Source organism: Prionailurus bengalensis, chromosome A3 (genome assembly GCF_016509475.1).
Source record: "Prionailurus bengalensis isolate Pbe53 chromosome A3, Fcat_Pben_1.1_paternal_pri, whole genome shotgun sequence".
NCBI classification, from domain to species: Eukaryota; Metazoa; Chordata; class Mammalia; order Carnivora; family Felidae; genus Prionailurus; species Prionailurus bengalensis.
In genome coordinates, this window is record NC_057354.1 from 51584812 (window position 1) to 51706707 (window position 121896).

At 46.0% G+C, this 121896-nt stretch overlaps 1 protein-coding gene across 1 annotated transcript; it reads left to right on the plus strand.

Annotated features, from left to right (window-relative positions):
* Nucleotides 1–74649: 74649 nt before the first annotated feature.
* Nucleotides 74650–104837, plus strand: EDAR (ectodysplasin A receptor). The gene is made up of 11 exons (XM_043604762.1): nt 74650–74799; nt 75524–75646; nt 76421–76602; nt 83664–83749; nt 91183–91269; nt 92860–92985; nt 93102–93176; nt 93461–93533; nt 96090–96246; nt 97351–97411; nt 102158–104837. The coding sequence occupies exons 1-11, from the start codon at nt 74713–74715 to the stop codon at nt 102478–102480; spliced, it is 1380 nt and encodes a 459-aa protein (XP_043460697.1). The 5' UTR covers nt 74650–74712; the 3' UTR covers nt 102481–104837.
* The last annotated feature ends 17059 nt before the right edge of the window (nt 104838–121896 follow it).

Consider the following 121896-nt stretch of genomic DNA (forward strand, 5'->3'; position numbering starts at 1 on the left):
TAACCAACCAACTTACACTGTGTTTGGACTTTTAATTAACAAAAAGAAAAAAAAAAAAAAACAAACAACTTCTGAGTACATCATCGCCTGCCATACTCCAAGCGTGCCCGCTTCTGCATAGGTGCGCATTCTGCACAAGTGCCCTCAGTCGGACCACGTGACAGACTGCTGGCCATTGGCAGTGAAAGCAACTCTAGACACTTCCGGCCTGCTGTGGGAACCTCCCAGGACCTGCTCACGTGACTTCTGTATGCCCCCCGCCCCCTTCTCAGCTCTGCCAGATGCATGGGCGGTTGACCGTGCAGTAACTCCTGGGAGTGTGACCGGTTGTTAGAATGAGCCTGCGTCCAAGAGTGTGTCGTCCTAGAGTCCTCAGTCTGTTGGACGGTGACCAGAGTCACTTGGTGAAGCTTGGGGTCATTACAGCTGTGTTGGATGTAAAATACAGTAATAATGGCGGGAAGAGCATGGAGGAGTCAGCAAAGGCATGGGGCAGGTGATGTGGTGCTCGGGCTGGCCGTTGCCATATGGAACCTGATTTCTGGGAGGTGCAATGAACACTGGTGTAAGAGGTGCTTGTGAACACTGTGGTTTAATTTTGAGGACATGAGTACCTACAAAATGATCTTTTATGCCATAAGTCAGTATGTGTTCAGGGCTAAAAAGGGGGAAAGAAAGCATTCCAGGCTGTGACTGTCCAAGATAGTTCCAGAGAGGTGGCAAAATACAAAGTGCTTTCTGCAGGCTGGGTAGGGAAAGATGGCATACCAGGCAGGAGCATGGGGAAATCAAAGGACAGTAGGTGGCAGTGTCCCTGAGAGTTTGGAGGGCAGTTTGGGGAGTACTGAAAAACTGATTTCTAGAGGTCTAGGCTGTGGAAGGTCTACATGTAAAGCTAAGGAATTTGGACTTGACCCTCTGCAACACAGAAACACATCATAGAAAACTTATGACTTGGGGATTGAAATTCTCAGTTTAGGGAGGTTAGTCCAGTGCTAGTATATAAACGGGGTTACTGAGGAAGCCTGGAGGAAGAAGATTGATTCATAGATTATTAATCCTACAGTGATTCAGGAACCACATTATTCAAGGGCAAGGCCTGTGTTAATTCTGCTTTTTGTCCCAATGGAGCCTGGCACAGTGCATTTCATTCAGGCTCTAGGTACCTGATAAATATTTCCTGAGTGGGTTGGGAATAGAGGGTCTTGAATGGAGCTGAAGCGGGGGACCTGGAAAACAAGGGGCAAAAAATTATATTAAACCTATCACATGGGAGTCTGTGGAAGAGAGAAAGGAAAAAATAACCACCAGTCTCCAAAAATGTGTCCGTGAGAATCTGTGATGTTTGTAAACTGGGCTTGCAGCCTTATTGCGAAAGTGATTTTATGTTCTTTTACAAAAATATGCAGACATCAACATTCCTCAGAATAAGCAAGATATGGAAAGCTTATCTCCTATTTGCTTTTTGTCCTCATCTGCTCCACTTGCTTCATGACTTTGTGTCAACTAGCTGAAACTAGAATGTTTGCTGCTCACAGAACCTAGGAGATCTTGCAGCTCTGGAGGGCAATAAGAGATGACCATTCCAGCTCTGACAAAGCAAGAGCCAGCCAAACAGCCCCGCTGCTGTTTCCTTTTATGTTGTTGTGACCATGCCCTGAGAACTATCTTCCAGTATCCCTTGCAAGCATATTTTTATTCCTACATATGGAATAGAGCTATGTGAGTCTACTGTTACTAAAAATGAGAGCACTAAAGGAGGTGACCACACCATCTGTCATTTACTCATTAATGTTTTTGGCAATTTATTGGTAAATTGCTACCATGTGCCAGGTGCTATGCTAAGCTCAAGAGGACTTGTTCTTTGCCCTTATAGAGCTGACAGCTGGTGATGAAGACAGGCAAGTGAACACACTTCCTGGCATCATGGAGTATGAGCTTCATGAGTGAAAATGGGTGAGGGCATTCAAAGAAGAGGAGCCAGTGTCAGGGCACAGCATGACACCGATTTCTGCAAACTGTATGTTGGTATGACTGGAATGAAGGATTTTTATTTATCCCACCAAAAACTCCAAGTCCAAGCGTTGGGCCCTGTATTTATAACATGATCAGTGCCAGTCCTTGAGCTTTGGGGGTCCCTGCCCACTGGAGGGTGACAAGGAGGAGCAAGGCCCCGTGGGAGGTTAGAGGGATGGCTGGGCCAGGTTGTGAAGGACTTTGTGCATGAAGGCTTCATAACTAAAGCAGTGGCTTGGAATGTGAGGCCAAGGGCAGGCAGGAGCCCCTGAAAGTCTTCAATGTGGAGGTCCAAGGGACAGGGGACATGAGTCAGAGAGAGAGGGAGACAACGTGGGGCCCTTTGCTTTAACCCCCAAGAGCCCAGCAGTGAGCAGCTGACTGAAGGCACCATTCCAGAAGAAAGCTAGGAGGCCCAGGTTCTCATCTAGCAGCCTCCTAGGTGAGTTTACATCTTGGGAGCATCCCCTGGAGACAGGAACAGAAGAAGTTGAGGGCCATGGAGATGTGTGATGCAGTCTTCAGACACAAGTAACAGGAAGTGACAGCAGTTAACTCCCTGCTCTTGGAGGGAGCACTACTGTTCTGGTTGTGTTAAAACCTTCTTCAGAAAATCATAAAAAGACAATCCCCTGGAAATTATAGGGTGAAGAATTTAGGGCTGGTTCGGTGGGTATGCTTTCCAAAAGGGAGCCCAGGGGACATGAGGGCTCCTTGAGGCTGGGGCCACAGGTGGCATGTCCACAGCTGCTGCAGGGCCTGGTGCACCCACCTTCACAGGTTCTGTGGGAGGGTCCCCTGTCCCTCCTTTTCTGGCCTGTCCCTCCTGCACATCCCTTCACCATCAGCCTGGTGGAAGCGAGGCCTTTATGGGACAGGCAAGAGGCTAGACCAGCACCGCCCCCACCCCAACTCCACCCCCAAGCATCCTGTTTCCAGCCTCCTGAGAGGCAGGCCTGGGCTTGCCTCTTCTGTGTCAAGCTTTCCTGCCCCTACTGTGACCCCCAGCTCAGTCTCAGACAAGCCCTCTTCTCAGCCTTAGTACTGAGCATACAGTGGGCTAGAAAGAGCATTTTCAGCCCAAGGACTGGTTCTTTCTGGGATTGTCCTCAGGTGTCAAAGAAGTCAGTGTTGGTGAGACTGGTTCCTGGGCTGGCTGTTATCACTTAGATGCTCAGGGAACGGCCAGCTCTTCCTCGGGTTTTCCATGCAGACCACTCATGTAGCAGTGAGACTGCTCAACACCTTTGCTGGTAGGGAGAAATTCATCAGAACTAGACAGAAAACCAACAACACTGAACGTTCTCCTGACGCACACGTTCTTCCTCCATTGGCAAAGGTGGTTGTCCTCAGAGTCCCACAGCGGATAGAGCACAGCCCCTTCTGCTGAAGGCATTCAGAGCTCTGATTCCCAGGTCTGCTTGTCTGGGGTCAAGTACTGATTCTGCTCCTTTACTAGCTGAGTGACTTGGGGCAGGTTATTCCCTGTCCCTGGGCCTCAGTTTTCTCACCTGTGAAATGGGGTGATAGGCATGACTTTCTCAAGGCTATTATGAGGATTATTCAGTCACGCAAAGCATTTAGTGCCTGGCATATGAGAAACACTCAGTAATACTGGACACAGTATTGTTACTACCACCACCACCATCATCATCATCATCCCACCTCTCCTTTAAGGCTAACTCCTATGCCCCTTCTCCCTGAAACCATCCCCAGTTTCCAAATGGGAGAAACCTGTCTTTCCTTGTGCTTTCATAGGACTTGATTTGTATCTCTCCTTTGGTTCTTGAGCTTTTTACATCAAATGTACGATTTGCTTGCTTGCCTCCCTATTTCACACACTATTTGCTGCCCTGACCCTGACAACCCCTGACAGGCACAGGACAGACATTCTGGATTCAGTTTATTGCCCTGCTGACACCTTGCTAAACTTCTGCATGATTGCCTCCTGCTTCCAGAACTTGTTCCTGTTCCGTTTTGGTAAAGGAAGCACAGAGGTTTGTCTAAAACCTACAGGTTGCCATTGGGTGCAGATGGTTACTTACTAGGACACGTGTAAGGCAGCAGCCCAGACAAAAGAGCATAGGATGGGACAGAAATCCACAGGGGCAGGTTAGAAACATTGCTCTGAGGGAACACACACCTCTTACAGCCCTAAACTCAAGCTCTTGACCTCTTCCATTGATGGAAGGTCCCAGATCCGAAGTGTCTTCATTTCTCTCCATGACGCCCCTACCACATTTTTGTGAAAGTAAAATGGGAAATTTTGTGATTTAAAAAAAATATTCAATATTTACCTTCTAGAAGGCCTAAAACCTTTAATCACAGAGATTTCACAAGTTTTTACAAAACCTAAGAACTGAAAAGTGCACATTACACAGTTTATTGCTTTTCACCACCAGACTGACCAGGAATCTCCATGTGCCACCACCATATCAAAGACTAGCAAGCTTTCTGTACTAAAAGATTAAAAAGTCACATTTAGTGGCCTAATGTCAAAATAAAGCAAGTGCTTGTTATCTGATCAAGAGCAGGGTCTCCCTGCTCAGTTACCTGTGTGGAAAGTTGTCTTGGATAATCCACCTAAAATAGAGTGGTTTCTCTAGTTCTGAGCTGCAGGTGGCTGCTGAATCTATAAGTTATCTTAGTTATAGCCAAAGGTAATTTTATAGAATAAATTGGGTGGTTTGAAAATATGTTAGATTTCTAATTATTAGGAATAGTAGCTAATGTCACTTGACACTTATACCAAGTTCCAGGCTAAGCCCATGCATACATTATCTCATTTAACACCCATTAAAACCTTATGAAGTAGACACTATTATTTATCCCCATTCCACAGATGAGGAAACCAAGGTTTAGGGAGGCTAATCAACTTAGAAGCTGTGCTTGGAGAAGGGCAGCTCTGTCTAGCACCAAGGCCTCTCCAAACACTACATTTTTATGCTAATAAAAACCTTAAATTCTTTAGTCATTTGGGCAGTATGAACATAAAATGGGTGAGCTTATTTGCAAAAGTCATCTTGGAAAAACAGAATGGCTTGAGACCTTAAACCTTTGGTTGCTAGTAGAGTCTGAGGTTCAAAGCAGGCCTGGGGAACCATGAAGCTGGGGCAGAACCAGGGTCTGGTTGTGGAGGGCACAGGCTTGGCTCTCAGGCTTCAGTATGGAGGGCACCACCTGGGTGCCTGGGGGCCTAATCCAGTCCAGAGATTGTGTGTGTGTGTTTGTTTGAACCACACAGATTAGTAGCCAGTATTTAAAAATGAGAAGATTTCACATTTTTTTTAAAAGTCCAGAGGTGCCTGGATGGCTCAGTTGGTTGAGCATCCAACTCTATTTCTGCTCAGGTCATAATATCATGGTCATGAGTTCAAGCCCTGTGTTGGGGTCTGTGTTGGGCATGGAGCCTGCTTAAGACTCTCTCTCTCTCTCTCTCTCTCTCTTCCTCCCCCTCTGCCCCTCTCCCCCACTCATGTGTGTGTTCTCTCTCTCTCTAAAAAAAAAAAAGATTCTTTCTCTCCCTTCCACTGCTCCTCCCCAGCTCATGCACACATGTATTCACTCTTGCTCTCTCTCTCTAAAAAAAAATAAAGCCCAGATTTTTTAATTTCTTTTTTTTAATCGAAATATTTAGAATCCTATTCTTTCAGGTATACGTTATAGCAATTTGATATTTTTATACATTACAGAATGATCCCCATGATAAGTCTAGTACCATTTGCCATTGTACAAAGTTATTATAATATTATTGACTGTGTTGTACATTTCATCCCTGTGTCTTACTTATGTTATAACTGAAATTTGGACGTCTTAATTCCATTCACCTACTTTACCCAACCTCCCAACCCCTCCCTTGTCTGTTTCTGTTGTGTTCGGTTTTTTGAGCTTCTCTTGGAACTGTGTGGACCTGCATTTTGACAACAGTTGGCAGGGGTTCATGAGCAGGTACTCTCCCCATTCGTTTACTAAGGACAGTAGCCTGAGGCTCAGGATTTGAGTTTTAGATAAATTGTGTGGAGGCTGGATTGAGGAGACAAAGTCAGCAGCAGGAAAAACAGAAGGATGTTATAATCCTGATGGGACATATTGAGAACCTGAACTAGGGCAAAAGCACTTGCATTGGAATGGAGGTGTAGATTTAAAAAATATCTAGGAGGTGAAACTGGCAAGGTTTGGTGGCTAAGAAAGGAAAACGCTAAGAATGATCCCATGAGCTCTCCTTAGGAGGGTTAGGAGTGATCCCCGGCTGAGCTAGGGAATAAGGTGGAGGAGCAGGTTTCGGGAAGGATGAGGAGTTTGTGTTGGATATATGTGGTTCCCAGTGTTTGTGAGACTTCCTGGTGAGATATTTTACACTCAATTGGCTACAAGAATTGAAGCTCAAAGGTTGAGATCTGGACTAAAACTATAAATGGAGGAGTCATCAGCCTGCACGTAGCTGTTGAAACAAGGACACTGGAAAGACCCAGACAGGGACTGGGGCTTTGAGACGCAGCCATCTGAGGGGCAAGGGAGGATGAATTGCCCACAAAAGACCAAGAATCACCCATTAGAGGCAGACGTAGACAACCCAACGGGTTACAGAATGCAAAGGAGTTGGGTTTCACATGGAAAGAAGCAATCGATGTTCTCAGTTGCAATGCAGTAAAAAGCTCCAGGAGAATAAAGACTAAAAGGCATCTGTTGGCTTTGGCAATTAGGAGGTCCCTGGTGACCTAGGCAAGAGCAATTTCAGAATGTACGGAGAGCACCAAGTTCTGGCTAAGAATATGTACAACCCCTTCATTGTGAAATTTCGTTCAACCCTGTGAAAGGCAAGAGTCATTGCTCAGGTGTGCACACTAAGACCTGCTGAGGGTGAGTGGCTCAGGTCACATGAACATACAGCAAAGAGCAGCCTCTCAAAACAGGATCTTCAGACTCCAGGGCCAGAGACTCCAGCCAGCCACCCTGCCTCTTGGCATGAGTGTTAGACAAACAGCCTTGTTGAACATTCAGTATGTTCTCTGGGTGTTTCTAAACCATTGGCAACCATAATCTTTTATATTCATATGAGGCTACCTTATGTTTCAGACAAGCTGCTTGGAAGCAGATCTGGAGGAAGAGACAGAAGTTGGATTCGTTTTGATGAAACAGAATAGTGTAAGAAGGTGTCTTGCAACAGAGACTGGTTATACACCCACAGATCTCATTTTCTGTCCCTGGAAACACAAGAACACTACATTTCCCACCCTCAGTTACAGGCAGTTTGTGCACATGTGATGGGGTTTTAGTCTGTAGAAGTGATATTCTCCACAGCCAGGCCTCACTCTGGAAACATGCTAACATTGTCATCCACAGTTTCCCTCCCTGTCTGTCCTGGTGGGGCCACAGGATAGAAGGAGCTTGGATTTCTGAGTCACTTCCTACAGGAAAACCACGTGACCCACATCAGAATGTGACATCAGCAAGAAATAAGCTATCATTGCAGTATGCCGCCAAGATTTCCAATCAGCATTGCTGGGCCTCCAGGCTGTTCCTGGCAGGGAGGATGACTAACGGAGGACCATGCTTGTAGGCAGGAGGGGACGAAAGCAAATGAAGATGGTTAACAGTAATGAAAGTTAATGCATGCTCCAAAAACTCTTCCTGAAAATATAAAAATATTTTGGCAGCCTTCTGGTATGGTCTGATTAGCCTGTGTGAAGGAACTCTGAGCAGGAGAAGCACGTCCCTAGAGTCAATCTGAATAACATACTGTTTGTTTCTTGTATTTTAGACAGTAGATCTCAATGTAAGTGGAAGTTTTCATCATCTGTTCCCACCCAGTGAATTGCCTTGATCACCTCTGGAGTATGTATCCCCGCTTCAGAGACCCTGGGCACATAACGTTAATGGACCTCTTAATGAGGCCAGTGTCTTAAAGTCTGCTCACCCATCTAGAATCTTTCTTATACTTTGAGCTGTCCCAAGGAGCATGGACAGACTCAGTCAGAAGCTGCAGCTGGGCACCTCTGGTGTCTCCCTGGGCTGTAGTCTCTGGCCTACTGAGGACCACTGAGGACAGTTAAGTGACTGGGGGTGCTCACTCTGCACTGCCTGCTCGCAAACAGAATCTTTTCAGTTAACCAACATTCAGTTCCTTGGAGAGTCATTTTGTACCCTGAGTGAGACCTTAGTACAACGCATATGAAAGCTGTAATTATCATAAAACAGACTTTCTTAGGGGCACCTGGGTGGCTCAGTTGGTTAAGCTTCTGACTCTTGGTTTCTGTTCAGGTCATGATCTCATGGTTCATGGGATCAAGCTTCATGTTGGACTTGCACTGACAACCAGGAGCCTGCTTGGGATTCTCTCTGTCCCTCTCTCTCTGCCCCTCCCCCAGTGCACTCACATGTTCTCTCTCAGTTTATGAGAGCTAATGTGTTCCTGGAGGGACATTTGATTCTACAGAGGAGTTAGTACACTGTGCTCATCACCTACCATAGATATGAGCTCACTGTCCTCAAAAGCTGTAGTTGGCAAAAGAATAAAGAAATAAATAAACAAACAAACAAACATTTAAAAAAAATACTTTCTTAGACCTAGGTTATCTAGAAAAAAGGGAGTTACATGTCCTGATTTTTCATAATGAGAGAGAGAAACCATCCAAATTATTTAGGCTTCTAGTAAGAAAGGCCTGAGCACAGTGGCTAAAAGACACAAGGGTTACTCCCTTCCATCAATGAGGTAGGTAATTCAAGACTGACCTGACAGCTAGCTCTACAGAGGGCCATAGCTCCTTCTGTCCTCTTGCTCTGCCACTGTTATGCCAGTTGGCACATCACACTGGGTGGCAGTGAGGAGTCAGCTGAAGCGGGCAGAACAGCTCTCCTCCCAGAGGGCCAGCCCCTTAAGCAGCCTTTTTGGAAGTCATGCACCTCTGCAACGGCTCTGTGGCTGGTCTTGAAGCTTGGGGCTACATCTAGCTGCAAGGGAAGCTGGGGACTACAGCCACTTAGCCAGGCATGTTGCCCTGAGAAGAACCAGCAACTTATTAGTGAGATGGAAGGAGGCAGCAGGGGGCAGGGAGCAGATCTGCCAGCCAGGTTGAATTCCCATTAAAACACATTTTTCCCCATTCTGATTTTCTTTTGCCAACCACAGCTTTTGAGGACAGTGAGCTCATATCTATGGTAGGTGATAAGCACAGACATACTAACTACTCTATAGAATCAAATGTCCCCCAGGAACACATTAGCCCTCATAAACTGATTATATTCTTCTACCTTACAGATAACCTGCAAAATGTTCTCATAAATATAATAAAGTTCTATTAATAAATTTTATTAAATATAACCCAATGAACAGATAATTTTACATGTTTATATATGGACTCATATTCCCCTGCTGTGAGTATCCACTGATAATAGAATGATAGTCTCATAAGCCCCTAACCCCAAATCCATGAATTATGGTAGAAATATGAACTTGTCTATTGGAAGAATGAATGTGTTGATTTTTCAATGAAGACATCAATATTCCATATTTCCAAACTCAGTTCCAACCCCCTTTAATTTTTCTGATACAATGCAAATAGGTTTTATAATACTCTTGTGGTTTCCTTTATTAGAAAAATGTACTGATCTGTACTGTTGAGCTAAATGACAATATTATAGGTCATAAAAAAGACTTAGTATTTTGAACCTTTGCACTATTCAAGCTTCCAAATTGATTCTTGGTGAAGATCAATTTCAATTATACTTTTATTGCTTATGTAATAGAGGCAGGTGGGGTCCTCCCCAGGAGCAGGAACAGGGAAACCCTGGGGGCCCTGGGAGTTCTTGCCTTTGCCCTCCACCCAACCCCTGACGTGGAGCTTTCCCCTCCACCCAGGTATGCCCTACATCCATGGCAGAGGGTTTATGATGATACTTGCTCTATGTGACCAGAGTCATTCCTGACAGCTGAGTGTTCCAAATCCAGGTGACCTTTTTCATAAACAGTGTCCAGGGTAGGAATCTTGGGCAAATAAGTAGTAAAAGAAAGCTTTTATTTCTTTATAATTTTTTTTAAGCAGGCTTCATGCCCAGCACAGAGCCCAATGCAGGGCTTGAACTTACAACCCCGATATCAAGACCTGAGCTGAGATCAAGGGTCCAGACGCTTAACCAACAGAGACACCCAGGCGCCCCTAGACTCTTCTTTCTTTAATTAGTAGCACGGTGTTGAGTATGGCAAAGTTAGTTAAATAACTAAAAGCAGAATCTCATTTTCTAAAGAGATAAAATCAGTGGGAAGCCTGGCCTGTTTACTCTGCCTCTGACCTGGAGTCTTCCCTTCTTATTTTGTGCCATGAGAGGACAGATCACACAGGCTTGCTAACGGCTCACTTATCCCTTCATCCCCAGGACTAGTTTACAGAAGACCCAGAACCCAACATGTGCACTTGCCCTGCCTCCCCAGACTCAGTCTCTCTCCCTGCTCACTTTACTGGTGTCAAAACAACAACGACAAAATTCAGCCAAGTAAATCTGAAGATCTAACTGGCTTTAAGTGATTCATGAAAGGCAGCATCTCATCATCTATCAAGTAGAGATACTCCCAGGAGTTGTACAAAATGGCAGGTTGTGTAGGAAGGAGGATGTTGTACAAAATGGCAGGTTTTCATAGGAAGGAGGATGGGGCAAGGTGGTATCAACAAAAGAAAACAAAGGACTGTTCTGGGCAAGGTCACTTTCCCTGACAGGGAAGAGCACAGGGCCTTATCATGAAAATGACTTCCTCTTCCTTTAGGGGGTGGAGAAGGCCTCTGTGACAGATTATCTCACTGGTGCTGACCAGAAAATTCCTGACTGACCCGATAAGACTATATCTTTGGGGGAGGTTGAAACAGCAATTAGGTTAGGTGTTGCACCTCTGTTGGGTGACAAGGCCTAGCATAAGAGACTCCATTTTGGGCATGTGGATTTCTTTTTGATGCTAGGGATAGAGGCCTGTTCTCTCCTAAACTAAGATTGCATTATCTTTAAATCATGATATACTTGGAATGAAATCCAAATCCTTTTACTGGGCTGTGGTCTCTGCTGCCCTACCTGAGTCCAGCTTAGCCTACTCAGACCAGCTCCCTGCTCTTTGCCACATGGCTTCTCTCAGTTTCCTCAATATGCCTGGATCTTTTCCAGTCGGGCCTTTGCACAAGCTCTTCTTTCTACCCAAATACCTTCCTTCCCTTACTCTGCAAGACTTCCTCCTTCCTCTTAGAACAACCACTCCTGACTCCTGTATCAGCCAAAGCACTACCCTCATACATGCTTGCTCTCCCCCCTCGACTGCTGGCTTGCCTCTTTTGTAGCACTTCACTCCATTCTGATATTTTGAACATCAGTTTGCAAACCAGGGCCCTCCACAGGATTTGCACTTTCAGGAAGACATCACAAGAGTTTAAATCACAAGTACTTATATTCCTGTTTCTTCTGCCTGTGGAGCTATAATAAGCATGGGCAGCAAGCAGCCTGAGACAGTGCCTTAAAAACTAGCTAGCCCATGCTCTCAGGAGGGCAGGACTGGTGCATTGAACCCTAGCAGAGTTGGAGTTGTGCATTTTCTAAGGAAAGGGGAGGCACTGGGCCAAGAGGGGCCTGAGGACCCTGCTGTCCTCATCATCACAAGGGCAGGTGTAGGTTTCTCCAAGAAAAGAATTCCAGTTCTGCTCCAGTTCTAAGACAGGTCCAAAGCTGCAAATCCCAAGCCAGAGACAGAACTGTGGTCAGTTGATTCTAAAAAACTTTGTGTTACTGAGCACCCACCATGGGCATACAAAATTTCATGAAATACTCATAAGCATGCTGTGATTTGAGAAAAATAGTTTCCTGGAAGGAACTTAGAGGTAAATTCCGTAGGTAACCAGAAGTTTACTTTCTGTGGCCAGTTTTATAGGTAAAGGCAGTTCAGGGTCAGAGGTAAGCTGCCGGAAAGCAGTACAGTTCTCCAGACAGTAATTAGATAGCAGGAAACTGTCACTAGCAGACATTAATAACCCCTACCCACACAGCCCAAGCATCCTGCACCCCCCTGCCTGCTTGTCACCTCCAGAAAGTATATTTTATGGTTATTTCATAACCAGGTTATCCTCTGCCTCTGTGGTACCTTCTTGAGGACATAAAATTTGACTGTCTTTCTCATTGTGGTATCCCAGCACTCATTTAGGGCCTGGCTCCTAGAGGTGTGCCATATGCACTTGCCAAATGAATAAATGATGGCTGAACACATGCTACCTGTAGATGAATGCTATTTTGACAGAATGAGTGGGTATCAAGAGTCCTCTTGAAGCTCTCCCAATGATCATCACCTAGTGACAACCAGAAGAGGGCTCAGTTTTGCTCACAGGTTAATTATCTGATCTTTGAGATCATTCCCACCAATCCATGCATGTTTTCTGAATCTCTGCAATCATTTGTAAAGCCAGAGATCCCTGGTGCTGAGAGCTGGCACCTGCCCCCTGAAGCAAGCTGTGGCCATCCACTGGGTTCCTGGCTGCATCGGTGATGGCTCAGTGAAAGGGGAGGGCAGGCAGGTCAGGGTTCCATTATGTGTATCAAGCATGTGCTCTAAATTACCGTCCATTTTCCACAGCCCCAAAAGATCCCATTTACCCAGCTGTGGTCTGCAGTCTTGATTCATGTTCTTATTTAGAGAAATACTACTGATAACCTTTTGCGATTTCTCCCTCAGTCTTTTAGAAAAGTGCAAAACAGAAAAGACATACCTTCAAAGCTCTGGGACCTCACATGATGAAGATAAGCAATAATCTCTCTTGTTTCCTTCTTTCTCTTAATCAGCTGAATTAATTTGTATACTTATTTTCATTTGGGTATGATGACTATGAGCATTTCAAGTGTAACCATCTACAACCTTTCTTAATGGCATAATGTTTTGGATTTTTCAGAAGAGTAAAAAAGAACTTTTTTTGTACTTCTGCTATAGCATCCATATTCAGTGCCTGTTCAGAATTTTTCTCCTTTTTTCCTGTCTTCTGGCAATATCAGTGTCCTCTCTCTTTAATAAATTTAAAGTTGCCATTTAATTTCCAATAGAAAACGGTTACACCTAAAATAATCTCCATCCTCAAACACACTTATCAAAATGAACATGCTAAAAAGTCAATAGAAGATATCAGCCCAGAATACTTACTTCCTTTTCATTTTGTTGGTTCCTACTTAATAATTTTTAGTAATTTCAATTTATCACAAACCCTCACTTTGAGTTCAACATGGTAATATATAAATGATTGAACCTGAACATTCAGGTTGGAATTCTTACTTGGGAACCTATGTAATCTGGATTAACCATTGACATTGGTCAAGTAATGGTTCTACCCAACTCCCTGAAGGCAGAATGAGTCTTAATTCATGATTCCAGCCCCCGCTGCAAGTCCCAAACATTTTGGTCTCTGTGTCTCTCTTAAGTTCTTTACTTTCTCGTGTGTGAATTAAATTGCATGTATCCAGGGTAGAGATGGAAATGGAGACAAGATGGAAAGGCAGAATATAGAAATCGAGCCTCGAGAAGTTGTTCTGTTCTTCTGTATGTTAGTGGCTTTGGGGGAACAGAAGGTCAGGAAAAATTCTTAAATGTTGGGGATTTTCCCAATCAATTAACTTGTGAGAAAGAATGGACAGACACTGAAAGGCGGTGTCCTTTCAAAATGTTTGTGTTTCAAATGTCTTCCTGATGATCTGCTTGTAGCTGGGGCGGAGGGGTACAAGAGCATCTGGCTTTGGGGTCCTAAGCAGACCAAGCTCTGCCACTCACTCCTGACAAAATCCAAAGGCAGAGGCAGGAGTGGTAGTGACACAAGAAATGAATTTATTTCAGTGAGGCCAACACTGGGAAGTAGGCTAACTTCTCAAGACTGTCTCCAAAGTGCTGAAAATACATCCAGGTTTATGTAAGGAAAATGTGGGACAGGGGTTGATGGGTACATGCAGGTGGGCGGTAAAGGTCAGGTCCTTCATTGTCCTGGGGTCAGTCAGGGGGGTCTTGCTGGCTTAGGACAGTCCTTCTAGCTTGAGGGAGTAGTTTTTGGTCCCCATCAGGGGGTGCTTTGCCCACAGGGTCTTTTGCCTGAATTAAGAGATCCACTGGAAAGGAGAATTTTATCAGTTAGAAAGTACAGACAGTACTTTCAAAATGGAGGTAGTTGAAGTTGTCTTTCATACTTGTATATAAGAAGGATATATGGAGTTACATGGGGTATATATGGCTATCTAGCGTTTAATGGGTACATATGGCTCTCTAGGGTTTAATGGAGTATATATATGGCTATCTGAACTTTAATGCGGTATATATGGCTACCTGGAATTTAATGGGGATATATGTGGCTCTGGAGTTTAATGGGGCAAATGTGGATGTCTAGAGTTTAATGGGTATATGTGGCTATCTGGAGTTTAACTGGGAATATGTAGCTATTTGGAGTTTAATGGGGTATCTGTGGCTGTCTGGATTTTAATGGGGTAAATGTGGCTGTCTGGAGTTTAATGGGGAATATATAGCTATCTGGCATTTAATGGGGTATATATGGCTATGGGGAGTTTAATGGAGTATTTTTGCCTGCCACTTAATGGGGTGTATACGGCAGTTTGGAGTCTTATGGAGTATATATGCCTATCTAGAATTTAATGAGGTATGTGTGGCCATTTGGAGTATAATGGGGTATATATGGCTCTTTGGAGTTTAATGGAGTAAATGTGGCTATCTGGAGTTTAATAGGGTATATGTGGCTGTCTGGAATTTAATGGAGTATATGTATATATCTGGAGTTTAAGGGGGAAGATGTGGCTGTTTGGAGTTTAAGGGGGGGTATATATAGCTATCTGGGGTTTAATGGGATATATATGGCTACCTGGGGTTACTTGGGGAATATGGTGGTGGGGTGTCCAGGGACAGGAGAGAAAGAATGGATCTGATGACTTAAAGTCTGCTGTAGGTGTGGGGGGAGGGGAGAGGAGGACAGGAATGTGTACAAACATGTGAACATATCTCAAATGGATGCAGTAGCACCCATGCCTGTGGCCATCTCAGTGAGGGGTCCTTGAGTGAAGATGTCTTCATTAATGGAATTTTAATGCTAATTTAGTTTTTTGGCACTCCAGTGTCCAAAGGCTTTAGTTGTTCTGAAGGAAGCAAGGGTCCCTCTCTAAAAAAAAAAGAAATCAATGATTTTACAAATTCCAACTTCTGTCTTTCAGGACAGGAAGTCAAGAGCCAGGTGTGTGTGTCCAGTCAGGCTGCAGAGGGGGCTAACCTGCAGAGTGAGGCACCAGCATCTCAGTGCTGGGAGAGGCCTCTAGATGGTGCAGGTGAGTCTGCAGTGAGGGAAAGCCCCTCCACAAGGACTAAGTTCCCACACTCGCAGACAGGACGAGCAGTCAAGGAGTTCCCGGGCAGTCCTTTGCAATAGAAGGAAAGTGGGGCTGGCAGCACAGAGGTGTGTTGCCCCAGGCAGCTCTGCCGGCCTCCAGCGTCGCTGGCCACCTGCCTCTCAGAACACTGCCAGACGGCCACCTGTGAAACCTGGTGGCCTCAGGCGGGACCGTGCCTGCCTTTCTCCACAGACCATCTTCTGCTTGGATTAGAAACTGACCCGCCAGCAGGGTCCAGGTAAGCCTTGGTTCTTCTCTCTGGGTTTTCTAAACTCTTCGGCTGTTTGAGACTGAGGTGTCATCGGCTGAGAAACGGCCTGAGTGCATTTTTGAAATGCACGTCATTTTTGGGTTGCGTTTGAACAAGCTTTACCAATTACTGTGCGTCTGCACTACCAAATCTAAGACCTGAGATTGTTCCTTTGTTTTCAGAAAAACATTAGAAACCCCATTTTGCTCTTGGTTGCACATTTGGTTCGTAAGCCAAACTCTGTGTGTGTTTCGCTGGCTTTAAGATTTTGGCTGCTAAGACCACGGGTGTCTCCAGAGAGCATGAAAAGTTTGTTTCTGAGATTTGCCCTTGAGCCGGGCTCATGGGGAACACACAGCAGATGGGATTTAGCTGGGCTCGGTACCTGCATCCCCGCCCCAAGTTACCTATGGTGCCCTAAGAGACCTTCCAGGTGTGATTTTTTTTTTTAATTTTTTTTTTCAACGTTTATTTATTTTTGGGACAGAGAGAGACAGAGCATGAACGGGCGAGGGGCAGAGAGAGAGGGAGACACAGAATCGGAAACAGGCTCCAGGCTCTGAGCCATCAGCCCAGAGCCCGACGCGGGGCTCGAACTCACAGACCGTGAGATCGTGACCTGGCTGAAGTCGGACGCTTAACCGACTGCGCCACCCAGGCGCCCCCCAGGTGTGATTTTGAATCAAGTATGAGACCTGATGTCTCAGATGTCTCTGTTTTCGGGTGCGCAGTGGGGAAAGTACATATTTCTGATGATTAAGGCATTCATTTCCTTCCAAGAGGCTCTTCTCTTCTCAGTGCTCTGACAGATCAGAGTAGTTTGGGTTCCTGCACAAGAGCCAGCTCTGATTCTCCAGCATCCTGTAGCAACTGCTCCTGTCCTGGGGAGGTGAGGGGGAGGGAGGGGTGGGGCTTCACAGGTTAGGGTAGAGGAAAAGGGGGCAGCTGACTGGGAGGGCAGCATTTGGGGGTCCAAGAGGGACAGTTAAAACAGTAAGGTGCCAGAGTGTAGAGACAGAGTGACAGAGCAGAAGCCCGTCAGTAGGGACATTTGAGAGTTGGTGGGACACAGGATACAACATGGCTGGAGTATAGGACAGAGAGGGGAGGTTGGCCCCGCTTTTCTGCTGTCGGGCTCACCACTGCTCTGTAGCTCTGAGGTTACATGTCTGAGACACTCTCTAAGAACAAAACAGCAGCTAATTCAAAGTATTAAGGTAAAAAGTTATAATGGACTAAGGAGAAAGGAATCAATTCAAATAGCTAACATAGAGAATATTCTTGCCTGACTTGATGCTGTAAGATTTCAAAGGGGTAGCCATTTAAAACAGTAAGAGTTACCTTTTGACAAAGTCCACCAAAAAGAGTGTTGCTCATCAAAGTTGGGAGACTAGCATTTGTCCATGTGTACCCTTCCCCACTGAAGGAGAAAACTGGGGGCCCTGCTCCGTGCTGAGTCAGCTGGGGCTTCTATGGCACTTTCTCCCCATCCTTCAGTGAGGCAGGCTGTATGTAGGAATATTAATTTGTGACAGTACAGTGGGAGGGTAATCCTGGAAGCACATGTCTTTGGGAGGAAAAGTAAAAAAAATTTCCCTGAAAAGTTTGATTTTCACTCTCTGGCATTACCTGATTCTAAAAGTAAAGAAGGTTTTAATATTGTTCAAGATACATATTTGCAAAGCTCAGAAATGTCAGGGGCTCACCCTTCTTTCTTAAGCATCAGCCTGTCCCCGTACCCAGCACAGTACCTGCCACAGGCAAGAGTCTTACCCCCTGGTCTTACCCCCTATTTCACATGGTACAAGTCAAATTGACTCTTAACTATGAAGCACCTTCTCATCAAAGTTCCTTAGGTCCCAAAAGACCAAAGATAGAATCTAGATCACCTGAGTCTCCTTTCTAGGTCCAGGTGAGTAAGTTTTGTGTTTTCCAAAAAATGAAATTGTTCTCAAGGAAATGCCCAGGAACCCAGCTGCCAAGACTCAGGTAGATCTGAAATTCTAACACAGGAGCTATAAACAGGATGGCATTTGAAAAGTCAGCCCCTCCCGTCACCTTCCTTCCCTCCCTCTACCCATCTCACAATCCCTGGCCTCCTCAGTGTCTTGCCTGCAAGCCTCTCGGGCAGCTTTCCTCTGGGCCCTTGTTTTCTTAATTATCCCAGAGAACACCTGCCTGCTCTTCACTTTGATGCTGTTTGAGGCTCTGCCTAGGTGATTCTACCCTCCAATAGTATCATTAATTAACTTACATTAAGCTCACTTAGCACATTAGGTCAATTAGGAAACAGAAGCCCCAACCCTGCCTCAGAGAATGCTGCGTATCACAGCCTATCACAGTGTATCATGCAGTCTGCCTTGAATTCATGTACTGGGGCAGACTCTTATTCAATCTCTGATTATTATTTTCTGAAAGAATAAAGAAGGGAAAATAAAATGATGTCCCATCGTTTAACTTCTGCCCTACATTTCCAGACCGTTTTACAAATCATTTTTCGTACAAGTCTTCCCTATTTTCAGAATAAGGAGGTGGAACCTTAGAAAGGTTAAGTGACCTGCTCACCCCCATATAACCTCTAATGATCGTGATGCCAATAGTAACCCAGGGCATCATGCTGTGTAACTTATAATTAGGAGGACAGGGACTAGACCTCTGTTCCCTGCCTCTGCGGCTGATACACTTGCCTCTGTAAGGACATGTGGAGAAGGTTCCGGGACAACCACCTGGTAAACCTGAGGGTAGCGGGAGCAAACTTCTGCCCTTTGTAGATCCCAGCCCTCACACCACACTGTTTGCTGGCATCTGTCATCATCAGAGACAGGGCAAAGGAGAAAGCAATCTACATTCCATTGCTGTGAGCCATCTCTGTGAAGCCTTGGAGATAGAGGAAATATTGGTGTAAGAAATACAAAGCTGCTGTTTGTATATAGTACAAATGTAGCCAAATATCAGTGGTCTCAGGTACTCCAATCCAGGAATAAATGGCTTTGGGGTTCAGGCATCCCAGTGAATTTGGGCCTGTTAGTACAAACAAATGAGACTGGACTAGTTTTTCACCATTGCCCTGAGGTCATCACAGAGCAGTGCCCAAGGTGGTGACCCTGAACAATGAAAGCCAAGGAAAAAGCTTTGCCCAAGGACTTAGCATTAGGGTGGGCCATTCATTTGCTAGCAAATAAGGGAACCTACAATCTGAGGTGACTTCAATTCTTCCAGCATAGTGGATACTCAGTGAAAGTGCAGTTGACCCTTGAACAGTACAGGTTTGAACTGCATGGGTCCACTTACATGTGGATTTTATATATATATACAGTACAGTACTGTAAATGTGTTTTCTTTAGGATTTTCATTTATTTACTTATCTATTTATTTATTTATGAGAGAGAGAGAGAAAGAAGGCATGAGCAGGGGAGGGCAGAGAATAGGGAGACACAGAATTTAAAGTAGGCTTCAGACTCTGAACTGTCAGCACAGAGCCCAATGCGAGGCTCAAACTCACCAACAGTAAGATCATGACCTAAGCCAAAGTTGGACGCTAAACTGACCGAGCCACCCAGGTGCTCCAGAATTTTCTTAATGACATTTTATTTTCTCTAGCTTATTTTTTTGTAAGAATACACTCTATAATATATATAACATACAAAATATATGTTATTCAACTGTGTTTCTTATCAGTAAAGCTTCCAGTCAACAGTAGGCTTTTAGTAGTTAAATTTGGGGGGAGTCAAAAGTTATATGTGGATTTTTGACTGCTCAGGGGTTGGTGTACCAACCCCCACATTGTTCAAGGGTTAGCTGTATGTCCAATGAATGAATGAATGAATGAGATCCTTCCAAGAAAGGCCACTAGTTGTTCTAATCACACAGTGAGGAGCAAGGGGTTTCCCAACATCACAGTACCCTAAATCAACAAGCAAACAAATTCCAATTAACAAAGCTACCCTCTGGGTGCAGAGACATGTGTGATTTCTTAAAGGGTAGGTGCCCACAAGTGTTAAACACAGTTTGGCTACAAGGTGGAACAGACACATGCTGGCAAAGCTGGAGACCCTGCCTCCTCTACCCAGCTTCCCACCCCCAGAAATGCCCAGAGGTCTGTACACACTGTTACCCATGTAACTAACCAGGAGGCCTTTGTTTTCCACTTCTAACAAGTCAGATCACTGTGGAAAGTAGATGAGTGGTAATAAGCCTTGTGTAGGGAAATGCATGTGTGTTGATAGTCACAGCTGTGCCACCCACCAAGCTTATATCATCCCCAGTCACTTCCCAACCCAGTAAATCAAACTCTGCACATGGCAGAAAGGTGCCTTGGCTTCTGAGTTCCAATGGAATCAGCAAGCAGAGGAGTAACAGCCACAGTCATGTTGTCATTACTAGTAGTGACGAGGCCCAGGGTGCATGGAAGCCAAGCTTAGCTGTGGTATTTCTAGATCCCTTAAGATTGATACTGTTAAATGATACCACTAAGTGGCTGTACACAAGCTACTAAGAGGTGAACCCAAATACTGAAATAGGATATTAGTCTCCTGAAAAGAATAGGGAGATAATTCTGCCGACAACACTCTAATCCTGACAAAAGGTGCTTTCTTAGGAGATGAAGAAAGATATGTAGATCTAGACAACAGATGAGAAGGGGGGGGGGGGCAGTGTCATACTTTTGACAACTGTCAGATGAGTACCAAATCTTTTCTCTTAAAATTTCCTTTTTTGCCATATTTCCAATTCCATATTTCTTAAACGTCAGGCACAGAAAGAGATGAAGGTAGGATTTCATGTTGATTTTAATATACAATACCATGGGTGAGGACAGGAGATTCCCTGTTTCATGGAGCTTACATACTAGTGCAAAGAGGGAAGCTATAGTACATTAACATGGATGTAGTTTCAGGTAAATCCAATGCCATGAAGAAATAAATAATCAGGGCAAGCCGAGAGAAAGCACTGGGGGGAAAGGGCCCCCTGAGATGTTATCTGAGTAAAACCCTAAGTGAAGTGAGGGAGGAAACCAAGCAGAGGCCCTGGGGTGGGACAAACCCAAGACATGCCATCACCAGCAGGAAAGCAATGTGGCTACAGCAGAGGGAAAGGTGGGAAAAACAGGAGATGAGAGAAGAGAGCCAGGAGTCAGAGCATGCCAGGCTACAGACTGTGGTAAGAAGTCTGGGTTTTCATGGCAGGAGATGGGAAGGCAACGAAAACCATACATGAACTCAGTGCTGAGATTCAGCTGTGATTATTCATGCCCTGTGCCATTCTGGGACCATCAGTGCCCATAGCATGCCAGTTGGTATGTTGTGAAACCCACCTCCACCTGTCGTGAGTCAGGTCTTCAGGTGTGCTCTTTCTGAGAGGGCCAGTCTGGCTGACGAGCAAACAGAAGGGGCAGTCAGCAGGAGAAACTTGGCAGGGTGGTAGGATGACCCCTTTCTTAAATTTTTTTTTTGTTTATTTATTTTTGAGAGAGAGAGGGCATAAGCAGGGGAGGGCCAGAGTTAGAGGGAGACATAGAATCTGAAGCAGGCTCCAGGCTCCGAGCTGTCAGCACAGAGGTTCAAACCCACAGACTATGAGACCATGACCTGAGCCAAAGTTGGACACCTAACCGACTGAGCTACCCAGGCACCCCAGGATGATTCCTTTCAACCCAACATCTGTTCCCATTGCAATTAACAAACAACAGGCCCCTCCTGAGAAAATTTTTGAAGATTCCAACTTGAAACGCATGCTTACATTTTTTTTAATTTTTTAATGTTTATTTATTTTTGAGAGAGAGAGACAGAGTGTGAGCAAGGAAGGGGCAGAGAGAGAGGGGACACAGAATCTGAAGCAGGCTCCAGGCTCTGAGCTGTCAGCACAGAGCCCGATGTAGGGCTCGAACCCACAAACCACGAGATCATGACCTGAGCTAAAGTCAGATGCTCAACCAACTGAGCCACCCAGGTGCCCGCATGCTTACATTTTTTAAAGTCTCAAACTAGAAAGAAAACACTGAACATTCTTATAGAGTCCAACATTGCCTCCTACCTCTTTGCACCCTACCTGATCCTCCCACAGCCAACTCTGAGCCCCAAGCCAGCTCCACTCACCCCATTTCTCACTTGGAGGTATGCAGGCCAAGAAGCTCTGATAGCACAGCCCAACGCACTGACATTCAGTTAGGAAGCCTCTTCTGGGCATGCTGTTGGGGAACTAATTGAGAGATCAATTTCATACCCAGTTTGGCATGCCAGAGCTATTCTTGTCCATTGCACATGGTCCTAGGAGCTGGGGAGAACGCTGGATGCCCAGCCCTGTGCAGCAGGTGGCTCACCAACACCTGGCAAGTTTGATTTCTTTCCAAGTAATAAGATGGATTAGGGTGGAAGGTCAGCCCAAAGGAAGAGACCCTATCGCAGGGAAGCCCAGGGCAGTGAGAGCACATGGATGGGTCATGAGGGAGGAAGTGGGGGTGGACTCAGGGTCTTGGCATCTGGCCAGGCTCCTGATACTGTACAGAGAGGCCCGAGACCACAAAGGATGGTCAGATGGGATGCACACATCTGTTGCTTTGGCTGATTTTGTTTACCTGGCAAATATGGTTTTATGGTTTAATATTTTGATTGAGGCTTTGTGCGCTTGCATAACAAACATTACTTCTGGCCCAGAAAAACCATAATCTTTAAATATACTGAAATGCACTGCACTTTCTTAAAAGCACCTCAGAGGGCTTTCAAGGTTCATTTTCTTTAAGATTTAGTCCTTAATAATGGCTAGAAATGGCTGTTCCTAAACCTTCCTGTCCATAATGAAGAAAATCCATCAGAATGGACGCTTTGGGGATGTGGCTGTTTAGATGCTCCACAATCTGCAGAAAGCCAGCATCTGGGAAGAGTGCAAGCCAAAGAAGGCGCCAGGCAGCTGGGCAGGGTGGCATTTGTAAATGGCACAAGGCAACTGTACATTGGTAGACTTCTGCTTGATGGTTTTCTGCTTGATGGATTCCTTCCTGGGCAATAAAATCTTCAGTATCATTTAAATTAGAAGATTTTAAGGGAATTTCAGCAGAACCCCTTTTGGAGTTTAGCTCATTCTTGCAGAGATGGGGAGAGAGAGACCCATCCTTAAGATATGTGAACACGCAGCAGACATCTGATCTATCCGGGTGGCCTCTGGCAGGAACCAGCCCTGTTCCTACAACCACTGTGATGTGAGCTAGTGTCTTGGTCTCCCAACAGCACTCATTTAAGCAATTTTACTCCTCATTTTATGGACAGAAGAAACCAAGACAGGGACATTCCAGTGACTCGGGACACTCGGTTTTGAGTCAAGTCTGAGAACCAAGAGACCAAACTTCCACCACCATCGCTGCCAGTTGGTTTCCAGCATGAGGTTTCCACATGAAATTCATTATGCAAACAGACCACACACAGCTCTCTGACTTCTGCAACTGGCGTGTGTGAGGGAAGCGGCGCTTGAGAATATTACCCTGATGATTATCACAGTTGCTGCTTTTGAAGGCAAATATTTATTTTGTGAGGATTGCAAAACTAAGAATAGTAGAATGTGGAGCTCCTCCTTATGTTTACAGAATAAACAGAATTGAGACACTGATAAATGCAATGTCCCTTGTTCACTGAAGAACCAGCTGTTTGCCTCCTGCATCAATTAAATAAAAGCAGGGGCCTCTGGAGGTGCAGGTCTCCATCGGGCTGAGCATCCTTCTGCCCACCCCGCTGGGTTCTAGTCAGGAGGACTTGGGCTCCCTGTGTGTAAAGTGGATGGTGGGTTTGGGGAGCATCTTTCCTGTTTGCCTTGGTGGCCTGAACAATACTTCCCCAGGGCCTCCCTGGAGGTTTTCCTTCTTAAATTAGAAAGGCCACAGCATTTGCCATAATTTAACAGGCTACAAACTTTGCTTGGGGTTTTTAAAGAAGATCTGAAGGAAATAGAAGACCTGGCTCCTGTTCTTAGAGCCCATTGTATTAAAGGAAGAAGAAGGACAAATAGCCACATATTCACACACAAATAGACCAATTCATATAAGAAATGGAAATACACAGTGCTTCCCACATTGCATTGCACTGAAATCATGTGTTCAGGGGCTGTCTCCAGAGTTGCACTGAATGGTGCTCTCTGAGGCCAGGAGAATATCTCCATAGGGAGCCCACCTATGGTCTCTAGCACCTAGCATGTGCCTGGCACACAGTAGGCCCTCAGTAAATGTTTACATAAACCATCCTTTATGGAACACTTACTACCTTCACATTTGCATTTTATTTAACCTGTGTAACAATGCTAAGAAGTAGAAATTATCATCACAGTGTCACAGAGGTGAGGTGACTTGCCCAAGAGCTCCCTCCTGGTAAGTGACATTTCAGCCCAGGTTCACAAACCTCAACTTGGTGCCTTTTCTATGGACTCCTTCAAAGATCAGATCTGGGTTGAGCTGTTGCAAATTATATTGAAATGTAACTTTATATCATAACTTTCAGACGTAGAACATGATTTCTACCTAGGCAGATGTCTAAAATCCTAGATATTTTGAGTTGCCCAGATCCCTTTGCAGATAGCCCTGCCGGTTGGGCCCAGAGTCTGTGCACATGTTGTTTGAGACAGCAGGATGCTGGGGCTGGAGAAGAAAACAGAATCTCTCTTTCCAGCCCTTAAGACCAAGAGCAAACCAGGAAGCCTCTGTCCTCACAATGGCAGTGTCAGAACTGTAGGAGACCTGAGACAAGCCAGATCCACTTTAACTTCAGAGGCCTTTCTTCTGTGATGTTGGACTGAACCTGTCCTATTGGGGTCATACGGAAGTGGACACACCATGGGAGGTGGGCACAGCCATAGGAGGTGACCTGGCTTGAGGAAGGATGCTGAGGCCAGGGGCCATGTGGAAGTGTGGGCCAGAGCACAGCTTCTTGCGTCCAGTGGTTGTGGGTCCAAGTCCTGGCTCCTCCGTGTGCTGGTGATGGGATTGTGGACATTTGTTGTTGGGTAATGTGTGTCAGTTACCTGAGAAAGGATAACAGTACTCGGCTCATGGGATCATTGTGAAGAAAGAAGTGAATTGAGGCAGGCAGAGCTTTTAGAACAAGAAGGGGCACCTGTAAGTCTTGTCAATGCTCTGCATGTACTCATGGGCCGAATTTAATGTGGCAGCTAGATCTCTGCTTATCAGTCATTCACAGTGGTTTGATGAAGGCCAAGTCCATCTGAGGTGTGATAGGAACAACCTATGAATTTGGCCAGTATCCAGAATACTCCTGGGGCCCTGCAGTTAAGGAGCAGCTACTCAGAGGACAGGGCAGGGTCTGTGAGCTCCATGGGGTGTGGTGTCTGGTTGGCCACCGCTATCAGTGACACCTTGACCACACTTGGGCCACAGTGGCCTTCCTGCTGCTCCTCACATAAGCCACAACATGCTGTGCCTGCTCTTCTTTCTCCCCAGAATGTTCTTACCCAGAATCTCTGTTTCATTCATCCCCTTCAGGTCTCTGCTAACAAGTCACCTGATCACAGAAACCCTCCCTGGCTCAACTCAGACTAAAAGAGTGCTCCCACCCCAAAACTCCTGTTTTTAGCATCAGTCACTAGATGACTCACTATACACATAATGTAACCTAGGGATCATCATACATGAGCCCAGAAGTTGGTAGGCAATCAAGGTTAGAATCTCATTTAGAAGCATGTATCGCTGCTGAGACCAGATGCAGGCATGCCTGCCCAACCTGGGAATGGGAATTTCCTTCTGCTCTTTGCAGCCTCACAAGGTAGGTTTCACTCTCCCCTCCCCTGCTGTGGTTTCAGGATGTGACTCTCAGGAGACTTCCTGGGAGTTTCTCATTGCAGCTCAGTGTGGAATCAGCGAAGCAAATAGGGGAGACGATGAACTGAGCAGAGGTTAAATAACAACTAAGAGGAGTGGCTGTAGTTGAGTTTCCAGTGAGGAACCCAGAAAGCAGGGAGTGCCCCATGCTCCAGGCCACACCCACCCATGCAGCCTTGCAGCACTGGCACTACTCAGCACAGGTGTGTGCATTATCATGCACGTGCACTGCAGGCTGGGGGGCAGAGGGGGGGATGCAAGTTATCACACTTTGTCACAGGTGTTGGGGCTGCAGTCCCTTCCCCACCTGCCCCTGCCCCACAGACCCACGGGCCACCCTGCCTCCCCAAATTCTGCCATCAGAGACCAGTCAGGAGCCCATCAGGAAACATGGTGCATGCCAGATGATCAAGATGAAAAAGTTTTGTTTGAGGGGCCAGTCATTCTAGAACTGAGAGCAGGGCAAAGAGGACCACAGGTCTGCCTTCCCAGACTTACCTGTCTTTTCACCTGTTGACTGCTATTGCCTGAAATCTGCAAGCCCTCCCCTGGGTCTTCAGTTCTTGACATAATTCATCGAACCCTGGGTGGAGCCACAGTGTCCGGGTCTCAGCAGCTTTGCCATCTGACATCTCCCCACTTCCTGGGGCTTCTTTCCCATCCTTCCCTTTGCACATTCTTCATTTGTCCTGGTTTGGATAAACAGCTCCACTGAATCATGCAGTCCCTGCCTCAGAATTCCCAGGTGGGGTGAGGCTTCACTATCGCTGCCCCCCAGCCCCTGGCGCCCTCCTCAGCTGCTCTGGGGTACCTGTGGAGCGTGTTTGTGTGTGTGTGTGTGTGTGTGTGTGTGTGTGTGTGTGTGTCTTTGAGAGAAGAGAGTGAAATGCAACAACCATGAGAGCTCGGGATGAGGCCTAGACCAGGCTAGGGGTGGAAGAGTGAGGGGCAGAAGTTGCCTGGTGTGGGCACCAGCAAAGGAGCTGGTCAGAGGGGCCGAGTTTCACCAGATGGAGGCAGCAAACCTGGAACGGTGATACCTTTATTTCCTGCACATCTGGGGTCTAAGCTGCATATTCTCCCTTAACTAATGGCAAGAGGTCCATTCCTTATGTGTGTTAGATACTTGGAAGGCGTGGTGAAGAAAGGCAGAGGGAGGTCCTCAGCTTCACTGGGTGGTTTAGCATCTGAGTTTTAAGTGAATCTCATTTTCTACAACACTGAACATCTTTGGAGCTGGCACTTCTCTGCTTACTGAATAGACACCTGAGCCCTCACTGGAAATGGACCATCTGCTCCTTATGCACCCCTGCCCCCTGCCCCCTGCTGAAAACTCTTGAGAGTTAATGGTTTCATTTTAGAAAACTTTCAAATTGTATTCATTTGAGTTTACATTAGCTGCTTCCTTCGTTCTGTGTGGATTATTCTCCTGTTGGGTTTCATTTAACCAAATTTGCAGTTGTGCTAACACATTCATTGATGCCCTCCTGCTTTCAGAATGGATTTTTCTAAGTATTTTCTCTGGCTTTACTGATAGACTGTATCCATACTGAAACTCTCCATATCGGGCAGTTTGGCATTTGCTTCAAAACCTGTTTCCTCTGACCATACTTCACTACATCTCAGATGCTAACAAGTTAGTTTTAATATTTTAATGGTTAAAACTTATGATTTATAAAAAGCACTGTAAAAACAAAGTAACACACAAAAAAATGCTTCTCTCAGTGCCATCAGCCTCAGCAACTATTAGGAGGATCTATGCTTTCCATAAACATGAAGATCCCCTGGAGGCCTACTTTTTAGAAATACATGGTGACATTCTGAGTCTTTAAAAAAAATCTTTTAAACATGCTGATTAGCAAAGATACCCAGAACCTGCCAATTTCAATATTTTTTGTGAGCTTTTTTTAAATGAGTTTCTTGTATTTAATTAGACTTAAAGAGAGACCTGGCCACCTAACAAGATTATGGTTGTTGGGAGCCAGAGAGGTACAACCGGGCATTCTCGGCCTGGATAGTATATTTTATCCCTTAAAGCACTACTCCCATACCCTTTCTGTATCCTTTTTACTTCAAAGACTAGTTATGGGTTCCTAAAAGATATTTCCCAGTGAAGGCAACACCCTAGCAGGCCTTACCCAGAGGCACAACCCATGCAGGGCCAGCCCTTGTGCTTCCCTGTGTAGATGCCCTCCATGAGAAGAAAAATGACTGCATCCCACCCAGTTCTGTTGGATGAGGTTGGTTGGGGGTCTTCTATTAGAAATAGGCTCCTTGAAGGGTCTCATTTTATCCATAGATGCCACAAATCCTGTCTACGTATAAGAATAAACACATACTATTAAACCCTAATCTATCATAGTGTATGATGTCTTGCATTTAATAAAAGTTAGAAAGTGATTATTTGCATGAATGAGAGATTAAGCAAGAAAAGAAGAAACAAATGATGGTTTTTCCCTCTAAGCAGGAGCTGTGCTAAGGCACAGAAAACCTATACTGGCCTTTCGCAGACTCTGAAGCCTGTTGCCACTGTCAGTTGTGAAGTCTTGTATTAATTAGAGTTTTGCAGGCTTTTTCAGCAATGGAAACCAGAAAGACTCTTTCAATGAGAAGGTAAATGTGAGTCTTGAAGTTGAGGAAGCAGGTATTGGAAGAGGGAACTGTCAGATGTGACAAGTCCTTCATAATATCTGGAATCATTTTTCAACTCAGAGAATATTCAGAAATATTCAGGAGCTCCCAGTCACCAGAGCTGGAGTAACCTGAGTGATGAATAAAATAGTAGTGGATTATAATCCAAAATGTAAAAGAAATATCCATGCATCCTAAAATAAATATCCATATAATGGATGGAAGGAAGGAAGGAAGGAAGGAAGGAAGGAAGGAAGGAAGGAAGGAAGGAAGAGACAAGAGACAAATCTTCCATACAGAAGAATTTGAAATAGTTTGTGTGGACACTCACCTCTCAAGGAGGTAGAGAACAACTCCCCACCCCCTTAGAGTGGAGCTCATAGTCAGCAGTCACCCAGAGTCCAAACAGGACACTGAAAATGGAGAAAAGTAACTTTAGAATGGAAAGGCCTGTCAGGCTCCAGGTCAGTATCAACCGTGACACATTATATTGGCACTATGTACACCTGACATGATGTAATGAAAAGGACACTTTACTGCTGTGATCTTCCTCCCCAAAACCCATAACCCCAGTCTGACCATAAGAAAAACATGGAATGAGCCCCAATTAAGGTACATTCTACAGAACACCTGACCAACACTCCTCAAAACTGTCAAGGTCATCAAAACAGTGAAAGTCTGAGAAACTATCACAGCCTGGGGGAGCCTAAGGTGATGTGGAGATTAAATGTACTGTAATGTGGTGTCCTGAATGGCATCCTGGGACAGAGAAAGGACATTAGGGAAAAATTAATGTGTGGATGTTGGTTACTTATCATGTGCTATTATGGGCTCATCAGTTGTGATAAATGTATCAGACTAATGTAAGGCCCATCCCTGGGTTCAGACCCCCTTCCCCCACTCCAGCACCTCAGACTTTGGGAAGGTTACAGCTCTTGGGGTGCTGGCCCATCCCTTGTCCCCTGAAGACAGCCTAACTTCTGTAGGCAGTGTCCTTGCACTGAGAGGTGGACTCTGAGGAAAAGCAGATTCAGGGATGGGCTCTGGTTCTCCAGGCCAACTGTGAAGGTGGTCCTCATGTGGGAGGCTGCAAAATGACTGGGTTTCTGCCTCCAAGAACTTCTGGATCTCCACCAGAATCCTGCAAGCTGCATGTGTTCAGCGCATGCCTGGTGGGGCAGCGCACATGGTGGAAAGACCTAGAATTCCACCTTTGCCACTTAACATTAAGTTCCTTCTCCCCTCCGAGTCTGTTTCATTGTCAGTGAAATGGGAGTAATGTCTACTTTTCATGGTTTAAGGATTGAAATAATGCTTGCAAAGAGGATACCTCTTTATCTAACCTATAATCCACCATCAATATGTGACACCTTTCATTTTTATCATTCCTATTTGGAAAATGAACATACAAGAAGGTCTATGTCTCCTAGAGATAGAATGTTAAGCCTTTTGTGAACAAAGCTGAGGCTTACAGCTCCATACTTAGTTGATGATGGATAAGAACTTTGTGCTGAAAATATCCTGGGGGCCTGATCTTGAACCCCAGGAAAAGTCATTAAGTTAGTTTCATAAAACCAGAGACCAGCAGAGTGTCCATGAGAGCCCAGTGTTAAAGGTCCTTTGAGAATCCTGAGATGTTTTTCTTATGAGGATATGGAAAGCCAAGCTTGTGGCTGCAAGCCAAGCAGTTTGCAGTGTTTGGAGTCCATCATGAACGAGCCATGTTATGAATGCAGCCCTGGGCTCCCCAACTGGCTCTTTGGAGAATGCATTCTTCATTTTGTTTCCTCAGAGGCAGCCAGTACCTTGGCAGGTGGAGGGGGAAAGGCATGTGGTTCTAGGAGCCACTGCTTGCAGGCTAGGACTATTCTAGTACAAAGCAGAGTCAGGGGCTCTACTCACTGCCAGGGTTCAGGGCAAGACACCCTTGGGCACTAGAAGGCTCTGGGGATTCCTCGAGGTTGAGCTGCTGTGGGGACAGGGCTACCAGCTGCTGTTCTTACCCTACCACCTGACTCCTCTGGCCACTGCTGGGAGGAACAATCCCATTTCCCTTGGCCTGTTTTCATGCAGGGCAGGGAGGTGGCATTGTGAATACTTGGTGAAGCATTCTCATAGGAAATAATAAATTGCAGTGTTCTGGGCATGCCTAGCTTAGAAAGCTCATGAAGGCACAGGGAAGAATCTTGCTAGCCAAGGAGAGGTCAGGGAGTATGGATGGAAGAAGAGGCACAGACACAGCCTTGCATCCACCACCTTTTCTCACACCCTTTCTGAGTCTCAGAATCTAGTTTCTGGGCCACCGGCCATTGTCTGGTCATTAACAAATCAGCTGGGTGTTGTTTGTTTGCTTTTCAAATTAGCCAGACAAGTTGCCACTCCAGTGCAATCACAGCCATGGCTACAAGACAGACAGAGTAGGAGAAAACTCCATCCACCCTATGCAGACACTGCCTCTGCCAACTCTTGGAATGCAGGGTAGACATCCTGTTTCTGAACCAAGGTTGTGGCTGTGTTTTCCAAAGCTGCCTCAGCCTGACCCAGCCCTGCCCCCAGCCCTCCTGCAGCCTGGCAGGGCTGGAAAGGGCAGTGGCTGGGATGTTCGCATGGAAGCCAGCCAGAAGGGCACGGCAGATGCCTGAGGGGCTTCCAGAAAGGAGTGGGGACCACAGCATGACTGTGTCTGTGCCATGACCACATTGTGCCATGCCCTGCCTCCCTCTGTGTTTAGATTTCATTGTCATTGTCTGCTTTAAACCCTAAGCTCCTAAAAAACTGGGGTCAGCATTTCTATTTAAGTTCTATGGAACAGAACCTGATGCCACATGGATGTTTCGCCAGATGTGTGGCTGAAATAGCAAAGGACTCAAAGGTGAAGTAAAACAAATGACCCCAAAACTTAGCAACTTAAGACAATAGACCTTTGCCATCTCACACCATTTTGAGGGTCAGGGTCAGGGAGTGGCTCAGCTGGGTGGTTCTGGCTCAGAGTCTCATGAGGTTGCAGTCGGCTGGGGCTGTACCACCCGAGGGCTTGATGGAGGTGGAGGAGCCATCTCTAAGGAAGCTCATCTGCATGGCTGCTGGCAGGAGGCCTCAGTTGCTCACCATGTGAGCCTCTCCGCAGGCTTCTGGAGTGTTCCCATGACATGGCAGCTGAGCGATCCAAGACAGAGCAAGCAGGAAGCTACAGTGCCTTTTATGACCCAGTCTCTAAGGCAGCACACAATCTCTCCTGCTTTTTCTTCTGGTTGGAAGTGAGTCACTAAGACCAACCCATACTCACAGGGAGGGAAATTAGGCTCCACCTTCGAAAGGCAGTGTCAGAGTTTGTGTACGTGTACTAAACCAGACACCTGATTTCTAATCCTAGCTTGTCTCTGGCTACTATGTGACCTTGGGCAAATCACTTCAAATCTGTAGGCCTCTGTTTCTTCTGTAAAATCAGAGAGCTGACTAGATGTCTCAGAACCTCTCCTAAGCCCTCATGCCCTATCATTCATTCATTCTATGTATTCATTAACTAAACATTTATTCAGTTCTTACTTTGTGTCTAGCTCTCTTCTTGATTCCTGTCTTCATGCTGGAATACCTGGGGAGCTTCTAAAAAATGCTGGTGCCTGGAACCCACCCAAGAAATTCAGCTTTAATTGATCTGGGGTGGAGCCCAGGAGCTCCACGGTCTTAAAATACCCACCCCAACGTGATACCATTGTGCAGGAAGGATTGAGGACTATTGTTTTAGAGTCATAACCTTGAACTTTGATGGGTACACGAATCACCTGGGGATCTGGTTAAAATGCAGATTTTGATGCTGTGGGTCTGGAGTGAGGCTTCAAATTCTGTATCCCTAACAAACTCCCAGGTAATACAATGCATTCTGAGGACTACACTTTGAGTGGCAAGTTTCTCGTTTCTGGGACAAAGGTGCAGAAGTACAAGGATAATTCCCACCCCCAAAGAGCAAAGAATCTAGTTGGAGAGGAAGACATAGCATGAAAATGTAAACAGCACCCTAAGACCTCAGTGCCCAGTATGTGGCCCAGATGTGACATACCAGGGATCAAGCTTGATGTGGTGAAGGGTATCCTAGGAGTATCCCACTCCTGCCTGGACTGTCACTCACTGCTGAGACATCATTCCCTCCTGTGTCTCCATCAGCAACATGGAAGGTGGGCAGGAAGTCCAGGCCCTACTGTGATCTCTGGAAGTCTTTTACAAGTTAGTGTGTTTAACTGAACAGTAGTTCAGTCCACAGGGAAAGAAAAAAATTAGCAAATCTATTATTTGTATTTGTTCGGTCTTGTAGAATATTCCCAAGAGGAGTTTATTGTTTAGCGAGCCTGCTTTTTTTGATGCCACTAACAAATTAAAGTGTGTTTTCTGAACTTGAAATTCTAGGCTTATGGAAATTCTAGTAAAATTTCTTTTAATGAAACCTGCAAGTAACCATTGTTCTAGTTTTTCTTCTTTCTCTCATGGTTTTTCTGTTTGTTTCGCTGGGTCCTCTTCCTGTCTCCGGAATAAGGAGAAACTGGAAGGTTCACAGAACCTCAGTTGTTAGCAGAAGCCCTCCTCCTCCTGGGTTACTCTCTTCCCTTAGAACCACTCCTGACTCCTGGGCTCACTGCTGTGGGTGGGCTGACCACACTCACTCAATCTCCCAGCGCTGACCTGGCTCCTAAGGGCCTGTCCAGGCGTGTCCATGTAGTGCCTGCTCCTGGCTCCTCACATCCTAAGGAATTACTTCTTAGATTCTTTTTTTTTTCAACTGAAGTATAGTCGACATACAATGTTACATTAGTTTCAGGTGTGCAACATATGGCTGGACAATTCTATACGTTCTGTAGTGTTCACCACAGTAAGTATAGCCACCATCTGTCACCATACAACCTTATTACAATATTATTGACTACATTCACCCTGTGGGACTTTTCACCTCTATGACTTATTTATTTTATAACTGGAAGTTTGCACCAGTACTTCTCAGATTCTAATTTTACCACCTGGGGTCCTGTGAAAATGAGATTCAGACTCAGTGGGTTGGGGTGGGGACTGAGTTTGAAGCTCTGACTAGCTCCCGTGATACTCACCATGCTGGTGCTAAGTTGGGGCAGCAAGGTGCTGTGGGGTGAGCTCCCATCAGCTGACCACCCAAGGTTCACCACAATCTGGTTCACCCCACCCATCTGCTGACCATCCAAGGTTCACCCCACCCATCCCATGGGGAAGCACAGGGCTCTGTGCATCGCCCAAAAGCCCAGGCTCAACTTTAACTCGAGCCTTTGCTCCACTGTCCCCTCCCTGAGCAGATCTCCTGTTTTGCTCCCCCTGTGTTTAAATCTGTATCATCTTTGTGACCCGCATCAAACTCTAGCTTCCCCTTGAAGCTTCCCTGGCTTTCGTTTCTTTCACCCCCTTTGGATCTGTCATGACTTTGTTCTCGTCTGTTCTTTAGCTCTTAATCACACTGTGCCGGGCATTGTTATTTCAGTTTTTTACATGCTTCTGACAGTCTTTCCAACTAGATGGTAAGGCCCCAGGGACAGTGGCTTACTCATCTTTCACTTCTTTTGTATTTCTATCAGCACTGAAATGGTATTGTGCATTTATTAGGCACTTAATAAATTTCTTTAAATGACTCAAGGTAAAATTCCTTCACTTAGTCAAAAATTAATCTGAGAAATGGAATAAAGAACTCACCCCACTTTATAGTCCTCATGGAATTGTATGAGGAATTGTCTATGGGCATCCTCACTAGATCCTCAGGATGTGACCTGCCTGTCCTCAGAGGCCCAGCAGGGTTCCTGGCCCCATAAGCCTTTGACAGATGTATGGTTCATGAGTTTGCTGACTGTTCTCTTCTCACTGGAGCTGCAAGCCAATCTGTCTTCAGCCGTCACATCCATGAGTCATTCAAATCAATAGCAGTGAAAACAAGACCAAAGGGACAATGGGTAATTTCCAAATAGGTCCTAGAGACAGAATATAATTGCGTATCTTAAAAAACAAAGGTGGGGGGCGCCTGGGTGGCGCAGTTGGTTAAGCGTCCGACTTCAGCCAGGTCACGATCTCGCGGTCCGTGAGTTCGAGCCCCGCATCGGGCTCTGGGCTGATGGCTCAGAGCCTGGAGCCTGTTTCCGATTCTGTGTCTCCCTCTCTCTCTGCCCCTCCCCCGTTCATGCTCTGTCTCTCTCTGTCCCAAAAATAAATAAACATTGAAAAAAAAAAGAGAAAAAAAAAAAAAACAAAGGTGGGCTGGGGATTGGGACCAGGGCAGAGGGAAGAACAGAAGTAAAAGAAGGCAGATGTCAAAACAAGTTGGGTCCCATGCATTCTCTTTGGCACATCAAACCAGAGGGCGCCTTTTCCTGTGGGACCATTTCTTAAAGAGTGCCAGGTAACTGGGATGAAGAGGAGCCATAAAAGCAGGTAGACATTTCTCTTTGGGCCTTGTGCAATCTCACTGTCAAGGAGCTAAAACCATGACTCTTCTACAGCATAAGCTGAGCATGTGTCAGAGATTTATTTTACTCATTAGTGACAGAGCCCACAAGGTAGCAAAGCTGCTTCCAGAAGCATCTGAGGAGGAACTGGATATTTACAGGCACTTTTTTAAAAAAGAATGTTAGGATAACAAAACTGCTTGAGACCCTACAGAACGATGAAATTATAATCTTTGCAGTCATCTGTTCTATGAGGCCAAAATCTACAAGCTAACATGTAACCTTGCAGTGACTGGGCCTCTAAACAGTAGGTAGCAGAGCCCCACGCAAGTACCCTCACCTAGAGAGTTAAGTCATCTTGGGCAGTCCTGGGTCAGTCCTGGCCGTGCTGCCCTTCCAGTTTGCCTTATTTGCAAGTGTTGGTTCTTTGAATCAAAGTCAAGCTTTAGCCCAGGGTGACCCAGAGAGGTAAAGGGGATAAGCCCTCTCTGCACAGCAGTGTGGAAGAAGGGGCCTCTCTTCTCTGCAGCTAGGAAGAAAGGAAATCCCCACAGCTAAAACCAGGGGACTATGAACAGTCAGGCCAGAATGTCCCTGGTGGTTCTGCTCTCTGAAAGCCTCCCCCCAAATTCCGGCCTGGGGGCTGGGCAGTGCCCAGGGGGCTGGTGACAGGAAGACTCTTACTGCATGTTCTGCTTCAGCTCCCAAGGAGCCACAGGGGTTTTATGTGCTCCTCATTCTTCCCTTGCAGCTCAGAAAAACCTGCCCATTACTAACATGAAAACCCTGGTTTTCAAAGTTAACAACCATAAGAAGTTTTACACCATTAGCAAATAAATATCGCTCTTTCATCTTAACCTCATGGTTTTTTTTACTTTCTGTATCTATATTTACAATGTACATAGTATCTCCCTATAATAGGTATAATAGGATGTCATAATAATATGATGCTTACTCAGTCATTTTTACTATTAGGGATGTGCAGTCAAAAAAAGTTTGGAAACCTGTGTAGGAATCCATTTCTCCTCAGTATTCCAGTGTATCTGAATCACCTGGAATCTAACTGAGATGCATATTTTAATTCTTATAGGTCCATGAGAGCAGAGATTCCGTACTTCACACAATCTCCCAGGTGATACTGATGTAGCTGGTCTACGGACCACACTTTGAGGAGACGACAGGTTCTGGCTCCTAATCTGTACAAAGCTGCTGACCCAGCAGCCCATCTGAAGGTGGTGTGCACCCAAATGCCAGGGTGGAGTGAAGTGCTAGCCAGTCCACCTGCGTTCAAGAGATGGGAGCAGTGGCGGCATTGGTTAACATTCCCTATCTATCACTTGCTCGTTATTATGACTGTAGATAAGTTATTTAGCCTCACTGAGCCCCACTTTCCTCATCTGTAAAGTGAGATCAATAACAGCACCTCCCTCATGTTTTTCTGTAAAAATCAAATGAAATGGTCTGTGTGCAGCACTCGGCACAGTGCCCGGGATAGCCAGGATGGGGGCTTCTGGGATGTAGAATTCTGGGTTTTTTCTTTTTTTGAGAGAGAGAGAGAGAGACAGCATGCACATATGCAAGGGAGGGGCAGAGAATCAGGGCGAGAATCCCAAGCAGACTCCAATACTCAGCATGGAATCTGATGCAGAGCTTGATCTCAGACCATGAGATCATGACCTGAGCCAAAATCAAGAGTTGGATGCCTAACCAACTGAGCCACCCAGGTGCCCCTGGGATGCAGGGTTCTGTTTTAAACCCAGAACCATGCTGGGTAGACAGGATGGTTGATCATAGTCAGTGCTCAGGAACATATCTGTACACTGTCTCCATCATCCAGGATCCATGATTCCATTCTTAGGTGTCTGTCCATGTGTGTGACTGAGCACTGACCCTTCTCTAAGCTGTGGCTGCTGGGGCGGGGGTGCTTCATCACCCAGAGCTGTCTCTGACACATCGTAGACTTGCTAATCTCCAGGGTTTTCCTCCTTTTGTCTCTGAAGTCACTGCTCTCAGTAATATTGTTACATGAAGAGAAATTTATCTTGGTGGGCTCTTTCTTTCCTTTTTAAAAAATCCACATATGAAGCCCTCAAACAGAAATCCATTGTCTAGTTTTACCCAATAGATGGTATTATCTGAAGCTCGAGGGAAAGGGGGAAAGAAAGTGGTTCATAAAGTAAAAGTGAACCAATTAAAGGATCAAATTCACCTCAAATGTTTCTACAAAGACACACTTTTCCATGCATGGACAGCACCCAGTTCTTTTCAAGTTTTATAGCCATTTGGGCGGAAAAATCAGGAAGTCACTTGTTGCACACAGGATTGTTATCAGCCTCTTTGATAATAAAAAAGGATGAAAAGTAAGTAAGAAACCTGTAAACACTAACTTTAAAGACCTAAGAGCAGCGGGCCTCACCTTTCCTCTGCTCTGTTTCTTACCTGCAAACCCCGCACCATATTTTCTGCAGCAGTCACTGCAGCCTCGGGGAGAGCATGAAGTACTAAAGTAAAAGAAAATTCTAGCCTTTGATATTCTTCATTTTTTTTCTGGTTTTCTGTGTGAAATATGAATCCACCACCGATTATCCCAAGGACTTGATTGCAAAAATACAAGATTGACTGGTGTCGGTGGGGGAAACCCTGGGGAAAGGGGTCCCACACTCTGTCCCCTGCCTTTCCACCCACTTTGTCTGTGAGTACCATGTCCATGGAGTTGGTCCTTCCTCATGGCCCTCTTCCCAAGGAGGCTGGTCCTCCCTCTGCTACCCTCCAGGGCCGGCTCCTGGACTTGGAGCATGGACCCATCACAGGTAGTTTGGAAGAAGGGCAGCCTGAACCCCTGCACCCACCCACTGAGAGCCAGCACTGCTGAGGCTCATTCTCTCAGCGGCACTGTAACAAACACAGTAGCCCGGTGCTCCTGAAACCACATGGGTTCCCTTACTATTAGATGAACTAGAGACGTGGAACTCCATGATAACTGCTGTCCAGATGAAAGACAGCTTCTTCCTCCCAGGCTCTCAGTGCTGCCTCGAGGAAAGGGCCCAATGTATGGCTGAGGTCACAGGCCCCATGCTCCAGCCCTACGTGACTGCACGGTGGCCCAGAGGGACGTCGCACAGTGGGACTTGCTGTGTCCTGAGAGGAATGCTGTCCCAAGGGGCTCAGCCTGTGGTGGGCCTCCAGGACCACTGCACTCCTGAAAGGTTTGGAGTGACTTAACGCCATATTCCTAGATCCTTCACTGCAGTCCACACGTTCAGCATAAAGATGACCCAATAAAAAATATTAATAATAGAAGTAACAAAAACTGAATTTGAGTAGCTTAATGAAATGCTGCCTCAGATACATTGTTGAATACTTGGAATTTAATACATGAAATGGAATTAGGGGCAAAAAAAGACCAAGAGGAGAGAATTACATCAAAGTTAGTCTGATCAAAACACCTTGATGTGCTAATGGCACCAAGTGCATTAGACCCAAGGATATGGTGATGTCAGATGCTTTAATTGTGCATGCTAAAAGCCCAGTTGGAAAGTGGGAGGTGTCACTCACAGATAAGGGAACTGAGCCTGAATTTTATAACCTAATTTAATTAGCACTGATCTGAGGTTGCTGGTACCTGGTTTTTCCAGTTTTCAGGAAATATATCTTGGCCTGGGGTGATGGGGTACTGAGGGAGGGAGAGTTCAGGGAGGGGTTGGGGGGTGGGCTGTTAGACTTGAAAGGCCTTAATATTGAATTTCATCTGTGATGTGATAAAACCTCAGGCCTCCCTCTCTTCACCTGCCAATATGCACAGAGAGCCACACCTCTCCTACATCAAACATTAAATTACCACAAACCCAAGGAAGGGCGAAGGAGACTGTCAGCTGTGGCAGTCACTGGAAGGAAAATGAAAGAAGTACACAGACACCCAAAGGTAAGAGGAAAATACCCAAATCCCTCTAAAGCCCATGGAGCTCAGGAGGAGAAAATCCTTATGAGGTGAAAGCCTTCTGAGGATCTTCCTGTGTTTGCAATTTATTTCTCTCACCAGAAGACCTGTGTCTGGGGACAGATATGTATCTGAGACACTTAATGATCATTAAAAAGAAAGATTTAACCATGATACCTCTCCATACACACAAACACACACGTTTTCTGATTTGTGGAACAGTACTGAAGTGGGGAATATGAAATACAGAGTACGTTTTTAGGAAGTTAGTGTAAAGCAGGTTGTGTTATTGAAGATGAAGGGCCTATGTTATAAAATATATATATATATATATATATATATATATATATATATATATATAGTATTAAGCTGAACTTCATAGGATTTAATTAGAGTGAATAAATTATTCCTTATTTCAACATGCTTGTAAGTATGTTTTTGTTGTGCTACATGTTTTGAATAATTTCTCCCAAACATGTATCTGCCGCTCTCCAGAGTCTCAGGATGAAGGACTAGGTCTCCTGGTGGAGGCCTACCAATGGGCTGGTGCCACCAGGGACTGAGCCGAGAACTCAGCCTAAGAGAAGCAACATGAATCTCTTATTTTGTGAGCTTCCATGTGGATTTATCTTCAACGTTTTTTCTTTTTGGAGTTGGTTTGCTATTTGCGATTCCATTTTGCTCACAGAAACCTGGTTCTTTACATAGGAGTCTCTAAGTTGTTAAAATCTTATCCTGATTTCAGTTGTGGTTACCAGGTAGGGTTTTTTTCCCCAAAAGTGACTGTCTTCCTCTTAGAATATGAATGTCTATTTCCCATATTTTGGGTTTCATATTCAGTGTGGGGGAAGAATGAACAGTTGCATGAATTGATTTTTTAAATCGCAGTAAAATGTCAGTGGGTTTGCTTTTGAGCACTGTGTAACACAAAGAGGGGGATGATTTGGCCTAGAAGCCTGTTCAGCAAGCCCCAGCACAGATTTGCCAGTGGGACCTCAGAAAAATCCTGTATCTTTCTGAGCTGCAGCTTCCTCAGAGGTAAGGCTCACCCTGTCTCATAGGGAGACCAGGGAGCCCATCCGGAAAAGTCTAGATATCATAATTAGAACATTTGCGAGGTGGGAAGGATCTGAAAGACCCTCTCCTGTCCTACCCAGTGGTGTAGCCACTAGCCACATGTGGCTTTACATTTAATCAATTAAAGCTAATTACTATTAAAAATTCAATTCCAAAGTCACACTAGCCACATTTCAAGCACTCAGCTGCCACATGTAGACAATGGCCACCATACTGGGCAACTCCAGGTTCAGCTGCCCCATCTTATGGCCAAGGAAGAGGACCTGAGAAGTGAGTGCAGGACTGGCCAGTGCTGGATCTGGGACTGGACTCTGGTTCACTGTTAGTCCAGAGGGTGTAGACATCCCTCCACCAAGCTCCCACTGCCCTCCCTCTGCCTACATCTTTTCAGGGGAAGGGTAGAACTTAAAGAAAGAAGGGGCCCCTCATTTGTAGGTTGCAGGTCAGGGACAGGCACTCCTATGAGACCCTCAGCCTGGGTAGTGCCCTAAATTCGTCACAATGTCCTGAAGAGCTCCCGGATTCATTCTTCTGCTGAAATGGCAACATGCTCTTACAGATGATAGAGTTTTACAAAAACAGTCTCTAAAAAGTCCTCTTGTAACTGATCTGCGTCCTGACTTCATGAATGTCAATAGCCGATGTGAGGATGGGATCACACTATAATGTTGCAACATGAAACCCATCAGGTAAAGAGGACACCAGATCTCTCTGCATTATTTCTCATGACTGCATGTGAAGCTACAGTTATCTCAAAACAAAAAGGTTAATTTCTTAAAATGTCCCCTTCCAGCTCTTACAATTCACATCTTTTTAAATTCAAGAATGTTTGCATTCTTAAATACCCTAGAAACAGATTGTGGACAGCCTTTAAACACCAAGTGAATTTTTTCCTCCCAGCTCCTAAGAACCTCAGTTTTACTAAATTTGGAGTTCATGATGATGTTTTACTTACAGCAGCCATTTTGCATTGCCACAGAATTTCAAATAAGAATACATAGCATAAAGCTTCACAATGCAGTTTTCCAAGACCAAAGCATCTCTACTGTGGGGCTTAGGCACACAACACAAGTGATCTAAGTTAGGGAATGCACAAGGACGTGGGACCTGCACATGACGGTGATCGGTCTTGACTGGCATGCTGAGACACAGGATTTTGTCCAGTTCAGTGCACTGTTGCTGCCAGAATGACTGGCAGGAAGTAGGATATGGTGACCACAGTCAGCAAACCCTAGCCTGGCATCTCTGCTGCCTTCCGTCCTCCTAGAAAACATGAGGATTATTTGTGGACTTTTAACGCAACCATGGAAGAGTGAGGATCTTTGAACTTATGCTCAGGCTCTTGGACAGATGGTGGTATGTGTGTGGTATGTGTGGCCTGAAAAGTGTGTGTGCAATTGTGCTGGGCATCAGAGAATAGCACAGTGGCCACTGGCAAGAGCATGGGCCTTGGGTGGGAAGCCTTGGTTGGACTTCCTTTTTCATCGCTTACTTAAACAATTCACCTAACCTCCTCAATCCTCAGTTTCTTCATCTGTGAGACAGGCACACCAAATCCCACCTATTTCATAAGGTTATCATGAGATATAACTTGGATTTATATACATGAAGCACTGGAGGGGTGAGAGTGACCCTCTATAGTGGGTGGTGCAGCAAATTTACAGAACCACAAGGAAAGGCCAGGGTTGAGGGCTCCTTGAAAGCGTCCCACATGCTGGCCCCAGACAGAGTTCATATTCCCACTTAGATCACATCTTTCTTTGTAGATTTCCCTTCTGTGCTTTACAGGCAAAGTCCAACAGGGGGAAAAAATCTCTAGGATTTTATCCAAACTGTTATATTTTGGGAGAGGGTGTTGGGAGAAATAGCTCATGACTCATCCTACAGCTGCCTTTCCTCTCCTTAGTTTCCCTGAACACAGCTGGGATTTTCTGTACAAATATAAGCTCGGAAAAATGAGAGCTGGCCTGGCCACACGTGGCACGGACACAATGCCTCTGCCCTTTCCCAGCCTGGCCACCACTGATGAGGCAGTGGGCCCAGCACATTCAGGCTGCAGAGCTAGGCCCAGGACCCCTTGCATAAGAATGAGTTCATTTTGACCCCAGGGCTTCAGAAAAGAAAATAGTTGTAACACCCACCAGTGAATGCTCATTTGATATAACTATCTGTCCTTTTCAGAATCTCCATAAACAAAAAGGCAGTGCCACCTCTCATGTATAAATCTGATGTTTGTTCCTCAAGAACTTGGCTTGTCCCTCCTGGGTCCCCTCTGCCCCAGCATCCCTATTGCACAGGTCCACCACAGAAGGGGTTGGAGGGTTCTGGATGAGGGCCTGGCACCAGCACCACTCCCCCACCGGGCGAGTCCCAGAGAAGCTGAGCCTGTGTGAAGACAATAGCTGCAGCACATCCACTGGGAGAGGCCAGCCCTTGACAGGGGCGGCTGGCCTCCAGCAATGCTGCACTCCAATCCTGACTCCCCATTTGCCACACAGGAGCCCCCATCTGAGTGACCACAGCCAGTCAAGCCCAGGGCCGCTGGCTCCTGCAGGCAGAGGTGTGACCTTGGGCTCTAGCCATGCAGCTCCTTCCATGAGGCCTTCCCTCCTGCTCATCTAGAAGGGAGAGAGCTAGACAGCACTCCCCTGCTTCTGTCTGATTCCTTGTTCTATCGCTGCAAATCGTGCTCATTTTCTTTCTTCCCTCTGCAACTCCAAAATCTAGTCAGAGACAACCAGAAGTCCTTGGTGGTGGCCATTCTGCAGAATCTGCCCCACACCTGCTTGGAGAGGCACTGAAGGAGGGGGGTAAGCTGGCTGAGCTCTCCTGCATCTGTGGACCTTGGACCCAACAATTCTATGCCTAGGAATTTATCCCTAAGGAAAGGATTAGAATTCCTCATGTTGTGTGAGTTATGTATATTGTAACATTGATTGTAACAGTGAAAAAGCTTGGGGGATGGATTAATACTCATGGGACATCCATGTAGTGAAATACTATGCAGCCATGCCTCTGGAGAATATCTCATGACAAAGGGAAATGTTCATTAAATCATTAAGCAAAAAGGATACAAAATTCTATGTGCTAAATTGTATATATATAAGACAGAAGGAAATATATCAAAATCTCCATATTTCTGGATGGTAGGACAAGTGCTTTCTAGGTTTCTTCTTTATAGTTTGATGTATTTGAAAACTTCCTGTGACTAGTATGTATTGTTATTATAGTCAGAAAACTATGAAACATTGTCAGTGAGGCCAAGTGATAAATGAGGTCATGGCCCATTCTATTTGCTGGGAGGGCGATGGCGACAGAGGTGCGCAGCTGACCTGCTTCCTCACGCTTCTTACAGAAGTTCTAAGAGATACTCATGCTTGATGATCTGGCTCTGAGAGTCTGATATCGAGTATTTTGAGGAGCATAACAGTGATACATAAAGGCACTCACTTCACCTTGTGAGCTTAACCTATTCTCCACTAAAAATTCTAAGGTACCGATCACCTGTTCTTTGTTCAGTCTCCCAGGAAAGTGTCAAGTCAGGTCCCAAGTACACAGAATTTTGGGGAATCATCAATTGCAGTGATTCCCACCAGTGGAGGATGAGCCCAGACAGACTGGTGGTTGCTAAGGTACTCAGGCAGAGCCAGAACTGGAACCCACCCTCCTGACTCCCAGTCTGCTTGGCACTGTGTCACATCAGTAAGTCCCTCCCATGAGCTGAATTCCATCCTGGTTGCTAGTCAAGGGCACCCCTCTTCTCTCCCTGGAGGGCAGCATTTCCTCATACTGCCAATTTCCTCCCCTTAGTGCATCGTGAAATTGATACAGTGGGTCAAGACCAGTATTTATTTTTTTAATGACCAGAATACATAGTATAGCATTGTTATCACATAATGGAAAATATCATGTAGAAAGGGTGTTTGATAAATATTTTATTCCAGTTATATGTGTATGTGCCTATGTGTACAGTGTTCAAGAGACTCAAGTACATGGAGACAGACCGTTGCAAAAGTTGGTCTTGGAGGACACATCTTCCTCATTTTCATACAGTATCAAGCTGTGGAATAACATGCAGACATACTCTGAGGAAAGCCTCAGCCTTGGTCACTTCTGTGAGGCCATTTCCCCACCTGTGACTGCCCCACTGGTCCGGCAGCTGTTTGCCAGGCACACAAAGCTGAGTGCTCAGGGTGCGCCCATGAGGTGCCACCTAGCTGGATGCCCCAGAGTGTGTGAGGCCCCAGCTCCCCCTCAGCCCAGTGACAATGGCAGGAACCAGGGCCTTTGGGAAACCTTACATGTGAGTCATGTCACCACACGTTTGAACATCACAGAGAACCAAGCATTGAGAGATTCAGTATTCAGGTCATGATAAACCAGGATGACCCCAGAATGGACCAGAGCATGGGGAACTCCAGGAGACAGCCTTCTCTTGCCTAGGAACATGATACTTTAGCTTCTGCATGCCAAGGTTGGCTAGCTCCCTCTCTCCACGCCCCACCTTCCTGGGGCTTTCTCAACACCAGCTAAACGGCAGTTTGGTTTCCATTTTTAAGACTCACCTCCAGGCGTCTGGCTCACTACATCCTCTGTCTCACAGACACCAGGAAACTCGAGTTTCCTTTCCATCTGCTTGCTCACTAGGAAAGCTAATTGCCAACTTCAGGTCCGATTCTCCTCTACCCACCAGGCTATGTGAGTCCCCTGATCCCAGGCCATGGGCTTCCATGGAGCACATCAGCCCTCTCCCCACACTTAGCCTCAAAATGACTTCATTGGCTTCACGGAAGCCTTTGCTTCACCTGACTTACCTCCACTCCCACCCCCCATACACACACTCCATTAGGCACGATTCCAACATATTCTCGGAGTCAGGAGTTCCAGGGAAGCCACAGAGAGGTAGATTTGACACAAATGATTCTCTGGCTCTTGCCCCTTTCCTAAGCATGATCTTGAGAGCATAGTGTCCCATTCTCCGTGAGGTGGGTGCCAATTCCAACTGCATCAGCCTCCCGCTGGGGAGCCGCTTCATATGGACTGGCCAGAGAAGGGTGGTATTTCATTAGGGGGCTGTAGTTTCCAGGTTCTTTCACAACTATGCTGTCATCTTGTCCCAAACCTGATGTCTTTTCTCAGCTAGCCATGCGCCTGGAGAGCCCACTCCCCGCACTGGTCTTTCTGATGGGCCTTAAGGTCACAGCATCCCAATCAAAGCCCCTCTCTTGGGCTTTTAGGTCTCCTGAAGCACCCAATACCTCAGGCAATGTCACCTGCAGAGGCTAAAGAACTACAGTTCAGCCTCTGACTCCAGAGTGAGGGCAAGAGGAAGAAGTGCCCAACTCTTGAATTTGTGGTTTCTAAGTGAGGGTCCTGAAGCATTGGAGCAGCTGTGAGCTGCCCTCCAGCTGCCCTTCCTGCCCTCTGTGTGCTGTGCACTCTGTGTCTGAGTCTTTCTGAACACTTTGCTCTGTGCTCTGCCCCTTGCTTCTTATCCTCTGCCCCCTGCCCCCACCCTCTGTCCCCTGCCTTCACCTCTGCTCTCTATCCCTGCCCTTGTCCCCACCCTCTTCCCCCTGCCCCCACCCTCTGCCCTCTGTCCCTGGCCCTTGTCCCCATCCTCTGCCCCCTGCCCCCACCCTCTGCCCTCTGTCCCCTGCCCTTGTCCCCATCCTCTGCCCCCTGCCCCCAGCCTCTGCCTTCTCTGTCCCCAGCCCTTGTCTCCACTGTCTGCCCTCTGTTCTCTGCCCTTGTCCCCACCCTCTACCCTCTGCTCCCTGCTCTAAGTAAGCCCTTCCCTGCAGGCCTTCAACCTCAGCCCACTGGGTGCATTTGCCTGTTTTTATTTTTTTTAACCTGCTAAAGGAAGGAATATTTCATGGTTATTAATGAAAGTGATAGCAATCCCTTGTGTATTTATCTTAGATTATGTGGTCGTTATAAGATGAAGTACCTCAAGCAGTCAGTCTGCGGTTGATTTGAAAACAGACGAGTCTCAACAATGAGCTTAAGGAAAGGTGTCAGGTATAAATCTTGTCTTCAAACAGTCAGGGTGCATTCCAGACTTCAGAGACACTTCTTTGTATAAAGGTGCTTTTTTCCCTCCCGCCTTTCTTTTCCTTGGGCCTGGAGGAGGATGAAAGTGCAGGGGTGTGTGCGTTCGTTCGTTTAGTCTGATAATGAGGGCGAGGCTCACGGGCATGGTAATTTGGCAGCTTTGGCACTTCCTGTAGCAGTTTTAATTTTTTTTTTTATCCAAAGGCTGCTTAAAGACAAACATTTTTTGTTAAACTGCTGGTAGTTCATTTTCTGCAGGAACCGTGCAATTAATCTTGTTTATATTAAAGAGACAGGTTGCCTTTGTCAGCTTTCCTGAGCTATAATTAATGAAGATCAAAAACGTTACAAAGACATAATATTTAGCTTAATGCAGATGAGGCTGGGCAACAGCTGCATCAATTAGAAGAGCAAAAGGGAAAACAAATATCCTTTCCTTTGGAACACCTCAGATGCCTTAAAAAATGAGGATCATGAAGTGTCTTCCCTCCACCAGCCTTCCCCTGCAGGCCCGGTGAAAGATGAGGTTTGGACATCAAATGGTGTGTAATGCCCTGTCAATTATGCTTGAAATGCAGTCAGGGGCACCACACATCTCTCCTCACTTTGCTGAAATGTATCCAGGTGTGTGGCTCTGGTCTGAGGACCTCCTCACAGGGTAGGCCTCGAGGAACCCGGGATGGCAGGTAGAGGCTGGCAGGACCATCTGGCCCCCTGGGGCACGAAACACAGCCAGGCCACTTCACATAGAGCCTCTTTGTGAAGGACCGTAATGAGGGAAATCCAAATAGAACTGATGAATGGTACTGCAACGGCAACATCAGCTGCCCTGCCCATGACTTCCTGACCTGGTGACTAAGACCTGTGGTCTCCAAGTGAGAGCATAAAAGGGATGGCCTCCGTCTCTAAACAAAAGAATGTGGGCATTCATCTGCCTCCAGAAGCCAGTTAAAGGAACTGCCTTGGAGCCCATGAGGATATTTCATGGAGACCTGGAGTGGCTGGAACCAGCTGTCAGTGGCAACCACGCCACTCAGCACTCAGGAAACAGGACTGGGGAGATTGTAGAACCTAACCTAGTGCAGAGGCAGTCAGTTAGAGTCATCACCTTTTCTGCTGGGCTTTACAAACCTGAGATCCTAATAGCAAAAGTCCAGGGCAAGGAAGAAGATGCAAAGCAAATCATAAATCAAAGATTTTCAGCAAATTCTGGTGATGCTGGATGGTAGCTGAGCAGGTGGAAGGAGCTGCCCATAATCAGGTATCTACAGAGGGAATGTTAGCCAGGTAATACCCATCCAGCCAGAAAAGCCCCCATGGGACCCCTTGCATTACGCCCTGTGCAGTGTCTACTGGAAGGGACTAACAGATGTCAGAACCTTTGTATCTGAAGGACTTAGTACACAGATGGTGGACAGTAGGCAGAAGACATGAAGTGCTTTGAGTGGCATCAAGAACACCCAGAATTCAAAACAAAACTGTGTTCTTACCCGAAACTAAACCAAAAGTCATTTCTGGGTTTTACAGGATGCCTGTACACGCACCATTCTCACACATCATGCCCTTCAACTTTATAATTGCACTTTTTGGAGTTTATAATTAGAATATCATCAAACAGGCATAAAGATGCTATTGCAAAGTATTTATAATAGTAAAAATTGGGAAATGACCTGAAGGTCAGATATTAGGGGATTTGTTGACTTAATTATGGTCCATCCATACAATGGAATAGTTTGGACCCATTAAAAAGAATGTAGTTTATAATAGTTAAAGCTGTAGGGAAGGAAAAGGCAAAGGAGGAACATATATACTGCTATCCTAATTTCATTTTTAAAGACATCTATTGCAAATAAAAGACTGAAAGAAAATGCATCAAATGGATAGCTTATGATTTCTACTTCTCCTATTTTTCTTTTCTTTTCCAATTTTTCCATTGCAAAAAATTTCCAAAACTGGAAAATAGCTTGTATTTGTTAACACTTACTATGCACCAACAACTGTTAGCACTTCATATATATCATCTCACTTAATCTTTGCATTCTGAGATAGGATATATTAATGTCATAATTTTACTAATGAGAAAACTTAAGCACAGAAATAATTAAATTATTTGCCTCAAGTCATCAGCTAGTGAATGATCATGCCAGAATTTGAGCCCCAGAAATCTGACTTCAGGGTCCTATATGTCTATTCATCACCTTCTAATGCTATTACTCAAATCAGTTTGTGAGTGCCTCCCTAAGAAAAGGTACCAATTACTCACAACCTTGTATGGATTTCTGTATAAAATTATTTTCTTAGTGACAGATTGCTGAATCAAAATCACTGAGGGAATGGGTAAACAGGTAAAAACAGAATTCAGGGGCTTGGCAAAACCCTATACAAGACATAGGTCTGAGTGACAAAAGCACTGACTAAAATGGAAAGACAAAGCATATGGTTCCCACTTTTGCCAAGAGGAGTTGGTAGGAAGTCTTTTTCCAAGCATAGATTCTGGGCTGATGGCCACATGGATGGGGTAGGGGCCATACTAACCCAAAGTTAGCAGGGTCTCCAAACCTGGAAGAGAGAGGGCAGGTTGGCTTCAGAACATCTGTGAAATTCCATTAAGTAATAAACCATTCAAATGATAAACAGAAATTTCAGCCCATATATCATATGTCTTGATCCATAATCATCTGCCCATCACACTACCCATCCTCCTGCTGGTTCTGGAGTGGGATTCTTGTTCTGAAGAGAAAATGGTCTAGGACACAGAATTCATGCTATAGAAATGCTTCCTGTGCTCTCTGGGCTGTCGTAACTGAAGGATCTTATAAGGAGGTAGTGCAGGAGTTGTGGATGACAAGTGTTACTTTTTTTCATCAACTTACCTGAGTGACAATAGTAAGAAGTCTTGGAGGATACAGCCTTTTACATAGAGGGGCTCCTTTAATTCTGTTTTTCTGACCCTAGAATTTTTATCATGCTTTTCAGGAGGGAGCTGAGAAGTACAAGGATCTTGGCAATCTTTTGTGTCCCATTAATAGTTTATAGAAAAGCATTATTTCAGAGAATATCCATGTTCTTTGTCCCTTGTACCAACCATTCTGGTTCACCTTCAGTTGATTCTTGGGCAAACATTTGATGGTAAAAGAGCAAAGAAAAGACTCAGAACCGTTTTCTTCTGTCCAGCTTGCCCCCTCCCACCCATTTTCTAGATGATTCTTTTTTGTTTCCATTGCCACCACCCTACTTTAGGTCCTTATTTTCATATGCCCACCTCCAGTGTCTCATCACTCACAGCTGTCCTGCAAAGACACCATCAAACTAATTTTCCTAAAATATCATCTTACTTTGTCCTGGCCCACCAAAAACAACTTCAAAACTGGACAAATATAAGAGGCAACTTCAACTGTTTTCAGACATTGGGCAACCAACAACACAAGACCATGATCCTTAAGAGAAGAGAAATACATTCATCACCCAGCTTTCTGCTGGGAGGCACTTTCTAGACCAGAGTGAGGCCAAGCAGAGAGGCTATATCACTGAGACTGAAAGGCAGATACTGGAATTTGGGGCTGAAAAATTATCTGGAATTTGTAGGACAAAACACCAAGTAGGAAAGAGCTACACTGAAAGGATCCCCATTTACTTGCATGAGGGTTCTCCATGGATCCTTGGCCAAGATTCAGCACAACTCAGCAGAGAGTAGCTCCTGCACAGCTATGAGCTGAACAGACCTCAGAAGTCTCACAGAGCTGGGGAAGTTTGGATTACTGGCCCAACCAGGGTGGAGAAGCCTCACTGAGAACTTCAGGCTATCAACTGATACCCCTAAAAGTCTATGCCTTCAGTATAAGGATCATGCCTTAGGACTAAAGACAAAAAGTTAAATAGACCTGCCTTAATAAAGAATGAAGCCAAGCCTGACGGTTTCAAGAGAATGTGCCAGTAATTTAACACATCATTATAATGTCCAGCATACAATAATACCGCTACCAGACATAAGAAAAAGGAAAATTTGGGGCGCCTGGGTGGCGCAGTTGGTTAAGCGTCCGACTTCAGCCAGGTCACGATCTCGCGGTCCGTGAGTTCGAGCCCCGCGTCAGGCTCTGGGCTGATGGCTCAGAGCCTGGAGCCTGGTTCCGATTCTGTGTCTCCCTCTCTCTCTGCCCCTCCCCCGTTCATTCTCTGTCTCTCTCTGTCCCAAAAATAAATAAACGTTGAAAAAAAAAGTTAAAAAAAAAAAAGAAAAAGGAAAATTTGACCAATAATTCAGGAAAAAGTTAGTCAATAGAAACAGACCCAAAGACAACACAGATGTTAGAATTAAAGACTTTAGGACATTTAATATAAAACATGTTCAGTGATTTAAAGAAAAAGTTGGACACAATGAGTGAACAGATGGCTATTCTCAGCAGAGAAAGAGAAATTATTTTTTAAAAAGGAAACTCTATACCTGAAAAGTATAATATCTGAAATGAAATACTCACCAAAGGGCTTAACACCATTTTGGAGACTAGAAAAAAGAGGCAGTGAATTGAATTCAAATCAATTGAAATAATCAAATCTGAAGAAGAGAGATTTAAAAAAACACACACATCATGTTTTTCTGTTGTTTGGAAAACCCTTGTCTAGTTAATGAAAACCAAATCCTAATATTTAAGGCCCTTTGCAATCAGTCTCCAAACTACCTTCCAGCCTGATCTCCCAATACCCTTCATGCAAACACACCTTTTCAACCAAAGCAATAAACAAACCACCCCAGCACCACCTATTACCTCCCCACCCTAGCCCTTCTATGCATCATGCCCACACTTAAAATTCTTTTTCCTGCCTCACATTCTTAAGACAGTATCAAATGTCACTCTATCCATGAAATTTTCCTCAATGTGCCCAACTAGCAATGTAATTTCTCCCTTTTGATCTCCTCCCAAAAAGCAAACAAAAAAAGCAAAGCAAACAACAAGAACAAACCCATGTTTGTGCTTTCTTATGGAAATATTCTTGGTCCTGCTTTCAAGATCATTTGCCTACTATTTAAGCCCTTTTATTAGACTGTAAGAGCCTCAAGGGCCAGTCTGTGTCTTACTCATTTTTGTATTCCTTTTGGTATCCCAGCAGCCTCTGGGAGGATGATGTTTGTTGAATTAATCAGGATATAATAAGGTAGTCCATAACACAGGCATTTGTTTTTGTAATAGTGTTGGCAAAAGCTTTCACTGAATATCATAGTTCTAAGAGAATCTCATGGACTGATAGAGAAGAAAGAACGTTTAGAAGTATCTACTATAATATGCTCACTTTATAGTTAAAGAAATTGAAGCCTCTGGAAAGGAAAGCACCACCCTGGTCCAGTGCTCTTTCCTCTAAACCATGTTATCTCTATCTATGTGCCAATATCTATGAACACAATTACCTGTAGGATTTTGAAGGAAAGAATTTCAAGCACACATTTAAATTCTGATAAGACTAACCTCTCCCATCAAGATGTGCTTTATATTGAATTCCTCTCAGTTCTGAAGTTCACTACCTGTTAGCATAATAATCACATAAGACATCCTGGCCTTTCTGCTTGAGTCTTTTTCTGACCCTAGATACAGGGCTACCCAGATAACAGAAATAACTGATGGTTCAGCTATTTGTGATTATCTGCTAAGTTTAGGGTTTCTCAAGTACCAGGACTATGGTATGGCCACTGGAATTAGGGTTCAGAAGCCAATACATATGCTCAAGATGGATGTCAAGATGATTCTGAACACACAAGTCCTGTGGGTGACTGGGGAATGGGAAAGAGGGGCCTCGCCTGTGATAAGAGTCCATTAAGGAGGAGCACCAAGCTACACAGAATCCCTTCAGGATGCTGAGAAACCCCCAGTGTAGGTGGTTATCAGCCTGGGAGCAAGCACAAGAAATGGCAGTATACTAGAGCCTGTGGTGTGCCCCCCACCTGAGACTGGGATGATGCATGGTAGATGGCTCACAGCTGAGTCCCCTAACCTGGCAGTGGCCCTTGAGGGAAGAAGACTGCCTCATCAAGGTCACCCCCACCTTCCAGGGGGCATCACACATCCAGTGCTTGGCTGATGTGGAGGTGGAAAGGCCTGGTCCCATTGCTCCAACTCAGGACAACTCTGTAGGTCCTACCCACCTCTTTGAGGTCTTTCTTGGGACTGAATTGCAACCCAACTTCTCACACCCACAAATGTTGATCCCCAAAGCTCTCCCTGACAAATATTTTCTAATTTAGTCTCCAGTTCAAGGAGTTTCTCGGGGAACATGACTTGAGAAGGGAGCGAGGGCAGGAAGAAGTTCCAAAAGAACAGAGGTGAGGCCAAATGGCAATGTGGCACTTCAGAAGCACCACTCAGAGCCCTGCTGATATGCTGTAGGGAGTTACATACTATCCTATCTTCAGTCACGTTACACTGAAACATGAAGGAATAAACAGTCACTTACACCTCCCTAATTAATCTGGCCCTGGCTGGGCTCGCCTGCTCTTAATGGCTTCAGCCCTTATGAAAGAAATACAGATCTCAGAGGTCTATTGTCTGCTTTGCCTTGTAGGGTTGGGTATTTCACTATGCCTGTAGCATTCAGTTCCCCAGCTGGAAAGCTCTGTCCTGTGATCAGAATTACACCATCAGTGCTGCCTCCCCACACCAGGGAAAGCTCAGTGAATACAACATCTGGTCATTGACTTGTCCGTTTTGCTACACCCAGTCTCCACAGCTACAGAGGGATGCATTCCACCTACTCCCAGACACACTAGCTTCTTCAAAAACCTAAGGAAATGAAGGCATTAGCCTCAGTGAGCCAATAGAATCTTTAATTTGGAAGGGACATATTATTCTGAGGTCATTTTCCAGTCACATCTGCTTCTAAGGTGGCATGAAGACCTAGCCCATGATAAATCATAAGCTACATACATCATTATTTCAAGTGAGTCACTCTTTGGTGTTTGAGAAGAAATGAGAACATCCGTTTTCCATATGGCATACGGGTCTGGAGGGGGGTGGGGAAGGCCATCCCCCAACTGGGCTCTCTGGCTGGTGTGATTATTTCCTGAAGCCCCAGATGAGTCTTCGACCCTCAGATTATTCTTATTTGATGGGGCAAGAGTGGGAATCTCATCACAGTTGTTAGGGAAAAACATGTTCTCATGATAAAGTTAATCACAAGTTGTGCACTGGTTTCTGAGGATCTATGACAGCAGAAAGATGATATTTACTTAGAGTAAATGGATGCACCAGGCAGTCATTCTGAAGTGATGGGCCCCAGGCCCTAGCCTAACACAGTTATTTGTAAGGACAGGATGGCCAGGCTCACGACAGCCATGTTTTCCCATTAACTAGAGAGCAAACTCATCAGATATTTTGTGTGCCTTTGCTTTTTCCATTAGAAGAATTATTTTATTCTGTTTATTCAAAATAGCGTGTGCCCATAGAAAAAAAATTCAAGCAATGTAGAAAAGTGTAAAAAAGAAAGGAAGAAAAATATCCCTAATTCTGTCACCCAGAAACAACCATTACTAACATTAAGTGGACAGTCCAAGTGTGTGCATGTGTGCCTGTGTGCGTGTGCGCATGTGCGCACGTGTGTGTGTGTGTGTGTGTGTGTGTGTGAAGTCTTTGGAATGTTTTCAATAAAGACTTTTGCTACTTCTCACACTGGCAAAAGTAAAGGAATCCATAGTACATGAAAGAAATGTAGTAAGACCCTCTATTCTAAAAGTAATCCCAGGATGGGGAGCCTGGGTGGCTCAGTGGGTTAAGCGTCCAACTTTGGCTCAGGTAATGATCTCACGGTTTGTGAGTTCAAGCCCCACATCGGGCTCTGTGTGACAGCTCGGAGCCTGGAGACTGCTTCGGATTCTGTGTCTCCCTCTCTCTCTCTCTCTCTGCCCCTCCCCTGCTCATGCTCTGTCTCTCTTTCTCAAAAATAAGTAAAACATTAAAAAAAATTTTTTAAAGTAATCTCAGGGTGCCTGTGCGGCTCTGTCAGTTAAGTGTCTGACTTTGGCTCAGGTCATGATCTTATGGTTTGTGAGTTCGAGCCTCGCATCAGGCTCTGTGCTGACAGCTCAGAGCCTAGAGCCTGATTCAAATTTTGTGTCTCCCTCTCTGCCTCTCCCCAACTTGTGCTCTCTCAAAAATAAATAAAAACATTTAAAAATTGTTTTAATAAATAAATAATACATAAGTAAATAAAAGTAATCTCTGGAGCCCCTGGGTGGCTCAATTGGTTGAGCTTCCAACTCTTGATCTCAGCTCAAGTCTTGATCTCAGGGTCATGGTCTCCATGCTAAGCGTGGAACCTACTTTAATAAAAAATAATAAAATAAAATAGTCTCTTTTGAGAACAATTCACTCAAAGACCATTTTAATTCAAGTTTTTTAATTGAGATATAATTGATAAATATCATTATATTAGTTTTAAGTATACAACACAATGATTCGATACATATATGTATTTATTGCAAACTGATCTCCACAAAACATCTAGTTAACATTCATCATTACAGTTTAATTTTTTTCTCATAATGAGAACTTTTAAGATCTACTCTCTTAGAAACTTTCAAATATACAATAACAGTATTGTTAACTGAAGTCACCATGAGGTAATTACATCCCCAGGACTCACTCATTTTATAACTGGCAGTTTGTATCTTATGACCCCCTTCACCCACTTCTGTCACTATTTTCCCCGCCCCCCACCCCACCCCCCATCTCTTGCAACTACCATTCTGTTCTCTGTATCTATGAATTTGAGGTAGGGTTTTGTTTGTTTTGATTCCACATAGAAGTGAGATCATATGGTATCTGTCTTTCTCTGTCTTCTCTGACTTAATTCACTTAACCTAATGCCCTTGAGGTCCAACCATGTCCTCACAAATGGCAAGATTTCATTCTTTTTTTGTGGCTGAACAGTATTTCAATTGTGTGTGTGTGTGCGTGTGTATCACATTTTCCTTATCCATTCATCTATTGATGGACATGGTTATTTCCATTTCTTGCCTATTGTAAATAATGCTGCAGTAAACAAAGGGGTGCATGATCTAATGAAGTTTTGGGTGATGATGGGGTGGCCCGGAACCAAAAGCCAAGAATTAATTCTTGAAGATGTCTTCAGTGCAAAAAGGTGATTCTATTAAAGCATGGGGACAGTACCCATGGGCAAGAAGAGCTGCACTGGCATCATGAGAGGTAACTGATTATACATCCTCAGGTTGGAAGGGGGTTAGGGGTAAAGTTTCTAAGGAATTTTGGAAGCAAAGCTTCCAGGACCTTGAGGGGCTAGCTGTTGCTAGGGAAACGCCATTTATTACCGTTTAGTAAAACCTCAGTCATGAGGTTCTTCAGATGTATATTGGGAGGCCATAGCTTGGAGTATGATTGCCAGCATATATCTTGGGGGAGTTGAAATAAAGGAAGTAAACTTACAGGGTCTTCGAGGTTGGGATAATGTTAAGCTAAGATTCCCTTTTTCCCCTAGCTGCATCACGAAGGCAGCTGAGCTCCTAGAGGGAAGTCACTCTAACGGTCTCAAGGACTTGTCAATGGCACTCACTATAGGCAGTAAGGGAATTTAATTTTTCATTTGCCTTAGTTTCCCACATTGCCATGGCAAGCACTTGAACCTCTTTCCTCTGTTCTTGGGTAGCCAGGATTGTCTGAGGAATATCACACATATCCCACCTGGGGAAGTGCTGTTAGCCTATATTTTGCCTTCAGCTTGCCCCATTCTCCCTCATCAGTCTCCATTTGAGTTAGTGTTTCTGTATTCTTTGGGTAAATACCCAGTAGTGGAATTGCTGGATCATATGGGAGTTCTAGTCCACAGGCCCTGTGGAGGACTGCCCGGAGGAGGAGGCTGACGTGTCCTCAAAGACACAAGCATTTGGAGGTTGTCCTAAGTGGCTGACTCATTCATGCCTGAAGGATAGATGCTTCCAGTAATGATGCAAAGAAATGGAGTGAGGAAATGCACACAGTGGCTGGGAGGCATCAGTCTAGTTGATTGTGTTTTAGATAGAGGAAGGGTCATTATGGGAGGATAGGGTGTGATCATCCCCATCATGAGAAAGCTCTGTTAAGCCTTCAGCCCTTGCAGTCTGACCTTCCCCTCCCATGGCCCCCACTAGGATGCACCTCAGCTCCCATAGGGCTCCGGGATCCTTGCTTCTTCTCTCTGACCTGAGGCTGAGGCTTAGTAAGCACCGAATCTGTCTGATAAGAACTAATAATGTGTTTGACTTATATTCAAACCCGTGCTCTCTGCCCCTCCTGCAAAGTCTTCCTTGTCCTGGCCTTTTAAGCTTTTACTCACAATTCCCACCCCTCTCCACTTCAAAGCTTCACACATCACATCTGCCCTGTGAAGCTAGTCAGGCAAGGCCTTCTGGAGGCACTCCTCTCCCCTTTCTGTGCGTTTACCCTTCCTAGGAGACTTAGTTAGCCACACGGCTGTACTGACACATGGCAAGTCCCTGCTCTTTTTCACTAAACCTACATGGGCATGGCCTGCTGCCCCTGAGGGGCCACAGGTGGCCAAGCAGGAAAGCAGCCGCCCTGGCAGACCTGCACAATCGCTAGGCCCACACACCTGACCAAGCCAGCATCTCCAGACTCTGTTCTGCAAAGCTCCCCAGGATGGCAGAGGCTTCACAAAGACTGCTGTGCAGCGATCAACACAGCCCAGCAGAACTCTCTCATTTTCCCCAACTGAAACCCTGTCCCCGTTACACACCAGCTCCCCACACCCGCTCCCCCAGCCCCTCGTGCCCACCATCCTATTTTCTGTCTCTGTGCATCAGACCATTCGGGGGACCTCACATAAGTGAAGTCATACAGTGTTTGTTCTTGGATGACTGGCTGATTTCACTCAGCATGAAGTCTTCAAGTTCACCTGGGTTGTGGCACGCGTCTGAATTTCCTTTCTAATGCTAAATAGTATTCTGTTGCAGGCATATACCATATTTTGTTTCTCCATTTGGTATCCATGGCATTTGAAGATAAATATAGGTCAGTATTTTTATTAGCTGGATTTTTATTTTTAAATCATTTCTAATTCTTTTTCCTGGTATTCTTGGTGGTTGACATTTAAAACTCTGGTGGTCCTTGGGGCGCCTGGGTGGCTCAGTCGGTTGAGCGTCTGACTTCGGCGCAGGTCATGATCTCGCGGTTTGTGAGTTCAAGCCTCGCGTCGGGCTCTGTGCTGACAGCTCAGAGCCTGGAGCCTGCTTCTGATTCTGTGTCTCCCTCTCTCTCTGCCCCTCCCTGACTCATGCTCTCTCTCTGTCTCAGAAATAAATAAACATTAAAAAAATTTTTTTAAAATAAAAATAAAAATAAAACTCTGGTGGTCCAAATAAACTAAGATTTATTCTTTCTACCCTGACCTCTGATCAGCTCCCCTAAAAACTTAGAGACTTTTTCTTTGTTTAAGAATTTAATATTTCTTTCTAATTACCAGGTTTCCAGGATTTAAATGTATTTTTTAAATTTTAATACCAGCACACTCTAGTTCCAAATACTTTGGCATCATCTTAGGGCTCTTGGCATGGGAATAAATGGCATTAAGAGTGCCAGAGTAGTGAAATATGTAATGAAACACCTAATAAAAGGTGTCTTTAAATGTGTACTTGGATACATTGGCATAGCATTCCTTTTTGGCCCCTGGAATAAACAGTGTTCCACTAGAACAAGAACTTGAGGGAGTGGGCTCAGGAGGGGCTCACCCACACATACAGCCTTGGTTTGGCTGATGGCCACACAGCCGTTCGTCCCACATGAGGACCCCTGTTCCCTGGGCACAGAGAGTGAGGCTACTTCATAACAGGCATTGTCACAACAGGATATTGTCACAGTTCCCTACAATATTCCAGGGTCAGAAAGCTACCACTGTACCCATGCACTTTCTGGTTGAGAAGGCATGGTAGTCACCTGCAATCACCAAATTGGTATAACATGGGGATCCTAAAAACCCTCACCTCCTTGTACCAGGGGAAATGTTGGAGCTGCCAATAAGCAGAGACACCATGGGCACTGTGCTCATGTCACAGAGCTTGTAGGCTTCCCCAGATGTCAGCTCTTCAAGGGTGCAGACCACATCTCTGGCCTGTGGGTATGGCCTCTGCAGTCAGGTGTCTGGCTTGGCCACTTTGCCCAGCCCTGTGACCTCAGGAAGGTCAGATCCCTGCAGGGTGCCACAGTTGCCTCATCTACACAGTGGGGACCGTGGCAGGACTGCCTTGTGGGCTGATGTGGCAAACAGACTGGTGCCTACTCCTGACAGTGCCCATCCTGCCCAGCACTGAGCATGGTACATCTTTCTTGAGGTCTGTTGAGTGCATGAATGTCCAAATCCTGTCCAGTGTAGCCACAGCCCATTGTCAATCCAGGAGGCCCTGCTTCGTACACTATGAGAGCAACAGCTGTTTTAGGTTAAGCCAACAGTATGGGCTCCACGTCCAACATCTTGCAGGCTTGGCCAGTCTATTTTACATTTTCTCAAAGAAAATACCATTCCCACTGAGCAAAAGAGTGTTTGCTCCTGTATGGCTGGATGGTACTTGTGTATGCACACTCCTTAGTAAGCACCCTCTGCATCAAGCCTTCCCATTCAAAACATTTCTGCACAGCAGTGTTAGCGGGGTGTGTGGGGGGGAGGGGCTCAGTCAGTTAAGCATTCTACTCTTGGTTTTTGACTCAGATCATGATCTTGCAGTTTTGTGAGTTTGCGTCCCCCCGCCCCCGGCCCGTCCCTGTCAGGCTCCATGCTGACATTGAAGAGCCTGCTGCTTGGGATTCTCTTTCTCTCTCTCTCTCTCTGACCCTCTCCTAGTCATGCTGTCTCTGCCTCTCCCAAAATAAACTTTAAAAAAAAATGCTTCTACATAAAAGCATCTTATCCTAATATCAAAGAGGTGGGCAGGCAGGGAGCCCTGTGTCCCCATTTTAGGCATAAGGTGACTGAGGCACCAAGATCATGCAGAAGGCCACCAGTCTCTGTCTCAGGACCATCACTGGCAGAGGATAATGCCCCCTATGGCAGACCCAGCTGGGCTACTGGCACTCAGCCCAGGCCTGCGGCAGCACTGGCTGGATGGCAGCCAACCCTGTCCTGCAGGCCTGTGATGCCCTGCATAGCACACACTGTACATCCTCTCAGAAGGGAGACCCTGAGAAGCCCCTGGCCCATCTCCATGGCCTAGAGAGCAGACACCAGCACCCAGGACGCACAAGGCTGTTCTTCCACATACCAGCCCAGGAAAATACACCATAGTCTTGGCTCAGAAAATCTTGTTCAGAGAGCAGGCACTCCCAAGCCTGTGGTGGCTCTCCTCACCTTGATTCTGGATCACCTAGACTAGTTGCTACCTGTCTCAGCTGGGGCAATGTACTACTTTCAGTTGCCTTTAAAAAAGGATACTCAACACTTCCGCAGTGACTCCAGCTCCTGCTTTTTGAAGAAAGGCACAGGGTAGGAGCATGAATATAGCATGATGACAGCCATCTATGTCATATTCATGTGTAACTTAACCACATGAGGAATAAATGAAGCCATCAAGAAGAGGTTTCAGTCTCTACACCAGTGACCCCCGGGCGCTGAGGGACACAAACCCCTCACTCTCCCCGAGGGCTTGTCAGACCAGCTTCGACTGGGGAACCCTTGATAAGCCTGTAAGGGGCCTTTGGTAGTTCATCCTCCCCAAGGCTCACCTGTTACTGTGCTTGAAGAAAGAACAGAAAAAAAGAGTCCTCTTTCAAACCGGTAGAACAAGACCCCGAGTTTAACAGGAAGGATCCAAATGTACAAGTTGCTTGCTTAATGGTGGGACTCTACTTCAGGGTAAGGGGCCTCCCAGGGGTTACCGGGCATGCATTCTTGGCCCTGTACTGTCCGGGTCACCAGCCCACAGAAACACCACCTGTGCTAGGCCATTTCCTCGTCAGGAGACTAAGGACTAAGGTGGGAGGAGTGGCTGATCCCAGGATCAAGGGCAGGGAAACGATCCATATGCTCAGGAACAAACAAACTCAGACTTCAAAGACTGGGCACATGAGGATGTCTGTGTTGCTGCTGGTAGGTTTTCTCAGTGCCCGCCTATCCAGGCTCTCAGGGCATGAACTCTTCAAGGGAGTCCAAACTCCTGCAGGAGCACCCAGGAGTTAAGCATCCGTGGAGCTGGCGCGATGTTGAAAGGGGAGAGGAGATAACAGGAACTCGCCGGAACCACACAGCTCCAGGCATCTTCAAGGGCCCCCCTGTGGAAGGGGAATGGAGTCTCACTCATCACAACAGGCCTACTCAGTGGGGCTGCCAGTGGGGGACACAGACAGACTGCTGGCCTCCCAAAGAACCATCCAGCTCTCACAGGCCTGCAACAGTTAGATGAAGCCCAGTCCACCTTGCACCGACCCCAGGCTCCTTTACTGACTTGCCTCTCTCACCCTGTCCACTCGCCTCTCTCTCTGTGGCTTCCTCTGTGGCTCCTGGGACCCCTGTTCCTAGGCTGAGCAGAATGGTAGGAAGTGAAGCAAGTCTGGGTTTATGCCTAAGCTTTCCCACCTCTGCCTGTGTGACCTCAGGCAAATCACTGAAAACCTCTCTGAGCCTCCATTGGCTCACAAATTAAATGAGGAATAGCAAGTGCCTATCTTGCAATGTTCAGAGGATTAAAAAAGAGTGTGTGTACGAACAGACCTGGTGCTGGGTATGCCCTCCATAAATACTCTCAGGAGTATTGTCCTAAGAGGACATCTTCCAGCAGCAAACACATCTGGGGGCTCTACTCCCTAAACATAATGCCTGAAGAAACCTTTCTCTTAAGCCCTGGCTGAGTTTTCATCAGATAAGGGGCACAGGAAAGGCCACTGCTTTCTCTAACTAGAAGAGAACCTTTGAGTGGGGGAACCTTGCCTTGCACCTGCTGATAACCCCACACCCACCATCTAGCCCTGTCTCCCACTCCCCTGGACGCACACATTCATTCCTAGTCTGGGAAGAGGTCCCAGCCTTTCCAGGTCCCCAGGACCACAGTGTCCTCAGAAGTGAGGGCCACACACATGCACTGTGATTGCTTTTTCTCTGAGCCAGTTCTGTGTGACATCTTAGGACAGAAGAATTTTGTCGAGGATGGTTATTTGTCATGGCAAATATACCAGCAATCTTTCTGAAGTGACTGGAAAGCACCGTTGATTCAGCTCTGGGCAAATGCTGTCATTTTTCTTGTGCTTTGACTCTTCCCTTTTGGCCATATGCTCAGGCTGGTGTGGAAGGGGCAGTGGGTTTTATTTGTGGACCCTCACAACTGGTGTATAGCATCTCTGTGGCAGGCCCCAACAGAGTTGGGGGGCTGGCCAGGATGGAGGGGTCATGTGGAGCCCCTCAAAGGGAGCAGCTCAATGGAAGCAGTGTGGAAGCTGCCAGATGGTGCCTTCCAGGCCCCTCTGGTGACAAGTGAAAGTGGCTGCAACCATAAGTCCTCCTCTGGATGTGTCTAGAGCAGACTTAGACCAAGACCAGGAACAGCCCCATTTGGAACCTGTCTGATGTTTTAGTCACCTACACCAGATGTGTGGTCAGGACTACCCAGGTCCAGGAAACAACCAAAAACCACTTTTAAAACATAATCTTTGGGGCTCACTGAGTTAAGCGTCTGACTCTTGGTTTCAGCTCGGGTCATGATCCCCTAGTTCATGAGTTTGAGCCCTGCGTTGGGCTCCATGATAATAGCTCAGAGCTTGGAACCTGCTTCAGATTCTGCCTCCCTCTCTCTCTGCCCCTCCCCTGTTTATATGCTCTCTCTCTCTCAAAATAAATAAATAAAATTTTTTAAAAATGTAATCTTACAAAAAGAAATCGAACGAATGAACATCATGGTATTTCAATACATGGGGTATTATTCAGCATTACAGAGGAACTAGCTCTCACAGCCCGGAGAAACCACAGTAATTACACTCAGTGAAAGAAAAGCCAGATACAAAGAGCCCATGTGGCATGACTGCACTCGTGAGAGCTGAAACAAGCAGAACACATCTGGAGTGATCAACAGTGGCCCAGCAGGGGCAGGCTAATGGCAAAGGGCTGCATGAAGACCTTTGGGAAGTATCACAATTGGGTGCTGGTTACATGGTATATACTATATTGAAATCACTACCTGTGCCCTGGAAGCATGAGGATTTTACTGTGAGTGAATTATACCTTAAGAAAGCTGATTGTTTTTTTAAAAGAACAATAAGGACATAAAAATATATGCCATTCCAACAGGCACATGAAAAGATGTTCAGCGTCGCTCCTTATCAGGGAAATACAAATCAAAACCACACTCAGGTATCACCTCACGCCAGTCAGAGTGGCCAAAATGAACAAATCAGGAGACTATAGATGCTGGAGAGGATGTGGAGAAACGGGAACCCTCTTGCACTGTTGGTGGGAATGCAAATTGGTGCAGCCGCTCTGGAAAGCAGGGTGGAGGTTCCTCAGAAAATTAAAAATAGACCTACCCTATGACCCAGCAATAGCACTGCTAGGAATTTATCCAAGGGATACAGGAGTACTGATGCATAGGGCCACTTGTACCCCAATGTTCATAGCAGCACTCTCAACAATAGCCAAATTATGGAAAGAGGCTAAATGTCCATCAACTGATGAATGGATAAAGAAAATGTGGTTTATATACACAATGGAATACTACGTGGCAATGAGAAAAAATGAAATATGGCCTTTTGTAGCAACGTGGATGGAACTGGAGAGTGTGATGCTAAGTGAAATAAGCCATACAGAGAAAGACAGATACCATATGGTTTCACTCTTATGTGGATCCTGAGAAACTTAACAGGAACCCATGGGGGAGGGGAAGGAAAATAAAAAAAAGAGGTTAGAGTGCGAGAGAGCCAAAGCATAAGAGACTGTTAAAAACTGAGAACAAACTGAGGGTTGATGGGGGGTGGGAGGGAGGAGAGGGTGGGTGATGGGTATTGAGGAGGGCACCTTTTGGGATGAGCACTGGGTGTTGTATGGAAACCAATTTGTCAATAAATTTCATATATTAAAAATATATATATATATAGATATGTGCCATTAACCAGAACAGTAAGCCATCAGTTCTTAGGAGACATGCAGACTCTGAGAACACAGCTTTAATCATTTTGAACTCTTCCCCATTGGATGTGCCTGTCCACATGTGGGCCATAACGTGTGCAGCACATCACATGTGTGCGATGATGGAGCGCACTGCCTCAGAAGCAGCTTCTCTCTTGCTCTGTGCCTAACTGCACATGGATGTTGTATGATGGCACTGTTAGGTTTTGCTGCAGAAGATGAATAGAACAGAAGGCCTAATTGCCTTCATCTCCAGCATCTGTCTGAGGCTCAGGGCCACCAGAGAGCCCGGAGTGCAAAGGCCAAGTATGGCCACCTCCTTAGCGAAAGGCCCTCTTATCTCTCTGGGCTCAGACTTCAAAGAGAGGCATGGAGGGTAGAGCGGATGGGGGTGCTATGGGGGTGGAGACACGGGGGAGCCGCATGCCCTTGGCCTGCCTTCTGCACACCCTCAGCTCACCTTTCCTTTCAGACACCCATGTGGGAGGCCCCCTGCCCCGCCTCCGCCACCCAAGTGGGAGCCGTCTCAATTACCCACAATAACCATCCTCAGAGAGCAGCAGGCTGTCTGAGGGCCCCTCGGGGGCAAATAATAATAGCAACAATTTTTAGATCCTTCTTGCCTCATTGCTTGCCACGGCTTTGTAGCTAATTTAGGATCTATTGATCCCAGTGCCAATAAGTGGTTTATCTCCTTCAACTTCCTTTACTTAAAGGATATCTTCAGCGTCAAATTAATGTCTTTTACTTGGCCGACAGGGCTTGGGATTCTCGTAGTGTGTCTTCCAGTAATTGTTTATTATGTTCTCATTTTGGTTGTGCTGTTAGGTAAAATTTCATGTTTCAGATACATCTGTGCATCAAGCCTCACCTCCATAACACAGTGAACAGTTTTAAGGTGCCAATGCTCTGCTCTCTAGTGGATCTTGACACATGAAGAATGGCCAGATTTGGGGGTGATGGGATGGGCTGAAAGTGTTGCTTTCCAAATATCTCTGAGCTGGTGAGAGCAAAGAAACAAGGACTATGAGCTGCGAGAAACCTGGCACAGTAGCCCCTTGGCAGAAAATAAGAAAGAGATCTTGATTTTGTCAGAATGCAGTTCAGGAAGTAGCTCATTTGTCTGTTGCTTGGAGAAGAGGACAGAGCAGTGACCTGGAGGGAATGCCCTGCAATGTTCAGTGGCCCCAGTGGGGCACATACCTCCTCAAGCCTCAGTCCATGCCCATCCTCTTTCCTCTCCCTTTCCATGTATTCCTGGATAACCACTGGCCATTCTTCCTTGCCTGGGTCTGGGCAGGCTTTCCAACTCCCCACATCCACCATATTGTGAGACAGTACCAGGGCAGGGACTGTGACAATTTGTTTGTTCAGCCTGGTCCAGAGTAGGTATCTAATTAATATTGTATGCATGGATGGATGGCTGGAAAGGATAGCTGGACAGATGGGTGGATGGATCAATGGAAGGACAGATTAGACAAATAGAAGGATGGATGGCATGCATATTGAAGGGCTGGAGAGTGGCTGGTACTATATCTCAACAAAATTTCATGTTTATATGTTTATATAAAAGCCCTAGAAAAACTTGGTTATGTAATTTAAGGCAACACATTCGAGTTACAGTAACCTTCCTGATTTCACCCTAAAAATGCCTTCTGTCGATTTGGGGAAGGCAATAAAACAGGGACTCTTTTTAAAGCTTCACCTGGCTTTATCACTTCTACAAGATCCTTTCAGCTTTGAGGTATTAAATGAAATAGAAATGAAACTGTGAGCACATATCTTTACAGCAGGAGCTCCGGATAAGGATAATTGCTCTCCCTCTGAACTTTCCAGATGTGTATTTTCTGGCCATGTTATTTTCATGAGGCAGCCATCAAGACTGCAGTAGCATGCAAGTGCCATGTTCTGTTCCAAATGCAAGGGAGAGCTTCCCTCCTCTTTTGGGCTCTAGCCCCAGCTCTCGCTGCACAAATGCAGAAGCACCTGCTTAATAAGGTAATTAGTATTCTAAGAAGCCCGGGCCTAGTCTGACAAACAATAATAATAATTTTGGTGTTTAGGGAGTGTTCTTAGGCCATGGCTGTCTACAGCACTTCATAAACAATTACCATCAGCACTGGTTTCTACGTAGGAAAATGAAAACTGACAGGAAAGGGTAAGTCAAATAGAAAGATCTGATGAACAGATCTGGTGAACAGAAATGTCCAAAATGCTGATTTTCCTTGCTCTGTGCTGCCTTTCCCGATTCTGCTGCTGAAGAGTGAAGGCTCCCCACAGAATCTGGAATAGTTTGATGCACTTATTTGTATTAGTAGTGATGCTTCAAAGAAAAAGCTAGAATTATCAAAAATAAATGTCATGTGCTGTTTTTATTTGTGCAAGAATGTCTGTTTCCTGAGTATTATTTCAGTTAAAACTTAAACCTTGGGGACTCTCATTTTCAACCTTCAACTCAAATCAGCAGAGCTTTTATCAGCAGAGCCCCCTGAGGGTTCAGCTACAGACAGATCTCCTGTGCAGGGCAGGGGGTTGGTGGGCTGTGTGTGGCTTTCCCAGCAGAGCAGGTAGACTTCCTTGGGCCTTTGTACCCAGCTGTCCCTCTCCATTGCCTCCCCGTGCCTGCCCCAAAATTCTGGGAACACGGAGGTAGCTCCTCCTGCTCCCCCTTGAGAACCCAACAACCCTGTGTTCTGTTAACTCTTTTACAGTATAGCTATCAGATGAACATCTTCTGACCAAAGCCCCCAGTGGCCTCTCACCCAGGCTAGGCCACTGCAGGCTGACCTGAGAGGCAAAAGGTGGAGCCCTAGACTTGTCCCAGGGGTGAATTCTAGTGGATGGAGCCTGGTGGCCCCTGAGCACAGTGCCTCCAATAGACAAGGAAAGATCTTTGACCTTAGAAAAAATTGTTTTGTATACCCACACATGCATGCATACGTATGTATGTATACATATATATACAATATATGATGTGTATATATTTTCAATCAAAATCACATTGTTGAGAGAATATATGGACATTGGTGATGCTGGTGAAGGTTAATTTCCCTGTCATGGCCCTGAAACCTTCACCTCGGAGCTCTAAGTGCAGATTTCTCAGGGCAGTGGTCAAGAACAGAGACTGGCCCTTTAAAACCCTCATGCGCTGTGATTTAAAGCTCTAAGACACCCGGCTGCCCTGCATTGCAGGGACTTCTTTCAACCTTCCTTCTCTGTCCCTCTGAGATTCTGCTTTTGAGCTTTGGGAGGCAGGGAGGCACCTGTCAGTCTTGGCAAGACATTAGCACCTCTGCCCCTTTTCTTGTGCTGTCCCTGACCCCTGGCTGCACTTTCCTGGGCAGGGCAGCCCAGTAGTCAGGCCCTGTGTGGCAGCGTTGCCTGCCCAGCCAGAGTGGCTAAGAACAAGACAGGCCATTTAATTTGCAGGCCTGTGCAAAATGGAAATGGGGTGGGGGGGGGGCAGTCTCCTTTAAAAATCACTAAGAACTTCAAGATGGCAAGCTCAGGACCCTTCCTATGGGCTGGTGTGACAGCAAGGTCCTCATTCCCTGTTGCAATGGGATGGACAGTCCCAGGATGTCTTGTAGGCCTTCCAGTGAGACTGACTTGACTCAAACAGAAATGAAAGACAATGAGTTCACCTCTTCACAATGTAGCATTAATTAGCATGATCCAACTGGGATGGGGGATGGGGGGGGGTTGCTTCCTGAGAGCCATAAGTCACATCAAATGGAAATGTTTTCAGCTGCTCTTATAATGACCTCCACAGGCTCCTGGAGGGTGAGTGAATCTGTCTCTGTTGGTGGCAAGTGGAGGCCTTTCCGGGGGGAGTCTGGGGAGCAAAGGAATCCTGTGGATGAGTGGGGAGGAGGCCACCAGCAGCCTTCCCCCGGGCATTCTTCTGCAGGAGGGGAGAGTGTGGGAGGCCGGGGAGAAGAGGGTAGTGTTGGGTGGGCAGGGAGTGGGGAGCCACCTCCCCAGAACACAGGGAGCTGCCAGTGCCTTGCCTCTCCACAAAGCGCTTGTGCTGAGGACCAGGGTGGGCTGGCCACAGACCTTACCATCTCTGTCTCCTGTCCCCCATCCTGCGGTGTGGGTCACAAGGACAACACTGTGCCGGGGGGGGCCGTGGGACCTCTGTCCCCAGTCACTGCAACCAGATGAGGATGAGGGCAAACAGTCAGCCAGCACCGCCTTCTGAGAATTCTCTGGCAAGTGAGCATGCTGTAGAGGTGGAAGGGGCCAGGAACAAGAGGGACCCATGCTCTACATGCTTTGAAAGGTAACTCAGAAGCCCTCATTCCTACAAAGTCTTCCCCAGCCCAACTGCCTCCACCCCTTCCCACAGATTCAGGGCAGACAGTGCCTGAGGTGTGGCTCTGGGGCTTATACCACCTTCCCAGAGAGAAGCAGCCTTTAAGGGAAAGGCAGCATCTTCATAGGTCCAGGGCAGTCAGATGGAGCTGGGGGGAGGGGATGGCAACTGGATCAAGAAGGTAAAGCCACCGAGACTCAACTGTCTGCTGTATCTGGTAGTGACTCTCTCTATTCCAAAGGTGATGACTAAAATGGAGCACAGCCTCCTTCCTGCCATAGTGCTTGCTGGACCCCTGGAGGCCATTGTGATGACAGGTGTCCACTGTAGCAGAGCTAGCCCCCTGAGGGCAAAGGTCATCCCAAAAGCAAACTGCTGTAGGGAAGGAAAACTTTTACCTTCTTCCTTTCTCAGTTCTTTGGCTGGTCTGATAAGTAAATTGATGGAAGACAGATTAATCGGGGGGAAACCATTTAATTTTGTACCTATAAGAGTGCATAAAAATATGGGACTCGAGTCACCAAAGCAAGCAGCTTTGTACCTTTTAGACAGAGAAATGGTAAATTAGTGAGGAATTGACAAGACAAGGAAGTCTGGGCTTGGGTTGGTAAAGGAGTGAAGCAGTACAGGGTTTGTATACACAGCCTTCTCAGCCCTGAATTCCCAACTCTGGCAATGAGGATGTATCTACCTCCAGGTGCAAGGGCACCTTTCACATGGGAGATTTATGTCCTGCTTTGAGGGGGACAGAGGAGGGTCAGAGTGTCCTTCTTGCACCAGCTGTTTCTTGAGTAACTTAAAATATGCCATATGCGAAAGTGGCATATTTAGTGGTGGCCTGCCCTGAACCCCATTATAGCCAGCATGAAGCTAGACCCGAGGGAGTGGCCCTTAGAAATGCAAGAAGTGGGCTGAAGTTTTGTGTCATTGTGTGTGTTGTATCTGTATCCCAGGCAGATGAAGATGCAATGGGGCAGGGACCTTTCTGTCTCTCACCATCCCCAGGGTCTCTATACACAGTAGCAGCTTGTGGTCACTGTTGAATAAACCATGAATGAATGAATGAATGAAAGCAAAGGAATCCCAGTGTCAAGCACACAGTCCTGGGTGGGGTGAGGCTAAAGACAGCATTCATTACTTGGGAGAGGGTCAGAATTTAAGGAGGGAGAGACCCAGAAGAAGCCCTTTCCTGGGTCTGCCAAGGGGACTCAAACACAGCCTGAGTACAAAGTCACTGGGAGGTCACAGGACCCACACTTCTCATGTTTTCATGTGCGCACAGAGCACCCAGGGAGCTAGCTGAAAAGCAGATTCTGATGCTGCAGGGCTGTAAGGGGTCTGAGATTCAACACTGCAGCCGGGTGGTGCTGCAGCTGCCCCAGAGATCCCACCTGGGCAACAAGGTTGGATGGACACTGCTCTTAGTGGCTTCCTGCCTGCTGATTTTACTTTATTTCCACCTTACCTGAATATCCAGGCAAACCTCAGACTTGGAGGCGGGCCCAGTCCACACGTGGCTGTGTGAAGGGAAACTGCTCCCACTCACTGGTGTCCGAAGCTCGGCAGTCACAGGCAAAGGGATGAGCTAGCAGTGGCCTGAGGACCATGGACAACCTCTTCCCCCTGTGATGCTGAAGGCTGTCACACCTCACACGGACTGCCAGTTGTCCAATCCCCAAGGCAAGGCTAGTACCCATGACCCTGACACACAAACACGCAGAATCCTTCTGCTATGCATGCGGCCTTATCAATGGGTGGGAATACCACAAAGAGCTTCTGAGAGTGCGAGGTGGGGTGTCATCTCCTGAGGAGACTGCTACTGCTGTCAGACGAGCAGCAGACTGGGTTCCACCAGCAGGGTCCCCACCTGGAGCCACCAGGCCCTGAGCGCTAACAAGTCACAGAACCTTCCTGAGCCCCTGCTCTTGGAACACGGGAGCCCTGCTATTTAATGATGCTTGTAGGAAGCAGTGTAGGAGACAGCATTTGAGACTGTCAAATGCTATTAACGAAGATGGCATTATTGTTCTTTCTAAGCCACTCATGCAGATGGCAGTAACTCCCAACCATCCCCACAGTAACTCAGAGCTAAGAAAGTCAAACCCCCTCCCACAGCCTGAGATGCTGTCACACAGTGGTCACTGTGACCTCTGTTTCTTAAGAACACTGTCACTTTTTACTTTCGTGGTGTTGCCAAACCCACTCAGGACTGTCACACTTGGGGTCTCCTGGATTCCTCACAACAATGACTCAGTTGGAAAGGGGGCTGAAATACTCCATTTTTATAGAGAATGTGTGCTGCTCCCTGAGGGGGTCATACCAAGCAGGACAAGAAAGCAAAACCTCCTAAGGATGGCCCCTAAGGGAGCCCACAGTCCTGCAAACCTTGTCATTCCCTTAGAATAAAAAAAAATTGCCTACATCGTGGGTACCCTGGAACATGTTTACTTACATACAGCAGGGCAGTGGTGAGCAGTGGGGGCAGGCTGTGGGGACAGACTGTGTAGATTCAAATCCTGGCTCTGCCTGACCACTGCACAGCCTTGAGCAAGTTACACAGCCTCTCTGTGCCTTGGCTTCTGTGTGAGCAAATGGAGTTGTAGAAGTTCCCACCAGCTCAGCAGTGGTGAGGATTAGGTGGTTATACAGGCTGAGGTGCCCACCCGGCCTAGTGTCTGGGAGGTACTCAGTACTCTAGAAGTGCTGGCAAGGAGGATGGTGGATCCTGTATGCCGACACCAGTAAATGAGGTTGAGGAGATGGGTGCACCTGGCCTCAGGGAGTGAGTGAGCACAGGCTGTGCTGCTGGAGAGGCCTGAGGCAGTGGGTTGGCACAGTCTGGCATGTGGAGTCCCTGCACCCTATGTCCAGGTGGGGACCCAGTGCCAGGGTCTTGGGCTGTGTGGGCCTGTGAGTCCCTCCCAGGGAGGCCGCAGCTCTGCCATTCCCTGTAGCCTCTCTGTGCACATGGTCCTGCTTCACGCACAGCTAAATGCATGGGCCTCACTTCCTGGCTTCTCTGGAACACCTGTCATGAGCAATTTATATCCAAACAAGCAAGACTCTTCTTCACCTCTCAAGTTAACTGCATTTAGAGGTGAAGCCGTGTGCTGGAATGTGGTGTCTCTTCTTTACTTTCTATCTTGAAATAATTTCCACCTTACAGAAAAGTTGCAAATGTTCATTATTGTTTTTGCCAGATGTGGTGTCTGTTGGCCCCTGGTTTCCTTCCCTGTGGGCAAAGAAGGATGTGCTTCCCCATCTGCAGGAACCCTGGCTTTCTCTTGAGTTCCAGAAAGTCTCCTTGAGCAAAGGAAGTGATCCAACAGTCTCCAGCCTGGCACTTATCTATCCAGAGAAAAGAAGGCACCTGAGAATGGGGTCTCCACCCCTCCTCGAGGCCTAGACCAGGGCTTTTTCTCATGAACAAGTCCTTGTCCACATGACAGCAAAGGATGGACCAATAGAACTCAGGCTGCCTTGACACTGTGACAGCCACGTCTCTCCCTTCCTCAGATATTTCTCACAAGCTCAACTCATGTGTGCAGCTTCCAGAGGCTGCCTCCTTTTGGAGGCCCTCCAGGTTCTACAATGTGTTCACAGTTGTGACATCTCCCACCTGTGTTCGTTCCAACTCAGGAAGAACTTCACATGCCTCCCATGCACCCAGGAGCCAAACGGAGACCTGGGTCAACCTTGGTGCTCTGTTTCCTTAGTCCTGGCCCCTCCAGGCCCTCCTCTCCACCCTCTGACCCCCTAAAGTCAGGCCACCATCAGCATCTTTCAGGCTTCCTCCCTCCTGCCTTGTCCTGTCTAAGCCAGTGGTTTTCAGATTACTGATCATGTCCCAGTGATGGTTTTCCTGATCGCTGTCTTGGGCTACAACCACTGCCATTTTTCTGTTGGAATAAAAATAGTAGGATGGAGTAGATCACAGTCCATTGTGTTTAGTAAGTATAAATATTGTTTCACGTGCTTTGGGGCATGTGTGTGTGTGTGTGTGTGTGTGTGTGTTGGGTGGCATTACAACATACACTTCTTGCCAGAGTTGGCCTCTTCTGTCATTGCAATGGCAAGTTGGTCCCGCCACTCTCTCATTGCATCGCACAGCCTTTGTGTGAGACCCATGGCAACCTGATGATGTCATCTGACCTCATGCTCAGCCCTCTGGTCCAGTCGTGGCTTCGCCTCCAGCCATTTGGGCCCCCTACTTCCACTTCCTAGGAGACCTTTTTCCCACCTCTTTCCATGCTAACTTTTACCTACTCTTTAGGACCTACGTGAGACTCTGCCTGCCCTGATCTCTTCAAAAATGGATCAGGTGCCTCTGAGGGTGCAAGCCAGCTGCCCCTCCAAAGCTTCTTCTCAGTCAGTGGTCTTCATGGGTGGCTTCAATCAGCAGCTGAAATGGCCATGGTGAGAGTGTTTATTTTACTAAAATAGTCAAACACTGCAAATCAGACACCTTCCCTGCACACCACAGGATGCCCTGAGCATCTTGGACCTCTAGACCCCAATGTGTGGGTGACCATCTGGCCCCTTAACTCTCCAGTCACCTGGAGAGCAGGAGGTGGGCCTCATTCTGTGAGCCCCCCAGCTCTAGCCCAGGACTGGAGAGCATTCATAGTTTTGAACAACATCACAGAGTTGATATATCTCAGCTCCATCCAACCCTCCTGGTTAATAAACCACAAGCTTCTTAAGGGTCACACCTCTGAGAGCCATCCTGAGTCTTCTGGTTTTGTGTTAAGCACCAAGCTCTCCCAGGAGCACTGTGAAGCAGGGTCCCAACCGCTGTTCCCAGAGCATCCTTCCAGCCCAGGTCTCCAGAGGTCAGCCTGCTTGGTGTTAGCCAAAGTCTTGCCATAAAGTGAGGATGTTATAGGGAAACCATGTGCCAGAAATGCCGAGGCTGGAGCTAAGGTCGTGGTCACAGCAGGGGAGGCTAAGTTCAAGTTTGGGAATACACAGGCCTCCCTTCCTCCCCAAATGAAGTAGGCATTCATCTTATGCCTGTTTTATGGATAAGGGAACTGAGACACTGAGAGGCTACATAACTTGCCAAGATGTGATTCAGCCCTTGCTCTTAATCACTACCCTTTTTTTCCTATTTGGTTAACAGCAGGTCTGGGACTGCAGGCTGAGGTCACAGAATGGAAAGGAAACAAACAGGCCAGTAATCCTAGCCACACTCGCCTCTGCATGTGGGCCCACAGTTCCAGCCTGTTCTCACTGACCCTTGAGTTAGAGCTTGTGCTGGGGTGGTGAGAGTTAAGCCAGAGCAGTGCCTGGGGAGGGGTCAGAGGTCCACAGTCATCAGCTGTTGTTTCCATTGTTGTGTTGTTGTTCTAGGAGGATATGGTGCTGAGGAAGGAACAGTAGACTCCGTGGAAGGCAGGAGAAGCAGTGAACAAGGGCTGGGTGAGCAGAGCTTTCCTGAAAAGGGCTCACCTGGCCATGGGTCTCCATGCTATCATGAAAGTGGCCACAGGCACTAGGAAACAAAATCGTGGCCATGAGACTGGGTGGTGGCTGGATTCACATGTGGGAAGAGATGTTTTGGGGACACCTCCATTTCTCCATCACTGTTGGAGCTATAGGGGCTCAGCTCCTTCCACTGTCACCTCTGACGGCTGGCGGGCAAGGGTGCTGCCCTGATCAGGGCACTGGGGGTCCCCAAAGTAAAAACCAGGAGGTCACTTCTGGAAACAGCTTGGGCCCCACCTGCTCCCAGGCCAGGCCAGCTCCCACGTGCAGAGCATCAAGGAATGCTCTTGGAAATGGAACCCTAACCAGAGGGCTGCCCTTGCTTTCCTCCCCCCACCCCGTTACCTTCTTTGAGAACTGGTAATCGTGGCATAAATGCATCCAACACGACAGACTTTGTTTTGCCTTGTGTATTTGTTTTTCTTTTCTGTCTTCTTGGGTTGGCCTGGGAACATCTTTAACGAGCCTTTCAATAAATGCTCTAGGTTGACACTCCGGTGCACCCAGCCCAGCCCTTCTCAGTATTTACAGGGAAGCCCTCCCAGGCTCAGCTATAATTGGAAGTCAATTACATTAGAAAACCTTAGTATTGTTCTTGGAAGGCCTCCAGGGCTGCAGCTCTTCTGGGAAGAGCCGCTGCCCCGTCTGTAGACCCAGTGCAAACCCATCTCTGCTACCCACCATCCTGAAGCAAAGGCTGGGCTGCCACCATCATGAAGCTGGGGTGGCAGGCAGGGAGCTGGTTCCTAAGATCTGGTTGGGACTTTGTACCTTACCCTCCCCACCTGGCAGGACTGCAGGTGGGGCCTCCCTCTGCCTCCCTCCCTGCCTGTCCCAGCTTGCTCCATTGCTAGAAGGAAAACACCAGAAGTTCACTGCTGGGGTGGCTGGGTGCTTTAATCTTGCCTCAGTTCATTTAGTGTGTCTCAAAAGTAAATGTGGCACTGAATTGCAAGACAGCAAGCGTGGTAGAAAGAGAGAAGAGGCAGCTTTTGTATCTCTTCAAGAGATTCTGGAAACCTAAGCCTTCCCCAAAGCCTCCCTACCAATGTTATTCACAAGTGAAGACACCTCAAGGTAAGCAGGGACAAGATGCTGGAAAGAGCCAAGCCCCCCAGGGCCCTGCCCCATTCCCCTTACTGACACAGTAGTAGCCAGTGGGCCCCTGTCTCTGGAATCACCCTTGGGACATCCTTCTCAGCCTGTTCTTAGAGTAATCAGATGCTTCTTCCCAAAGTGAAATGTCTTTATTGCCTTTTTTCCTGGTCACAAAGTTCACATCATTCTGACACTAGGAAATGTGTGGAAAGGGAGCGTTCCCCATAACCCACCACAGTCCATAGTCATTCCCACCCTATTTCACTCCTGCCAAAAAAAAATCTTTATTGAAAATTTAGTGAATATCACTCCAGACCTACTTCTGTGTATCACGTCCCATGTCTTTGTATAGTCAGGCTCCCAGGTAAGACTGCTTTCAGTTAGAAACACAGGCCTCCCAGTCTGAAAATGGAAAAGTGAAAAACAATACCTCCTCCTTCAAAGCAGTGCATTAATTTAGCAGTTGGTGAAAGCATCTAAACACCTGGGCTGTAGCCACCCTCTGTCTGTTTAGTGGCTGTGTGGCCCTGGGCATGTCACTACCCTCTCTGGGCTTCAATTGTTTCAGCTATAAAATTAAGTGGTTGGACTCATGCACTGAGTCCTTAATCACTCTGACAACAACTGTTCTTAACAAAGACAAAAAGAGTCTGACTGTGGGGCACGGAGAGAGGGCAGAGGGCTTGGGGGAGAGGCTATCCTGCCACCATCTCCAGGACTGCTCTGGAGCCAGAAGGTCAGGACCAGCCCTGAGTACCCCTTGACACACTGTGTAAAGCCAGGCTTCCTCAGACTCTGTGAGCAGGTGAACCATCCGCCATTGCCTTGGCTTCCATAATTGGCTCTCAGTGCACTCTGGACCTTTCATCCTTGGTGGGGGGGGGGGGTGGTGATACTGGGAGGGCCATGGATGGAGTCAGTCCAAGTGGCCTGGGGCTCAGCTTAAAACCTGCCTTTTCTTTTAGGGTGCATTCATTTCCTGCCTTGCTTGCAGGGAGGCCCCTCACACCCAGTGGGACATGGTGGAGGCAGCCAGACTGAGGGTGGGGGCTGGGCTATGGCCAGCCAGTGCTGGGGCAGCTCAGGCCCTGCAGGCACCGGGGTGCCATGAAGTGTGTCTTTCAGGCAAGGCCCCAGGAGAAGATGGCCCACGCTGGAGACTGCAAGCAGATGCCCTGGCTCCCTGTCCTGGTGGTAAGTGCACCCTCACCCTGCGGAGCACATGCAGTGTGGCCTGGGAGGAGGTTCAGTGGGAGCTCCTTCACCTTCCACACTGCTGTAGGCCAGTCCCTTGGCCTCTTACACCTCAGTTTCCACAGCTGTGCAGTGGGATTAATGCTAACGGCACCTGCTTCACCAGGCTCTTTTGAGAGTGCAAAGCACTGAGCAGCACCCGGTCCAAATCAGACTTCTCCTCAGTAGCTTCCTTTCTAGGGGTCTTTAAATGCTTCCTTGTGTTGCAGTCTATGTAACCCAGTGCCTATGTGGTGAGCACCATGCCTGTAGTCCTATAGCTGAGAAAGATCCAGGCCCCCATCATGGGACTCCCCAAAGAGGAGAGGCTGCATGTGACTGAAACCTGCCCTTCTAGAGGCTCCAGGAAGAGGGCTGCCTCATCCATAACCTTAGAGAGGCTGGAAGCAAGATTTCATGGGTGAAGAGAGTTTGGAGCAGGCCTCAAAGATGGGATGGAGTTTTGATGGAGGGGTAAAGGAGATGCAGGAGTGAGACCAGCTGGTGGGAAGCGGGTTGGCCTGCCCAGTTTATTAGTTGCAGTTTCTAGGATTTGGTACCACATGAGTAGTAGCAGGCCCCCACACCCAGACTCCTTCCTCTGCAACACGTGCATGGGGTGCTCACACCTGAGTGTGTCTCCAAGGAGGCACAGAGGCCAAAAGGACCCCCTTTCTTGTGGCAGGTGTCACTGCTGTGTTCAGCCAGAGCAGAATACTCCAACTGCGGAGAGAATGAGTACTACAACCAGACCACGGGACTGTGCCATGAGTGTCCCCAGTGTGGCCCGGGAGAGGAGCCCTACCTGGTAAGGCCCCTGCTGGCTGTGCCTGGGCCTGGCACTATCACATGAGTGTTGCCCTCATCTGTACCACTCTACTTGTGGTTCCTAAGCTAAATCAGGCTAGTCGTCTATAGTCCTCAGATGTCACAATTAAAGGGTTGAAGCAGCAGTGAGCACAGAAACGGTGTCTCCCTGGCAAGGGAGATGGCCGAGCACTTGTTACAGATTTCTGAGGACCTGTTTTTAGTTTTTTAGAGGATGATTACTTTCTTACTCTTCTTTGATCAAATAGGTTTCAAGCCATCTGGATTGGAGGATGACTGATGTCCTCCAGGAATGGCATACTGATTCCTGAGTGCTACAGTGCCCCTCTTCTTTGGGAAAGCCTCATTATGTTGTTCTGTTAAGTGCTGAGCAAAACACCCACAGTGTCAGCATTCACGGTTCTTGTACAGAGCTGAGGACATCAGATGCCACAGGCTGCATCACTGGCAGGTTATCCCTTTAGCTGGCTGCCTTTATTCAGAAACCCTTGGGAGAGGGGCAGTGTCTAAAGCCTAGAAGCACTGAGGAAAGAAGCTCAGAGTTGGAGATGCAGGGGGGTTGCAATTAAGGCAGATCAGGAAGCCAAAGCCTAGCAAGAGAAGCTTCTGGAAACAGCTAGTGTGCCCATTGTGCGCAGTGTGCCCAATTCACCCACTGTGCCTGGTGTGCTGGTGCCCCCAAGGACTGAAGGCCCAGTCATGGTGGGTGTGGCTGCTGTACTCACCTGTATCCTCTGTCCGGTTTCTTGGCCAGTCCTGTGGTTATGGCACCAAAGATGAGGACTATGGCTGCGTTCCCTGCCCAGCGGAGAAGTTTTCCAAAGGAGGCTACCAGATATGCAGGCGTCACAAAGACTGTGAGGGCTTCTTCCGGGCCACCGTGCTGACACCAGGGGACATGGAGAATGATGCTGAGTGCGGACCGTGTCTTCCTGGGTAAGCATGGCCGCTACCAGACCACACCCCAGGACACTTTGTGCAGAAAGCCCTGAATGTGAGCACCTCAGGCTGCAGCGTAGCGTCACTCCTGCATTTGCCCATTCTATAAGGAGCAGCTCAGCAGGGAGGAGGGCATGTGTCTGGAGTCAGGAAGCACAGGGTCTAGGATGGTGAGTCCCACATCTTTCAGAGGATGGGCAGCCCACCCAGGCTCAGCTTCCAGATCTCTTAAGCGGATGTTCATCATAATAATATCTTCTGATGACCCAAAACAAACAAACTTGTTGAATACTTACTATAAGATAACACATGTGGAATGCTTTGGAGAAAAGAAAACTAAAATTCTGATTAAATTTAGTGTTTTTGGTATTCTGGAAAAATCTGAGGGTACATATTCCTACTAAGGAATATGTGAGTCATTTGGTGCCTATAATTCCACCACAATTCTGTTATTTATCAAAAGTTATCCCATAAAAGCAAAGTGAAAATGCAGTTAGTGTGAAAGACAGAAAGATAAAATCTTCCTTCTTACAGGCAGGACACATTAGCAAGTTCTGCCTACGAGAGCAAAGTGCAATCTTGACACTCAGATCTACCAAGCCATGGCTGTTGCTGCTGCCTCCCTCTAGTGGCCACATAGCACAATGCTTGCAAGGGTTACAGATAAAACTGAAAGCAGTGACAAAGGCGGCGTGGTAGTAGAGGTGGTACAGGTGGTAGAGGTGGTGTGGTGGTAGTGATGATGGAGGTGGTGATGGTGATGGAGACAGTGGCAGTGATGATAGAGGTGGTGGGGATGATGGAGACAGTGGCGATGGTGGAGGTGGTGATGCTGGAGGGAGTGGTGGTGATGAGGAGGGTGGTGGTGATAGAGGTGGTGATGGAGGTTATGGTAGTAATGATGGTAGTAGTGATGATAATGATGGTGGTCATGGTAATAGTGGCATTTTGAATAGCACACTATACTTTGCAACCCATTTGTGCACATTATCTTTCTAGATCTCTGTCTTGGATTAAGAGGAGAAAGAAAACAAGGAGGATATATCCAAACAAGAACACCAGGCATTAGTCTGTAAGAAGAAGGAAGTATAAGGAAGGCATAAAGACCCACCAACTTCAGAATAGATTGAAAGTGAATAACTCTTTAAAATGAGGAGATCTTTTAAAATTACAGAAATTGACCTTAGTTCAAATTTGTGACTGAGAAGCATTGATTCCCGTGGCTTCCACCACCATCTTTCTACTGGGGACCATCCCCCAGCCCTAGTCTCTCCTATTTTCTGTCTTCAGTTCAGACCTACCTCCAGAGCTACAGACCTTCATTTCCAAATATCTGCTTGACAACTCTATGTCAGTGTCCCTGACACAGAGTATGATTCAAACATATTGGTCAAATTAATAAAGAAAACATGGAATCTTATTACAGAACCTTATTTTTCAATATGCAAAAAATCAGGTAATACACAGGGAAAATATTAGACTATCCTCTTAAAAATGTGATAAAATAAAAGTTATAGGTGGCAGTCTTTAATTTAATTGTTGAGGCTGTTGTGTTGTGGGGGCTCCACCGAAAGGAACATGTTAGGAGAAGCAGAATCAATGCATTTCCACCCAATGGTACAAGCATCCATTGAAGGACTGCTCTGCACAGATGCCATGCTTGAATGAGACAAATTTAGTATGCTCTTCACATTAGGTGACTAGAACTAGTCTCTGAAAATATATATGCTTCCTGGAACTTCATCTTCACTGGTTTTTATTGGTGCAGATACATAATTCATAAAAGATACACAGAGTTTCACGGATTAACTATAAGTGTGCCAAGGAAAAGTGTGCACACCTTGCCATGCTCACGTTGGAAAGTAAATAACCCTCTTTGCAAAATTTCAACTTATTCTCACAGTCTCTCAGGGTGAGAATCTGACTTTGCATTCACGACCTAGCATAACCGCTTCTGCATTTGTTTTAGTAAACCTGTGAAGTCAGAGCCTACTAGGTAGGCACTAGTGAGGCAAAGAGGAAAGACACTTTTCTGTGAAGGAGACAAGAAAATCAGTAACCACAGCATAGTATGGTAGGTGTACATGGTGTTCTAGAAGTCCGGGAAGGACCCCTCGCTTCATGGTTGGGGTGGTGGGTCGGAAGGGGTCTCAGAAGACTTCTCAGGGTGACATTGGGAAGGTGGGAGTTAGTCAGGCTAAGAATTAGGACAGAGCTCTCCAAGATGCTCAGGGCAAAGCTCAAAGGGGCAAGCAACCTGGTGGGATGTAGAGCTGAGGGTCCCTGTGGCTGCAGAGGAGGCATGCCCAGGGGTTGTGGAGAAACCAGAGAGGGGGGCAGGGGCCAGAGGGAAAATGGCTCTGGAGAACGATGTTGAAGACACTGGTCGTTAGCTCAGTGTGGAAGCAGACCACCATGCAGACTTCTAAGCTGGTATAGGACACAATAGGACTGTACCTTGGAAGATCCTTTTGGCAGCAGTGAGGAAAATGTGCTGTGTAGGGAAGACACAGGAGCCCAGGGGCGTTGTGAGAACTGGGGCAAAGTGGGAGCCTTAGGAATTGGAGGGAGAGGAAACATGAGAGCTCACTGGAAGATAGCATTGACCGGAGTTGCAGACCAAGGGCGTGGGGGGTGGGAGAAGTATATTTTGAAAAGGAATCTCAGATGTCTTCCTTGGCCAGCTGTGTGGACAGTGAGACCCACTTGCTAAGAGGTGGGATACTGGAGGAGGAGGAATTTTGGAGGGAAGGTGAAGGGAGGGTGGAAGAGGTGTGTGATTTGAGGTGGTTGTAACATCCAGACCAAGCTATCTGACACAGAGATGGATAAACAGGTATGAAGTTCAAGTCAGATCTGCAAGTCATCTCTGCACTAATGGTGTTGTCCAGACAGGCTGTTCCAGTGAAACAGAAGGGGAGCATGGGTAGATGCAGAATGGAGCCTCACTCACAGCATTGCTGGCTTTGTCCTAGCAGTGGCTCAGACCATACATGCATCCCACAGTGGTCTCTGAGATTCAGCCATGGCATAATTACAGATGATCTAGAAGGGGCAATGATAATGCACATTGAGCAGCCTGTTTCATTCTTATCTTTAGGCTACAAAGACTTTCTAGCCAGAAAGCACAAGCCCGGGAACCAATGCAGTAAATAACCTTGTCCTGTAAGCAGGTGCCTCCTTGGTCCCAATATATTTACCAGAAAGAAGATTACCAGTGGAATAGTTGTGAGTGCCCTGCTTCTAGAAGGCTTCAAAAGATAAGAATGACCATCTGTAGATTAATGGGGAAGCCAGCATCTGTACTCTTAAAAGGGTCTTCCGAGCTCTGAAGTCTTGAGTAACTCGCTCCCTGCTCCATAGGAACAGTGACCTCCTTCTTCCACACCTTGACTGAATCACCCAGGGCACTCATTGAGTGGATGAAGGCCACTGTGCCGGAGATACGTCTCGACTTTCATCTCACTGCATCCTTCACAGATATGAAGATGTAGTTGGTTTCCAGTTTGGCCCTGTAGTGTGACAGACCATTCAAATAAGTCACTCCCAACCCCAAGGCCACTGTAGCAGAAGGCCCCTACTTTATCTCTGGTCCCCCAGCCTCCTCAGAGGGGCTCTATAGAGTACTGTGCTTGTCAGGGGAAGGCTCCAGGGCCTCAGGACCTCCCGTCTCCTGTTACCCACCATAGGCCCAGAGAACAAATGAGGCTCTCATGCTCTGTGTCACAGGGGAGGGTTACCAGGAGTCTGGGTAAGCTGGTGCTGTTCACTCAGTGAAAGGCTGTTTTCATGGAGTCCATGTGGCTGCCAGGCCACAATGCAGGCCGCCACGGATTTGTCTTCCTAACACCATAGGCTCCCTTGGCCCTGCCCCCCTTGTGGTTTGGCAGGCACACTCCCCTTATTCTTTGCCCTCTCTGCTGTGCGTCAGTATGCGGCTGAGATGCTGGCAGAACAATGAGCATACATGGCTTTCCTGTTGAGAAATGCTGTGTGGGAGGACAGGGAACAAATCAGGAGAAGAGGAAGACATGGAGGTTTTATTTCATAGCCCACCCCTACCCCCTGCCAGAGCAGCGTCTTATCCATGGCTGGCAGTGGCCCATCTTACCTTCTGTTGGCCGGTTTCCAGTCCACGTCCACTCCCTTCAAGTAAGGCATTCTAGGGTTGTTGGAGGGCCAGGTGAAGGACAGGGTTCTACGTGCCTCATTGAGTGGGAAGACAACATCCAATGGCTCCATCACATCCATTACAAGCTTAGGAGCCCTGAGGAAAGGAGATCTTTGGGGGAAATCTATATATCTGTTGACATGGAATAAGTCAACCCCTTCATAGAAGATTCTAGAGGCCCCATTTAAATTGCGTTTTATCTTTCTCCTTACCTTAATCAACCCTTGAGGAAAAAAAAACAAAAAACAAAAAAGAACTAAGGAAAGTCAAAACATAGATCAAAGTGTAGGAAATCAGGCCTCTACAGAAAGACAGAGGGACCCAATACTCTGTGGCAGGGACACAGACCCCTGAATGAACACCCAGCTTCAGGCTGATGGGAATCTGTCAGATAGAAGCAGCCCAGCAATGATTCTCCACTCCTGTGTAGCCAGACTGAGAGGTTTGGGTGTAGGCTGCAGCACGAGTTGCTGAGGTTAGCCCTGAAGAGGAAACCCTCACACCTGACAATGTTCTGGGCAGTGGTACATGCCTGGAAATGTGAGAGGCAGTTCACATGCCGACTCAGGCTGGGAAGTTCCTCTGGAACCAATTTATTTTTTTCGGTGTATTGCCTTTTATTTTGTTTCTTGGCTACGTTATTTAATATGTCACACAGCTTGGTCCAGACACAGCATCAGGACAGGAGGCCCTGCTGCAGCCCTGCCGAGCCCCCATGGGAGTCAGACAGAGCCCCCCCCCTCCGCCCCCCCCCCCCCCCCCCCCCCCCCCCCCCCCCCCCCCCCCCCCCCCCCCCCCCCCCCCCCCCCCCCCCCCCCCCCCCCCCCCCCGCTTGGGATGAAAGCGGGAAGGAACTGTGTGCGAGGAAGGGCAGCAGACCCGCCCCCAAGTGTGCACAGAGCGTGGCGGCCCCGCAGACCCATCAGGGAGCCATGTTCTAAGCCCAGGCATTCTCCACCCGCTGGGCAGCTGCGGCTCTTCATCTCAGACAGAGCTCAGAGCTCAGGTGTCAAACAGGGTAGGTTTAGCTGTGCTGCTTCTTTTTTAAAAGGGAGGAAGAAAGATGCACAGAATGCCCTCAGGGCCCTCGTCAGGCTGTGAACTTTGAACTTCTGTGGAGGAGAACTTAGTGTTGTTCATTTGATTTTTCCAACCAATGTTGGCCTAGAACCATGCCTCCTCAGTGCCCTGCACAGATAGTAGGAATATAGCTATGAGCAAGACTGGCCCTGAGGGACTCCCATGCCAGGCACACCAACAGTCCTGATCCAGCAGAAGAATGTGCCCGAAGGGGAGGTGAGGACTAACTCAGAGCCCCAAGTGCCAACAGTGGGTCTGGATGTTAGAAATCAGGGGGCTGGCCTGAAGCCTGTCACCCTCATGAGGCCACACACAGACACGTGCCACCTCTTGGGAGCAGATGCTCCATAGGCCCCACTGTCACTTCCTGCATCCCAGGCACAGATGCCTTATGGAGAGTGGCAGAATATTTGTTTGAGAGAGGCTTTTTCCAGAAGGCTTAACTGTAAAACTGGCTGTTGTGGCTTCTCTGAAGGCTGTTTTAAGATTGACTAATTAATGTTTATGAGATACAGAGGGATCTGAGGATAAAAGGCCCTGAGGAAGGGTAGGCAATTATGATCATAATGTTATTGGTAATGGTCCAGCTCATGGCGGCTGGAGTCCAAAGACAACCCCAGCACCCCTGCCATGCTGCCACCTACCCTGCCATCAGTGGGGCCTGGGTGTGCATGGCTAATAAGAAAGAGATTAAAAACCAACCATGGAAAAAGCCAATAGTGAAGAGGGATTTTTCATCTCTTGAAATCATAAGGAAAAATGTTGGCACCAGCTCACGTTACTTAATCGACCTCTCATGATGTGATAAATGGTTTCATGATCACCGCTGAATGTGTGTTTATGAAAAGCAGGCACATGCCAAGAGAGGTGCCAAAGTCTGCATGTGGAAAAGAGCCAGAGCTGTGAGCACTGGAGGTGAGGATCGCCAGGTCTAAGGGGTCCTGACTCAGGGTACAGAGCTCTGCAGGCTAGCGTGGTCATCAGGGCTGGCACACTGACACTGGGAGGCTCAAAATACGTGGCATCAATGGGGGTAAACAACTTCACAGTCTTATTGTGAATGATTTCTCTGTTTCATTCAGTGCATGCCACCCCAGTGCGAACACTTGAGCTTATGCAGCGTCTGAGTCAGGTGCTTCCTGAGGTGGAAACAAAGGAATTTCAGTTATGACCTGGTTGTATGTCAGGCCAACCCTAAGGCCTTCTGCGTTGACCTCTCTAGACATTGCTGCTTTCTGTCCACTGCAGCCAGCTCCGTTCAATCTTAGCAGGCATGCAGAAGGTCTGTGAGGTGCCAGTATCGTAGGGGCTTATAGACATATTTGCCAGTAGTCCTGCCAGGCTAGAGGTTCTGAGACAGGCTTTTGCTGAGGGGGGGAAGCTCCTCCTCCAGGGGGATCTGGCTCGCTGGCTGGAACTCCCAGAGAGCTAATCAGGGTCTACATGTGGTAGGCACACAGATACTTTGGTCGATGATGTGGATGAAGATGATGAGGACACACACACACACAACAAATTCATCAGTGAAAACAATCAAAAAGGAAAGGAGATTTAAAGGCCCAAAGTGGCCTATTATTAGAAAAACTATTTTTCCATTTCAAGACATGCTGAAAACTCCCAGAGAAATTCAGTGGTCAAAATGGGCTGCTATTTCTGAGGGTTCCCGATTCCCATGGCATGTGTCTCATCCCTGACTTTGGTTACACTTTGATCATGCCTGAATCACGGGCATGCCAAGTGATCAGTACTTGCTTGTGGTGACACCTGGCTCACCTGTCTGCTTTGTCTTGTCTCGCCCTCCCTGTAGCTACTACATGTTGGAAAATAGACCCAGGAACATCTACGGCATGGTCTGCTACTCCTGCCTCCTGGCACCCCCTAACACCAAGGAATGTGAGTGCCCTTGTCCTTCCATTGGAACACTGCTGCTTCAGCACTGGTATCTCTTGTTATGTGGTGTTGTAAAAAATAAGCCAGTCCCAGCACCCAGGCAGATGAATACAGTGAAGGCATAAACAAAAATGCTCCCATGGCCTGGCCAGTCAGGCAGCAGGTCCCTGAAGGGAAGTCTGCTATAGCTGAACCATGAGTCAGTCACCTGACACCTTGAACAAGTTTTGTCATCTGTGACATGCGGCTTTAAAATCTGAACCCTCCATCTCATGCAATTATTGGAAAGACCAATGAGATCACAGTTGCCAAGGAATTTTTGCAAAGTCCTGCAAAGTACTAGACAATTTTAAGTTCTTGTATATACATTTCAAACCAGATGAGACCAAGGGAAAGATGAGGAGTGGTCACAGTGAATGAACTGGACTCCACAAAGCCCATGTAATCAGTGAGGCTCGCAGATTCAGAGTCCCACCTTAAGCTGTCTCTTTCCCCTTCTCATTCTGGTTGATTCTCACTGCATGTATCTGTGAGGAAGGGCCAGGGACCTCTGCTCCAGAGAATGTAGCATGTGGCCCCTTGGATCTATGGTCTGGAGAGACGCCATGGAAGAGAGTGGGTGGACAGCTGTCCCTGGGCTGCAGGAGCCCTTCCTTGCTCTCCCCCAGGCCCACTCCTACCACAGGGCAGAAGAGGGGCTGTGCGGGGACCCTGCCTCTCCCCCACTCCATGTTCTCACAATATTCCTGCCCAGGGGAGTAGAACAAGGGCCTGCCCTTAAGAGCAGTGGGAGGGAGGGAAGGAGAGAAGCAAACAAGGAGCACCACTCCACACCCCGCCCCCCGCCCGCACCTTATGGTTCAGGGGGAGGAGATGCCCAAGTGGGCAGGTGGGCATGTGGCAGGTTGCCCCTGGGGGGCCACCCCTCTTTCCTAGATAACTTCAGTAGATGCATTGGCAGTAATGGATTTGCATATCTTTAAAGCTAAGCTTTGTACCCAGCCACATGCTCATTAATTCACAAATTAGGGGAGGGCCAAGGGCTCCAGGCTTCCAGCAGTTCCCGTGGTGAAGTCTGCTTGCCGTGTCAATGCCTCCTGCTAGAGGATCCCAACTAATTCAATACCAGATAGTTCTGGGATGGAGTTCTCACTGGAAAGATGTGAGGCACTCCCCTACCTATGCAGAAAAGTCTCTTTGCCTGAAGAACCTGGAAAACAAGCTCACACACATGAGGTTTGTTCTTGCCCAGGCCTTCCATAACCAGCCAGATGGCTGGAAGAGCTCTGAGGCAGGGGAGGGGTGCCTCCCTCCTCTTGCCGTCCAACAATGGGGTCCATCACACGGGGAGAGAAAGCAGAGCCCCTGAGCCCTCGACACTTTGAAAATAAGTGCATCCTTTCCCCAGCCCCCAGCCCTGAATTGCTTAACTGAAAACCAGCTTCCAGTAAGGCCTTGTAGTGGGTTCATAGCATCCAGCCCTAAAAGAGGCCAGCAAAGACACTGAAGCCAAGAGTCAAGGGGCAAGCCTCTAGACCTCTGTCTGCCAATCTGGAAAATGGGGAGAGGTAACCAGCTAGGTTGTGGGGTGTCATGGTGAATGGAGCCCTGTCTGGGTCAGGGTTTCAAGTGTGCATGTGAGAGTTTCTCTCTCCAGCTCTGGGGTCTGCACCTCCCCCCTGCACCAAGCTTCAGTTCCGAGATCTTTCAAACCAAGGCTCCTGCTCAGGAGCAGCCAATAGAATCAGAAAAGCTGGTTGTGACCACAGCCTCCATGAAGACCCTGGGACTCAAATCCATAGGGCTGCCTTCAACAGCTCCACCCCAGGAGAGCCAGGAGAGTCAGTGAAGCCTCATTCATCAGGATCCTGACATCACTGGCTGGCTGTCCCAGTCCCATCAGGTGCTGCCTTTCCTGAGCCTACAGTCAGTGGTCAAGAACTCCTTTGCCTCCAAGCTGAGATGCTCCCTCTAGTTTTTATGTGATTTACCTGGGCACTTGCTGCATGAAACTACCCAGAGTCAGTGAGTAGCAGAGTGTGCAAACCTGTGGTCAGAGACCCTGGCATGGACCCTGGGCAAAGCATATAATGCAGACCTGGAGCTGGCCAGAGGTGACAGGAGCCCCCTGAAAGACACCCATGCAGGAGTCTGGAAGACACCATACCAGAGAAGGCCAGCCAGGAGCTGTCACATCTCCCCCCACCCTCTAGGGCACTCTCCCTCTCTCTGTACAGGGGTTCCTCTTCCATCTTACAGAAGCATCTTCCCTACACAGCTCTATGAAATGTAGGGTGAAGGGGCCATTGTTTGCGATCATCTTGCCTTTGGGCCAGTTGTTCTCTCTCATGAGAACAGAAATTAGTGGACGTTACTGTGGAGCCTGGTATTCAGGGACTGTGAAAAACCCTGCAAGCCAGGAACCACCCTCCATCTGTTTTCTCTCCTGTATAATTGAGAAACTAATATCCTCTCAGTATGCCAATAGGGCTGACCTACGTGCACAAAATACTTGCAGTATTGAAAGCACAAAGCAAGTGCAAATAAGGACTCCTCTCTAAACCAACTAGAGTGCAACAGGGAGGCCCCTGGATGCTCAGAGCACCCCCAGAGGAGCCTCCCCTCCTCCCCTGCTTGTGACCTGCCCATAGGAAAGTGTGCAGCTTCCTTCCAGATGCAGCAATGACCGCAGTCACTTCCAATCCCATCCCTATCTGGGCGCTGGCAAATCAGCACCAGATGGAAAAAAGTCAAAGAGCACTATTCACTTGGTGAACCAGCACTGTCTGTTTTTATTTCCCGCACATTCTGAAGAACTCATGCCTGAGGGCTGCCTCATAAAGGAATCTGTGGTGTGATAACACAGAGGTGGCCTGGTGCCATAGCCAGGAAGATTTGGGTTTCATTATGAGTTTCCCCTCTTAGGAAAGTTACTTAACTTTATGCCTTAGTTTCCTCATCCTTAAAATGTGGATATCTGTGTCATAAGATGTGGTGAGGGATGGTGCATCAACCGTGGATGATGAGTCCACCCAGTACCACACAGGGTGCTTAGGGAGCAGATGGCAGAGTTCCACAGCCCAATGGGTGAGCGTGGTCCCACCCCAGGTAGCCCACACTGACTTTCTGTCCCCCACCTGCCCCAGTGGGACCAGACCAACAGGAGCCCACCCTCACAGAATGCTGGAGGGACCAATGAGGCAGGTCCGGGGCTGGGTCCTCACTTGTCCCAATGTCCTCATTTTTATTATCCCTCCTCCGTGATGACAAGCCCTGCATCAGGTCCAGGATAGACTCAACCAGAGTCTGTTTTGGAGAATTCTGCTTAGGAAAGCTGTGGCAAGTTTCATTCAGATGCCATCATGCAATGCTCACTAAATGTGGAGCTGTGGCATTCCCAAATGCCAGTGGCCAGCTGTTTCTAACACAGTGTCTCTCAAACTGGAATGTGTACATCCATCACAGAGTCCTGCTAAGAAAGAGATCCCGACAAGGCAGGTCTGGGGTGGGTTCCTAGACTGCATTTCCAGGGAGATCCTGGAGACACCCTCCTGCCAAGTTTCCAGCAGCTTTGCCCATTGTTCCAAGCTCCGCCACTGGGGGGCACTGGGCCAACACAGCATCCTGGGGGCACCTGCGCCGACAGCTCTAAGAATCAAACAAACCACTCCTGAAAATCCAACCTGTTTGCCCTATGCAGAGAAGACCAGCAGTCTGTAACACATACGGCATATTTATAAACTGTGTGGATTAACAAACCTCAAAGGCCCCATAAGTCCTGTCATCACATTGAATAGAGGTATTATTACATTGAGCCACAAGCTTACAGTTCTCAAAATCTTCTTGAGGAAAATGGGCCTACACCGTGTAGAACCCCCACCTCCCCTACCTACTGTTCAAGTTAGTCTGCCCCGAACACACCAGTGAGCTAAGCAGAGCCAGGACCCACTTGCTTTCATTTTAATATAGACCTTGTGTGAAGATGTCTGCCGATTTTCTGGGCCTACGGTTTTCATCTACTTCTCTGACTCTGTGTGTAAAGGACTTATCTCTGCTTATTCAAAGCTAGGCTCCAGTGGGAGCATTATGCTGTGTAAGATGGACCAGTAGTTGGCCACCCAACAGAAACTACTGAGAAATATGTTCACCTAACAATCCATTCTGAGGAGGCCAAGTGGACCCAAAACGTGCCATGTGTTGGAGTGGAGGGAAACCTCCCGGACACCAAATACTTGTGTCAGTACTGAGTTAACCCTCATTAGACCAAAGGGGAATCTGGAATAGGGAAATTGCCATGCAGTGGCCTGGTGGCCTGGTGGCCTGCTGTACTCAGGGCACCTACCCACAGAGATAGACCTCTAATCATGCAGCCTTCCTGCCTACCCTCCCTCTCTCCCTGGGATGTGCTCAGAACAGAACATTTTTCTAGTAGGCTCAGGGCTCATTGAACAGCCAGAGAACACCCCACCCAGCACCTGCAGGCCAGGGCCATTCATTTGACACTGGCTAGAGCTCAATTGGGGGAACGTCTAGTGAACCAGGGTGGAGGCAGAGCCCACCTTGCCCCCTGACCGACTTCAGGAGCTGTCCATTGGGTGTAGTGAGATGTGTTTTACTGACATGCAGTAGCCTGGACACCTTGTTTGCTGATGGCGCTGTGTGAGCAGTCCTGCCAGTCGGGTGCAAAGGCATCTCACAAGTCTGTGTGTGGCTGGGCTGTTCTCATTGTTCCTCCCTGGACCACAGGCCTGGGCACATTTGTGCCTCTAACCCCAGACTCTGTCACCCAGCCTTGGCCGGCAAGCCCTGGCAGAAAGGGACAAGAAGAGACAAAGATGACAAATCCACAAACAGAGCCCATGGGTATTTTTTTTTTCCTGATGAATAGCTTAAACTCCTTTCAGCCCCTTACCAAACAGATAGATTAGCTTTATTTTCAGTGTCCTGTTTGCTTTCAAAAAAGAAATTGGGTTCTGCTTAAAGCCATGCCCCATGTTGCTTTTCCTACTTGCCTGGATGCAGTTGAAGGCCCCTTACCATGATGAAGGGGAGCCGCATGGCCTGTGAGATGCACACAGCAGAGCCCCCAGCCCCAGGGTTTGCTGTGTGCACATAGCCCTCACAGGGAGATGGAGAGGGGGTGCACCTTCCCACCAGCACTTCCTGAGAGGCCACTGGTTCTGAGGCCAGGTGAAAAGGCTAAAAAGTTTGGGGATGGTGGGGGAGGAAGGTGCGGGCCACCTCCATTCTGAGCGGGTCAGCTCTGCAGTCTGCACTAACACAAGGGTAGCCCATGGTGGTGCGCAGAGCTGGGCACCACAGATGGGTCTGCTGCCTTGGTGCCCCGTGCACCCCTCAGCATGCCCCCCTTCTTATAATGGCAGAGCTAAGAAGTGATCCCCATAACCAGCAGTTGAGAAAGAGGAGAGAAGCCGGAGCCACAGAACTCAGAGTGCCCTGTGCAGGGGAGGGGACTGCTCCATCCATTGTGTGGTGGTCCTGGCACAGCCACATCCATGTCTGGGGCAGCACAGCAGGTGACAGAGACCAGGTGAAAGGGCAAAGACCAGGAGCACCAGATAAGTTAGACCCCTGGGCTCCAGAAGTGACGGATCCCCAGACAGGAGACACCTCTGGTACTGAGAGGTCTGATTTAGCAAGACTGCTCTGGCCTGGGCTGGAAGGGTGGCAGGGTGGTCCCAGCACGCCCCAAGGTGACTTTGCTGACAAGCCTTCTTGGGCTCCCAGGCTGGCCCCTGTGCAGGGGCTGCTGGGGTTATGTGTGCCTCACACACCTCAGTGCTTCCTTACAGTAGGTGTGTGGTTTAAAGAGCCCACCTCTTGACTCCTCCACCTGCAGATGACATTTCTCATCCAGCAGCAACAGTTACATTCCTGGCAAACCCAAGTGACAGGCCAGCCCTGAGACCCATGGCACCCAACAGAAGTACAGTGACCCCGGGAGCCAATCTTCAGTCTGTCCCCGTTGTATTTGCAGTTTTCTCTTTTGTTCTGGCCCTGCTCTCCTGTGACCTTGTCTACTTACTGGACACAGATGTGTGGATACTTCAACAGGACTTTCCTCACCCAGTTGGCTGTGGTGCCCATCTCCCAAGCTGACCCAAGTTGTGTGCACGGGTAGTTTTGGAAATACCACTTACAGAGTGTGGTTTCTCCTGAATTACTTCTCTTAAAGAAACTGTGTTACAGATGGCTCTCATGAAAGCCTTGAGGCTGGCTGACCAGGGTCCCAGGGAAGGTGTCACTCCTTGCTGGGCCAGCTGGGGGACTGAGTGTGTGACTTTTGGAGAGGCCAGCTCACCTGCCCTTACTTGGGATCGTGCAAGGACACTTCACAAATTACTCCAGAACTGGCAGAGACAAAAATGAGACAGAGGAAACATATTTGAAACATGATCATTTTCGTTAATGGCAAAACTCAAGTCCAGCCTACAGGAAGATTGGCTATCAGGATGTGTTTTCTGTGGCAGAACATTTTTGCTTTGTTTTAACCAATTTCTCAGTGATGCAATTAGTCACAAAACCAGCGTCCATTTCATCCCTGCTAAGTGATAGAAGGAATAGAGAAGGGAAGTTTTAGGAGTCACAGTTTTGAAAGAAGGCAAAGTTCATCTCTATTCTTAAACTGCTTGAGGACAAGTATTTTTAAAAATGAATCCTAGGAGGGGCACCTCGGTGGCTCAGTCGGCTGAGCATCTGAATTCAGCTGAGGTCATGATCTCGCGGTCCGTGAGTTTGATCCCCAGGTCGGGCTCTGTGCTGACAGCTCGGAGCCTGGAGCCTGTTTCAGATTCTGTGTCTCCCTCTCTCTCTGCCCCTCTGCTGCTTATGCTGACTCTCTCAAAAATAAATAAACATTAAAAAAAATGAATCCTAGGAAAATCCTAAAGGAAAACACACCTAATTTTCAACTCCAGCTAGCAATTCTTTTACTTCTTTCTTGTGTTCCCATTTTTTTCCTGATTTTTAATAATGGAACATATTACTTTTATAACTAGAAAAAGTATTAAAAAGACATTTCTGTTTTGTGTAATTGAAGAAATTTCTCAATTATTACTTTCCTCCAGTAATACTTGTATGTATATGTACTTTTCTCATCTTTATAGATTGCATATATTTTACCTCTGTTCATAGAAATATTGAGTTGGTGAGGCACCACTTTTTAGTCTTAGCAGATTTACCTACGTGTCTTCTCTTGAAGATTAACCCTTGGGAGGTCAGAACACTCTTTAGGGATTATGAAACATTCTAGGAGATTAAAATGTTTCCCTGTCCCGTGCCCCTTGCTGCAGTCCCTGCATAATCTAGAATACTAGATCTCCGGGCTCTGTGACTACACCTTGCGTTCCATCCTTGGAGGTGGGGCTTGTCCAGGTCATCCCGAGGAATACACGGTGACTGGGTTCTCATTGCAGGTACAGGAGCCAGCTCCGGAGTCTCTGCCAACTTCCCCAGCACCTCTGGCAGCAGCACCCTCTCTCCTTTCCAGCACGCCCACAAAGGTAAGGATTGCACTTCTGCAGCTAGCCAGCTGGAAATGAGGGGCTTGGATAAGAGCAAAAGGGAGGCTGGAAGCAGCTATGAGGAATAGCAGTAGGGCTCCTCAGTGCCCCCAGTAGCAGGAAGGTGGTCATGATCTCTGCAAGGAGTGGAATGGATCTCTCCATGGGTGTTCTGGGCCCCTTAGAACATGCTGGCAAGAAAAGCACATCCCAGGGATGGCAGGGTGGTGCTCAGAGCACAGGCAGCCCTCAGAGGGGAGCCAGCTTCCTGGCCGTGGCTGGGCTTGACAGCAATAGCCATTCTGTTGCTGGCTTTCAGATAAACCTACTGAGTTCAACACTTTAATATTTGTTTCCAGTAACTACGTTTCACTACCTATTCCCTTAGGGATGGAAAATCTTGAGGAGGGCAGAAGACCCCAAGACCCATGTTTCTCTCAGGTCAAGGCCTCATGCTGCCATCTGGCAGTTTTAATGCTGTTATTTAAGCATATTTAGGGCCCTGGTCTCAGTGAGGCTTGGGGGCCCTTCAAAATCCCACAGTGCACTCAGCGTGCCAGCCTTGGCATTGCTCTCCAAACCTGACCTGTACTTTCACAGAGCATCAAAGCAGGAAGACTTTGCTAGGATATATGAGTCTCATTTCCTCCAGACCCCAAGTGAGGGGCAGGAATAGCACACCACAGAGAATATTACAACATTTATATCATCCATACCTGGCATCCAAATAATGATACTCCCCACCTGACAAGCTGAGGCCAGTTTTCCTGCAGACACACCCCACTGGGGAGGATGGGCAGCTGTGGAAACAGGCAGTGCTGGGGCTACAAGCTCTATGCCTCTTCCTAAAGGGCTGCCACCTCCCTTACATGGTCCCCAGTGCTTTAGATCTTATCCCTTTCCCATGGTGGGTAACCTGGATCCTGCCTCATGACAACAAGAATCTTGTGATTTCAGAGAATTAGAACACACGTCAGGGCATTGTATGTATCAACAGCAGGCATTACTGGGGAAATGACTGAGAACCGCCTGGCGAACCGCCCCAGGGAAGAATCATGGTGGAGGTGATGGAACAGAGGAAGAGGTGTGGCAGCACCTGTACCACCTTTGCCCTGAGACTCTGATTATTACATGCAACTGAAATTGCATGAGACACAGGACAGAGCCAAACCAAAAATAGAATTTCTAGCCCTCAGAAAAACCTTGGGTGGAACTGTCTTCAGGACACTTGCTCATGGGTCTCTTCCTCTCCATATCCCACCTGACCCAGGGCTCCCAAAGTAGTAGAAGCACAAGCAAGCACCTCAGGAACAACTGAGTGAACCCAAACCATGGGGTTCCAGAGAAGTCTGGATCAGCCTTAGTTAAGACCAGCCAGGAGAGCTCCTGGGCAGTCCTGACATGATTCCCAAAGAAAATCTGTACAGCTTGGGTCTCAGGCTAAGCAAGTGTTTTGGATTCTGAGGGTCCCCTGGAAGCATCTCCTGCCACAGGCACTGCCATCTTCTCAGAGGGCGGGTCCTGCCGGCCTGATGGGCTCTTGTAGGGAGTCCTGAGCCCTATGTTGCCCTCTCTCCCTGCCTCCAGCAGAGCTCTCAGGCCAAGGGCACCTGGCCACAGCCCTGATCATTGCCATGTCCACCATCTTCATCATGGCCATAGCCATTGTCCTCATCATCATGTTCTACATCATGAAGACGAAGCCTTCAGCCCCAGGTGACTGCTCCCCAATGCCCCTACACCCACCCCACAAACCCTCACTCTCAGACTGCTCCATCAGCTTACCCTGTCAGCGAGCCAGGCTCCTCACACCCTTCCCTTTCTCCAACCAGCATGCTGCACCAGCCACCCAGTGAAGAGTGTGGAAGCCCAAGTGAGCAAGGAAGAGGAGAAGAAAGAGGCCCAAGGTCTGCATACACAGCCCCCACAGCACGGGTGTCCATTTCCAGGGTGGAGGTTGTCTGCCCCACTCACCAGCCTGGCCTCATAACACTGGTGCTCCCATGCAACGTACAACAGGGCTGCAGGAAAAAGTGTCAGTGCCCCCACATTGTGCTTGGCTCTGAGGGTGGTGTGGTTTAGACACCAGTCAGGCCTGCTAAAGAGGAAGTGAGCAGGGAAGGATAAGCTCAGAGTCAGGGGCCAACTCCAGCTCCCTTCTCCCACCCCCAATCTTTCCATTTATCTGCAGACAGCGTGGTGATTTTCTCCGAGAAGGATGAATTTGAGAAGCTGACCGCAGCTCCAGCCAAGACTGCCAAGAGGTAAGCCAAGCCAAGGCAGCCACTTACCGTGGGATGGAGCAGCCCCCAGCCCAAGGTGAGGTCAGGGATCCTCTTGGGTTCCTGAGCAGGAAGGGGAGCTGGGTTGCCAGATGGGGAGCACATGGAGAAGCCTAGCCACTGGCTGGAGGCTCCAGAGGGAGCAGGGCCTCAAGACCGACAAGGCAAGTGAGTACCAGGTTTCAGCCTCACCACTGACCTGCAGCAGGGGCCAGGCAGCATGAGGGGGCAGGTGGTTAACACCTTGCTCCAGGGCCAGATGCCCTGGGCCTTCTTCTTCTACATCCACCTTCTGCGTGCAGACCCAAAGCCTGCGAGTGCCCCTTTCTTCTCCAGCAGCCTACTGAGGCCAGCACTGACACTGACATCACTAGTGCTAAGGCCAGCACTAGTATCCCTAAACCCTGAATGGCAGAGGTGATGATGATGGCTACCAGACATCTGGCCGCCAGGCACCATGCTAAGTGTAAGCACCCCATGAGCAAGGTGCTAATATCCCTGATTGTGGGAAGCCAAGGTCTGGAAGCTGTCACATGCCTGAGGTCACACATCCATGAGTGGCAGGGCAGAGAGCCAGAGTCCCTGGAGCTCTGACTCCAGAGCCCACATTGTACAGGCTCCAGACCAACCACTAATGCCTCTTAAGGGAGAGGTTTGGCATATGAAATTTGCACCATACTTAGTGCACATTAGGATGTAGAATCAGCCCTGGCTCTAATGTCTAGGGCAGAGGGAAGTGAACTTTTCCTTAGCCCCTTAGATGGTAATTTGAACTTGGTCCTGCTTAGGTTCCGAAAACCCACCCCATGGTATCAGCACCCTGTCCAGCCTCCACCCACTTGGCCATTCCAGGACACCATCTACCCAAATGCCCATGTATTTGGGGCACAGAGGCCATGGGAGACCCCCAAACTAGTTACAGGAAGAGCAGAGGAGCAATGCCTCCTGTCCTGGCCTCTGGCCTGGGACCTTCCTGTGGTGGGTGAACTCTTGCAAAGGCTTTCATTTGTAGGAATGATCATGAATCCACATGTTCATGTAGACCTTTGGTGTTAATAAAGCACTTCTAAACATGTTACATTTGGAAAACCCCAGCATCTCTCAAGACCCTTGACACAAGGTCAGAAAGCAGACTTAAATCATGAAATCTTTGCATGCTGGAAGAAAAGAAAGTGTGTCCACCTCAGCAGGCCCTCAGATGGCAGGTATTTCCTGTGAGTGCCTCCATTCCCACTGACCTCATTTCAGAACACCAGGGCATGCAGGGGCCATGATGCAGGGTCTGGCTCTGCAGAGTGCCTCCCTGGGGACAAGTTTCTCCTCCACCCCCCAGTCTATCCAGCCTGGTGTTGTGGCGGCCTCTCCTCTTCTGTTCTTCCAGCCTTTTCTCAGTCTCAAAAGTAAGGAAAAAGGAATACTAAAAAGGGCAGGGATGTGTCCCATGACTTAAGCTTCATGTAAAGAATAAGGGAAATTTGGGGTATTTGGAAAAATATTTGGAAAAATAATACTTGTTTCATATGTAAATGTCAAGTAAAACTTAAAACCCAACGATGGTGCTATAGAAGACAAGGCACAGAGCTCCTCTCCCCTCTGCCTGCTCTCAGTTCTTAGGGAAAGGACCTAGGACAGTCAGTGGTCTCTGGGGACAACCATGCTTTTGTTCCTAGCCTGCTGTCAAGTGGAGACAGCAGCAGGCCAGCCAACTCCAAGTGAGTCCCTTGAACCTACTGGGCCTCACCTTTATCTGGTCTCTACAGTTGTGTTTGAGTGTGGGCTTCATTACTGTAACCCAGTTGCTAGAAAAGAATAATTCTTTGTAAGTCTTCAGCCAGACCACAGGAAGCCAGCAGGATGCCTATAAAAAAGAATGCTGTTTTTTATATATTTGGAATGATTTTGAGAGTTTAAGCTCCACCCCACATGTGCCTAAGGCTGTGGACAGTGAGCAGTGGTGGAAGTGGGCCCACATGACTTCCTGGGGGATTTCCCAGAGCCCCTCACCAGGCTCTCTGTGACTCCCCCCCAACACAATGCACACATTTCAGCCAGATCACCCCCTAGTCAAGAGGGGGTCCCCAGGCAGGCTCCATTCAGCTTTGTTTTGGGTTATTCCAGAGAGCTTGCACAGATTCGGTGCTGGCCACATAAACTGTTTGCTTTTAGACACGAGGCTGAACCTGGCACTTTCCTGCATTAAATATAGGAAGCTGTGGTGTATTTAAGAAAGCTTGACTGAGCTAGGTCTGGGTGGACAGATGAACAGATGCCGTCCCCCTCACTGTTGGACCCCAGCCCTGCGGGGCTCATGAGACACCTTGTGAGTCCTCTGACAGGACACCTGCAGGCCACCCAACATCCGGGTCACTAGTTGGGAAAATAGCAGAGGACGAGGAGTAAGAGCGGGGCACGTCTCTCTCGCTTCATGCCCAGAAGCTGCTCAGTGAAAGCATGGGGAACAAGTCCCTGACCCGGTTGTCTCCCCACTGGGAGGACGTATCAGGGCTGCAGTTAACACACACCCTTCTGTTTCCACAGCGAGAATGACGCATCATCGGAGAATGAGCAGCTGCTAAGCCGGAGCATGGACAGTGATGAGGAGCCTGCCACTGACAAGCAGGGCTCCCCAGAGCTGTGCCTGTTGTCGCTGGTTCACCTGGCCCGGGAGAAGTCGGCAGCCACCAAGTCAGCCGGGGTGAGGCCCTGGCGCTGCTGCACGCACGCTCACCATTCCCCAGTAGACCCACCTCCAGGAACCTAGACAGAGTGGCAGGTTCAAAACGATATAGTAAAAAAATAGGAAAGTTATCTCTCTATTATAGAACTTTACAAAAGAAAATGAAAACAAGCAAAGAAAAAAAAGTTAAAATTGTTTGGGATACCATAGGACAGGAAAAAACCTTTGCAAACATACTGGTGTGTATCTAAGCAGACAAGCGTATGTATATGTGTGGGGTGGGGGTGGGAATGGGCATATGAATACACACACATACATAATATGCATTTTTCATGTAAAATTGTCCAAAGGACTCGTCACCTAAATCAGGCCCCCACCCTCATGGCAGGGTGCATGGGCAAAGAAGCACAGGTCTGCCCAGGCTGCCTGAGTGTGTAGCACTTGGGTCGTTGGCAGCCCCTTGGGACCTATTCTCCCAACCCCAGGTCAGCATGTTTCTAGGTAATGTAGCTTAGGGTAAAAAAAAGTCCCTCCATTGGGAAGCCAAATCTGGCCTGGGTCTGGACAGGGATGCCATGCTCTGGGCTGCCCTGAGTTCAGGGATGTCTGTAATGGCACCCATCACTTGCAGGGACCCTGGAGGCCTATGGAGTTTTTCTGAGAGGTATTGGCTCCTGTGGGGCATGGGACTTTTCAGCCAGGGTCCCTTCTGCACTCATCCAGCATGGGCCTTGTGTCCTTACCCCAAGCTGTGTGCTCTGGGAGAAGAGTCTGTGGATAGCTGCAGACACGGCCATAGCATCTCAGGCCACCGCTAGCCGGCTGGGGTCCTCACCACTTACCCTCCCACACAGATTGATGCAGGTGTCTTGTGAGCCCGAATGTCCAGTGGGAGCAGCAGCCTCTACCTCTGTGAATACTGAATGTGCTTCAGGCAGAGACCTGAAGAAAAGGCTTTCTCCCTGTGATTTCCTGATGAGATGTTCATGTGAGGGCGCCATTCAGCATTTCTGACTAGAAGTCAGGGGAGAGCAGCTGCCAACACTCCGATGGAGAATTTGTATCTTTGATGGCTACCACTTTCCCTTATGAAAATTAACATTCTCTTAACTTTTCCTATAGATTCAAAGTCGAAGGAAAAAGATATTGGATGTGTATGCCAATGTGTGTGGAGTTGTTGAAGGTAAGCATGGATGCACTGTTGGGGGACACTTAGCCAGGTTTCCCCAAGGATCTTGTCCCAATCATCAATATGTAGGAAACAGCTCTGGTAGGAGTCCTGAGGCCCCATGAGGGCTGAGAAAGGCCGCCCACTCTAGCTTGTCATGCTCCTTATCCCAGTGGCTGGGGAACCCACTTCAGGTGTGGAAGGACATGGGATTTGGCATGAAGCTATTTAAAACTTTTGCCTGGCACTCCCCACAGCCCTTTCCCTCACAGGACAAGAAGATGACACCCATCCCCAGAGCAGAGCCTCTCTAGGGGACTGTGGATTCAGGATGATCTAGAGAACAGTGTCCTCCAGTGTCCCCAGATCCTGTCCCCACATTGGTGTTTTCAGTCACTTACCCAATAATTAGCTGGCCTTGCCCTTTCCCTGTGTAATGGTCTCCATCCACAAAGATGCTTCTGGAGCAAGCAAAGTCAGGCTGTATCACAGCAAGTACCCTCCAGGTATGGGCAGCAGGACTAGGAATATAAATATTTCAACCTGAAACAGGAATCCACACTGCCCACTTCTTCTCAATCCAGGCTCTAAATCACCTTTGTATTCACCCAGGAGACAAAACCCCTTATCACTGAGGTTAGGGTCACTGGTTAGGATCACCCAGCTTCATCAGGCCACTCAGTCCTGCTCTCACTGGCATCCCTCCTTGGACTTCAAGGTCTGGCCCAGGCAGCAGGAGTGGAGCCTGGTGCTCTCAGTTCTCCGCACAGTTAGAGCCCAGCACACCTTGCCTGGGGCAGGCTCCCTGGCTGGGTGCTCTGTTGGTCAGAAATAAGTTCTAGGGGCCAAGAACTCTACTTGGCTGCCTGCTGAAATATGGCATCTCTTCTCCAAAAATATACATGCCCCAGGGGCAGCCTGTGTGATAAGGCTGGCAAGGCCAAGGGACCTCAGCTGCCCAGTGGAGGGCAGCACTGTGGAGTTATTCCCAGTGCCAGTGGCTCTCTTCATGGCTGAAGGAAGGACACAGAGGAGAAAGTGACTGCTGGTGACTCATCCCTGCATGGGAAACACCAACAGCCTTTGGTTCTAAAACCTCCCAGAAAGAGGAGGATCCATATATCTTTTCTTCCCCCACCCCCATATGCAATTTTCTTCTAAAGGAAAGTCAAGGGAACTGACAGGAACCTAATAAAGATCTCTGAAAAGAAGTCTCTTCATTTGAAAAATAAACCATGTCTTTAAATGCAATAACTCCATGGAGAAATAAATGTAATAAACCAAATTTCATCCCTGACAATAGAAAAAAAAAAGAGGTTGTTGTTTACTTTCCAAGTGTGTGAAGATTTTCCTGTTATCTTTGTTATTTATTGATTTATGGTTTGATTCCATTGTGGTAGGCAAATACACTCTTTCAATTCTTTTAAATTCTTTTGTTGAAATTGAAGGCCTGTATTCTGCTATTGTTGAGTCAAGTGTTCTATAATGTTGATTGGATTTTCTTCATGGTTGGATTTTCCTTGTGTTGTTGAGTTCTGTATTCTTGCTGATTTCCTAGTAATTGTTCTATGAATCACTAAGGGAAAGGTGTTGAAGTCCCCAACTGTAATTGTGGAATTGTCTATTTCTCCTTTAAGTTCTTCAGTTTTTTGCTTCATATATTTTGGAGCTCTGTTGTTTGATGCATATAGATTTAGGATTGCTATGTCTTCACAGACAGTGGATTGACCCTTTTATTAATGTCCCTCTCTATCTCTGGTCATTTCCTTTATTCTGAAGTCTACTCTGTCTGATGTAATAGCCACTTGTGCTTTCCTTTTATTGTTTACATAGTATATCTTTTTCTATTCTTGTACTTTCAACCTGCCTATATCATTATATTGGACATCAGCTTCTTGTAGATAGCATATAATTAGGATGTTTTTAACATAGTCATTGATATGTTAGCATTTAAGATTGCTATTTTATTTTTTGTTTACTCTTTTTTGTCTCTGTTTTTCATTTCTCTGTTTTCTTTTTCCTGCTTTCCTTTGGGTCACTTGAACATAATTTAGAAATACACTTTGATGTTTTTTGAGTGATGTATACTATATGTTTTGAGTGCATCTTTTTCCATAGCTATTTTAGCAGTTTCTCTAGGTACTGTATTATATATACATATATAATCCACTGAGGTCATCCTTTCACTAGTTCAAGGGAAGTATAAAAACCTTACGTCCTGGGACACCTGGGTGGCTCAGTCAGTTAAGCATCCAACTCTTGATCACAGCTCAGGTCTTGATCTCAGGGTCATGAGTTCAAGCTCCCCACTGGGTTCTGCACTGGGCATGAAGCCTACTTAAAAAAAAAACAACGGCTTCTGTTTATGTCCTTCCTGTTTATAGTTGTCTTAAATATTTCCTCTCTATATATTTAGAACCACATCAGTTGCTTCAAACTAGCAAACATAACTCAGAAAACCTAAAAGGAAAAGGAAAGCTATTGTGGTTACCAATATTTTTGCTTACTGTGCTCTTTACTGATGTTCCAAAGTTCCTTCTTTTAGCATTTCCTTTCTGTTTAGAGACCTCCCTTTGTCATTCTTTTAGGGTAGTTCTTTGGTGACAAATTCTTAGTTCTCCTTCATTTTGAGAATGCCTTGATTTTCCCCTCACTCTTGAGAGGTATTTTCACTGGGCATGGGGCACTGTGTTGACAGTTCTTTCATTTCCATAGTTGAAAATACAGTGCCACATCCCTTTGGCTTCCAGGTTTCTGATGAGAAATACTTTCTCATTCTAATACTTTTCCCCTGTAGGTAAAGTGTTGATTTTTTTCTTGCTATTTTCAAGATTCCTTTGTCTTTAGTTCCATGAATTTATGATGTATCTTGGTATGAATTTCTTTGGGTGTATTCTGTTTGGAGTTTTCTCAGCTTCTTAAATCTGTAGGCTTATGTCTCTTTCCAAGTTTGGGGAACTTTCAGTTATTATTTCTTTTTTCATCCACACTCTCTTTCTCCTCTCCTAGGCCTCCATGACAAAAATGTGAGATATTTTGTTATAGCCCCACAGGTCCTTGGGGCTGTGTTTTTCAGTTTATATTTTATCTGTTGTTCAAATAAGTGATTTCTATTCTGTTACCCAGTTCACTAATTCTTTCCTCAGTCTATATTCTGCCATTGAGCATATCTACTTAACTTTTTATCTCAATTGTATTTTTGCAATTCTAACATTTCTACTTGGTTCTTATATTTTCTATCTTTTGCTAAGGCTTCCTATTTTTTTCACTTGTTTTAAGCATGTATGTAATTATTTGTTGAAGCATTTGTATCATGGCTTCTATAAAATCCTTGTCAGGTAATTCTAGCATCTCTGTTATCTCTGATATTTTCTATTTTTATTTGAGATTTTTCTAGCTACAAAAACCACAGAGAACTTGGCTGACCCTGCCTCACACTCTTTATCCCTTTTTGGAAATATTTTCAAAAGTAAAATTAAGAACATTTGAGATCTTCCTAGTTCTTGGTATGATAAGTGGGTTTCTATTGAAACCTGGAGAGTTTTATGTCATGTTATGAGACTCTGTGTCTTATTTAAACCTTCTGTTGTATCTGGCTTCCTCTGATACCTCTATGGAGGTAAATATCTAGGTTCCCACTCAGCCTTCATTTACACCCAAGTAGGAATCTCTTTTTGTTGATGGCAGAGGGGTGGGGTGGGAAACTGTTTTTCCAAGTGGTCTCCACTGATACCACTGGGCTGGGAGGCTTGTTACCAGCTGATGATGATAAAGTCCAGGCTCTTGACCTTGCCTTCCCTGAAACCTGGTGCAATGTAACAGCCTATGGAGAGTGGACATCCAGGCTTTGCTGGCCTTGTTGAGGGTGGGGCCACAGTTTTCTCTGTGGTGTTTGGCTGTAACAAAGCAGTTACTGTCTAAATGTTTTCTTCTTGCTAAGCTTTTTTCCTAGTGCTTTAGTTAGAGCAGGCATCTGTTGGACGATTTTGGTTTGTTATTGTTCATATTTCTGGATTGCCGGACTCTTCAGCTCCATGTCTTGGATAATGATGCAAAAGGCTCAGCACCATGTCATTGCTTTATTCCCAAGCTCTCTACCAGTCTGTCTTTTCTCACCACTTTCCAGAGTCTCTTTGTGTTTGCTTTGTACAGAGCATCTAGGGTTTTTAGCTGTACTTACTAGGAGCAATCAGGAAAAGCATGTCTACTCCAGCTGCCAAAAGTAAAAATACATCATTTTTTAAAAATGCTCCCAGGTAAGTCTAACAGGCAGGAAGATTGAGAACCATTGGACCACTCAGGTTGCAGTGAGTTGGCTCAGGTAACACCAATTTTGGGCTGTCTTTGAAATCACTTTACATAAAGGTGACTGCTGTCTCCATAAAGGGCATAATACTGTCCTTTTGACTCCCTCCTCAGCCCAGCTCCATGTAAAGCACAGTAACCTAAGGGTAGCCCATATTCAAGGCTTTGGTGACTGCTGACAGTGTTCTTGAGGGGATTATTGTAACAGTCAATATAGTGGCTATTTTCCTAGGAGGAAGGGGCTGTTATTGGGGTTAGGATCCATGGTAAGGCTTCTCATGTGGCTGGCAAAGTCCTGGGTGTAGTTCACCTCAAGCTATGCACTTATTTTATATGGTTTTCTGCATCTGTGTTTTATTTTACAATCTTTTTTTAAGTTTTAAAAATAATTTTTAATGGTGTTGAGCTTCTATTGACTGCCATTTGCAATGTCTGACTGTAGCTATTTGTCCGCAGGTCTCAGCCCCACAGAGCTGCCATTTGACTGCCTTGAGAAGACAAGCCGAATGCTCAGTTCCACGTACAACTCCGAGAAGGCTGTTGTGAAAACATGGCGCCACCTTGCCGAGAGCTTTGGACTCAAGAGGGATGAGATTGGGGGCATGACAGATGGCATGCAGCTCTTTGATCGCATCAGCACAGCAGGCTACAGCATCCCAGAGCTGCTCACAAAACTGGTGCAGATTGAACGGCTGGATGCTGTGGAGTCCTTGTGTGCAGACATACTGGAGTGGGCTGGGCTTGTGCCACCTGCCTCCCAGCCACCCACTACATCCTGAGGAGCCTGCCTATAGTCTGCCCTCCATGGGAGGCACCAAGGATCTACCAAGGGCTCTGGAGCTGTGAGTGCTGGCGACAGACTGCCAAGAGTCAGGCTATTTCTGCTGTCATGAGGATTTGCCTTAGGCCATTCCAAGGAACAAGAGGAAATGAGGCCTGTCTTCTAATCTAACCAAAAATAAAAGATTAAAGTTGGGATGGTCCCAGCTACCCACCTGTACCTCACCAGGCAGGATGAATATTTATTCAACTCATTCAAGGGATGTTTTTGGGTGCTCAGATGAACCAAACAATGTGGGGGTGACAGAGGTGAAGAATCTAGTACCTGTTTTTAAGGAGTTTACAACCTCAGGAGAGACAGAAGACGTGTCTACAAACCATCTTGCTAGAAAACATCAAACAGTCTAGACGAAGGGATACTAAGAAAACATAATAAGTTCTGAGGGAGGGAGATGGCTCCCCACTGGGGTGATGAAGGAGGGCAGCATCATGAAGAAAGAAGCTTGAATGCCTGGTGAAATGGCTACCAAAGGCAGATGCCACACTCCACATAGTGTGTCAGGTTTGGTACAAGTCTGTTAATATCCTAAGTGGCTGTTCTTAAGGTCATTCGTATTCCTACAGCCCTTCCAATCACTAATGGAAGAGTTCACTCTGTGGCCTGCCTTCTGTCACTGATCTACAAGGCATGTGTTTGTCCAGTCAAGTAGACCTGTGTCCAGTGGCCAGTTTCACCTATTGCATGATTCCCAGGCCTGAGACCCAGTGGTTTTGTATTACACATGAATTGCTTTCCACTCTCATCCCTAGTCAGATTTGACCCTTTGGGGGCAGCAATGTTCAAAGACACAGTCCATTTAAATTATGTGTCAGCCTGTTTTTGCTTCAAACAGAAATGAGTGGTCAGCTATATGTGGAAAGAGAAATTGTGACTTCCTAGGAATTCAGCCATGCATAATTTTAGATTCTGAGTGTCTGAGACTTGTGAATGAGCCTTGTGACATGAGGGTTTCTGAGCCAGTCAAGGAAAATGGAGCCTCACAACACAGGCAGGCCCTGGGCTTGAAATCCAAGGACCTAATTCTAGTTGTGCCAGCTTGGGCCATTCTCTTCTCCCTCTTGGGCTTCAGTTTCTCTTTTGCAAAAGAGAGATTAGTCTGTGATTCTGTAATCAGGAAAAGTAAGGTTTAGGTGGGCAACAGGAAAGTGGACTTCAGGAAATGCCAGGCCTTCAAGGTGCACATTGAAGTGAACACAGATGAGTCATCAAGATGAGACTAGAAGCAGAAAAACTCGGAGTAACTATAATTGTTTGACATACACTTAGAGGTAAAGTAATAAACTGGCATTGTTCTTGGCAAAATCTCTTACTACACCTGCAGTTGCCAAGAACATGGGAGCCGGGGTAGTGATCATACCAGGGGTTTAATTTAGAGTTCACTGCTGAGCTTCCTAATGACAGATCCGACTATAGTTATTACCAAATTAAAACCAGTCTCTGACTTACAAAGCGATGTTTTTAAAATTATAAGTCACATGACTGAGCAAATGTTTTGGGGAGAGGAAATCAGTCATACATTTAGAGCCAACAAGCAATTTCCCACCAATGAATGTAGAACATACTGTGATAGGATCATAATTAGGTCCTGAATATTTAATATCATCATTTTCTGTGTCTCTTTGCTGTTTTTCAGAACCTATTTGCTATATCCTACAAGCTAAGTACTCCATGGCAAAACTTAATTATCCTTTTAATCCCTCTTTGAAATCCTATGGCACCCCTTTCTCCTGCTTTGTGATGATGATGAGATTGTCCCCCTGAATCAGGCTGCAAATGTCACATGTGATGAGAATGCTGTTCCAGGGAGACAGCTTGCAGTTTCCCAAGAACAATATTTTCAGTGAAGAAGCAGAGGCGGCTGTTCCTGGACCCAGAGCTTTGCCTCATTTCACACTTACAATGCTGGGGCCAGATGTCTAGCCAGCATCATGCCATGTTTCAGTGATTCTCAACCTGCCATTTTTAGAAAGTTAGTCCTTATAGAGCTAAACATTCCTTTGTCATTTACTTATTTGGACATAAATCCAAGAATAGTCTATTCTGATGAGATTTAGCTTACATTTGGAATTCAAATCAATGTGACCATAATGATTATCACTGACCAGAACAGGGACTTCCACCCTGACATTTTGTATGGAGGCATTCATTATTTTGCTATACGTAAAAACTTTTAGGAAACACCCTAACCTGGAGCTGTGGGCCTTAGCCAGTGAAGTCTTAATTGTTAATAGTTTTGTCTCATCCTGTATATATAACTTATTATATTTTACTGTTTCAATAAACTAATAAAAAGGAGATCTACAGACTGCTACAATGTGAGTTCTTTCTGGGGGTGGAGGGAGGGAGAGGGCAGGTGAGTGGAGAAGCCTCTGATTGCTCTGTTCCTGGTTATTGCACATGTAAGATGAGACCGTATGATTGTGACCAGCCTAAATGAACTTCCTAAATTTTTATGGCCTGGGCCATGCACTCAACAGAAGCAAACATTACAGTGAGATTGTAAAACAAAAACAAAACAAAATAAAACAAAAAAAAAACGTTTTGCTTTCCAAGTTGCCATCACTGTATCACTTAGGTACTGCTATGTAACAAACCATCCCAAAATTCAATGGCTTAAAGTGACTATTATTATAGTTCGGAGGTCACTAAGGATCCCAGATGACCTAAGTTGGGCTCAGTTGGCTATGATTTAGATGGGGCCTATGGCTGTTGGGATACTTTAATTGGGGTTGCTGTGTTCCAATGTCCCCCATCCTTGTCCTCAAACCAACATCTAGCCTATGCCTGCCTTCATCATGACAATGACAGAAGTGCAATAGTGAGCAGACACACAAAGTTCCTTCAGGCCTACACCCAGAACTGGCACACCATCACTTCTAGCTCATTCTTTTGGCCAGAGCAAATCATATGGCCAACCCAGAATCAAGAGTAGGAAAACAGGCCCCACTCTAACTCTGTGAGCAATAAAGTTAACTCACAAAAGGCAAAATATTAAGGCAGAAAATGTAAACATCTACAGTTATGTTCATTTCCTATGGCTGCTGTAACAAATTACCACAAACCTAGTGGTTTCAAGAAACACAAATTTATTATCTTACAGTTCTAGAGGACTCCAAAGTTTTAACACAGTTGTGATCCTTGTGGAGACTATAGAAGAAAATCTGTTTTCCTGCCTTTTCTAACTTCTAGAGTCTGTCCATATTCCTTGGCTCATGCCTCCCTTCCACCTTCCAGGCCAGCAATCCCATCCCTCCAACCTCTGTTCCCATTGTCAAATCTCCTTCCCTGACACCCTCCTGCTTCCCTCTCTTCTCCCTTGTGATCACACAGGACCCACCTGGGTAATCCAGGATCATCTCTCCATCTCAAGATCCTTAATCATCTCTGCAAAGTCCTTTTGTAACATCATGTATCACAAGTTCTAGGGCTTAGAGGGTATATGCTTTTGAGAGCTCATTGTTCTACCAACAACAAGTATGTAAGTGGCTGTGGAATATAACAACATAACACCATCAGAGGAAGTGTGCTGTCAAAGCATACTTTCCAGCTGGGGCTATTTTATTATATGAATAAATGTAAACTAAGCAGTGGTGGCCTTCCCACTGGGAACTATGAAGAAGGGATGGATGAGCTGGGCTGCAGGTGCTCAGCAGCAAAGACTTCAGTGAACCACCTGCTTCTATGAGCCCCGCTCTCCTCCACCTTCAGCCTCAGTGGTCCAGGGGAATGTGGCAGAGTCTCATGAACACCCAGTTTGGATTGGACAACATCTCTTTATTCAGGGCTTTGTTTACACTATTCTTCCCCAAACATTTCTAGTGAATTACTTTGGCAAAAACTATGGCTTTTGGAGGCTTAAATGAATTGTTGGCTTTATGTAAAAACCAACATATAACCTGTATTTTGTGGCTTCATTCTATGCATTTGGGGCCCTTCAAAGACATCTTGAATTTGTAATAAAATGCAATAGTCCTGGTACTATTTCCTCTATGTTGGAATGCTTTATGAATAAGGAAAATCTGGAAATAGCACAAACATTGTATTAAAAAAGCATTTTCGAGTGTCAGAGGAATCCTGCTTAGCGTAACATTCTGGTGTCAAGAGACCTTGTGAGGAGTTCAAGTAATATAAGTATTTCACTTTTTTTAGACCCAGGGGAGAGATAACCAGAGGGTGAAAATGGAGACAAGCTTTAAAACCATTTTGCTGAGAGTCACCCTAAGCCTGGTTTGTCACTCAGACTAAAAGTTATGTAGTGATTCCAATGAAACAGGTTAGTCATGTTCTGTCTATTCTTGTTTTCAAAATGCTGGTCAGCATCACTTATACAGGATAACTCCTCCACTGAGGGAAAATGTTCTTGTTCACTCATAGTCACTAGTGTGGGACTCTTTGAAAGATCACATGATTTTTATCCTTATGTCAATGTGGTGTTTTACACTGACTGATATGCAGATGTTGAACCATCCTTGCATCACTGGAATAAATCCCACTTGTTCATGGTGTAAGATTCTTTTAATGTATTGTTGAAATTCACTTTGCTAATATTTTGTTGAGGACTTTTGCATCTATGTTCATAGTGGCCTATAATTTTGTTTGTAGTATCCTTGTCTGGTTTTGGTATTAGGGTTGGCCTAATGCTGGCCTCATAAAATGTGTTTGGAAGTTTCCTGTCTTCTATTTGTTGTTGTTGTTGTTGTTGTTGAAGAGTTTGAGAAGGATTGGTATTAATTCATTTTTTAATGCTTTGTAAAATTTACCAGTGAAGGGATCTGGTCCTGAATTTTTGCTTGATGAGAGGTTTTTAACTACTGATTCAATCTCCTTTCTGGTTCAGATTTTCTATTTTATTATGATTCAGTCTTGATAAGCTATATATGTTTCTATGAATTTATCCACTTCTAGGCTGTCCAACTTGCTGGCTTATAATTATTCATAGTAGTCTCTAATGAGCCTTTGCATTTCTATGGTATCAGCTGTAACATCTCCTCTTTCATTTCTGATTATATTTATTTGAGTGCTCTTTTTTTCTTGGTGAGTGTAGCTAAAGGTTTGTCACTTTATCTTTTCAAAGAACTACTTCTTAGGTTCATCTGAAAGATTCAAGATGGTGACTAGAAGATCCTGAACTCACCTCCTCCCACCGGCATATTGAATCTAAAGCTACATGTGGAACAATTTCCTCTCAAAATATCAAATGTGGCTGAGTGGTGACTATGCATTGGGCAGATGAGAAGAAAACCACATCAAAGCAGATAGGAGAGACTGGGACACAATCTCACCATAAACCACACCCTGGCAGAACAACCCATAACTTGAAGTGTACTAAAACCTAGAGCTTCTCCCTGAAGGATGAAGTGTTCAAACCCCACATCGGTCACCCCAACTTTAAAAAAAAATTATTTAAATTTGAGTTAGTTAATGTACCATGTAGTATTGGTTTCAGAAGTAGTAGAACCCAGTGATTCATCACAGCTAGTGCTCATCCCAACAAGTGCCCTCCTTAAATGCCCATCCTCCATTTAGCTCATCCCCCCTCACCTCTCCCCCAGCAACTCTCAGTTTGTTCCCTGTATTTAATATATATTCTTAGGGGCACCTGGGTGGTTCAGTTGGTTAAGTGTCTGACTTTGGCTCAGATCATGATCTCACGGTTCGTGGGTTTGAGCCCTGCGTTCGGCTCTGTGCTGACAGCTCAGAGCCTGGAGCCTGTTTTGGATTCTGTGTCTCCCTCTCTCTCTGCCCCTCTCCCACTCACACTCTGTCTCCCTCTGTCTCAAAAATAAATAAACATTAAAAAAAATTTAAGTATTTTTTAATGCTTATTTGTTTTTAAGAGAGAGAGAATGTGAGCAGGGGAGGGGCAGAGAGAGAGAGAGGAAGACACAGAATCCGAAGCAGGCTCCAGGCTCTGAGCTGTCAGCACAGAGTCCCACATGGGGCTCGATCTCATGAACTGTGAGATCGTGACCGGAGCCGAAGTTGGACACTTAACAAACTGAGCCAACCAGGTGCCCCTGTTCTCTGTATTTATGAGTCTCTTATGGTGTGCCTTCCTGTTTTTTTTTTTAATGTTTATTTATTCTGAGAGAGACAGAGACAGAGAAAGAGACTGAGCATGAGTGGGGGAAGGGCTGAGAGAGAGAGAGGGAGAATAAGAAGCAGAAGCAGACTCCAGGCTCTGAGCTGTCAGCACAGAGCCTGACAGGAGGCTCGAACTCACTAACCGTGACCTGAGTCAAAGTCTGATGCTTAACCGACTGAGTCACCCAGATGTCCCACTCTCTGTTTTTATCTTATTTGTTCTTCCCTTACCCTATGTTCATCTGCTTTGTTTCTTAAATTCCATATGAGTGAAATCATATGATATTTGTCTTTCTCTAACTGACTTATTTCACTTAGCATATTACACTCTAGTTCCATCCACATTGCTGCAAATCAGTCATCCCAAATTTTAAGACATGCACTTGAGAGCCCCCAAAACATCTTATTATGAAAGCCAACAGGGCATGCATCCTGAGACCCAGAAGAAGGTAGTAATCTGTGGGGTGCCTGGATGGCTCAGTAAGTTAAGCATCTGACTCTTGATTATAGCTCAGGTCATGATCTCACAGTTCATGTGTTAGAACCCCACGTTGGGCTCTGAAGCTGGCAGCACAGAGCCTGCTTGAAATTCTCTCTCTCCCGCCCTCTCTGACCCTCCCCCATTCATGCTATCTCTGTCTCTCTAAAAATAAATGAATAAACTTAAAAAAAATGGTAGTGATCTGAGAAACAGCTATTAAAGGGCTCATGCACTTGGACTCACCCACTCCAGGGCCTAGCTGAGGCACCCAATTGTGTTCAGAGTAAAGTGGAGGATCACCTTGGCCTGAGGAACAGACATCTAATTCAACACACACACTGCTGCTGGAACACTCTCTGGGCACAGAACTGGCAGGTGTCATATTCACGTTCTCCCTTTGCCATACTCCAAAGCACCAGTATCTTCCAGAAAGGAGCCTTTATATGTGTCTGCTGCCCTGATTTTTGCAGCTGCTACCTAGAAGATGCCTCTTGATGCCTGACTCTGGAGGCCAGGGGGCGCTTATGCTCATGGCCCCTCAAGGCTGTATATATTTGCATACTTTTAAAAGCTGATCTCTTAAAAACTGAGAATAAACTGAGGGTTAATGGGGGGATGGGAAGGAGGGTAGGGTGGGTGATGGGCATTGAGGAGGGCACCTGTTGGGATGAGCACTGGGTGTTGTATGGAAACCAATTTGACAATAAATTTAATATTAAAAAATAAAAGTTAAAAAAAAAGCTGATCCCTGGGTATTTCTCTTCCAGTCAGCCTGAATCTAGGTGCTAACATTCTCCCGTTTGGGGTACTGACAGGTCTTGGCACATCCTCATCTACTGGGATTGATTGCTTAGATAAGCACAAAGGTTTGAGAGATGACCAAAAGCTGGAGTAGTGTTGAATGAAAAGTTTCATCTGCTACAAGAGGCCACTCCTTCAAACTGGGAGAGGTGGTGGTTTCATCTATTGTGTAGAAACCAACACAGAGAATCAAGCAAACTCAAGAAATGGAAGGATATATTCCAACTGAAAGAACTAGATAAAACCTTAGGGGAGAAAATGAAATGAAGATAATTTACCTCATAAAGTGTTCAAAGTAATGGTCACAAATAGTCTTCTTCCCACCAGACTGGGAAGAAGAATGGATGAACATCATGAGAAATTCAGTAAAGAGATGGAAACTATAAGAAATATGAAACAGAAGTCACAAAGCTGAATAATACAATAATTAAAATGAAAAATACACTGGAGGGGTTCAATAGCAGCTTAGATGAGGCAGAAGAAAGAATCAGTCAACTATAAGACAAAGCAGTGGAACTCACCCAATCAGAGCAGCAAAAAGAAAAAAAATATGAAAAAATGTGAAGATAGTTTAAGGGATAGGATAACATCAAACAGGCTAACATTCATATTATAGGGGTCCTAGCAGGAGAAAACAAAGAAAAAGGGGAATATTATTTGAAGAAAAAATGGCTTAAAACTCCCCTAATCTGGGGAAAGAAACACATCCAGATCCAGGAATCCAAATAAGAAGAACTCAAAGAGACCTACAACAATACACATTATAATTAAAATGTCAAAGTTAAAGACAAAGAGAGAATATCAAAGCAGCAAGAATAAAACAACTCATAACATACAGGAGAACCCCATAAAACTAGGCACATTTTTCAGCAGAAACTGTGCAGGCCAGAGGGGGTGGCATTATGTATTTATTTAAAGTGCTGAAAGAGAAAACTTCCAACCCAGAATACTCTACCCAGCCAAGTTATCATTCAGAATTGAAGGAAAGATAGAGTTTTCCAGATAAGCAAAAGTTAAAGGAGTTTATCACCACTAAGTTGACCTTACAAGAAATGTTAAAGGGACTTCTTCAAGCTGAAAGAAGAAAGGGTGCTAATTATTAGCAAGAACACATTATTAGCAAGGGCCCTAATTATTAGCAAGAACAAATCTCACTTGAAAAGTAAATATATAGTAGAGGTAGTGGCTTAATTACTTATAAAGCTAGGATTCAAATTGAAAGAAAAAAGTAGTAAAAATAACTATGATTAGAATAATTAGTTAAGAGATACACAAGATGGGGTGCCTGGATGGCTCAGTTGGTGGGGTGTCTGAATCTTGATTTTGGCTTAGGGTTGTAAAACGAATTCCCATGTTAGGCTCCACACTGGGCATGAAGAAGCCTGTTTAATATCTGCTCTCTCCCTCTCCTGCCTCTCCAACATGCTCACTCACACCCTCTCTCTCTCAAAAAAAAAAAAGATACACAACATAAAATGTCACATAAAATACATAACATGAGGGAGGAGAAACAAAAAATGTTGAGCATTAAATGGAATGAAACTTAAGTTGTTAAAATAGACTGTTATAAATATGTTATATGTAAGCCTAATGGTAATCACAAAGCAAGAAAAAACAAAAAAAAACAAAATAAACAAACAAACAACAATAAAAAACACAAAAGATAAACAGAAAAGAATCTAAGCTTACTACTAAAAAAGTCAGGAACTGAGGCACCTGGGTGGCTCAGCTGGTTAAGTGTCTGACGTCAGCTCAGGTCGTGATCTCATAGTTCATGAGTTTGAGCCCACATTGGGCTCTGTGCTGACAGCTCAGAGCCTGGAGCCTGCTTGGGATTCTGTGTCTCCCTTTCTCTCTGCCCCTCCCCCTGTCATGCTCGCTCTTCCTCTCTCCCTCTCAAAAATAAATAAATGTTAAAAAAAATTAAAGAGGGGCGCCTGGGTGGCGTAGTCGGTTAAGCGTCCGACTTCAGCCAGGTCACGATCTCGCGGTCCGTGAGTTCGAGCCCCGCGTCAGGCTCTGGGCTGATGGCTCAGAGCCTGGAGCCTGTTTCCGTTTCTGTGTCTCCCTCTCTCTCTGCCCCTCGCCCGTTCATGCTCTGTCTCTCTCTGTCCCAAAAATAAATAAACGTTGAAAAAAAAATTAAAAAAAAAAATTAAAGAGAAGAAAGGAACAGAGAGGAATTACAAAAAAAGCTAGAAAAACAATAAACAAAATGGCAATAAGCACATACCTATCAATAACTACTTTAAATGTAAGCGGACCAATTCTCCAATCAAAAGACATAGAGTATCTGAGTTGATTAAAAAACAAACCCATCTATATGTCGCGTATAAGAGACACGCTTTATACGTATGGACACACACACATTGAAAGTGAAGAGTTGAACAAAGTGAAAGCTTTATATGTATGGACACACACACATTGAAAGTGAAGACCAAATGGAACCAAAAGAAAGCTAAGGTAGTTATACTTCTATCAGACAACATAGACATTAAAACAAAGACGGTAAAGGCACAACAACACACACATAGATCCATACAACTGAATAGAGAACCAGAAATGGACCCTCATTTTTGACAAAGCAGGAAAGAATCTCCAATGGAAAAAAGACATTCTCTTCAGCAAATGGTGTTAGAAAAACTGGACAGTGACATGCAGAAGAATGAAACTGGACCACTTTCTTACACCATACACAAAAATAAATTCAAAATGGATGAAAGTCCTAAACGTAAGACAGGAAACCATCAAAATCTTGGAGAAAACAGGCAACAGCCTCTTTACCTTAGCCACAGCAACTCTTACTTGACATGTCTCTGGAGGCAAGGGAAATAAAAGCAAAAATGAACTATTGATACCTTATCAAGATAAAAACTTCTGCACAGTATAGGAAATAATCAGCAAAATTAAAAGGCAACTGATGGAATGGGAGAAGATATTTGTAAATGACAGATCATATAAAGGGTTAGTACCCCAAATCTATAAAGAACTTATCAAACTCAACACCCCAAAAACAAATAATCCAGTGAAGAAATGGGCAAAAGACATGAATAGACACTTTTCCAAAGAAGACATCCAGATGGCTAACAGATACCTGAAAAGATGCTCAACATCACTCATCATCAGAGAAATACAAATAAAAACCACAATGAGTCACCACCTCACACCAGTCAGAATGGCTAAAATGTACAACTCAGGCAACAACAGATGTTGGTGAGGATGCAGAGAAAAGGAAACCCTTTTGCACTGCTTGCGGGAATGCAAACTGGTGCAGCCACTCTGGAAAACAGTATGGACGTTCCTCAAAAAATTAAAAATAGAACTATCCTATGACCCAGGAATTGCACTACTAGGTATTTATCTGAAGAATAAAAAAGGCTGATTCAAATGGGCACAGGCACCCCAATGTTTGTAGCAGCAGTGTCAACAACAGCCAAGTTGTGGAAAGAGCCCATAACTGATGAATGGATAAAGATGTGGTATATATATATATATATATATATATATATATATATATATATACACACACACACACATATATATATACATAATATAAAAACAGGGAGGGGGACAAAACAGAAGAGACTCATAAATATGGAGAACAAACTGAGAGTTACTGGAGGTCTTGTGGGAGGGGGGATGGACTAAATGGGTAAGGGACACTAAGGAATCTACTCCTGAAATCATTGTTGCACTATATGCTAACTAATTTGGATGTAAAGTTTAAAAAATAAAAAATTAAATTTTAAAAAGATAAAAAAATTATCTTGTGACCTGGCACCTTGCTAAGCTTTCTAATAGTTTTTGAAAATTTTAAATTCATTCCCTTGTGATTTCAAATCATCATACTGGTAAATAGTAATACTTAAAAAAAATCCCAATATACAGGCAGATCTTGCTTTCCATGGATTCAATATGCATGCTTATCAGTTGCTATAGTTTAGTTAAAAACACTACTCCTCCAACAACACAGTTCAGATTTCAGTTACCATGAAATATGAACTGTGAGTAATTGCATAAAGTACAAATTTTTTACTGGCTCTTCAGTGCACAAATCACTACATAATAACAGATGCACATCATGATCAGTGGCCTATCACACTACTTCTTTCAAAGTCTTTTTTTAAACTTAAAAAAAAGTTAAATCCAACTTAGTTAACATGGTACAATAACGATTTCAGAAATAGAATTTAGTAATTCATCACTTACAACACCAGTACACATCCCAGCAAGTGTCCTGCTCAATGCCCCTTGCCCATTTAGCCCATCCCTCCATCCAACACTCTGCCAGCAGCCCTCAGTTTGTTTTCTGTATTTAAGAGTCTCTTATGGTTTGTCTCCCTCTCTGTTTTTATATTATTTTTGCTTCTCTTCCTTTATATTCTTCTGTTTTGTATCTTAAATTCCACTTATGAGTGAAATCATATGATATTTATCTTTCTCTGAATGACTTATTTTGCTTAGCATAATACTCTAGTTCCATCCACATTTTTGCAAATAGAAAGATTTGTTTTTTTTATTGTTGAGTAATACTCCATTGTATGTATATACTACCTCTTCTTTATCCATTCATCCATTGATGGACATTTGAGCTCTTTCCATACTTTAGCTATTGTCAATAGTGCTGCTATAAACACTGGGGTGCATGGAACCCCTTTGAAACAGCACTCCCGTATCCTTTGGATAAATACCTAGTGCAATTGCTGAGTCATAGGATAGTTCTATTTATAATTTTTTGAGGAACCTCCCTACTGTTTTCCAGAGTGGCTGCACCAGTTTGCATTCATACCAGCAGTGCAAAAAGGGTTCCTCTTTCTCTGCATCCTCACCAACACCTGTCATTGCCTGAGTTGTTCCTTTAAGCCATTCTGACTGGCGTGAAGTAGTATCTCATTGTGGTTTTGATTTGTATTTCCCTGATGACGAGTGATGTTGAGCATTTTTTCATGTGTTGATTGGCCATCTGTATGTCTTCCTTGGAGAAGTGTCTATTCATGTATTTTGCCCATTTCTTCACAGGATTATTTGTTTTTGGGGTGTTCAGTTTGATAAGTTTTTTATAGACTTTGGATACTAACCCTTTATCTGTATGTGGTTTTCAAATATCTTCTCCCATTCCATAGGTTGCCTTTTAGCATTGCTGATTGTTTCCTTTGCTGTGAAGAAGCTTTTTATCTTTTTTTTTCAACTGCTGTATGTATGCCCACCCACAGGCCAACCTCCAGAGATTTTAAATGATAACTTTTACTAGTTACAGTTGTTTCCCTGGAAAGCAGATCCATGTAGCTTCTCACATGGCCATTCTAGGAGCAAGCTTTCTTGTTTACTTTTTAAAATAATGTAAAGGCATTCTTGTAGATTTTGGATACAAGTTCTTTGTCAAGTACATGTATGGCAAATATTATCTCTGAGTGAGTGGCTTGCTTTTAATTTTCTTAAAAGTGTCTCTTGATGAGCAGAAAATGTATAATTTTTATTAGTTCAGTTTTCTCTTCCTCCTCTTTCTTTCTTCCCTTCTCATACTGCTTCCGTCCACCTCCTCTTTTTGGTTACTGTTTTGAGGAGACTTTGCCTACACTAGTTATAAAGATTCTTCTATTATTTCTTATAAATGCTTTATATGCTTAACTTTTATGTTTAGAGTCTGTTTCAAACTAATACTTGTGTATGGAGCAAAGTAAGCGTTGAGATTCACTTTTTTTTTTGTTGTTCTAGCACCACTTACTTCTTTCCCCATTGAATTGCTTTATCACATTTGTCAAAAATCAAAGGGCTATAGAAGTGTGGGTGTATTTCTGGAGTCCTGTTCTATTCCACTGATCTATATGTTTCATGCCATACTGCCTTGATTACTGTGACTTAATAGTCATTTTTAAATCAGATCATTTAGGGGCGCCTGGGTGGCGCAGTCGGTTAAGCGTCCGACTTCAGCCAGGTCACGATCTCACGGTCCGTGAGTTTGAGCCCCGCGTCAGGCTCTGGGCTGATGGCTCAGAGCCTGGAGCCTGCTTCCGATTCTGTGTCTCCCTCTCTCTGCCCCTCCCCCGTTCATGCTCTGTCTCTCTCTGTCCCAAAAATAAATAAATGTTGAAAAAAAAAAAAATTAAATCAGATCATTTAAGCCTTCCATATTTGTTCTGATTATTTCTTATAATCAGGCTCTGACCCTCTCTTTCAAGTTAATGGTCTTTAGAGACATGAGGATGTGCAACTGAGCCAAACTAAACTTACTTCTCACTAGGCCTTTCCTCATAAATCCAAGCTCCCAGGTACATAATTAGGTTTGTGGTTCAGCTCTTAGCCTTCTCCACTGGGGAGGGTCTTCTAGATATCTCATCTTCTAAGGATCAGGCTCCAAGAAACACCACTCAGTACCCATACTATCCAAGGTGCTGGCTGCTTTCATTGGAAGGCACTTATGCCAACAAATGTAGACCCATGTCCTTCTCTCTTAAAGTAACAATTTATATGTAGCTGGATCCACAGTAAATATATATATTAGTTCAAGTTTTTCTGCTTAATGCTATTTCGTTTGAATTTCCCCATGCATGTAGACAGCTGTTGAGTTTATTTTGTGAATGTTTGCATAATACTTCAAGTAAACCATCAAGCTTTATGCTCTATTATACTTAGACGTGTAACAGGTTTCTAGAGATTTTTTTTCTATTAAAAAATATGTTGCCAGAAACATTTTTAACACATATTCCTTCTTTGAAGTTTTTATTTAGGCTAAATTTCCAAGTCTAGAGGACTGGCTCCATCTAATATATTTCATTGCTATATTTCAAGGATAAAATGGAGATGATGGGATGTTGTATAAGGTAGATGATTATAAATATATTTAAATTACTAGATTGATAGGGTAAAAATTGTACCTAGAAAGTATTAAGATCACTAGTTCCAAAATTCCAAGTTAGAAAGTCAAGTGAGATATATTTTTACAAAATCTAGATATGTTAAAAAGATAATCCTACAACTCAATAGCACAAAAAATAATTCAATTAAAAAATAGGAGGTGGAGGCACCTGGCTAGTTCAGTTGGTAGAGCATGTGACTCTTGATCATGGGGTCATGAATTCAAATTCCAACCCCACACTGGGTGTAGAGATTACTTTTAAAAATATATAAAACCCCAAAGCACAACATCCTCAGGAAAAAAAAAATTTTTTTTAAATAGGCAGAGGATCTGAACAGATATTTTTCCAAAAGCCAACAGGTAAATGAAAAGATGCTCAACATCACTATTCATCAGTAAGATATCACCTCACACTTGTTAGAATGTCTATTGTCAAAAAGACAAGACAAAACAAGTGTTGGTGAGGATATGGAAAAAAGGGAACCCTGGTGCACTGTTAGCGGGAATGCAAATTGGTGTAGCCGCTGTGGAAAACAGTATGGACGTTCCTTTAAAAATTAAAATAGAATGGGGTGCCTGGGTGGCTCAGTCGGTTGAGCGGCCGACTTCGGCTCAGGTCATGATCTCGCAGTCCATGAGTTCAAGCCCCGCGTCGGGCTCTGTGCTGACAGCTCAGAGCTTGGAGCCTGTTTCAGATTCTGTGTCTCCCTCTCTCTGACCCTCCCCTGTTCATGCTCTGTCTCTCTCTGTCTCAAAAATAAATAAACGTTAAAAATTAAAATAGATCTACCATATGATCCAGTAATTCCATTTCTGGGTACCTATCCAAAGGATGTGAAAACACAAACTCAAAAAATATCTGCACCCTCATGTTCAGAGCAGCATTATTTACAATAGACGGAAACGTCTAAATGTCTACTGATAGATGAATGAAGAGATTCATATATCTATAATATATACAAATGGAATATTATTCCACCACAAAAAGAAGGAGACCTTGTCATTTATATCAATATATATGGACTTTGAGAGCTTTATGCTAAGTGAAATAAGTCAAAGACAAATAATATAAATACTGTACATATATGAGGAATCTTTAAAAAAAGAAAAGAAAAAGAACTCATATATACAGAGAACAGATTGGTGGTTGTCAAAGATGGAGTGTGGGGGTAGGTGAAAAGGGTGAAAGTGGTCAAAAGGTACAAACTTCCAGTTATAAAATAATTAAGTTCATGGATTGCAACGTATAGCAAGGTGACTATAGTTAATAATACTGTATTGTATATTTGAAAGTTGCTAAGAGAGTAGATCTCTCAAAAGTTTTCATCACAAGAAAAAAAGCTAATTATGTGTGGTAGTAGATGTTAACTAGGCATGTTGTGATCATACCATAATAGATACAAATATTAAATCATAAATTTGTACACCTGAAACCAGTATACTATGTCAATTATATCTCAATAAGAAAGACAATCTCGGGGCGCCTGGGTGGCGCAGTCGGTTAAGCGTCCGACTTCAGCCAGGTCACGATCTCGCGGTCCGGGAGTTCGAGCCCCGCGTCGGGCTCTGGGCTGATGGCTCAGAGCCTGGAGCCTGTTTCCGATTCTGTGTCTCCCTCTCTCTCTGCCCCTCCCCCGTTCATGCTCTGTCTCTCTCTGTCCCAAAAATAAATAAAAGTTGAAAAAAAAAATTTAAAAAAAAAAAAAAAAAAAAAAAAAAAAAAGAAAGACAATCTCAACAAAATGAAATAAATAAAATTAAGTTTAAAAATCAAATATGGGGAACACCAAAGAAAAAGGAGTAACAAATTCTTGGAGAGATGTCATATAAGACAAATTTTAAATATACTATAAGGGAATCTAAAACTAGAGATAAAAATGGCCTCCTGTATTCTGAAATCTAAATAAGCAAAATATATTAATAGAAGTCTTTGTTACCTATCCAAATGAGCCTAGAGACCTGAGTCCCACATCAGGGAGAGAGCAGGCAAAGTGGATGTGTGTATGTCTTGGGGAGGGCATCCAGCAAGCTGCCAGCACAAAGCAGTTTCCTGGAAGAAAGGGCACATGGCCCAAAAAGGGGAGGCTAGAGGGGATGGAGCAGGAGGCCGCATCAGGGAGAGGAAAGGTAGGAAAGAAAAAAGCCAAGCGAGCTTAGAGCAAATCTGTCTTAGAGCTTTGCTTAGAGCAAATCTGTCTCATAACTAAATAGATGCAAACTGCTGATGAATGAATAACTGGATACATTAAGTATCACTGATAAAAAGGTCCCTTCCCTCTACGATCCTGCGTGAAGGGGGAAGTGTGACAGGACAGAGTACTGCTGGGGAATGGGCTGTCCAGTGATGATGCCATGCTGACCTCCCTATGCTTTAGTCTGTGTACCTGCCAGAGCCCCCAGGCACAGACGGCACCCAAATCAGGACAAGATAAGGGAGGTTTTATGAAAGGTTGGTTACCAACATATGCCCAGGGTGTACAGCCATAAATGCAGTTCCAGACCAGCTGTTACCAGCCCTGGGCCCAAGGGGAGTGGGCATGGAGTTGGAGAGCGTAGGGAGCAGTTTCCAGAACCTTGAAGCAGAAAGTTGTGAATAGAAGGCCATCTTGAGAGGCCAGGACTCTGCCAACAATGTAGCCCCATGGGAAGGATGTGGGGAATCCCATAACCCACCCTGCTCTCCCCTCTCTCTGACCTCCTATCAGGGCTCTCCAGGAGCCCTGCCCTGGCAGACTTTTCAGGTCTGAGAGTGGGTTGGGAGCAAGGCTCAAGGTTCAAAGAAAGGGTGACCAAAATGGAGCAGCTTGCCAAAGGGCAGGTAGGGGGTAATTGGACTTCTTGTGCAAATTTCTCCCCTTGTTATACTCATGATGCTGATAAACATTAACTATTCATCTCCTCCGGGACTAGAGGTAGATCACTTGAACCTACCTCTAAGGCCCAGGTTAAAAAGGCCTGGCATCCTGGGCATGACCTTCTGTGCTAGGATTATTCCCAGCTACTTGTATAACAGTAAGGCAAGCACAGTGGCAGAACTCTAGGGTTTATTCTTGCCTGTAACAGGAAGTCTAGAGGGGCAGCCCACAGCACGGCCAGCAGAGACTTAGGCTCCCACTGTGTTTATGCATTGAACAAAGAGTAGGGGCCACAGCCCAGGCAGGATGTTGGGGGTGGGTACAGTCCCAGTAGCTCTTCTGGAAGCCCTGTTAGTAACTTCATTTCATCATCAGAGTGAGTCTCACAGCCATCGTAACTGCAAGGCAATCTGGCAAGCCGAGTCTTTTAACTAAGTCATTACCCTCAGTCAACTCAGAATTTTGTTAGGAAGGCAGAAGGGGAGAGTGGGTGCAGACTAACAGTAGCATCTGCTATGTGCACTGGAATTCCCCTACCCCAAGCTGGTTATTCATCAGAAATCTTCCTCCACTTACCCTTTCAATTTATAAAACACGATGGGGAAATAACCTACATCAAACACAAAGTCATCATCCTCACTCAGAGCATTTTCTTCAAGTAAACAGGACAGTTGTCCATACAAAATGCAGTTGGAAAATTTCTCAAAGTTGTTGATGTGTACAAGTCACCTTCCATTATTAAGTTGGTAGATAAGACACATCTAAATAAAGAAAAACTGCTTGAGGAGCTATAATGTTTTGTTCTTTAATTTTTAGACAATGTTTAGGAGACTCAAAGCCTATTTGTTTAAAACATATGTAACACTTTCTAACAGCCATTTTTTAAAGATAATTTTTAAAAATGTATTTGGTTCCCAAACAACAAAATGTCCAAGCACAACTTCATCATCAGGAGTCAAGCACTGGTAGAGTGAACAGAAAGAAAGCTCAGAGGTCTAGCTCCCATCAGATTTCCTGGGAAGGAGACACTGATGAGTAAACTATATCCGCTGAATCATAATTCAGCGTCTCTCGGCCTCAGTCTTCTGCAAAGATTTTTGTTGGCAGTATTTGGATTAGCTCCCTGGGAAGGAATGTTGGTGTGGCTGTTCTCATTCTGCAGACAGGGAAATTCCAGAAGCCTCTGCTGACAGAGAGTGGGGAGGTGCTGAAACACCTGGCCACAGAGCAAAGGTTTTTTCAAATGAGGGAGTTTGGTTTGGCAGGCACACCTTCCATTCCTGTGCCTGCACCCAGAGGTGGCATGCCTGGACTCACAGCGGCCTGGCATTTGAAAGAAAAAGAAAAAGGCCAAGTGGCCCTTCCCAGCTTGAAGATTGCAACCACAGCTGCTGGAGAGTTCTAGCTGGGCAGGGGAGGGAGATGGCCTCTGGCACACACTCACCGAGAGGAACCCGCTAGGACAGCTGTGGTGTGTTTACCTTGCTTCTTGGCCAAGACCATCACCTTGGATGAAATCAGCCTTGACTTTCTGATGTTTTTATTATGTGTAGTTTTATCACAGGATCCTAAGTAAAGGGGCTTTTTAAATACAACACCACTACCACCAAAAACCAAAAAATAAAACAAAGATCTTGTTTCCTCTCATTCTCTTCTGTAATATTATTTCTGCTATTTTTCTTTTATTAGGCTCTTCAGAATAGAATCATACTCACCATCTCAGAGTCCCATTTTTCTCATGAAAGATGTTCTAATTCAAATCAGGTTATGCATTAAATGCCCATTCTGTGCCTCACAGAATTACATTGATAGCACACCCTTTTTATGTTTTCCAAAGTGCCTTTCCATCTGTTATTTTCTTCAACATTCACACCAAGTGAGGCCAGGGATCATAATCCCTGACTGACAGGTAAAGAAAGTTAGGTCTGGGCTTTGGATCAAGATGGTGAAGCAGCATGGAGAGCCTCAGCTTGTCTCATCCCTGAAACGCAGCTAGATCAGCACCAAACCACTTTGCACGCCTAGCAAATTGATCTGAGGATTAACACAACAATCTGTATAACTTGAGCCACAAAACTTAGCAGGTATGCAGTACATAGAAGTGAATTGTGGGAGAGAGAAGCCACCAAGGGTAGGGAGCTGTTATAGCAGAGAAAGGACAGAGAAAGGGGAGAATGAGGCACATCAGGAAAGTACAGGAAAAACAGTTTCCCAAAATTAGCTGGAGAGAAAGAAAGAAAAAGAGTGAAAACACTTGCAGGGGACTGAATAAGAAAT

Excerpts from the sequence above, each read along its gene's own strand:
- EDAR (XM_043604762.1), top strand. The coding sequence starts at position 74,713 with ATGAAGTGTGTCTTTCAGGCAAGGCCCCAGGAGAAGATGGCCCACGCT. Across the intron at positions 83,750-91,182 it reads ACCCCCTAACACCAAGGAAT|GTACAGGAGCCAGCTCCGGA; the intron begins GTGAGTGCCCTT and ends TTCTCATTGCAG. Across the intron at positions 96,247-97,350 it reads CAGCCACCAAGTCAGCCGGG|ATTCAAAGTCGAAGGAAAAA; the intron begins GTGAGGCCCTGG and ends CTTTTCCTATAG.